At 38.3% G+C, this 144,179-nt stretch overlaps 1 long non-coding RNA gene across 1 annotated transcript; it reads right to left on the reverse strand.

Moving 5' to 3' along the window:
- Nucleotides 1-36,407: 36,407 nt before the first annotated feature.
- On the reverse strand, nucleotides 36,408-95,784 carry LOC122157303. The gene is made up of 4 exons (XR_006167832.1): nucleotides 95,744-95,784; nucleotides 91,313-91,414; nucleotides 84,755-84,814; nucleotides 36,408-36,489 (listed from the first exon to the last, which is right to left on the reverse strand). It is a non-coding gene; the product is annotated as an uncharacterized LOC122157303 (long non-coding RNA).
- Between the last annotated feature and the right edge of the window lie 48,395 nt (nucleotides 95,785-144,179).

The following is a 144,179-nucleotide window of genomic DNA, read 5'->3' on the forward strand; positions in this document are numbered from 1 at the left end:
AGCAGAAATGCTGGTGATTTACCTTGCCTTTTACTCAGGACCTTGCAGAGGAAGTTCCCCAATGAACTTGCCATCTGAACCACCTGAAGACACAGACTATTACACACAGAGGTAACTAAAAAAAGCTACATGATTTTACATACAAGTGAAAACATAGGAAACAGCACCAAGAGAAACTACTGTGGACTGTGGACGGGCTGCTGCAGCACAACATCACATCGAGGATGTCATCCTGCATTTCTTTCTGGCCACTGTGTACCTTTTGTTCTTGTCAACATTGTTACATTAACTAACTTCTTCCCACACTGACCCATCTCCAAGGATCTATTCATTAAACGTAAATGTATTAAATTTCACTTCAGACTTTTTTTTTGCCAGTGTGAAGACAGCCAAAGTCTTGGGTTTTGTCTTGCTGCTCTCAGATCCTTGGCCATTGGCACTCTGGATAGTTTCATCTGCAGCAAATCTTATGGTGCAACACCCACAGTTCATGCACTGGTGTAGGGTTTCTCAACATCTTTGAACCTCTGAGTGAGGCCAGTGGCATCTGAATGAGAAATGGAAGCCTCAGAATAACGTAGGACATGGAAGTCTCAGTTTGCAGAGTTAAGGTCACACAATATGTGATTTTTCTTTTCCAAATTCCTTAATGTCAATATATTATAAAATATGCTTTTAGTTAATAAACCTAGTTCATAAAAATTAACACGAGACCCTTGCCACCCATACTGGCAGCAAACTGAGCAGGAATCATGGCAGACACCAAATTCTGTTTGTTCAATAAAACCAACAGCAAAAAAGAGTAAGGGAGGAGTATGTTGACAAAATGTTCAGTACTCTATAAAGTATTTGACACTTTCTCAGACATGCCAAAGGCAAACTGCGCTCTGGAGAATTTGGAAAGAAGAAGAATGAAGTATTTTACTGTGTTAATGCTAGGAATTATTGTCTAGACCACTACTGACTAAGGAAGATGGTGATACCTACTAAAGATTTTTTTTTTTTTAATGGCAAAACTTTCCCAAAATCTCCGTAAGACCATGGAAACCCAGGGAGAAGACAGATGGCTGGAAAAAAAACATAAATGATGATGCTTACAAATCAAAAAGGATAACATAGAGTCCACAGAAAATAGTTAATATACCATCAGTATAAGGTAAAACAGCAGAGAATTTGATGAAAGATAATCTGTGAAAAGGAATAAAAGATACACAATAAAATGTGTAAAAGCAAAACAATTTAGTCCTATGGCAAACAGGTCTTGTGAAACAAACCCAATATTTTAAAAAAATTTGTTTTGATTGATCAAGATAGATGGAAATATTTCTTTAAAACGTTTGGCTTCACTCTGCATTTAACCCTTACGTATAAAATTATTTCTTAAAATACCATTATTGAATATGTGAAAGGAGATTAAGCACTGGCTAAATAATAGGTCTCAATGAATAAACGTGCAATAACAAATAATAAGTTTTGCTGACTGGGATTCTTCCACGGATTTAGGGGTTTGAATGTCTGGATTCCAGAACACACTAAAAAGTGCAGCCTAGGGATATGTGCACTGGAGAACACTGATGAAAAATGAGAAAGAGATTTAATTTCCACATTAGAATGAGATTAATGCTAGAATAACTCTCTTTATTCTGGCACATTCATTTTTAAAAAGTTGTTGAGAAATTTGAGGCACTATCACAGATACAAAAATGATGAGAGGACATGGAGCAAATGCTTCACAAACAAAAGCTCACAAACCTCAGTCTGTTCTGTTTATCAGTCAGAAGACTGAAAACTGACTTGGAGACAGTGTACAAATACTTTGATGAAAAACAGAAAAAAATTCTCTAAAGTGCTCCTCTAGAATCGATGCCTGGAAGCAGAAAGCAAAGAAATTAATCTGAAAAAATAACGTACACATTTTTAATAATGTTTTCCTTTTAAGCAGATTATTCATGGGATTTTTTTTTTCTATTCCTTAGGATGTTCATCAGGATTTGATGTCTTTGTAAAACAATGTGCTTTTGTCAGAAGCAAATCTTCAGGCTACAGGTAGAAGTGATCTATAATTGGCCACAATAAAAAAAACCAGACAATCTAATGACCTTGAATTTTATGACGATCCAGATTACTTTAAGAGAATTCCTGTGCCTATAGTACTCAAATATGTATATGCTAGTCAGCCACAAAAGAGTACAGAGGGGCTGCATACAACTCAAACAGGAAATGAAATGCCCTGAACTCTCAAGAGGATGCAAGCAGCAAGGAGCTTCAGCCTCCCTTTCCACAGTTTTATAAAAACCAACCATTCAAAAAGATGTAAAATCAGCATCCTCTGTTGCTGCCACTAGGTCAGTGTTATACCCATAGCACAGTGGGTGTTCACCTGTCAGCTGAAAAGACTGTTCAAGAACAGTCTTAAACAGTCTGTTCAGGTGTGCAAGAAATGTTTGGTTGTTGTACTAAGGGACCTGATTTAGTGGGGAAATGCTGGTGGTAGGTGGACAATTGGGCTCGATGATCTCAGAGATCTTTTCTAACGTTCATGATTCTATGACTTCTAAGCACACAGATAGGCTACCTCTCAGAAGACCATGGGACGTCACTGAGACAGCCAATGCCAAATGCACATGGAGATGCAGTGGGGCAAATGATGAAAAAAGATGATTAGGTGAAAAGGGAAATGTCTTTGGAGTTATGAAATGACTGATTGACATGAAAACCTTGTGGCCAGTTTACAAGGATATTGGATTTAGCAGGAGAATTACTGAGAGTCAAACAAACTCGTATTTATGTAAAGACATATATCAGAGTGACTGAAAGAACATTTATTTGAAAAAAAATTGATTTCACTTCCATCTTTCAATAGGAAACTGTTCCTTATGAAGAAAGAATAATGTCAGTCCTTTGCAAAATATGAGATCCATTCAATATCCACTCCCTCCTTGAAAGTCTTGTCACACTTTTTTGCTATTAATCAATGATCTGTAAAATGGCCAGGCTTTAATCAAAGGAAATGTTATTATTCTGCAGGTAAAAGTGTTTGTAACATGCCAAAGAGTGTTTGTTTAAACTTTAATGGATAAAGCCTAGAGAGCAAGTTTCATTAGTCTGCAGAGAAAAAATCATTTATCTATCATTATGTGTGAAGCCACAAGTTTTCTGCATTTGCTTATGATCTTGAAAATTTTCAGATAAAATTATAGGAATAATCATGAAAAAGTCCCTGAAGCCTTAGAATATTTCCTGTGAGGAAAGAAGACATTGTTTCTGTTTGATAATCTAATAAATAAATAAATAAATAAATAAATAAATAAATACGAGCAAAATCTGGCTTTTAAATTCAAGCTAAATAAAAATCTTAAAAGGTTTTGACTTCTCTGTGAGCAGAAGAAACACAGGGTATTCACTAGGAGATGTTTACATTCTTGTCCTTGAGCTTAGGGATCCGATCAGTTATGCCCTCAAAGCAGTAGCTTCCTGCAATATTAACCAAACCATCTGAAGCTCCCAGCTCTAGGAAGCCAGGCTGAATATTTTGGAAGATCTTTCTCCACAGATTTCAGGTACTTTCACTCTGGGTTGCAACTATGTCACTGATAATTTTATTTGTGCAGTTCTTGTGATGGTCCCAGTTGGTGAGTGCAAGTAAAACCCTTACCTCCCAGATTGTGAATTCTATAAAAAATCTTGTTACATTTCAGTAGTGGACAAAGGTTCACAGAGAAAAATCAGAGATTAGAAGAAGGAAGTACTTACTGTGTTAGAATGTTAGAATAAAATTTGATGAATCCTGGTTCCGATTTAAGGAATTAAAAATAATGACGTGTAAAAAATAAACAGTGCTCTGAAAAACCTGCTTATTTCGTTGCATTTCATCAATTTCATTACTACTGAAGATTATTCTAGCACTGTATTATCTGAAAATTGCTTCTCAGACTCACTTGCATTTACCATGCTTGACTAAAGACTCCATAATTCCCAGCAAAATGCTAACGTTGGCTCTTCTAAAACCAAAATTCATATAAACTCTCAAAGACTGACAAAATACTTACCTACCTTTATGGCAGCAGTGCTACCAGGTGAAGTCAGGACTTCTGGGCTATAAGCATTGCTCACAAACTGTCAAGACAGAAGCCCAAATTATCAAGACAGAAGAAATGGAAAGCTGCATGGAGAAAAAGGATCTGAGGGAATCAGTTTGCAGCCAGCTGAACATGAGCCAGCAGTGTGCCCAGGTAGCCAAGAAGGACAATGGAATCCTGGCTTGTATCAGAAGTATGCAGTCAGCAGGAGCACGGAGGTAACCATTCCCCCGAATTCAGCACTGGTGAAGATCACACCTGGAGTGCTTTGTTCAGTTTTGGGCCCCTCGCTATGAGAAAGAAGGGCCTGGAGTGTGCCCAGAGGACAATGAAGCTGGTGAGGGGTCTGCTACACAGGTCTTATGAGGAATTGCTGGGGGTACTGGGATTGTTTAGTCTGGAAAATAGGAGGCTCAGGGGAAACCCTATCGCTCTCTACAGCAAGGTGTAGGTGGCAGGTTGTAGTGAGGTAAAGGTCAGCATCTTCTCCCAGGTAATAGAAATAGAACAAGAGGGAATGTCCTCAAGTTGTGCCAGGGGAGATTCAGGTTGGATATTAAGAAATAATTATTCTCAAAAAGTGGTGATGCATTGGAACAGGATGCCTAGGGTGGTGGTGGAGTCACCACCCCTGGAGAAGTTAAGCAATATGAAGATAGGGCACTGATGGAAATGGTTAATGGTCATAGTGGAGATGGGCTGATGGTTGGACTGGGTGATTTTAGTGATCTTTTCCAACCTTAATGATTCTATGATTCTACAAAATAATTATTGTACAAAGCAGGATATTATTCTTATTTTGCAAATGAAGACCCAAATAATGCAGAGAGCCAAAGGGCTTGTTTTTAATATTGTTATATATATGATATTCATGTGGGTTCGTTTGGGGCCAACCCTGATTTTGCATATACTGAACAACTATCCCAGCACCTCATTTCACACCCTATCAGTCCTGCTTACACTGAATTGCTATTCAGTACCTGTTTATTTCCTGTTTCTTTCAGAAGAATGACCTGCCATTGTGTACAAGGATATTGCCATCTAATCCTGTCACATGCAGTCCCTGCGGCAGATCTGGGAACTGAAGCCAACCTCCCCATTCCTGGCCAATACCTCACTCACAAGGTCATTTTTCCCTACAACGGATAGTGGTGACTAAATGTGATGGCGACTCAGGATAATAATGTTGGATGGCCTTTTGACCATGCTAAGCCATCACTAAAGTTAGCAATCCACTTACATGCTCAGTTCATCTGCCAGCTTCTAAGGAATGGTTGAGCTTGATGGTTGGACTTTAGGGTTGGACTTGAGAATCTTAAGGATCTTTTCCAATATGTATGATTCTTTGATTCTACATTTCCGAATGTTTGTGTGTTCACATGACATATCCTGCCATTTGTTACTCTCTTGCTAAAATGACAAACTTTCATTAGTTTCAGCCATGACCTGATCTGACACCTCTCAGTTCAGCCAGCTCCTTGGCAAAATTCTGCTGAGAACCCACAACATGTGCTGTGCTGTAAATACCGAGAAAGCAGTGTGATTTAGATGAAACACTGAGCCTGGGGCTACAGCAACCTGCATGGATAATCTAGACCAACCAAAAATTCACTCTTAAAGGTGTGGCTATAGATGCTAGCCATGCAGCAGCTTCTGTTCTCTGCACTACGTTTCTTCTAGTTTAATGATGAACAGCTGGTTTCTTACCAAAGAGAATTGTCTCTGTTAATGTCTCAGTGGAATGATGACCAGGGTAAAGAAAAACTTTTCATCTGAATACTTTATACCATGACTGGTAATGCATTTAAATGACATGACATACTTGCTAGGTCAGTACCCTGACATGATAGGAGCTGAGCAGAGTTGGGGTAAAGGCAGTGTCTGAACCCAGAGCCATAAGTATGAAAAATAAAATATAAAAATAAACATGGATAGATTCAAAGTAGCTCAGATGGAACAGGAATAAGAATTGGAGTAACAAATTAAAAGGAATTCACTCCTGTTTTGTTTTTTGTTTTTAATTTATTCAGTCCAAGTCTTCGAAACAAGTTATATGAGATAAGAGTAGATTAAATTTAATCCAACTTATTCTCAAATGAATAATTGAGCACATATGTAATAGTTGGCTTGTTTTTTTTCCCAGCTTTTCAGGCTGGATTTATCAGCCCTGCTGGTGAAGCAGCACCTCTCAAGAAAAAACAAGGAACCGGGTAAGACATAAATTAATTAGAATAAAACAATAATGAAGGAAATTTCTATCAAACTTGTGGTCCAGATGTTAATGGTGGGAGCTGGCACTATGTATATTGAGATATAATTAAAATACACACAGAGATCTGGCTACATATACCATAACACTGAGAAATTCATGTATATTGGGCAAAATTAAATACTACATTCTGAATGAGCTTATTCATAACATGATTCCTCCCACACAAGAACCTCATTCTTAATTTTCTCCCACCAAAAGACCAAAGAAAATGATTTTGTGAAATAAGCTGAAGGTCATCCAATGAAGTCAGCATTAAACTTAGGTGAAAATGTATTGCAGAACTGAAGGCACTGGCATTTAAACCAACCCGATTTAGATGATACAGATGTAAAAGTTGATCTTTTCATACAGTGAAGCCTCTTTGATTGTTACCAGCTGTAGAACTGCATCTCCATGTTATAAATGCTGTGTTTACACCATTTTCCTGACAGTGATGAAGTTCCTGCTTGAATTACCATCCACATGTCCTTTATTTTTCCCCAAAAAATTGCCAGATCCCCAAGATTTTTCAGAGTGAGTTGGGACAAAGAAGAAAATTGATTAAAACAGGGAAGACTGTGGGAAAGAAAGAGTTGGCCCTGGTGAACCCTTCAGATGTTCAAAAAACCGTGGCCTAAAGCACTCAGGCTGTTCCTCAGCCACACATGTGCCAAGGAAGATTGATGTGCTCCAGCCCCTCCTTGGGCTCACACCTCGAGAGGCATTCTGGACTTGAGGTCTCCAGGAGCTGGGCAGGATCCTCTCTGAGGAATAACAGACAGATGAGAGGTGTGCTGTGCCTCTGAGCATCGTAGTCGGCAGCCGGCTTCCTTCTCACCAACATTTCAGTGTTATCCAATGACATTACTTCACTGCATTTTTGTCTCTGCTATGGTACATTACAGCCTTGTGCTAAACTTTGCCCAGAAGAGTCTGCTTTACAGTGTGAAAACAGTCTGTCAGGGTAAAGTACCCACACCAGATTATGAAGGAGTCTTTTCTTAAACACAGACAAGTGTCTTCCAATGATTTAATGATTTAAAGGATTCAAAGTAGCTCTTTATTTCTTTAAAGCAAACAAAAGAGTTTTGATTGTGGCTTAAATGACCCTTAACTTAATGACTGGCAAATGTGCAGAATGCCACAATTTATTACAAATCCTAAATGACCACACTTAATTTGTGCCAAGGCAGCCTTCTTTCCCCTCTGAGCGTTATCTGAGTTCATTACTTTATTTGGCTGTAGTTTATAAGCTATAACATTATTTTAGCTTGAAAATAAGGAGATGAAAAATGACTGCAACAGTCTGGCTATTCATATTTTTACCAGCTGCTATGCAGGTTTCATGGGCAACGCTGGTAACCTTTGGCTTCTTGTGACCACATTTAATAGCAAAAAATATTTACTGTAAAATGCACATACCTGTATTCACAGTGTGGTTTTGAGGGAATAGAAAAGGTCAGAAGTCATTTGAGGACATATCGTTCCATGCATTGGCTAAATCAGAGGTGCAAGTCGTTTAATAAGATTACTATAAGATGTTCAAAAGCAGAATACTTCACCATGAAAAGACTGCAAGAAACTTCAAAATGCATTTCTAAAGTAAATACCAATGCACATAAAGTGCCTTTTGAAGAAATTCACTTTAAAAATTAGCTAATGCAAAAATTTAACCTTTTGCACAGGAAAGCACAAATAAAAATTTTTGGAGGTTGATGAATGGTCTAGTTAGGAAAAATTCCCATTTCCTGCCTTTTTTTTTTTCTTTCTTTTTTTTTTTTTTTTTTTCTTCTAGATTGAAAGAAGTAAAACTTAGGATTCTAAACCAATTATCTACAGTACATCTAAGTCATGGTAAGTCATAGGTGTTTGGCACAGTGACTCTGCTTATTCAGCATTAAACTGCTGATCTTTGATAGGATGAACTCAGTTGAACTATTGGGTGAACTCAGTTGAACTGGAAAGGGTGAACTCAGTAGTTTATGGAATTTGAGAGCTGACCTTCAATGCAGGTCTTCTTAGGGTATTTTTTGATAAGTTAGTGATGTCTGGGGGGAAATGTTACTCTCTAGCCTTGAAGGTGCCTATGGGCAAGTAGTGAACAGCGATAGTGTGGAAGAATTCAGGACAAGCGCAGTACAAGATGCCTCATGGAAATCACTCTGAACTGCACTGAGGGCCCTGTGGACAGAAAAGGTGTTACTCTTCTTTGACTGTCTCTCTCAAAATATGGTTTTATTTATTCATGCTCTACACATGTTTATGCCCTATTTTTATTCTGGGGCTTCTGAGTCTGACAGAACCCAATCTGTCTGAACAGGAAGAATGATTCCATGGTGGCTCCTATAGCACACAGATCACAAAGTATTACTCAATTACTCTTCTGTGACTAGCAAATTGTGTTTTGCTAATAGATATGTTTCATAAAAGTATCTAGCTCAGACACATAGAGGGATAAAGATGGATTTCTCCAATAGTTTGTTTCATTTTTGCTTCAAACAAAGTAAAAATTTGAGTTTTCTCATCCTAGTTTCAACTGCAGGCACTGATTTTTTTTTTTTTTTTTTCTGCACTGAAGTATATTTTAGCATCAGGTATTTCCTCTGTGAGAATATACTCATACATTCATATATCATAATCACAGCTGAGTATTTGATCATTTTCCCATATGGAAAAATGTGGCTGGGTTTGAGGTCTGCAGCATTTCTATATGATACCTGTAGACTTTCACTCACTGGGTTAAAAGGTGAGTAGTAGTTAAGTGGCCTGGTATATGATATACACCCCAAATTCTGAAACCCTTACCTTTATGAAGGACCATGCAGAGCTCATGACTACTGATGCGGTCACTGAAGACGAGGAGCTGCTGAGATTAATAAAAAGACACATTTCATACCCATATATTGTGAACTTTTTTTCATTTTTTCTAATGAGTTTGCCTTTCCTCATTTCTCTTCAGTCTTTTCTTAAGAAAACAACTTGAGTTTGGTGACTGACACAAGCAGATTGGCATCCCTTAAAACTCTCTTTATCTGAGCACCAAGCTGTTTGGCTTCAGGTGGGCCTTGTGAAGCCCTTCTTATTGCTTGGCTTGTGGTAACAAAAATAAACTGAGACACCCCTGGCTATGCAGGATTTTTTGTCACTCTATGAAGTGTAAATAAAGTAGAAAAAAATGGTGTAAATTTTATATATAAAGCAGCTCCTGCTCAGGTCATTGTAGGTGAGCGGATGTACGCCCAACCTAATTTCCCATGCCAACAAATGCAAGTCAACACAGAGCTGAAATTGCTCTGGTGCTTGGCAATCCTAGACCTCCTGTTGGGAAACAGGAAACTTAACCTCCATTGACACAGATTTTATAGAAACAGACAATTCAAGGAGAATCGGAATTCATTTAACACTTCATTTCCAGTCCTTTTCTTTGCCCGTATGCAGTACCATTTGCATAAGCTCATGTATAGCAGTCACAAAGCTATAGAAAAGGAGAAGGATTTGGGGTGTGGGTGATCTAAGCGTTCTGCATTCGTGCAACATGCACATTTTAAAATGTTTATATATCAATATAGATTTTTCTTTATGCATTTATATAAGTGTGTGTCAATTTGTAAGTCCATCCTTAAATTCTAAGCATATTTGTGATGGCAATGGGACAAATAGAGAAAGTCATTTTTTAAGCCTATATTTGCTGACTGCAGTGTTCTCAGAGAAGAGGTCTTGTGTAACACAGGGCCACTGCTACACAGGAATGTGGGTCGCATATTTAGGGATCCACATTTTCTTGTGTTAGTCTGTTTCCCAAACTGATTGCTAGGTTGTAAGGTAAGATTTCAGCCTGTAGACTTGCATCTGTACCTAGGCTTAGCTGTATCCATTGAGAAGGTCAAGAGATTCATATTCTCGGGTTCCACTTTTTTTTCCCATACGACTTTCCTAAAAGATGTACTGACAGTGTGCTTTCACCAGGAATTATTGGACCTGTGATGTCTGCTGTGAAGAGGACTTGCACCTGGACAACTGTCTGAGGCATCCTTGGCACTGATTATTCTGGTACAAAGCGTGCTCATATGTATACCTGGGATTTTCAGATACATGGAGATAGCTCTGACTTGTCTGCTCTACATCTTGAAATCCTGGGCACCTGACCAGACTTCAAATTCAACCTGAATAAACTATCCAGGGGAAAAAATGATGGTTTGTCAGAGAAGCTGGGATATGCCACACCTGCTTTGTTGTAGCTTCACCATAAGAAACCAAGGATACAGAAAACTCTTTTTTTTTTTTTTTTTTTTTTTTTTTTTTTAAACATGAGAAAAATATTCCTCCTACAAGAATAGCTTATCCTAGAAATTGACATAAACTGTAGAAACTGGCATAAACTGTAGTAGGACTCCCCAATGGGGCCTGCTGTTATCATAAAATCCACCCAAAAGTGATCATTTAAGGAGTTTCTAGATGTTTTCCAGAGTCGTTTGAGCTGGGATTTTCAGTCTGAAATCCTTTTTCCAGACATCTAACCCCTGGATACTGTACAGCCCCTGAATGTTTATTTTGAACCAAGAGACTCCTTACTGAGGCTACTGGAGGATTTCTATACAACAACAGTAATAAACATTTCTCTCAGAGCAAAATCTAACAGTCGCTAACTGCTCTGGTGCAAGGCAGTGTTTATGTATGAATTATAACTACTGCAGAATTGAAAGGAATTGCTCTGTTCCCAGGTTAAGCGCTGCTGGTGAAATTAGCAAATGTGATTCCTTTTTTCCCTCAAGGCATGAAGCTGGAGAAAAAAAAAGCAAGAGAAGGAAGCAGCTTCTGCATTTTTCTTCTAATCAGCCATGCGTATTAGCGTATAAGGCAAGACAGGAAGGTAATATGAGAATCAGGCAAGCAGCCAGATGACATTGTGTAAGGCATCTTTGTATAACTGCCAGCTAGTGTCTTATAATATTGAACACTGAAGTTTCTATTTAGCACTGTTGATTGAATGGTTTGAAAAAAAAAATCCAGGCAAGGATAATGCCTGTAATCAGCACTGCGCGATTGCTATTGTCTATGCATGGTATACTTAATGGAGAAGCTAATTACCATGTGTTCATTTTTTTATTACATTTACTATATTGCATGGAGAACTAATATGATTTTTTTCTTCCCATCACAGGTTTACAGAAAACAAACAATACAAACAAAAACATGATGCACCCCCCCTGCCCGGCCTCCACCCCCAGCCCTAATTAATTCTCATTAGGGCTACTGTTTTTATTTGCAGGAGGAAGTCAGAAGGCAAGGATAGCATGCCTGATGAGCTTGCTAACCTAGCCCAGTGTGTGCTTGGATGGGGCTGCTGATGCGTTTGAATGTGACAGGAAGGAAACTGCATCAGTCCAATGCACAGTTGTTCCATTTAACTTCTCTGAGACACATTCATTTTACCTAGCACTTCCCATGCAGCTTTAGAAAAATAAAAGGGCAAAGTACTCCTGAAAGGTGATGGATTGACAACTTCTTTTTGCATGACTGGAGGGGAGCAATACTGTGCAAGCATATACCCAGAAAGACACAACTGTACCATAAAAATTTTTGGCCAAGCCCTGCAGTAACTGGATGCGAGATCCTCCATCCCTCTATTTCTTGGACCATCCTCTATGCTGTCCAGTACAATCGACTGAGCTAGTTGATGGTCACTGTAGGGCTCCTGCCACTGCCACCATGAACAGAGGCCCCTGCAGGACACTGCCTGCAGCAATGCCTTCTTTGAACCACTGACCCCGTGGTCAGAGCCTTCTTGTAGGTCAAAACCTGCTCTAGGAGGGAGCTGAGTGCCATCTTCAGTAGCCAACATCCTCTCAGTCTTCCTTGGTAGAGCTATTTACCTTGTTCAGAATACTTGAATAGGTATACCTATGGGATAAGGATAGGCTTTGCTCTGAAAGTGAGTCCCCTGGTTACTTGTTTACTCACTGTTCTCCTGATTTATCCTTTCCAGTGAATAACATTCCATAAAAAAAAAAAAAGTATTTAGGGCTTCTGTGAATCGGGACCTTGGGAATTTGTATCTCACCTAGTGAGAATGTATAGCTTTCATTCAGATCTGTGCCCCTAATGGGGCGATTTCTGTGTTTGGGAACTGTGAGATGTAAATGGTGATACCTAGTGGGATTTTTCTAAAGTGCTTCTGTGTTCCCAACTCCCATTGCAAAGCAGCTCCAGCTAATTCTGTTTAATCCTGAGAAACATCTGATTTGCATTAACTATGATCAGAGGGTTAACACAGACACTGGCATAACCAGTGCCAAACTCATGTCATGCTATGGAGTCCTGTAAAATGCTGAGCAGTCCCTGGGAGGAGTGGAATCCTGGTCAAGTCCCATTACTTCTCTTGGAAGGATGAGGTTCCATATTCACACTACATTTAGAGCATGGACAAGGTACAGTGTACCCAGAGAAGTGGAAAAAAAAAATAAAAAAAAATCAGTCAGCAGGTGCTGATTAGATCAATATTAATACCAAGGCAGAGTTAAAAACAATGTCATTCAAAATGAACTCAGTGCTGATTTTAACAAGCTGGTTCACGTAGTCGGTCCTCCCACACTGAAAGAAATAGTAAGATGTTACAGTATTTATAGACTGCGTTTCAAAAAGCAGAAGCAGCTAATGCACTCTCTTTATTAAGCACACTCCCCAGTGCCTGCAAATTGCTGCATATTTCAAGCCTTATTTAATTTTTAATACAGCAATCTGTTACGTAATCAGATATATTTTGAAGGAAACTTATTATTGCATCTTGCAGTCTGACTGGTTTCCCTCTAAGAGGTCGGCAAGCTATCATATGTGGTTTTTATGGGCAGGAACTCCTCCTCTACTACTGAAGCAGAAATTAGAACTCAATGTATAAGGTATGTTAAACACAAAAGAAGCAGTGTCTGACAGGGTGGTATGTCAGGGGACAGATGAGTTCTCTGTCACACAGAGAGAGCGTGAAAACTTCCTCCTCTGGTACTGTAGATGTGAAAGTTCCTCCCCATATAGCCTTCTACAGCTGCCACATGCTTTAGTAATGTAAGTAGTTAAGACCGGGGGAAGATAACACATTTCAACAGCTCTAAGGAGAAGGTTCCTGAAGAGTTTGGTTGCTCCTTGATTCGTAAGTCTTAAAAAATAAGAAAATGAGATATGAGAGAGAGACTAGTCTAAGGATCCTACATTCCTGCTCCGCTCTCTTATGCTTCACAAGGGCTCTTGGAGGAACAGGTTTAAGGTTAATATACATGGAAGGTACAGTTTCTTCCACATTCATTATAAGTAAGCTTAATCAGAAGAAATAAAGGTTAAATACTCAAGAGAAACATACACCAGGCCTCTGCTTACATACCAGACATTGTTGAAGAGCAAACCTTCCCATGTCTCACTCTCTCCACCCCAAAGAGGACAAAAAATTGGCAAGACTGCAGGAGAGTGCAGAGCACTTTCCGGGAATGCCAACTTCCATAGGAATTTATTTTAAGAAAGCATAAAGTTATGTTGGAGCTCCATAAGGCATGTGGCTTAGCTACTTACAGATCTTCTTGCTTAAATCCTCTGCCTGTACATCTTAGTGTCTGCAGCAGGACACAGCTTCAGACTTGGTTCTGGTCCCATTTATACCCTGGGTGTAATCTACTTCCCAAATACATTTTCTGGTGAAAAAAAATCAAGCAAAATATTTTCTGCAGATAGTACTTCAAGTTCTTGAAATAATAGATGTGTTCACATACAAAAGACTTGCTTTTATTGATTAAGAGATTAAAAAAAAAAAAAAAAGGGAGAAAACCTCAACATTCTGTAGCTTGCTGCTACAGAACATCAACAACTTACTCTGCGTGTTTGGACTTACAGTAGTAACAAAGGACACATTGAAGAAAACAGCAACTGAAATTACAGAAGTAAGTTTGTTTGGGCCTCTTGTGCAGGAACAAGCTTTCAGCTGGCCCCTAGAGTGACCTTCCTGTGCCTGTTAGCAGAAAGGTGCTCTCAGCCTTTCTTCTCAGTTTTTCTGTAAGGAACTGTAGGAAAAGAAGTGATAGATAAAAGCAAGGTGGTAAAGCCTTTGGCTATAGCAAATACGGATAAGCCCAAATGCAGTAGCCAAAAAAGAGCTGCTTACCTTCAGAAGGCAGGCAGGCAGACAGGGATCTCCAGCAAGATCCTCTTACCTCCCCTACCAACCCTTATATGAGGTCTGAGAAGGGATGGGTCCTGGATCCATCTCTTCCAGTCACTCAGGTTCATTGCATGCATCTGAGTTCCCCTGGGTTGGCCCCGCCTTCCCACCAGGTGATCAATCACTGTCAAGCCATGGCAGCATTTCTGAACAATTGGCAAATATTTTGCATTCAAAAATGAATACATTTCTCCCTATCCTCTTCCTCTTTATAAAATAGTTCCCTAATGTGATCCAAAAAAATACTGAGATAGGAAAAGGATACCACTCTGCAGAGCTGCAAGTGGATATTATCTTGCTAACTGTATGTGTATCCTCAGATATCTTGCAAAATGTTGGCAAGGGACTATCTATTTCAATGGGAATTAAATCAGGGGGAATTAAAGGTTTAAATACCATTAAAACTGTATATTTTTTCTTGCTTTGGAGCCAGACAAACTATTTTATGACACAGAATGTCAGAAGGAATTGTTTTCTTCTGAAACACAAGATGGGTCTTTTCTGAAGTATACTATAAAATAATATACTCTAAAACAGGCTCTGTCCAATTTGGTTTTGCTGGAAAATGTGAGTCTAAATTCTCCCAGATTTGTCTGATTTTCCTTACTAGAAATCCACTTACCTTCTTATCTTGACCTACAACTCTATCCATTTATAGCTCTGCAGTGATCATGTAAATCACAAGTCATGCTTTTGAGGATGTCTTCTATGCTTAGATACCCACTTGTAGTCTCCGCTAGAGGTGGTTGTAGCATTCATGGAGTTTGTTCATCTACCACCAAAAGATTATAAATGAGCACTTGGAGAATTTACTGTGACATAATTGGTCAGGAACCTGGGGAGCAGAGTCAGTTTTGAAGATGGAGATTTGGTTGAGTTCCCACTAAATCCATTAGTTTGGCCATAGACTGGTACACTGTAATTAGACTTAAGTCCTCAAATGAATTATAAATTTACCTCATTTTTGTCAAGTCACATTTACACCTCATCAGCTCCAGTAACACTTTACAGGTGGGTTCATGGCACATGTTTTTTAAACCTTCTTCCACTAAAAGCAAAGCTTGATGTAGCCCCTGGTGTGGCTAAGGGCAAACAAACTAGTGGTACTGATAGTGTCATCTATTAAGGTGTGTGGTAGTGTTTTAGACTGAAGAGTGCTCATCATCAGCTTCTCTGCTAGGTAATGCCCAGCACAGATATTTCAGCAGGAAGGCTTGTCTCTGAAGATGTATTAAAGGGATAACAGGCTCTGATACCAAATGAAAAAAAAAAAAAAATTCCTTCCTCAATAAGAAGAAAAAAATTACTCCAATTATGGGTGATCCGGTCATTTGAAATCTCTTATGCCCACGCTATGTTCGATTTCCCTTTCTCTGAGGTCTTGCTAATGCTGCAAGACATGTTTTTAATCAGATTCCAAAATAAATACAGTTTATGACAGAGCTGGTACCTTGGAAAGGATTAGTTCTGCTCTGCCACTTGTATAGCTATTAAATTTTATTCAGCCATCATACATCCAAGAATACTGTATCTCGTGGATATATTTTAAGGCAGTAAATTAAAGCAGTACACACTAGTGGTCCCATTAGTGGAAACTGGCAAATCTAGTGCATTTCTATGCACTCCACTCTAATCTTCCTACCTCTGTACTGTATAGAAGACATTAATGTGTCTCAAATTTGAGACTCAGACACTCAAAAAGCTCTCATCAAGAACAATTTTCAGGCCTTGCAAGATAGAAGAGATAAAACAAAGCACTAAAAATAAATAATTCAAGACAAATTTTATTCATTATGCCATGTTTTGTGTAATTTCTCCTATAGTGCCATTCTGAGCAGTATCTCCTTTTGCTTTTTGCTTCATGCAAAATGTTTATCTACTTGCATCTTACTATCAAGGTAAATTTAGAATCCGACTTTCCTTATTTTTAACACCTGATAAAAAAGGGGAAAAGACCACAATATACATACAACTTTTGCAACCACTCTTGAGAAAGAAATGCTCAATTTCTTTGCTATTTATTTAAATATATTTGATTAATGCTATGGTATGGCTTAGGGGAAAATTGGAAATAGAGCTTTTTTTTTATTTTACTCCTGTGAAATGCTGAGGTTGTCTGAAATCAGAAAATTCTGGCCTAGCCTGACCTTCTTTTCACATGAAATTTACCTTGTTCAGATCATAACTTTCCTGCCTTGAGTGGAGAAATTGCATGTATTTTAAAATGTGTTGGATATCACAATTTTCATTTTTATGTGTCAATATATATACTGATCATAGTAAACAATAAATTTAAAGCAACCCTATCTTTTTTCTGGAAGGACTGCAAGTATCTCAGATCATTTTCAAAGTTCGTATTCATGTTGCTCTACTTCTCTGGGCAGCCTGGTCTACTGGTTGGCGATCCTGCAGGGGAGTTGAAACTAGATTATCATTGTGGTCCTTTTCAACCCAGGCCATTCTATGTTTCTAGAATATCTCTTTATGACTACTCGCCTTTCTCACATATTCCTGCCAGGCACATAGCTCTGGCACCAAATGCCATTTCAGCTAGCTCAGACATGGAGAAATTGCCACAGAATAAGTCCTGTAGGTAATGGCGGAGCTCATGAAACCTAAGCATATTTCTTACCAGCAAAGTGGCTAAAAGTGACCTTCCACAAAGATAGAACTGGAAACATTTAGTCAAGAGGAAATCTGAATCTTATGGGCTAGAAGGGCTTGTCAAAGCTGCAAAAATACGTGGTGCAGGAAGCTGGGCAGCACTGGAGAAAGAAAGTCAGAAAAAACAAAATGAACAACAGAATTAATCCTGACTGCACAGCAGGAAGCAAGCATGAGCATAGCCACGGGTGAAACTAGCAAACAAAGTTTCTTTTGGGCCTGGTGGTTGATGATGTGACCTGGATTTCTGCCCAAGACTGTGTCTCCGTCTGTTTATTTCCAATGCACTCTGAGAAACAGGACTTTGTAAGGGCCTAGGTATTAATTACATAGACCAAAAAGAAAGAATAATAGCAAAGAGATGGGGCTTTGTCTTAGCAAGACAAAGGATAGGATGAAAGGGATAACACATTGCTTTGTGTCCAATGCCACAGTAATGAGTCTGCTGCAGAATAAAAGGAAAGTTGGAATCTACAGTTTCTTCTGAACAAAAGCCTCTCTAAAGACAATTCCATTCTCATTACAGTTTCAACAAAACAGTAACTTTCACTGTCTGACCGGATAAAGAAAATCAAGCACTTCAAAAGGTCTGTCTGTAGCAGGTGAAATGGCATCTAACTGGATCCTGGGGTCACACTTAGGAAGCAATTAAAGTACTTTAGCTAAAAGCGCATGACATTGCATCAAACTGTATAAATACAATGGAAATCTGTATCTCCTTTAGGACACACTCAATGGAGCTGATCCAGGGAGGTTCCTGGTGTCTTTGTTGTGATGGAAATGGGCAAGAGGTGGTGCCATTCCATCGACCTTCCAAAGGTTTTCTTTTCTTTTTCACAGACACTCTTCATCTTTGAGGAAATATTAGGTTGTCAGATTTTTTGATAAGCAATGAAACACAAGAACAGCCTCAGAACTTCTCTGTCTTAATATTTTTAATTCAACTCAATAACTTGAGCAGAACTGCTCCCTTGGTATTCTGACTGAAGCTGTGTGACCATCATTTGATGGTCTTTCTTGGTGAACTGAAAGCTGGAATATAAATAAACTAAGTTAACTTAAGAAAAATACTCCACATCAATTTTCACTTCCAGTACAGAATAGAGGTGGATATGCCACACTTTGCATGCAAAACTTTCTCTCAGAATGTTAGAGGGGGTTTGGCAACTTCTGCCAGCTTTCACATCACCAAGTGAGCTTTGTTGCTACTAAAGAAGTTGGTGACTAAACTATGGGATGGGCATAGAAAGGGAAGTGTGAAGTACCCCCACTTACAGGAATATCACACTCATTGTGTCTTCCTTCCCATCTGCTACTTAAGTACCGTAGAATCATAGAATCTTTTGAACTTGAAGGGATCCTTCAAGGTCATCAAGTACAACTCCTTTGTAATGATGCCCCGTCCAAGGAGGTGTTCAAGGCCAGGTTGGATGGGGCCCTGGGCAGCCTGGTCTAGTATAAAATGGGGAAGTTGGTGGCCCTGCATGTGGCAGGGGGACTGGAGATTCGTGATCCTTGAGGTCCCTTCCAACCCTGGCCATTCTGTGATTCTGTGATCAGGGACACCTGCCGCTCAATCAGGTTGCTCAGAGTATGAGGATATTCACCTTCATAGTGGCAGTGGTCATAGACCCAATAGTTACCAGTTGAGGCTTTAGAAGCCACTAGGGAGGAGATCTACAGTTCTCGATGAAGAGGTCAGTGTCCTTGTCTTTTAGTGGATGGGATGAAGAATGGTAATAGAAACAGATTTTCCTGTAATCTCACAACACAGAATTTCTCACATGACATTTTGAGAATTGCTGTAATTTTCACAAAGGCTGTAAGCATAACAAAGAACTAATTGAGATTTCCCAGTAGACTTAAGACAGGCCTGCTGGGTACAAGTTAAAATTTAGTTTTACTCTGTGATTAAACAGAAAGTAATTTCTTAAGACAGGGACTGGGAGAGCAGTGTGGAAAATCAGCATTAACATGTTGGACATTGTAAACGATGGGACTTTTACTGTAAGTTTGAGACAGAGGAGACATTTATTTTCTTACATTTGTCCTGAGAAATTATTGCTTGGAATAACGTGTCCATTTTAAAAAGGCAGTTGATGGAAAGCTGAGAAAAGAACAACACAATTATCAGAGAACCAATCATCACTGCCTGTGAATAAGCACAGAGAATTTGGTTTATACAGATTGGAGAAAGCAGGATAAATGTGGGACATGTTAACAGTCTTCAAATATGCAAAAAGCTGTTATAAAGAGAGAACAAACTGCTTGCTATGCCTGTTGAGTAATTTAGCAGCAAAGAAGATTTAAATTGAGCATGAGAAATAAAACTGAAGAGGCTGCTAAGAGAACCCCCTTTGGTGGGGGTATGGAAAGTGGGATGTGCACACTTTGTTTACTCTGACCAAAGTGTAAACTTAATCCTGCTACTGAGGAGAGAGTAGGTGGCCACTTGAGGTCCCTTTTTGATGGCAGGTGAGTTAACAGCGGCAGCTGGAGAACAGAATTAATGGGAACCTGCCAAAACTTTGTCTGGGAAATGCTTTTATTATCAATCATCTAGAAATATCATTGCTGTTTTGTCACATTGGTGCAGAGTTTTCCTTATGTCATTGACAAAAGCTCTGTGTTTGCTCAGTTCTTGGAAGATGACAATCCTTACAATTTCAGAAATCCAAAGCAGGTTCTTGGTTAAGTTCCACAAATGCTTATAACTTGTTTTGATCTAGATCCTGAAGCAACTGAGAAATGTCTCTCATGGGGGCTACTCCTGGTGCCTGTCAGCAGAGGAAGAGCAAGATGAATGGGACTAATGAATATTCAACAGCAAAAGCAAACCAACCAATATTTATTACCATTATCTCAGTGGGAGGCAGTGTCCCAGACCCAGGTCTGCCAGGCTCATGTCTTGCATTCACAGGTAGTTGCTTCTGATACCTGTAGTGCAGTAGGAAATACAGAGCCTCCCCTGATTTGAATCCAGACGAGATCCCAACATCAGGGTGACACTGGTCGCCGTAATATTAAGCCATATCTGACTACAGCAATGCACATACACAAACAGGTTTTTTACCAGTGGCTCTCAACAGAAAATCTGTGCCTGGCTTTGTGAAGATAATATCATTTTGCAGACTTGCTAAGCTGGCAAAACCTCTATGCACACATCTGTACGTTCTTTCTGTAACCACAACTGTGTATGCACAGAATGCTAGGCAAAATATATAAGAAGAGCTGAGGTTTCATTAGGCCAGCCACTATAATTTGTGGAAATCTTCCTCATAGGCAGTACATGCATTCAGTCTTACCAGCCACCATTTTTCTAGGCAGTGTCAATGCTGTATTTTAAAGGCATTATTTTTTTGCTTTCACAGCTATTAGTTTTCTTCATCCGAAGGTTATTCAGACTGATAATGTATGCCTGACCTTTGGTTTCAGAAGGGAGAAAATAGGCCAAATACTTCCATCTTTATTTGTCTTCCATTAGCATTTCCTTTCTTTATAAATCACTCACAGGTCTAAAGCTGCCCTAACTGTTGAGAAAAGACAGGCTGGAGAAATCAGCGGGTGATCAAGGAAGCACTTAAAGGTGATGGGCTGCTGCTTCAGAAAGCACTTGCATGAATAAATCTGCAGCACAGAGCAGAAGGGAAATCAGGCTGGAGATCTGGCTGGCTGCCTGCAGTCCCCAGGCCCAAAGCAGTGTCGCTGCTAAGTGAGAGCAGGCGAAAGCAATTGTATGTTTTTGCCTTCATCTCTTCCTTTTGGACACGCAGCAGCAAACCGATGAGTCCATTCAATAATCAAAAAAGGAAACAGGTGAACACTGGCAGAAAGAGCATTCCTTTTTCCCAGGTGATCCCAAATGCGACATGGTTAGACCAAAGCTTTGCTCCTCCTCTAGTTCTGCCACAGCCAGATGAGCTCTGACCTCTGTGTTTTTCCTCCTGCGAAGTTGCCACTCAGCGTCTGGCACATAAAACATAAAACATGCAGGTAACACAATTTTTCACATTCCTTACAAAAGTGAGTGGTTCAGATGACAGAACAACACGTTGGTGTCTCTGGCTGCATGAGGGCATCAACACGTTCCACCAGGCAGAAGTGACAGCAGCAAGAGCGATTGGGCCCTATACACACAGAGATATAAAATGGTTAAGATGTCCATACAAACAAGCAGCAGGCTAGAAGAAAATGGGAACAATATCACCAGCAAGTAGATTTGCATAAAAACAGGTACTGAAAGGTTTTCAGAAATTCTGGACCAGAAGAAAACAAGTCAGTTTTAAAGAGCACCAGACATCACCAAATTAGTTAAACAGTTAATGAACCTATTGCCTTTGATTAGAGCTGGCCAATACATATCCAGTATCCTACCCAATACAGTCACAGAGCAGGATTTCAATCTTCTGACTTCCTAAAATATTTTCTCCAGGCTGTACAAGATGCTGTATTTAAAGAAGAAAAAGAATAGGCGTTCTTTTCTTTCCTGAGCTTTGAAGTAATATAAAATCATATCAGTTATTATTTTTTTTTTCTTCCATGGCTCCCTTCTGGATGGCTTTTAAAATATATTTTAAAAAGCATTGAGGTTTAATGATCTAATGCTGCCCTCACTGAAGTCACTACTGAAATTTCCATTTGCTTCAGGCATTGACTCCAGGTTCTAAACAAGCTAATGAACAATGTGACAAATATGTGCAAGATAAGTGAAAGTAAAGCTATGACCAATGGAGATTTTCATTGCAGTTCCAGCAAGTTTAAAGGCTTAAAATAATAAAAGTCAGGTTTCCCATTTACGAGATGTCTCTCTACATTGCCTCCTATCCTACTTTGGATATCAGGTTTGAGGCTACTTATTTGCTTTCTGCCAATCAAGAAAATAAAGCAGAAATTTCATAACTTCAACTCAGAAGAGAATGGAGCATTTCTGCAGTCACAAAAAAATTACCAGGATGAGCAAATCACCTCCACCAGCTTATACTTAATGCTTTGTTTTGCTTTTGTTTGCGCTTGTCCTAGTAGACATGAGCTCATCTTCCTGGGCCAAAACACACATTGACTGAGGCCTCGGATAAAAGTAACATTTTGTCCCTGAGCACCTTTCAGAAGAGTTCCTATGTTTCCTTCTCTGTCGTCTTTGTGCCGTAACCCACAAAACACCGACTGTAATAAATTTGAGATGTGATAAAACAGAGAAAATGGAATTTTAATCCAGAAGCTTTCTAAAAGCTCTGGATTTTTGATTTTTGAAATAAGTGAGGGTTCACCTCAAGTAGAGAGGAAACAAAGTTCACTGCAGATTTAATATGCTAAAGCCTTTTGATCTACACTCTGTCAGATGTTTAACATGAGAGATGGTGGATCTCATGGATGGCTTTTGTAATTTCTTGGGACAACTATCCCCACTTTCCAAATGAGTCTTCATTTTTCCCATGCCAGCCACTTGGGATTTATACTGCTCATCACATATGCTCATTTAACGTTGTGAGATGCAAGTAACAATCCTTAATAATGATTAAGAAATACCTTTCAAATTCTTGATGACCTAAGTTAGACTCTGCATCTCTGCTCTCTTTATCTACTCAGATCTATTAAACTGTCTGGGAAAACGTGCATTCTTCATTAAAGATTTCGTGCGTCTGCTGTGAACCATGAATCAGGGAACAAGAGTGTGTCCTCTGTAATGGAAGGATAATGAGTGAAGGAAGGAAAGTGCCTGAGGACATGCAGAAGCAGGATACCAAACAAGAGAAAAAGTAAGAGCACTGAAGAAAATTATTAAAAATACATGCAGGGAACATAAAAAATCAATATTTAATAGGCTGAAAAAAAAAAAAAATTGCATGCAGGATTCACAACTGCTATGGTTACCAGCTCACATTGACTCTGTTAATGCAAATGGTGTGATTTCTTTCCGTATTACCTTTTCAAGCAACAGGCATTACTCAATAAGAACAGTTCTAGAATGGAAAGTGTGAATGGAGATTTCACAGTGTTATGGTGCTATAGAAGCGTCAGCAGCATTTAAAAAGTTTAAAAAAATGATGAATATTGACAGATGCTGGAAAGCAACATCAGTATTTTGCTGGTCAAGCAATGCCTGGTTTTCCTACCTGGCTTCAGGCATAATTCAAATCCTCTGCAATTCAGTGGGAGTCCTTTCATTCATTTTGCTGGATGGAACCTCTGATCCTCAATGCTTCAGCCTGAGAAATGTATTCGATTAATGATAAAAATTGTCGTGTATCCAAAGGATCATTTACTTCTATTTCATGTAAAGAGAGTGGTTTTCTGAACATGAATAGACTGGCCTTGTGAATATTAAAAATGATCATATACATTCCATAATTTATGACTCAGATTGCAGCTTCAGCTATATTGTGTATGCTCAAGTAGCCTACAAGGCTGTGTGATTAAGTACTCAGTAAGTTAACTAAGAGCCAGGCTTTTCATTTCCTCACATCTAGAGGGATCATTTACATTGTTAGATTGATTACTTATTTCTATAATATCTATGATGTCACAGCACCTTGCAGTCTGAAGTTATGTACATGGATGTAAGCTAACTAATATTTAAATGACACAGATAAATATATATTGGTTTGAAAATTGAAAGTGGAGGTTGCAGGCTGGCAGTTTGGATGAGACAAGCAAGGAACAAGCCTTCCAGAACTGACAGGTTTGTGTAGCACTTGAGATCCTCAGGTGAATGACAGAAAGCTGTACTTTATATAGCTCTGCACTGCACATATTGACAGGAGCAGTATGTTCCATGTGACCCCACCATCCCAGTAAACTTAGCCTTCTCTTAGGCAAAACCTAACCCAAACTGCTCTCAACTTTATGGGAAATGAACCTTGCTCACAGGTATTCACTCTATAACTAGCCCATTAACTCCAAGGCAAGGGTCTAGAATAGATATATGCAGTCATTATTATCTTTTCTTATCATAATTTTGGGGCCTGCTATGTCAGCACATCAGCAGAAATCTTGTCCTGTCATAAATGATTGAGATTTGACTAGAAATAAGTTTCTCTCATCATTCCTGAGGGAATTGGTCTTCTTTAGCTTGGAGAAGGGGAGGCTCAGGGGAGACCTCACTGTCAGTTTCCAGTACTTGAAGGGAGCTTACAAGCAGGAGAGGGACCAACTTTTCATATGGTCTGATAGTGATAGGACAAGGTAGAGGGGCTTCAAACTAAAAGAGGGGAGATTCAGATTAGATTTCAGGAAGAAATTCTTTACACAGAGGGTGGCGAGGCACTGGCACAGGCTGCCCAGAGAAGTTGTGGGTGCCCCATCCCTAGAGGCATTCAAGATCAGGTAGGTTGGGCACTGCAAAGCCTGACCTAGGGGATGGCAATCAGCCCATAGAAAGGGGGTAGAACTTAATGATCTTACCTTAATGACCTTCCAATCTAAGCCATTCTGTGGTTATGATTCTATGATTCCTAAAAGCTGATCACCGTCAGTCATAATGGTGGCAGTTTCCCACCCTGCTAGTTTCTCTGGAAAAGCAAGGTTTATGGATAGTCTTTTCATTACAAACAACATCAAAATTTTGATGTTGCTTAAAGTGTACTTAGCTGTGACTTCCTTCTTCTGGTAAGATCTGGGTGAATGCTGAAAGCAATTAAGCGCTTAATGAGGTTTAGCTAAGAGAGTGATGCACTTGGCAGAATTTCAGGTATCAAGCTTTGAGCTGCATACAGAGTCTTGTTTTGAGAGACAATGTACACCTTTATCTTGCTAACAATGTAATGGTAGCTGTGGGTGCTTGACTTCTCAACTGACCTCCTTTTGGAACTGCCCTCTGGAAAGAACCAACTTGTCAGATGGAAAGAGTAAGTGGCTTTTGTGGACCATTATACAGACAAACGTATTATTTTGGCTGCCAAGAACAGACAGTGGGAAGAAAATAATTAGGGTAGCCATGCTGAGAGTCCTCATCAAAGTGGAAAAAAAAATCAAGATCACGAAGATGAAAGAAGGTTTTTAATTGTTATTATTATATTTTTAAGTTGTAACCTTCAGACTGACAGAGAGGTGATGAGATAGCAGAGATTTGTGTCACCCTGGAAGTCCTTATTATCAAGCCTTTACCTTGAGATGTAAAAATGTCCACTCAACTTGATTCTTCACAGAAAACTAATTATTTGCTAATTATTTGCTAAATTTCCTGCTGATGTTTCCCCAGTGAAGTCAGGCTTCATGAAGGTTTCTGACACTTGTCTTGTCAGCAGGAGAATAGAAACTGGGCCAGCTATGTTCAGAAAGGATCCTGTTTGCTCATCACTTGGGCTTGCACTGAACACACACTGATGCTTGTCTGCCACCAACTCACAGCTTCCCATTCACCCTTCTTTTTCATGGCTGTTTGAAGTACAGATGCTCAGACTCTTCAGAAATCAGAAAACTCCTAAGAAAACAAAAACTGATGTTACCCATTCTTTACAGTCCAGAAAAACTTGCCTGTAAGAAAACTCTGACAAGTGCTCACACAGTGACTTCTACAGGCCTTTCACCTCTGCTCATGTGAGTCAAACTAAAAGCAGTAAATTACCCCTGGTTGGTGTTACTTAGTCTTTTTTATGCTTGTTTCCCAGTACAGCACTATCTGAGGAACTGCCAGAACTGTATTTCTAATACTTCTGTAAATGTATTATATACCTGTACAAGGTATCATAGCTGTGGTATCAGACAGAGATCAGTTTTTCAATGGCACTGAATGTTAATTGCAGAATTACATAGAAGGAAAATTACAGAAGAGAAGAAACTTGTATCTAGGTTCTCTGTGTGATAGGGAGGGCCCTGTACAGTCATAGTCACACCTTGTCTTCTCTTTCTCTTACTTAATATAATTCCATATAATGTGGATGGGTATGAATTGGAGGAAATTGAAAGACATCTCTTGCCTTCTTTGCTCCATTCTACATAACTGGTCTATGTTATAGTTATCCTTCCTACTTGAGAAAAATAAGCATCAGTGTCAATATCTCAAAGTCCTGTAAATATTTAATTGTCTGTTTTAAAAGAAAAGACTTATCTCCTCAATTGTTGGTCTAAAAATTGGCACCACAGCAGCTAGCATCACAACAGGTGTGGCCTTTAAAGAAGTAGCCGTAGGTTTCAAGGCTGTATGTAGCAGAGCTGATAACTGAACAACGACAGTTCAAATTCCACTGAAACACATAACGCAAGATAAAGAGTCCTCCCCAAATCAGGATTTATTACAAAATTTATTTCAACTTCACAACTGAAAGGAGATTTGTGCTCCCAAATACCGACATTTGTGGTTATCATTGAGAAGGAACAAATCAGGAAACCTTAACAATTTGTTCCTGCTTCCTTCTTTCCCGAGTGCCTTGCTTCAGGAAGCAAGCATGTCATCCAACAGCTCAAACAATGAATGTGTGATGCTATCTACTGCCCACTCCAGAGTGAGATGTTGCCATTCCAGTGACATGTAGACTAGGTCTCAATCTAACTTACCATCTTTCCAACCCAAATACATTGAATTGTCACTGTATCTGGAGAACAACCAAATACTGAGGTGTATCACCTAGGAACATCAACTTCCATCTTAATCTGTCTGCCATTTCAGTACCATTGCTTTCTTGATGTATAAAGATGAAGGATGAGGCTCCATCATATTTGCATCACTACTTTTACACATACATGCACATGCTTAGTGTGTGCACGCACAAACATATATATGCACATTAGAAGAAAACACTGACATAGCCAATAATGAATCAATAACCATCATTAATGCAAACAAATTATTCTAAGGATAATATTAGTACGCTTGCAGTAGTTACAATATTACATAAATTTAAATATCGATCTGTCTGACAAAGTTTCTTCAGCTCCAGCATCTCATACAAATGAGAATCAACTGGCAAAAAATTGCAGGAAGGCAGGCTATACTGTCTAAATCAGTTCTACTGACTCCTTTTCAGTTTTGCTTTGTTTTATGCAGGAATTTTCACCATTCTCTGACAGTAAATGTGACTGTTTCACAGTCATGAAGAGCAAATAGAAATATACCAAAGGAAGTTTGGCATTTGACCCAAGAGTAGATTTTAATTACTTTTAAACTGTTAAACTGATCAGTTGCCAATTTCTGAGGAATTTCTTATAGTGAAATAGTGAAGAGCTTCCAAAAACCCTATCCCACCCTTATGCTTTTTTGAGCCGGTTAGATTAGCTAAGACAGATAAAATAAGCAACAGAAATTTATACTGCACAGAAAGTGTTTAGCTACTGAGGGTTGATGATACAGTGAATTAATGACTTAGTTTATTATGACTTTTCATTAGAGGGTCTAGCTCTTTAGAGCCTATTTATTCTGATAGCATAATTTTAAGTGTATTAAGTTTAATGGACCTACTTCAAATGAGATTAAAGAAGTCATTTTTACAACAAAAAAGTATATTGGAGTGGATGAAAATATCATTAAAAACCTAAATTACTTTTTATTTATGGGTAATTTTTTTTTCTGGTATGAGAATGGAAGAGTATTTGTAACTTTACAAGAAAAACATCACATATTTTGAACCCTCTAAAGTATTCTGAATTCCTTTTCAATGCCATTAGTTATTTCTGGATGTATAAGATTAACACTGAGCACCAAAGCATGAAGTAAGTTTACCCTGTTTGCTATATGAATTTACTGACATTAGAGGACCATGGATTTGGGTTATCAAAAATTAATGAATTCTTAACAAAAACATCTCATGATGGCCTGTTCATGTGGTACATTAAATGTAACCTCTTGGCAAACTCAGATTTCTGCAGTTCTGTCAATTTTTCATTTATCTCTGCCATATTTAAAGCCAGCATATTTTTCATGACACTCGGAAGTTAAATGGGTAATTACCAATAGTTGGCTCTGCATGAGGTGGATACTGAAAATTATGATTAAAGATCTTTCCTCTGGACATGTTTGAGGAGAAAAAAAAAAAGAAAGGGAAATAGTGATTTTAGGAGGTTGCTTACAGAATGTGGGTTTTGATTGTAATGTGGATGAAACCTAAGCATTACAGTTCACAAAATAAAGGTTTTGTCTTTAAGCTGCTCTCTGTAGCAAGATGCTCTAAACTGTAACAGAGGCCTTAAGCAAATTAAGAGCATTATTGCAATCTGACTTTGTATCAGGTATTGTATTCTTGAAAATCATAACTGAGAATTGGTGGAAAAAACTGCAGATAAGTAGTCAGACTCAATGTTTACTGGAGCATTATGGACATCCTAACCTGTTAAGCCACTGCTGAAAAACTCCATTCGCAAGACAATGTTCTACAGTGTACCCACAGCTAAATACTGAGAGCACAGCCCAAGGGATAATCGCACACTTGGGAGACTGTCAGTATTTTTTCAGATCCTCAAAGCACAGGCACTTATTAGTTAAACTCAAGGAAAAAAATAACAAATTATATATCCTCATACAAAAAATATCAAGCTCTTATGTGCTTTGTTGATCATTTCTGCCAAGAGAAACTTTTTCACTCGTATGTTTCAAAACCAAACAGTTGAGCATGTGTGTGTTCCTCCACTTTGTCCAGAGTGCTGAAAGGAGAAGAAATCTTTGGCTCACTTTTCTATCCATCCCTTTGAGATGCTGAGTACTGCCATAGGACTTGTAGTTCCTAGATTGCCCTCAGGAGCACCTGGGAGACCTGTTTGATATCTGAAAATACATCCACCCACTCAACCATTTGGCCATAAGATATGACATAGCATACTAAGCAATCCTTTGATCCAAAGAGTGTGTGGCTCAGCTGTCCTGAATTTGTAATGTTCATTTCCACCATGGTCTCAGTTATTTCTATAATGGTAAGACTGTCTACCATTCCACTTAAGGATTTCGTATATGACTTTGTAAAGAAATTGATAAGAAGCTACTTCTTTTGCTGCTACTACAAACTTTTAGTTTATTTCCCTTGCTGCCCAGAGGAGGTTTTGTTCTAAGATAAGATCTCAGATCCCGTTATTATTTCCTGCATTTTCCCCTCAGGGTTGATCAAAAGTTCACTGCCCAAGATCAGGAAAGCCACAGGGTGCTTGGCAAAGCTGGCATAGCAATGTTACAGCACAACAGCAGAGTGAGAGGCACTTGTTTGCTGATAGTTGGTCTGGTTACATACTGAGTCATGCCACTTGTAACACATAGCAACTAGAAAACTACTACTGTATCTAAGAAGAGAGAGACAAGACTTCTTAATTTAAAGATGACTTTCTGTTTTAGGGATTTGACGGTAAGGATGAAGGACTAGAGCAAATTTAGTGTTGGACTGGTGAAAAAGAATCATTTTGTAAACATGAAATATTGATTGGGCATGTATTGCGTGAGTGCTTGCTGTATGTGTATATCGAGTGTTGCACACTCAGAAAAGTTTGGCTAGAAAATTCACTCACAAGCACACATAGACAGAAGTCCACAGTCTGTACTGTTTAGAGAATATGAAATATTTATGGGGATTGCTTTGAAAGCAATGCCTTACATTGGCCCACAAAGTTGGATGTTGGTGGTATGGCAGTAGAGGCTGAACCTTCCCACCAAAGTTCTGTTACATGTTGTTGCTATGTGACAGATGGTAGCAGAGGGGCAGTCTGATGAAATGGCTCCTGGCATGGAAGTATGGATGAAGCAAAGGTGTGAGGTTGAATTCCTCCACGTGGAAAAAATGGCACCCACTGACATTCACTGATGCTTGCTGAACGTCTATGGAGACTGAATAGTGGGTATGAGCACAGTGAGGTGGTGGGTGGTACAGTAGCAGTGATGGTGATGTGAAGGACAAGCCACATTCCAGATGATCATGCAGATTTTTATGAGCATGGCAATTGTTCATTGCTGGTGAAAATGCACAACTAATGGTGGTGAATATGTTAAAAAATAGTGTTTTATAGCTGAGAATTTGCTCCATCAAATAGTGTTATTGTGCTCTTTGTACCTATAGTAATTTCCATGGAAATACGTAGGAGGCATTATTTCTGGAATGATCTATGTACTAGACTGGAAGAAACTTCCATCCAATACTGCTGAGAAATGTTTCTGTGACCACTAGATTTGTCTAAGAAGGATTTAAGACTATCTAAAGTATTGTTAATCTTCTTTTTTGTACTTAATTAATAGAGCTGATCTGACAAGTGCTTTCATTAGAATCTGTCTCCCACTTTTCTGTTTCTCTTTAGCTTTACTTCAGCAGAAATTTCCGTTGCAGCTCTGAAAATGAGGACATCTTTTTAGAGCTACATAATTTACATGTACTGGCTCTTATTGTCATTATTCTCTGGCCCCTTTGCAACATCTTTAAGACTCCCCTATATTATCAGAATGATATATAATAGTCTAAATGCACATCAGACTCAGAAAAGCTTAACTATGGAGGTGCCATTAAGAGTACATTGATTTTCACTTAAGAGGAAGATTCATTCTTTACTTTTTATAAACAATGTAGGGCAACTTGCTTAAATTCATAGCTCTACCTGTTTCTCTCTCCATTGCCATAAGAATGGTTAAATAACATTAAAACAAACAGACACATTGCTGGCAATGAGAAAGACATTTGCACTTCCTCTGCCACCATGTCCACTGCTCACACACCTCCATGGGCTGGGGACCCTGGGCAGGAATTTCCCTGCTGGAGAAGAGTTCTGTGCTGCTCTCACAGAGGCAGCATGGATTCTATGCAGACACAGAAGGAATGCTTTATGGTCACTCTCCTGGGAAGGCTGGGTGAAATATGAGCCTAGGATATTTCCTCCCACCATGTTTTACAATTGAAGTGGAGATATGGAGTGAAAAGGCAGCAGCCAAATTACTAATTAGCACTCTGATGACTAAATCTGCAGTTTTATGATTTCATTTTTTTTCAGGTGAATGTTTACTTGCTGTATTTTAGAAGAGAGAGATAACAAATCCAACAGAACAGGGTCATTATCATTATTAGACTTAGCAAGAAAGGTGAGCCAGGAAGTTTGTGAGAGGGCCAACACTACCAAAAGAAAAGAAAAATCTTTTACAGGTAGAAAAGAGGCAAACGTACTCTCCAAGAGTAACACAAGTGAATGATGCACATTGACATTTCCCAAATCCACATTAATTAGGAAACTGTGCTTGAGGTGCACCTTTTGGTTACTGTTGTGCTGTCACTAAGCAAGGCATGGCAATTCTATCTAACTAGAGTACATTATTATTTCATCATAGATTCACAGATGAAATGACATTCATCTTTGTGACTTAAAAGTCATAATGAAAATGGAAAGTATACTGTACAATTTTTGAGTGTTTACTACTGTAGTTGAGATATGTAAGGGGCTTTTACAGAGTAAATATACCCTGATACCTTCCTTTTCCAAAGCATTCATTCTATTTCCAGATTTCCTCTCTCCCTCCCCTCATCCTTCTGGACTGAAAGCATTAAGATTGTGCTTGAAATGGCCATTCTAAAAGTTAAGTCCTCCAATCAACACCATTTAAGTCTTAACAAAGACGTTCAAAAGCATCTTTTCTAGTAACACCTTCTTACTTCAGAAAGCTGACTTAAAATACAGAAATGAAGGACAGAAGAACCTGTTTGGTTGAAAGCCAAAGAGGTTTTTCACTGAAATTTGGAAATATGAAAGTCTTCCTGCATTGCTCCAGAAAAGTTACTATTGAGTGACTATTGAGTTACTACTCAGTGACTGGAAAACTGTTTTTCCTTGCTTTCCTGAGAACAAAGTCTGCCAGAACCATGGCCAGAACTTGGGAGACCCAGTTCATTTTTTGTTTGTTTTGCTGTAGACTCTTCATAGTCTCATATGAAAACTGTAATCTGTGCTCCCAACATATAGTCTCTGCTCACCTCCATGTCCTGTCTAAAACTGGAGATAGTGGCACACTCCCAACTCCTTGTGGTGGTGTTTAGCTAAATAACAGTTTTTATTGAGAAACAGAGAATTAGGAAATTATTCCCACAACCTGCTCATTGTTTCATCATGTTTGGAATGAATCCTTTCCACCAGACTTCTTCTTAATGGTACCCTTTGAACTTACCCTATGTCTTATTCCAAAGTGGCTCTCTCTGTCTGATCTTTCACAAGTTTGAGACTTTTCTTCCCACTCAGAAAAGAAAATGTTCTGTAAACTGTAACTTTTTTATAAAATCGAAAATTATCTGCCAGCCTATAGTTATGGGGATAGGAGTATTAGTGTGAAATGCCTACATACTGTGGAAATAAAGGTTCCTAAGAATAAAGATTAATTTGAAGCTGCACCATGTATAAACTCATTCATTAAAATAGAACTCCTTGCAGAATACAAAGCTGTCTGTATGACTGGCAACAGGGACCTGCAAAGACCAATTACATCCTCAAAATTGCATGCAGTATCACGTTGCTCATTTAGATTGAAATTAATCAGATTTATTCCCATATTCTTATCTTCAGTACTGATTCCTAACAATATATCATTTATACACTTGATTTTTCCATACTGAACTGAGTTTAGGAACTCAAATTTTCAAATACGTGAACACACAATTCATGTATGTGCAGTTTTCTGATGAACATCATTAAAATGCTTGTTCTTTTTAATAAAAAAAATCAGTGCGCTCTTGATTTATAACATTCTGTTCTCCCTTTCTTAGTCAATAAATCTACATGGGACAGAGAGCATGTAATTATTTACCTGCTTATCCCAGAAAGAAGTTACTGTGTTATGAGAGTATTTAATGAAGTACTTTCAGCTTTTGTGTAATTAATGCAAATGTATGTGATGATCTAATATTTTAACAATCACTAGCTGTCTTTTAATTTTCTATCATTTCTTCTTTTCTTACTGAAAAAAAGTTATTTGCATTATAATCTTGACCAACTTTAAATACAGTTGCTTTGAAATTCACAACTCTGTGTTCCGTGGGAGGACCTAAAATTTTAAAACAAAAGAAACTCAGAATGAAAATGAGGATGTCTTTAAATTTCCTTTGGAAGAAAAGCCTGGAAGGGGAGAAATGGCTGAAATTTACAATTTACAGGAGACTGGATGACAGGGTGGCAGGACTACCTGTGGTCTGATGTGGTCTGAAGACCACATTTGTTCCAAAGCCTTTTTTCCTTTTGTGTTAGCATACAGCAGCAGAACCTGGCATCAGTAGGCATACCGGATTGAGAATGTGCTTGAGGAGTAACCCAGAGCTGTATCAGAGCTGTAGCAATACAGATCACCTGGGAAACCAAGGTCTTACAATGTGTGTGACTCAGAGATGGTTCATTTTTGCCCTGTAGGGTCCTTGTACCCCAGATGGGAGGCAGCCATGAAGAGCCCTCCTGACGACCTCTCCTGCTGCTCCATTCCCTTATCTCACTGATAAATGAGAAACTTACAGCTCTGAGCAGTATTAGCAGAAGGGGACATAACTCCTAAAATAATTGCTTCAAAAATGTCCCGCAGAAAGACTTCAAAGAATTTTCATGATATATGAATAACTAAGGGTCTGTATTTTATAACAGAATTCATTAGAGATAAATGAAAGTCTGACAGAAGGTGCAAAAGGACCTATTTTCAATTAACTTTAATTAATGGGTTTACATGTAAATTCTCAGTAAGTACTGTAAATTTAGCAGTGAAACAGTATTTCTGTGCACAGCAGAGTGACTGAACTCCTTGGAGTACAAACTTCAGTTCAGCCTCAACTTTGGAGCAATGCCCAGTGCATTCATAATTCTCCTTCTTCCCTCTACCCACAGTGAGAAAAATAAGATGGATATACAGAAAGCCTGCAAGGAAACCTGATATATCATCAGGGAAAAACTTGACAGATAAAGAATGTTCCATGAATCAGAGAAGTACATTTCAATATAGAAGACTGAAGAAAGAAAAGAAAAAAAACACCTTGATTGGCCAATTATAAAATTATAAGTGACTGCACTTCTGAGAACATGCAGACAGCATCAATGGAGATTTCTAACTGAACCTGATGGAATCCTGCCCCACTCATGGTGGTATCTCCACAGATTTCCCATGCTGCCTGATGATGCTGTTAAAAAAGTTTGCATTAAAAACTCTTCTGGAGATGCATGTGACTTAATTGAACAAAATGAAGAAAAAATGCTGTGCATGGCAATCATTTGGATTCCTTCCCCTCCTCACCTCATTTTCAGGACAGTCTTTCAAAAGACCAAGAACTCAAAGAAGTCATGTGTATTCATAAAGCTGATTATCATGCCATTTTTGTATGTCTCCATGTTTCTGACAGGCTCTGCATATTTTAAGCATCTATTTAATTTTTCTAACTGTAAACAATAGAAGTTCAAATGCTTTTCCACAATTATGCACCTTTTGTATATTATGGTGTTTAACAACATGAGTAGAAGTGTGGTAGACTGCAGATTTAACAGATTTAATCAAGGAGTATGTTGGACATGTAGCAGACATTGCTGTTTCTGTGAGAATCATAATGTTATCATTTCCTGCTCTTTCAAGTATGTCACCATTATATTTAATTAATGTATGTCCCGAATGAGCTTTTTTATCGTTCTAGCCTGGTTTCCTAGGAGGCTGCAGCAAACCTCTGTCTTTGCATAGTGGCTGTGCTTGGCCATGCTCTCCTTCCTCAAGTACTCCTATCCAAACAGGAAAGAGCCATTGAAGGCTGAGAGCTAGCTGTAACCCCAGATGTTACACAAAGGGCAGCATCTGAACTGAGGGATAGAGAAAAAGGACGGTTGGAGATTGCTGTGATACATCCATTTTGGCAGCAGTCAAATGAACATTGTGTGCATCATCGAGCTGGCAGTCGCTGTACCGATGTCCCTTGCCCAAGGGTATACTACAGGAGATGTGAAAGGATGAAACTGGAGGGTAAGACTGGTGGGTGAAGGGTGCAGACCTTGAATGAAGCCAAGTTTCATCACTTTTTTTACCCACTGAATAACCTGTTAAGTTTTGGGTTGCTAGCTCCATTGGGCTGAATGGAGCCATTGGCTTGTCTCAAAGCATTCAGGGTTCCATGAGATCTCCCATCCAAAGAACTACTAGATGTTGATCTGCATGGCTTCCAAAACTGTAGTCCTGAATGGTTGTGGGTTGTTTTCTGGACTTAATAAATGTTAAATACACATGTAATGTGGAGCTATATTTTCTTACTGTTATGAAGGGGTTAAAAAGAAACACATTTGCAGCAGTGAGGCAGAACGACCTTGCAGGGAGCACTGTGCCGTGTGCCAGCAGTTCTTTCTTCCTTTGCGCACAGCTTGTAATGGAAAAGTACTGCCTGCCCTCTGTAAATTATTAATTTCTTCATGTTATCAGATACCGTTGATAAAAAGACAAGTGGCCCCTGTACTGACTGTCTGGGTTAAAATGAATACTTGTAGATGCCCTTTAAACTCTGTATAGGTTTTCATCTACTTTCTTCTGAGGTTGGCTTTGCACTGTGCAATGGTGTGTTACACACTTTTAGCTGCTCACAAGTAACTCCCTACAGAATAAACCATTACTTCTTTCATTTTAGGTGCTGACTTAGATGAATGACTTTAAATTACTTACAACCTTCAGCTGATCTAAGATGTCAAACAAACTTTAAACTAGTATATGTTCAAGGATGTGTGAACCTGAAAACAAGAAAAGGCGGAGGTGCTTTTTCATTAGCCATTGCTCTGTACAAGAGAGAAGGTCAGTGCCTGGAGAGGCTGGGCAGAGGCAGCAGACAGCATCGCTCTTAGCTAGTGCTTTTAGCTATTATTAATACAAACAACTCAAAGCAGTACGTCTGATAAAAAAGCTTGATAAAAGCTACTGAGATTAGGGATCATGCTAACTAGTGACGATAGCATAAATTATCAAGTGGAACAGTTCCAAATTGCAGGATAAAGAGAGCCATTTACAGGGGATTATACGTCAGGTTCAAAAAGAATGAGGAATTGATGAGAATAAAAGAACACATCACATCCAACAAGTGGTACCTTTTCAGAACTGCTGCATCTCGGATGGCTATATTTAACTTTTCAGGATAGACAGTGGAAAGGAAACTGCAACAGGCAAGACAATAAGGGTGAGCAGCTGTCTAAAAAGCTGTTATGTACTGAAAATGGCACTTAATGCATATTCATACAGGGCCAGCAGAGTATTCTCTGCTCCAGTTAAATGCATTAGGACTAGAAGCAGACAGTCTAGCTGCTGGGGATTGTCTCCGTGCTGTTCACTTTGGTTCCTCAGCATCCTCTCAGAAGTTCCGGTCTCCTGTTTAGTATGCCATTGCTGAAAGGTGGGGTCCATTTCCAGACCAAACTGAACTCTTGAGTCCCTGGAGAAGACAAATGATAGGTAGTTAGGTTGCACTCATGTCTTCCAAAATAGTCTTTTAAAATGAATGTCAGATCTGAAGTGCAAACTGAATTAAGCTTTTGCTTGGGTTTATTTATACCACTACACGAAATAAAAAGAACTGAGACAACATCTTTCTCACCAAACCTAGCCCTATGCAATGAGCTCTTGCAGTTCTGTTAATAATTTTACCATTCTCCCTTTAAAGCATGGCAGGTTTCTGTAGAGCAGCAACTTGCATGCCTTACTCACTTGCGTCAACCTTACTACAGCTATTAGATCCTGCTGCTTTTTGTCAGCACTTAGCAGAACAGGATAGTCCACTTTTCTGCAACCACTTCAAACTGTGATAAAAACAAACCATTTGAATATCATGGTGGAGGACAAAGTCCTGCAGACATAATCCTCAGAAACAGGAACATCAGATTGATTGATATTTATATTACTAATGTATACACTGTGCTAACAGGAATGGTCTGGCTAATTAAGTATGTATGCTGACAATTTGGAAAATGACAACCAAACCAGGGTTTTCCATAGGTGAGCTGATGTTATTTTGATAGAAATATGGCAAGCAGCTTGTAGCATTCTCACAATATCTCGCTTGAGCTCATACTGTTAATCTCTGTGATTTAGTTTATCAATAAATTGAATTTATTCTTAAAACTGATCTGATTGAGCTCAATCTATCAGGCAATTAGGAATGAGACAAATTCATCCATAAAACAAATGTCAAAGCAGATCATGACCGTGAAGGTGGGTAGTTTCACTGAATATTACTTTGGGTATGGGTGGAAGGAGGCAGAAAAGCGGGAAATAAAAAACAGGGTCAGAAATGTGGTGCTCTGGATACAATATTGGTTGTGGTCTCTGAGGCTGAGCATTATCTGAGTGAGAATTGCAGCTTTCAAGCTACAGCAGGGGAGATTCAGGCTGGACATTAGGAAGAATTACTTTTCAGAAAGGGTGGTCAGGCACTGGAATGGACTGCCCAAGGAGGTGGTGGAGTCACCGACCCTGGGGGTGTTCAGGGAAAGACTGGATGTTGTGTTGAGGGACATGGTTTAGTGGGAGCTATTGGGAATAGGTGAACGGTTGGACTGGGTGATCTTTTAGGTCTTTTCCAACCTTGGTGATTCTATGATTCTATGATTCTAAAATAACTCTTTTCCAGCTGTTTGTCTCCAACAATATTTAGAGAAACATGGTTTTAATTGTTTTTCTTCTATGTAATTACCACTATGTGATTTTTTTTTGTCAGTATTTACTTTGCCTGTCCACTGATGTTTGAGGAAAATTCAGATTATCTTGCTGTATTTGTTCAATGGTAAAACTAAAGTTTCTGTACTTAGTCTTGGGCTTTACACGAGCACTACAATACTTTAAATAGTTATTTGTCAGACTTGGGCTGATAACAATGAAAGTGGAGGTATGTAGGCTAACCTTCTGACAAACTAGCTTGGTGTCTACTGCAGGAAGCAAACATTACAGTTTGAGTTAATACAAAAGAAGGCTACATCGTCTCCTTAATAAAACCCAGAAAAATACTACTCTGCCTCTGAGGAGGATCCCTCAGAAAGATGAGAAGCTGCATATGTAAGTGGCCATATCAAGTAACAGATGGACTAGAAGCTGCCTTCAACTAGAAATACTACCTAGAACTACCTTCTCCATTGCTTGTCTGCACTAATCACAGGACCAATCAGTGATAAGATGATCAAACCAGATGCTGCCACTGGTAGCTGCTAGATTCCTTATCCCTTGGTTTGAACAAAAGAAAGACAAATTAGAAAACAAAGGAGACTCTCTTGGATCGCAGCAGCACTGTCGTAAGACATTATTCTTAAACTGTTTATGGAGTTTAGAAAGAGAAATATACTTGACAGGGAAGAACAAATGCTGCCAAAATTGATTGTTTCACATTTCAAGGGCAAATTTGAAACTGTACTTTCACAGTGACTGAACATAGATTATCGGAGATATGTTCTCATAAATACCTGTGAGAAACAAAAATCTGGCTGCTGGCACAGTACATTAATAACCTAGAAATGCCTACATGCTACATGTGAGAGAATGTAGATTATAGAAAGTAAACAGAAGATTGGAAAGGAAATCTCTGTGAGAGAAATTCTGCTTCTAATGTGTGAGTGGACATTCCAGTCATCCAGGTGTGAAGACAGACCTCTTGCCCATGCATACCAGCCTTCCCTTCCCTTCCCTTCCCTCCCCTTCCCTTCCCTTCCCTTCCCTTCCCTTCCCTTCCCATATATCTTGGTTCTCAACTTGTGGAATTGCTTTCTTGATCACAGGAATAACTTTATTGACCTCAACATAGAAAACACAGCAGAAGTCACCTCTTTCCCCATTTTCTATTCCTCTTGCAGCTGCATTCCTAATGCGAAAAATTTGTTGTTGTTTTTTTTGTTTTTGTTTTCTCGTGGAAAGCCTCTCCGTGCCTGGTGTATATGTACACTGATCAAACAGTGGTTTCCATGTGAGAACATATGTAATGCACAGAAGATGAGAACAACAATTATAAAAGGTATTAGAACACTGGAAGGAAAAACAAAGAATTAAGGGAGAAGAAAGGAAGAAAGGAAGGAAGGATCAGAACAAAAAAAAAAAAAAAAAAAAAAACAAAGAGAGAGAAAGAAAGTGAAGAAAAAAGAAAAGAAAGAAAGAAGGAAGAAGAGAAGGAAGAAAGAAAAATTAGATTTAGCATTTGTTTCTCTGAAAAGAGAACAATCTACTAAGAAAAACAACTGTTCATAAGAAAAGTTTATAAATCATTCTCTATAGATTATGTATAATCAGTGCAAATATTTCTGATAATAGCATACATTTTCTTGATTGCTGTTTTTTTTTTTTTGTTTGTTTGTTTGTCTTTATTCAAACCTACTAAAAACCTTCCCTTCTAACAGATAAGATTTGCTACGGAAGTTTTCTTAGCTCAACAAGCTGTGTCTGGCAGCACTTACACAAGCAGCCTTTGTGAATTAATTATTCTAGGTGGCTTAATTCTGCATGACAAATAATAGAAAGGTAGAAAAACATTTGTTATTTTTGTAACCCTTACAGTAAGTCCTCAGCTCTTTTAACTCTTCTGTGGCTTTCTGGACTTGAAAACTTTCATGCTCTGGTATGATCTATTTTGCAGTCTCCAACAAGAAACTGAAAAAATTCTTGTTTTGAAACCAACGGCAGACCTTTTATTGACTCTCTGACACGCTGAAGCTCTTCCCGTGGCTCTGTCCTGCAGCCTAGAGGTGACTCAGTCACAGTCCCACCTCAGTAAGTAAGCAGTTCCTCCCTTGTGTCATGCTGTGACCAGTGCTTCTTTGACCATGCCAGCAGAAGAGAGTAAGCATTCTCCCAGGTGATCAGTAGCAGAATCAGCCCAAATTACAGCTACAGCTGAGATAAACCATATTGAACCTCAGCTGTTCTTGAGGAGAGCACAGTTGCCCCTAGAGGTGTTCATCAGTCTTATACCTGAGTATGTCATGTCTAAAAGATAGAGAAGGGTGATCCTATTCTATGTATTTGGATACTTCTGAAAGTATCAATGAATGAGATCCTTAGGTATATCTGCATGCTTGGATCTAACAATACCAATGATTGATCCCTTTCTTTCTCAGATTTTCTCTACTTTTTTATTTATTTGATCATCTAAAAAGGTTAGAGAAAAAATGGTGATAGTTCAGTCCATAATTCACCACAGCTAATTTACAAACAACCATTTTTTTCTGCGACATTTTTATTACATTGTCGTTCACTTTATCGATGTTGTTTTTAATGTAGACAATTTATATTTGGATTAATAATAGTTAAAAAAATTAAATGTGACAGTGTTGTGATGTTTCAAAATAAAGTTGACATCTCAAGTTGACATTGCCTGAGATGATGAAGATTAAATGCTGTAACAATAGTTTGAGGAAAATATTTGTTTGTAATTGTTCTTTGAATACCTATGAGAAAAAAAAAAAAAAAAAAAAAGGTTGAGCTCATCAGCTTAAAACATGTAATGTACTTAGCAAAATTTTTTTTTCTGGGTCCTATTACCCAGAAAAAGAGCTTCAGGTCTCAGACCACTGTGTGATGTTGCTTCTGCAGAAGAAGAAAGGAGACTTAGAAATAGGCAATAAAAATGATTCAGTACAGGAAGAATTTATGGGAGGCATCTGAACCAAAGGAGGTGGCATCTGAATCCAAATTTAGACAGAAATAAAGAAGGATATGAACCTTAAATTAGGGAGGAACACAGATATCTCCTGGCCTAAGATCTACAATAACCAGTAACTGTGGGAGATTAGCCTTTCTAACTCTACAGTTAACTATTAAAATATTATTTTTACCTGATTTTGAAGAAGCCCATATTAGCAGTTATCAGAGACAGGTCAGTATATTCGATAGGCTGCTGGCCTTTCATCATATCTAATCCCTGCTTATTTCAATGTGGTTTGATGCAGCCAGAAACATTCATCATTTATCTTCATCTCTACAGCAGACTTGTAATAGATGGTAATTTAGAGCAGCTAATGGAGCATCTGTCTATGCATGACATTGGTGCTGTAATATGTTCCTTAGAACACGGAGAACAACTCCAAAGATAATAAAATTATGCTGGTGCGTAATAGCAAGTGACTCGAAACATTTATGATGACTGGTTATAACCTCTCTCATCATAGCTTTGTATAAAGAAGAATCAATCATTAGGTGGGTTTGGGGTAGGCCAAATCAGCTTCCATTTCAGTGAACCTCAAACAAAGCAAGAGGCTTTGAGCTGGTCCAGGGAATTGTATAAGACTGAATTTGGGGACTTAGATTGTAGGGAGTGCTTTGTGCAGTGCCAGGCCACGAAGGCAGACACACTTTTGAAGAAGAGAGGTATTTCCAGGCAACTCAAAACTATTGAGAAGTTTCAAGTTTTGGCTTAACTTTTGTTGGAAACTGTTTCAGCCCCCACTGAGCACAGAAAATGGAGAGCACAGCAGTAGGGAAAAGCTATCATCCTTGCTTCTCCCTCAGGTTTGTATTTCTGAGGAAGCCAGAAACTAGCTCAAATTCCTGCTAAGTATCCTTTCCATATTCACATAGCTGTATTAAATCTGACCAAATGTGAATATATTACACCAAAGGTGTTTGTCTGCATTCCTTTAATAAATAAGTGCAGGGTAGGTACTTTAAATGTGCTGTTCGTGCTGTCAAGTATCTATTGAGACCAGATGAATTGCACCTCAAAAATGCCCATCTCTTTCACTCAAATGTAAGGTAGGTCAGGGGGATATGTTTAGATGTAAACATCTGGAGGACAGACATGTAAAGCTGGATGGTATAACTGCCATCCATAGGCAGAGGATTTAGGAAAATTATGGTGCACACATTCCATCTCAGGGCAGTGGGAGCCCTGAGAGAGGAAATTCTGTTTTCAAATTGTCATTTCTGATGATGAAAATAAGCAATGGAGCTTTGTGCTGCACCTTGCTCTTACCTCATTACAAACCATTTTTAATGTGCTTTGCTTCTTTTTTTTTTGGCCTTTTTAGTCACAGAAATGCAGCAGGGAACAGCTGAAAATCCATATATAAAGCTGTTTTTGAATGCATTGCCACAGTCCTAAACCTCATTTGTTTTCTTTTCCCTTTTAATTAGGTTTTCTACAGGCTCCAGCCATTAACTCTGTTTTAAAACAAACTGTCCAAGGCTTTTCTTTGATAATGGTTTAATTTTAGCTTTTTCTCCAACCTCCAAAACACAATTAACTCTCATGCCTGGTATCTCTCATCAGATTTCCCTGCATCTCCTCCCTTGGCAGCCCTCCAAAGCAGGTTCATTTAACACCCACAAAGTTCCCACAATTTAATCCTATCTCTACAGATCTCACTTTCTCTGCACATCAGCTCACTATAGAGAGTGTTGGCTTCCTGTTTCATTTACATCAAAGCCGTCAGATGCTGTGGGTAGCAATGCCTGTATGACACTATTTAATCCAATCTTCACAGCTAAAGTGCCCAGCTAGGACACAGAAGGAGACTGCTGCTACTTATTATAAATGAACAGCACCAATACATTGCCAACTCTGCCAGTGCTAAGGTAATGGTGTTGGTTTGGGCTTGAAGTTAATTACTTTCCCTTTTCTTCCCTGCACAGGAAGAGATAATCAGTGAGGCTGCCCATCGGATCTTGACACAGCTTCATTACAAGCTGTTTGCTGCTTTCTGCAGCCAGAAGTCACAATCACTGCTCTTGGATGGACAACACATCACCAAACCAACAGTGCTGCTTCTGAAGAAAACCAGAACTCTAATGGGGTCAGGAACATTCATCATCATTCTTTGCATTCCTCAGAGAAGCTTTTATCTGAGGGTTTGGAAGAATATATGCTATTCCAGTAGCGTTATGGCTTGCTGAATCAGCGAGTGAGCTACTATCAGAGCCAAATAAATCAGGTTCATCTCATAGAATCATATGGCTTGGAAGGGCTTCTTAAAGGTCACCTAGTTCAACCCCCCTGCAATGAACAGGAACACCTACAGCTGGATCAGGTGCTCAGAGCCCCATCCAGCCTGGCCTTGAATGTCTCCAGGGAGAGGGCAAGCGCCACCTCTCTAGGCAACCTGTGTCAGCACCTCATAGCCCTTATTGTAAAAATTATATCCAATCTAAATCTCCCCTCTATTAGGTCCAAACCATTTCCCCTTGTCCTATCACAACAGAACCTGCTAAAGAATCTGTCCCTATGGAGTTTGTGATCTCTCACTACTACGGAAAGTAGAAGTTGCTTCCTTTGAGCCAAGCAGTTCTAGGAAGTAAGGACTGAAAATCTAGACTACTTGTTAGCTCAGGTGCAGTACCAAGTTTTGACATCATGAAGCCAAAATGCCTTTGCTTAAGAAGGCACTTAAAACCCTGCTGTGGAAACCTGTGTATGAACCTTCTGCAGAGAATCCATTCATCATTTCTGATCACTTTCAGTTCTAATTTAGGAAATTCATCATTCCAGCCCTGCCATAGCAAGGAACTTCATATTTCAAGCCTCAGACCATCCTGACATTTGGTAGTGCTTATTGTAGGAAGACTACTTTTCTCTCATGAAATATTGCAAAAACAAATAGAAAAGATAAAACGAAATAATACTGAAGAAAAGAAGAGAAGATCGGAGGAAAAAAAATGAACATAGGTCCTAAACGCTACAGAGAATGGAGTGACAGAATTTATAAGAGCATTTTTAGAAATATATTTGGGCATCTGCCATCATTTTTAGATGCCTGGCCACTTTTACAAATCTGCTCCCAAAGGAGTAGAAGCATAAAATAAATTCTAGAACAAGATTTTTACTTCCAAGAATGATCTCAGAACTGAATTTTAGAAGCTTAAAATTATTCTTTTTATTTTTCTTAACTCTGTAAAGAGTTGGTAGGATGGTATGTTAATCATTGCATATGGGTTTTGTATGCCTTGTATGCTTATGTTTAAGTATATAATTTAAATCAGTCTGGTACTGAGTTGCTGTGTGATCTTAGGCAAGTCTATTTTAATCCTTCTCTCTATATTTTGTGTACACAGGTTCTAGTTATGATGTGCTGGGATTCCTGATTGCAGCACAGCCCTCAATATGATCAGAAGAATAATGGTGAAATTCTTATCATATTCTTATCATAAATCACCAAAGTTGGAAAAGACCTCCAAGATCATCCAGTACAACCTCCCACTTACCACCAGTACTAAACTATGTCCCTTAGTAGATCTAAATATTTCTCGAACACCTCCAGGGACAGGGACTCAACCATGCCCTTGGGCAGCCCATTCCAGTGCCTAACCACTCTGTGTGTTATCTGTCTTATCTGTGTGTTATTTTCTGTTCCTCTATAACTTAAAAACTATACATTTCCAGCATTAAAATTATGTCTTTGGAAAACTATGGAAGCAGAAAGCAAAACTTATGCTGAATGGTGGTAGAACTCCTCCATTTCCCTGGAATGAAAACTGCGCCACAGAATGAGGAACATAGACATTGATTGGCTCAAAGATAACTCAGAGGCATGCCTGTTGATGTAGATGGTAAGAGTGAGCTCTTTTTGAGAAATCGGTTAATGAGTCAATGTAGATGTGGTGATTATATTTGTGCTTGCGACTGAGAGATGGCAAAAAAACGAAAGGAGAACATGGTGAATCCACGGAGGATTTTTCCTACACGGAAGGCAGGAAAAGTGAAGAAAACACAAGCTTTCATGCTGGGTGTAGCTGGCAGTGTTGGAAGTAGCTGCCAAGCTTCAGAGAACAAGGATGGAGAGCTGGGGAAAAAGTGAGACAGCAAAAGTTTTAGAAAAGCTTTGACAAAAATGGTATCAGTGGAGTAAGAAGATTAAGGACTGGACTAGAGAATGAGGAATTAAAGAAGGTATTTGGAAAGGAGAATGAATAGCCGGGGTTAGGACTGATCACTGACATGAAAACAGGGAAGAGGGAAAGAGATACCTAATGCAACAAAGGGAAAATAAAAATGGGTAAAAGCAAACTGAAATGTTTTTGTGAAAACTTTTCAGTATTGTCTTTTCCATATTTTATTATATTTAATTCAGATTCAGAACAAAATCAAGATTGGAAACGACAAAATTCTTTGTGAAACGGAACATCTGTCTCCTGCACAGTCCTCATTGCAAGTCAATGAGTTCTGGTTAAAATTGCTTTCTGCTTCCCATGTTTATCTGATGCCAGAGTGCTAAATAAACAGGATATTTTTGGCCATTTAAAAACTTTGCACTTTTCTATAAACTGTTCTTGAAGAATTCTGAATCACTCAATGGTAGGACAAATCTTTAATTTATTTATGAATCTCTCAGTGGCAAGATGGAAACAAGGAGTTCTCCAAAAAACTTTCAGGGGAGATTGTGTTCCCAGAAAATCCAGGAACTAATTTATTTCAGTCTAATTGCTAGAGATTTGTGTTCTTTAATTGGAATACTAGGTATAACTTGGCACTTGTAAGCTTCAAATAAATCAACATATACTTTGAAAAATATGTTATGGTCTTTTCCTGAAAGGCAAGACACTTTGCTTTTACAGACACATCACATGTCAGAGCAGTCAGCTTCCATTTTTTCAAAAGAAGCTTCAAATCAGAGCAATTTTAACCAGTGATCTACTGACTTTCATTGTTGTCATGACAACATCACTGAAAATTTTTCTGCACATCTTTTGCACACAGGTTTGGCTGGTATATGTATACACAGTTTTCTTTTAAGATATTTCAGATGATGACATGAAGCTATATTAAAACATAGTATTGCATCTCTAAAGGTACCACCAAATTTAGGTACATGCAAACTGAAATACACCATATGTTTCTTCTGAGACTTGAAAGAAATGAAGTCTTTTTTTTTTTTTGTCTCAAGTAGAAATCAGATTACAAACTTTTATGTTACTGTCTCAGGAAAAAATACAAGGCTTTCTGCAAGGAATAGATTCACATACCATGAAAAGAAGGTGTGGAAAATTCTTTAAAGCCTCCTGTATTGCAAGTTACCACAGAAAATGTATGAACAATTGGTCATCTATCTCAAAATTAATGGATTCACTTTTCCTCTGCCTCAAGGAAACTGCCCACAGTGGGGAAAGGTCTATATGGGATGACTTCACGGCTGACCAGAATGGATATCTAGAAGCAATCATCAACCACTGTGTTGCCTGGAAGAGGCTATCGTCCAGCGGGAGGCATGGCAATAGAAGTAGCTCTGCCAGTGTGTTGAAACACAGGCTGGTAGCGCCTCGTAGCACATCTCTTCACATCTTCTCCTTTTGTCAAGGCAGGTGCTGCTTTGCACAACAAAAGATGGCCCCTAGTTTGTCACAAGCACGTTCACATCTCCTGAAACATGTAGTGTTCTCTAACTTCAGTGCTCCTTGCTCCCTATCATACTGTTTCACTGCAGGGAAAATACACTTCCAAAATCACTCTCCACTGCCAGAGATGCACCGTTGAGCCACTTTCCCACATGCTCTAAATAAGCTTTTTGCTCTTGATGGCTGGAACAAGAGACTTTTCCTTTTAAGCCTTTCAACCCCCAAATCTGGTGAAAACTGTTTTCTGCTCACAGTTTTGCATGGTTCCTCATCATTGCTCTGATTTTACTTCAGCAGATGCAACATGAACTGGATAAAAGATCAGAACCACCATTTTCTTACAGCACTGCTCCTTTCCAAATGAAGTTCTGTTTCCCTTCCTTCAGGACTACCAAAAGTAGTCCTGAACAATGGCCTGTAATGCCTGCTAGTTTCTTGGTATTTCCAAATGTGACGTTTTTCTAATGCACCAATTCCTTCATTTATCAGCTCCCCATGTCAGGAGGAGCTCACAAGGCTCTTGCCCCCTGCTGATTTCTAGTTTCTGGCAAAGTACTAACAAAGTTTCATATCTCTTCATTCCAGTGGCAGCTGCAAATAAATGCTTCTATTTTCATCTGATTTTTGGGGAACTTCATGCAACAATTTCTATTCTAGTCAGTATGGAAATGCCCCAGTTTCCTCGTGCTCCCTCAGAAAGTGAATAGAGTTTATAAGGAGACACAACATCTTTTATTACATTAATGGAGTGAGAAGAAAAATACAAAGGAGTTTTAGAGCACACAGGTGTTTCTACACCTTGCAAAGAGAGCTGCGCTCATGTTTTTAACACATATCCATAATAGCTCCTTAGCTACCACACATCAAGAAATGTCTTCAGATATGAAGGAAGCAAAAGCTCATCCTGGTGGCACTGTCAGTAGAAGCTTCCCAGAAGGACTGAAGAAGGTGTAAGTCGTTTCCAAGGAAAACAGAAATCCTCTCAGGTATCTGAATAGCACAGGTCTCAAAATAATGAATTTTAGAAAAAGTGATGCTTTATGTGAAAATTCATGGTCATATTTCCTTCTTGTTATTCTGCTGTTTAAAAATCAAATAGCAGAAACTTAGGCAGCCAAGTCACACAACAGGAGTAATGAACATTGATAGCAGGAGTGAATGGTTTGTGAGCAGTCTATAGCTTGAATGTTACTCATCCGGATTATTCAGAAAATACCAATGAATAACAAATGCTCAGGGAAAATAAGGGACAATTTAGTCAATGGTCCCATCTGCACTTCTCAAAGCTAGTTATTCAGAGGTGGCAGCAGCAGCGGTGGGAGTTTGACAGGAATGGAATCACTGGAATAAAATCTCATCTCAAAAGAAGTGATGGCAATAAAGGTAAACTATATAGGAGTGCAGATGAGACCCAGAGGCAGGCTCTCACTCTTATTAGTTATATACCATAGTGGCTTTGCTGTTAGTTACTCACTCTCACTTCAGAATAAACTCAGAAAGCAGCTGATAGGTTACTCAACACTCAGGAGTCCTTTATGCAATCAACAAGAAGCAGAGAAAATTTGGTGGAGGTTTTATAAAAGGACAGAACAATAATGAGGATGTATGATCACGAGGATGTACACTGAGGTGAGGTAAATAAATAATAGAAAAAACTTACTTAGGTAAAGTGCAGAAATGAAATTCTTGGCTGGGACTAATGGGAGACAGAGTCTATCCTATTCTAAAGTGAGTGAGATGCTGGGATCTTAAATAATGGCAAACCTTTGAACTCTGGACCCAAAAGCAACATAGATACAGAGTGATGCAGTGCTTCAGTTAATTAACAGAATAAGATGTTACTGACATGCTTATGTTGTTTAGAAACGCTCCTAACTGCTGCTTCAGGCATTATACCACAATGTAGGGGAGCCAAGGGCAGAGCTCCAGCATGTGTCCAGAGAAACACTGAGGATGCCCCACAGCCTCAGAACATCTGAGCAAGGCTGGGGCTCTCATGAATTGAAAGCCCAGCTATTTTCTGTAAATAACATTGCCTGCATTGCATCCAGTAGCCTTCATGGTTGGAAACTAAATAGGTGTAGCTGCTGCCTTTCACATGAGATAAAATATCTCTGTCTATCACAAGTTATAGGCATTCCTGGACTGAGGACTGCCTTTTGCCATTGTCTAGCAAATGTAAATGCCATCAGTAATCTGATGCCAGATTATTAAATTATAGAATCATAGAATCATTTAGTTTGAGAAAAGCCCTTAAGATCATCAAGTCCAACTATCCTCTAATGCTAGTTAACAACAAGTCCACAGCAAATCCACATCCCTAAATGTTACATATACATCAACTGTATTTCAGCCTCCTTAGGAAGTAATGAGTATTCCTTCTTTCCTTTTGCTCTATCTTTTTGACTGCAAACACTGTCTAAGTTATTTTTCTTCTGTTTCCCCTGCACAAACCAGTCCATGGAGACTTTATCTGGTGGCTCATCTAGAAAGTTTAAGAATTTACACTGATTATCCTCCTGTATCAAATGTAGAAATGTGGCATTTTTTAGTGTCTTTGTTCCATTCTGGGGGAATATCAGAGCTGCATTCTACCAAGAAAGTGAGTAAACCTGTCCCCAGGCAGAAAGTAAAAGTGCAGAGCCCTGCCCTGATGTGCCATGGAAGTGAAGCCAGTAGCAAGGACTACTGGTTTTGGTTCCAGAAAAAGGTAGGATTTATAACAGACTTTGTGCAACATTTCTTTTTACCTAGTACTAAATCGTTTTCTGCTCAGCTGGTGATCTGAATCACTAGTTTTATGAATCTAATTCTTTCTTAATCTTTAAGAGGGAATATATGCATCTTCCACAGAGTTCCAGTTTCCCTCGGAAGAGCAGGAATAGATTCATGACCATCCTAGCACTTTATTGCAGTAGCTCTTTTTTACTATGTAAGACAAAAGCTACCTTCACTAATCTAAGCAGTTTTATGAAATCTATGACTAAAAAAAATTAAAAAGCTGTACACTGAAGCATAGACAAATACCACAGTGAGTGGGGCAAGAAAATACACACAGAGCCCCTCTGTGCCATTCCTGTGACATGTCCCCAGGGACTTTTCCAATCACTCACCTGCACAGCCAGGTTATTCTTCTTTCAACACATAGCAATGTTCAGTTTTGCTCATAATCTAATAAATAATATGTTCACATGAAGCAATGTCTGTCATGTTGTCATATTAGTCTTATAAAGCGATACACCAGAGCTTTCTTACTTCATAGGAATCAATCTCTCTGCGCTACCAGAGGCAACCCAAATCCATTTAAAAAGAAATGTGTTAGTGTAGTTTCATGTATTGGAGGAAAAGCTTGTAACAAATGCCATTCACGTTTGTCTTGTAGTTTGTGATTCCAGCATCTTGCTCAAAAAACTGAACAATAGCACCCATGTGAAAAATTGCCACCTTGATGGCCAAGAATATACATTACATAGACATTATCTAGTCAACAGCATGCAGTCTGCAAAGCATTATAGATTATAGCCCCCAATTTGTACTCCAAACAGTGTGCCAAATATTTTGATCATTGCTGTTCATTAAAATTGTATCTTTAACTCCTCTTCCTATTTCACTATCAGCTTCTACTAAACACATAAGATAGATGAGTGGAAGTAGGAGCCCATGCTGTTCTGAGATTAAATAAGGAGATGATGAAAGGTCTTATAGTGAATGAGGAAATAACCCAGGTGTTGTAGACAGGCAATAATGCAAATACTTGGGAAATGAATGAACTCTCATTTTTTGAGCTGGCAATGTTTATGAAAGCATATGAAATGCTTGGATGTTCACAAATAAATTCTAAATTCTATTACTACTCATTTTAAGCTGGAGATTCCCAGTATGGTCATCTGAAGATTATCTTGTTTACAAAGAAATTTCTTGTGAACACTCTCACAGAAATATCCATTTATCTGTCAACTGACTTTTATCTTTCTCACCCTGTTTTCCAATTATGCCAGAGCTACCGTACCAAATGCAGAGCAGTGCTTTTTCTTTTCAACTTCCCTGTTCTATAAATGCCATAATGATGTCCCTCCCTTCTTCTTTAAAAAAACACAGTAAAATATATAAATTATATATCCAAAGACTCCATCATCTCTGTGGTATGATGAGAAAAGAACAATGTAAAAGACAAGGATGGCTCTTCTGTCCCAACCTGTCTGCAGCAGCCAGCCCAGGTCCCCTGGGAGTGACATATGTCCCTGGTTCCAGGGCATTGAGATAGGAGATTCTGTGTCCCAGAGATGGGAAGGTTCAGTGTGATGATATTAAGATCCAGATGATGAAAAATATTCACAAATCCTGTACCCTTTAAAAAGAAAAGTAGTCAACAACCTAAAGACAGTCAAAGCATAGGGTCTTGTGGTTTCCCCAGCACCACTGAAGTGGTTGTCACGGAGTTGATCAGATCAATCTATGTCCGCGACAGGGGCGACAGGCCTCCGCCCTCCCCCCCCCCCCCCACCCCAATCCCACAAAAAAAATGGGAAGGAAGGAAGGGAGGAAAAGAACAGCGGCAACAATCTATGGAGGAAAACTTATTTTACTACAATATTGGAATACAAAATAACACAATATATACGATTTAATTGAAATTGAGATTAATAAATCAGACAAGATGAGAGAGAGAGAGTTCCCGGGACCGATTCAAACCTGAAAAGCTTGGAACGGCCAGGAAAGCACCCTCCAGCACCCACTGCCAGGCAGCAAGAGAGCGCCCCCCCCACCCGGAAGGGCCAGATCCCGTGACTGCTGTAATGTACAGGGATAGGTACCTGGGATTGGGGCAGTGACACTTCAATGCCCCGTACACTACATGATGTTTTGATGTGGAATACTGAAATCCAAAAAACAAAAAAACAAAAACAAAAACATAGAACCATGACAGTGGTAGGCCGCAGAGTGGAGAATTAAACTTCCGTGCTACTGGTTTATCTACTAGACAACCATCTTATTCCATGAAACATTATGACTTGATCAACACTGCCCTCACAATACTAGCACCTCTCTGCCTGGCTGCTACGTTCTTTTCTTCCCTCTTCCCATGGGAGAGGGCAGCCCTCAGCACTGGTTGTACTGGTAGCTGACTGGGGTGATCTGTGCCTTACTACTTCTTCTATGGGGTAGTATTTCTCTGTTTAGCATGGTGACCAAGTGACTCAATGTTCATGTGCAGTTGGCATGCCATTGAAAACTAGCCCTGAAAAAAATCCTTGTAGTTGAAATAATAGTTTCCTTATAGTCTTCTTTTTCTCTGAACTTCTGTTTTCCTAAATAGCAGCAGGAATCTCAGTAAGGTCCATGTTAAAATAATGATAAGGCATAACCCAAGCATCTACAAGCATCTGTTCTGTTGAGTGTATTTATATAAACGCATTTCTCAGTTACAGCAGTTCCTATGGTATATGTTCCCATGCTGCCATTTTACATCAACTCCCTAGAACTCTGAGGGAAAAAAGTTAATTTTCTTTAACTGCTTTCCTGTGCACATATTCTCCCTTGTGAAAGGGCCTTTCTGAGGGCTCAATGTAGCTCCTGAGGAGTTCAGCAACAATAGGAAGACATTGTTAGTTTGTATAGCCAGGATGTGGTTCCATTATTTATAAAGTATTTCAATTGTCTGATGTCATTCAAATTTTCTTTTATTCAGTGCAGGCTACCTACCTCTCTGCGGTGGGAGAAAGAAAACAACCCTTCTTTGCAATCAAACTGTGCGATATGATTAGGTCTGCCAGAATCCTTGGTGCATTCTCAGAACACTGAAATAGTGGTCCCTGAGGACCAGTCCATTGTATATCATTCCTCTCAGTATGGGCAGCTGATAGAAGTCATAGCCTAAAGAAGTTGCACAATCTGAAAAACAAACATACTAGCAGGGGAATGAAGTGAAAAGCAAGAGCAAAGAAAAACAGCATGAAAGAAAGAGATATAATTGGGAAGGGGGAAAATAGTCCAGAGGAAAAATAGATCCCAAGTAAACAGAAATGAATTTAAAAAACGAAAAAAAAGAAACCACTACCAAACTCACAAATCAAGAAAATAAGTCAATAAAATAAGGTAGAGCTATAATGCATGCTATGAAAATGAAGGAAACTTGCAAAAAGAATAAAATAAATTTTCTCTCCAAAAATCAAACCCAAGAAGAATGGAGTAACCAAGGGACATGGAGCAACCTAGAGGAGGAAATTCAAGATTAAAAAAAAAATTGTAAAAAAAAAAAAAAATAATAACTAGTCTAGAATAAATCCTGAAATAGCCTAAAGGAATTAAGATGTCTCCACCCTTGACATCTTAAGATATGCAACTTGCTATCAGTACTGTCCATAAAATATGCAGATCAGAAATTCACTGGGTTTCATATGTTTTTATCTTTGAAGACTACTCTGTTATTGCACGCGTAAGTTATGTGACACCATTTCTGTTTCTTTTTGGATAGTTTTACTCTTCAAAGCAAGCTTTAGGTGCAAACGATTGTGACTTTCAGTCTACATTTATCTATCATCTGGGAATGTCAAAAATGAGGCCCCATTGACTTCCTGGAACTGAGTTAGACAGCTACCTCTGGCAATTACATTTTTCCCCTCATAAGAAATACATTGGCAAAGTGGTATGACAGAGGACAGCAACAATTGAGGGGACTGGAGCCTTGTGAGGAGAGGCTGGGGAAGCTGGACTGGTTCAGCTTAGAGAATGGGTGGCTTTGGGGGATACAACAGCAGCCCCCAGTGACTACAAGGGTGACATCAAGGAAATGAAGCCAGGCTCTTTACAGCAATGCATGAGAATGAGGAACAACAGAGACTGAAACGAGAGAAATTCAGAATGGAGAAAAGCGGAAACTTTTTTCCCCTGTGAATTTTCACCTGTAGAACAGACTGCTCACAGATGCTATGAGGTCCCTCCCATCCTCGCATGTTTTCAAAACCCCTCTGATGCAGACCTGAACAACTTGGGCTGAACACAAGCTGCCCCTGGTCTGAGCAGGGAGTTGGACTAGAGACCTCTTGAGGTTCCTTCCATCCTGAGATTTTCCTAATTTATGTGACCTCGTGCTTTATTTTAAATGACCAGTAACCATGTTGCCATTGATAATTACAGCAGGCTTCACATAAATTACTGTGAGCAAAGCTCAAGTACAAACATGCTTCTGCTTAGAGCAAAGATGACAAAGCCTTAAGTTTGTCAATTATGTTGATACCTATTTAAGACATTTCAGGGCTTGAATCATCTCAGACACTCAAAAATCTGCTTGACCAGGACCTGCAGTTTGCAGCATTCACCCATGCAATTGTAGTATAATAATCAAATCCAAGGACTACAAGGATCTCTGACAGAAGTGCTAAAATATTCATGAATGCAAGCGTCACCAGGAAAAGAGAAACAAGGAACAACAACAAAAAACAACAAGTGCAACTAGAGTTATGCATCACAGTTACAGCATATAAACTGGCATAAGTAATACTTTCTGCAGAGGACTAGACATATAGCTTTATGCCATGCTGCAGGTAAAATTATTTTAGAATTATTGTGACTACCTGAGTGATCTATGACATCCTATTTACCATTTTAGTGTTTTTTTCAAACAGATTTTATGTGCTCTGTTGCAAGCACTCTTCAACCCTCTCTCTAGCTCTAGTCTAAGGACTGCTGACTTCTTTGTACAGTTCTTATGTAGAAAGGTTTGAACTGCAACTCCAAGCTATCGCTACTACTCATGGAGGGGTACAACCTACAAAGGGTATAAATCACGACATATTACACTCCATCCAGCTTCCAGACTTGCCTATATATTTATATATATATATATATATATTATAATATATAATATTATAATATAATGAAAACTGTAGTATTCACTGTAATAATAGTAATAATCTTTTCCTTGGGCTGTGTGCAGCTTAGCATCCCTGGTAAGCAACACACTATGGCACAAAAATCTCTTCAGCCTCAACAAAAGTTAGGTGTTTCTCTTCTAAAAAGCAGCTATCACTATCTTCAGCTGGGCACAGGAAGGATTAGAACCTTTACTCCCAGTCCTGGGACTGATGTAAGAGGGGACAAGCAAGAGCTGCTTTCTAGCACTTTTAAGATGACACCCATCGGAGACATTGTGAGCAGTTTCCATGATTTTCATGCCGCCTAGGAGGTCAGTTTTGATATTCACCCTCCCGGAATGTTCGTCCTACTTGTCCTTCCTTTAACATGTTGTGTTTTCTTCTTTTAGATGTAGCTTGCTGTTCTTTGTGAAAGCTCTGTCAAAGATATTGTTCATGCATCTGGTTAGCTGTCACAGGTAATCTGCTAGTTTTTGCTAATGGCTATGGGTCTCTAAAATTGTTTTGCAACTCTAGGCTCCCTGAATAGAAGTGTTGTTTACACTGTGCTCATTTCCTATTTTATTGCTGGTGTAATGGTTCTGTTGTGAAGATTAACTGAGTCGTAGGGCTTCTTAATGTAAACAACCTCACAGTAGAAGAAAGGGAAGTTGGTATAGTTTATCTGAGATAAAAATATTCTTTAGATGTTTTGTTTTTTAGTGAGCAATGGCATGAATGCCTTAAAAGTTCCCACTGTACGATGTCAGAAAAGGTATAGTGAAAAAAACATTCTATGATAAATTGTTCTCATTATATGAGCATTAGATCTTTTTCTTATATTTACACATAATTCAATTTGCTATTTAAAGACAGAGTCCCTCTGTCAGGGACTCCTCTGGTTTGTCCAGTTGTTCAGACAAGCATGCTTGGCCATCTGAAACGTAAAGAAAAAGACCATTACATTTCCCGAGGAACCACAGTACTCCCTAATGTTTACAAGCTATCCTTATGTCTGACACAATAACAGGAGAGAGAGACATTATGTATAAAACAATTAGATCAGATATGCTTGAGATGGCTCACTGCAGCTGACCATGGTATCTGTAATGCCTGCTTCACAAGTCAGGCTGAACCCAAAAGCTGAATAGTTATGTCTTGGATAAATGCTGTTGGGTATCCATTAGCTTTTTGTGCTACACTTTGCTGAGGTGTTGACATTCTCTTAGCTGCCTGAGATTTCCAGAAGACCTGAGATCTTCAGTAGAAGGATTGATGGAAAAAATGGATCTCCATTGCACATTGCTCTATTGATCTGCCAGGCCTAACTTTCTCTGAGTGCTCATCACTAGATGAAGAGGGACATTCCATCACAGCAAGCAGTCTCCGTCACTGGCTTCTGTTGCTCCTAATCCTCTGAGACTGATGTAGAGGTAAATTGTGGAGGAGTTCCTGGCTGGGACTATAGCGTAGCTTTGCAGTGCCATTGGTGATACAGCTATTTATGGCCAGCAAACAGGCATCAGGGAATTCTGGCAGAGATGTTAGTGCTCAGATGATTATAAGGCAGCTATTGAGAAACTAGTATGATAACTGAAACATTTGATACTAAAATAACCATCACAGATCAAATCCTTAATTCTTAATGTATACGTATAATCAATAGATATTAAGATGTTATAATCACAATATAATCAAGAGAATTAGACAAAGTAGACAATGATCACAAGAAGAGAATATGTGGAAGAGCTTACCCTTTGGCTGAGCTCACCAGAAAACACCAAGAGAGGTGATCTCCAGAAGAGATCCTTCCCCTCTGGTAGCCAGCTCTTAAATAGGTCTAGGAGGGCTGGAGCCAGGCTCCACCCCTTCCGGCAGCACAGGTGAATTGCCTTCACCTGTGCTCCTCTGGCTGACTCATGGCTCGCCTCAGGTGATCAATCAGAGGTTCAGGCCGTGACTCAGCAGTTCCCATACAGTATATCATTACTCCACACCACAAACTACACAAAAATGCAAACACACACTTCATTGCTAAGGTCCAAGCTGACACATTTACACTGGTATGTGGCGCACTTTACATACTTTTAAGGCATTTCATAGTGCTGCACAATCTTTATAGAAAGTCTAAAAAAAAAAAAAAAAAGAAAGGGATTTTGAAGGGAAGGATTGAGATCCTAATTTTCCTACTTCCAAAGATATTTTTGGGAGAGACCAGAAGATCTGATCTGCCACAGTTGGAACAAGGTACAAATGTTTGCAGTTTTAATGTTGCACGGAGTGAGGATCTGAACCAAATGGATCAATTATAGAGAAGACATAATGAAAAAACTGTAATTTTCATGTCTGGATTACCACTTACATCAAAGGTGTGATTTTGGATAAGAAGCTGAAATTAATATCCATGTGTAACACTAGTTGGCATTTTTATGCCTAAGAACTCCACCTGCCATCAGAAGAGCTGGTTATTTTGTTCTCAGTGCTCATGAATGCAACATTACCTACCTTTGTCTGTCTCACATTTTAAGTACTATCACAATACATCTTTATCATGTCTTCATTACACACCTGTATTTCCATATCCCATGCAATCTCTCCCCAGTACAGAGAATGAGGCTCATTTAGACAATAGTTACTCAATACATTTTCATCTTTGTTCTCTGTAGTGATTTCTACCATTTTTACTTTCTTCTGCAAACAGAATAATTAATTTTTATTTTTAAATCGAAACTTATTTGTATGCGCTTCCAGCTTCCCACAAACTTGATTTTCATCATGCTTTTGAAAGATGAGTTGTGTCACATGCATTCTGCAATTGGCAAGTAAAAATGCAGAGAGAACAAGGTAAAAGACAGAATAATGGTGTATTTTTCAAGTACATAATATGATGCAGTATTTTACATGTTCAGAGCCCCGCTCCTGATAATGTCCACTGCAGCTGTGAATATTACATTTCTCACTTTCCTGCCAAATTTCAAGTGCCTTCTCTAAGGACAAGAGTTTATGAAAGAAGAGGTCACCAGCATTTCTAACACACATGAAATGTAGCCTAATTCTGAGAAATGCAATGAACTCTTCTAGGTGAAATAAAAGTAAATAAATAAATAAATAAATAAATAAATAAATAAATAAGTTGGAGGCAGTTACGGGCATATAACATTTCAGTTTTAGGATCTGACAATTGATACAAAAACATAAAAATCTTATGGTGGTGTTTTTCTGAAAGCATCAGCTGCTGCTAAAGAGCACTCCTCCAAAAAAGCCATTGAGTTCATGATAACCTAAGGGTCGTGTTGGTTTCTATTTCAGACCTGAAAAGAATGTCTGGTGCTGAGAATGTTTCTCTGTTCCTTACAACTAGGAAAAATACTGCTTCTCAGATCTGTAGCAGGATGTCTTTTTATATGAACTTTCAGTTTTAGACTAGATTTGGAAATTTGATTCCTTGAAATATTTCAGAATTCGCTTCCTGAAACTCAAGCATTTCATGGAGGAAAATCTCTCTAAAATTTTTGTGCAAATATGAGCAAGACGGAGTAATGCTTATGTTAGATTATTAATATATGTATTAATGCGAAGCCTTATATTTTTGCTCTTTCCATACCATGTTTTCCCAACATGATCTCCTTTTTCAAGGAAAAGAATGGTCTTGTAGTTAAGGCATTCAAGTGGGATTCAGAGCACATGAATTCAATTCCCTTGCCTGCTTGGAAACTGCTCCATGTGGTGGATTTGTTCCATCTTGATACATTTTCCCATCTGTCAGATGGCTACTGTAGTGTAAAGGCTGCCACCTGGCAAGTTTCTAACTGGCTCAGAAGGCTTTATTCTTATCTCCTCATGTGCTGGTGAGGCAACTCAACCTGCCAGTTTCACACCATCTAAGATGTGATGGAGTCAATGGACGTGCACCTGGCGGGTGACCCGTTTGTGAACCACAACTGCTGTACAGTTCAAATGCTAGAGATACATATATTCTAGTCTTTTCAACAGATCTCAGATCCACTGCAGATGAGTGGAAATACAATTACATGTATGTCCCAATAATTTATGAAGGTTTCTGGTCCTGTTTTTTTGTGTGTTTTTTGTTGTTTTTGTTGTTTTGTTTTCTGTTGTTTTTTTTTTTGTTGTTTTTTAATTTTTAAAAGAGGACTGTTTCAGTGAATTTTGAATTCAAGAATCTTAATATTGATATGCATATTTGTGCATTTATGTAAAACAAAACATCATTTCTCCATTAAAACTTATTCTCCTTAAGCCTAGATCACATTGTTTGCATTTTGGTTAAAATCTCTCTTCAGCACTGATTTTAGATTGGTTATAAATAAATCTACACCATTTTTGTATGTACTGTATTGCTACATTGCTCTAACTAATCTTGATATAATCACCAGGAAGTGTGTTACCTTTTCACTCTTTTGTGTTTAATGGATCCCAACTCACATTTTTTGCAGACAATGGGAATGCAATGAGTATTCTGACAATTCTCTTTATATGAACATTTCTTCATTTTTACACTAGAAATAATGACAAACATTTATACAATCTTACATCTGAACTAAATAGATGAATTCAACATTTCCACTCTGAATTTCTGCTTATGGTGCCATGAATATATTTCCTGTTTTCTTTATTTCTCCAAAGGGATGCCATCCATTCTCTCACCATAAAAGCTGTAATCTGAAGCTGCTGATTGCAGTGTGATTGGTAGAACAATGTTATTTTATTGACATACAGGGTTAAGAAAGTATCATGGAAGTGAATAGATTTTGAATATATCTAGTTGTTTGATGTCGATTACTAAGAAGGACCAATCATACTGCGAGTAATTACAGACTTTTTTTATTCGCTGCTTTGCAAAGCAGGCTTGATTTCTCTTTCATTTATCCTAGCTGTGTTCTGATTGAACTTCACCAACTTCCCTGAAATTATACTGTTTTCAGCCTTAGTTAAAGGTTAGATTCAATTTATGTTTGCCAGAATTAATTACTCTTGAGTGGCATGGCTCAAATTTAAAGAAAAGTAAAAGGAAATACTATCCTTTAGTATATGTTCAGATTCACTTCAAACTTTGCAATACTTCTCCACAGAATTGTTGAGATAGCCTTTGAGAGAGATCATGATCTGGTGAGACCTTACGAGACTTTGCTCTCAAAGAGATCTGAAGACCAGCCAAGAAACAATAAATATTATGTGCTAAGGAAGAAGCATGAATATATAATTTATAGCGTATAATTATTATTTAATATTAATTCTTAGGGCTGCAAGAAAATGACTAGACTGTCAACTTGAGGATGTTGCAAGATCAATGGTACCTATCAGAAATCCCATACATGACTGATATGAGCTAGGAAACCATAAAAAAGACAATTTTTTTTTTTTTTGTCTTGATATAACAAAAGTAGAGTCAGTGGTGAAAAAAAAAAACAACAAAGCAATTGTTCATTTTCAAGAAGACTGCATTGGCAAAAAGAAGGTCCAAAGAAAGGACTGAGAAACCAGAAAGGGGATAATAAGATGCAAATGATGGCTGCTCCAGGGTACCCATCAAGATCCATGCTTGAACATCGCAGAATAATCAGGACAATTAATGAAACCAATTTCATAGATTGTGACACATCTTTGTTACTGCTGTGGTTAGGACTGGGGTAGGAACAGGCTGCTTTCTTTTGTGTGCCAGGGACCAGGTGAATGAGAAGACTACAATGTGTCAGAGCCCATTCTAACCCTCATGTCATCAGTGTCTATTCACCACTTGGTATTATTAACATTTTATTAGGTTATTGATTAATAGCTTTTGTTTAGACAATGAAAGATTACTGAAGACTTAGACCAGAATTAAGGTTGCAAAGCTCTAGGTGCTACTTGCATCCAGACATTCTCACGGTCTATGAGTGCCAGCAGTCATCACTTGTAACAAATGCATTACGCCTTATCCTACCCTGGTCAAGACATAGTTCATCACTGAGTTTCAGACAGTCCTGAGGGAGTAATATTTATTGATTTTTCTGAATTCAATCTACATGGCAAAGTAATAAGATACACAACTTCACTTTTTTTTTTTTTTTTATTACAGTTGCTCAATGAGAAGTGCTCTTCAAAGTTTAAGTGTCAGTGTTTAAAGATCAATTGTCTTGTGACCAAGTATTTTTAGATATTAAAAAAAAATTTTTTTGAATTCATGCCTCCACACTTCTAGTTCCTTGGGAAGCAAATAATCATCCAGTAGAGGGAGCAAAAGCTACCCTGAAAATGACTAAAGAGCAGTTAAATTTTGTTAGTTGAATAATTTATTGTACAACTCTCGTATCTTTTGAATAAATTATTCAGAAAATATATATTTCCATTACTCACCAATGTCTAGTGCTCCTGGAATAATTCACAACTATATTAACCACAAATTTTACCCAGTGAATTCAATTATTCTGTAAAATAAAACATCCGTGCTCCAAACTGTGCAAAAACTACAGAAAGTGATGCCAAAAGCAAATAAAGACATAATCAGCTAACTATTCAGACAACTTACATGATAACAGAGCATATGAGCAACCACATACTGATTTTGGTGGTAAGACAGTGGATCAAAACAAGCACAAAAGAAAAATAATTATTTGAAATGCCAAAAAAAAACCAAAAAAACCCAACAAAACATTGTAATAGCTGCTTCTAACAGCCATCCTTATGCAACAGAAGAGATACTCTACATATTAAGATGAAGAGCATGACACAAAATGGTAATTTAAAAGTTTTACTATTAAATGATATTAGTATTAAGAAGGAAAAATATTTCATAGGATTATAGAATCATTTGAGTTGGAAAGGACCCTTAAAGGTCATCTAGTTCAACTCCCCTGCAAGGAACAGGGACATGTACTGGGGCCCATCTTGTTTAGTATCTTTATTGACCTAGATGAGGGGATTGAATGTACAGTTGTACAGAAAGTCGTGCCAGAGGAGGTTTAGGTTAGACACAAGAAAAAACTTTTTCTCTCAGAGAGTGGTCAGGCACTGGAATGGCCTGCCCAGGGTGGTGGTGGATTTGCCATCCCTGGCAATGTTTAAGAAGTGTCTGGATGAGAAGCTATAAGATATAGATTAGTGCTTGTGGTAGCAACAGTAATGGGAGGACAATTAGACTAGGTGATCTTGCAGGTCCTTTCCAACCTTGTGATTCTACAGTGTACAGCTACATCAGGCACTCAGAGTCCCATCCAACCTGATCTTGAACATCTCCAGGGATGGAGAGCTACCATCTCTCTGGTATGTCCGTTCCAGTGTCTCACCACCCTTACTGTAAAAACTTTTTCCTTATATCCCACTGTTGACCTTTGAAAACAAGGAAAAAGCATCTGATAAATTCTTGGTGATAGTGGGCAAAGTTTCACTAGAAGCATCAATAACCATACATAAGAAACAGTTGACTCACCCAGCTAGAGAGAGGACTTCCAGCTATAGAACACTCCTTATCAGGAAGCAGCCTTCATATAGGAGATGTTCTCCTTTCAGAAGCTAGCCTTAAATGAGCCCAGGAAGATCATGTGGGAAGCACAGCTGAATTGCTTGCACCTCCTTCACCAGGTGCTCAGTCATCAGATCAGGCTATGACATAACAGTTCTGTTACACCAACATAAATCTTCTCTTTTTCAGTTTGAAAGCATTTCCCCTTGTCCTACTGCAACAGGATCTGCTATGGAGTCTGCCCCCTTCTTTCTTACAGCTCCCCTTCAGATACTGAAAGGCTGCCCTCATGTCTCCCTGGAGCCTTCTCTTCTCCAGGCTGAACAGCCCCAGCTCTCTCAGCCTGTCCTCATAGGAGAGGTGTTCCAGCCCTGGGAGCATTTTTGTGGCCTTCCTCTGGACATGTTCCAAAAGATCTATGTCTCTCTTACACTGAGGATCCCACATCTGCATGCAGTACTCTAGGTGATGTCTCACCAGTGCAGAGTAGAGGGGCAGGATTACTTCCCTTGACCTGCTGGTCTTGCTTCTTCTGTTGTGGCCTGGGATATATTTCTCTTTCTGGGCTGCAAGTGCAGACTGCTGGCTCATGTCCAGCTTGCTGTTCACTAGTATCCCCAAGTCCCTTTCAGCAGGGATCTGCTCCATCCTCACATCCCCCAGCTTGTACTGTTATTGGGGTTGCCACTACCCAGGTGAAAGACCTTATTCTTGGCTTTGTTGAACCTCATGAGGTTCCCTCTGGACCCGCAGAGGCACTCTATCCTACTGTTGCTGTTATTGATGAAGATATCAAAGAGCATTGGTCTCTGTACGAACCCCGTGGTTCACTGCTTGTCACTGACCTCCACATGAACATTGAGCCATTGACCACCACTCTCTAGGTATGAACTTGTAACTAGTTCCTTGTTCACTGAACAGGGGTTTCAGGGCCCCCACTAGCACTCTTTAACCTAGTGCTGTCCCACACCTTATCATGGATGGATTTGCTATTACCTTCTCCCCCTTCAAACCTAGTTCAAAGCCCTACCAATGAGCCATGCTTGCTTTTCCCCAAAGACCTGCTTTTCCCTTTCAGAGAGGTTCGTTCTATGTTGCTGTGAATTGATAGAAATAACAATTATGTCTTAAATCTCCACTGATGCTTGAGCTTAAACAGCTTATGTAATGAAAGCTGGATATTAATCTCATTAAATGAGGGAAGGAGAACTGCAAATAAAGAAAAAACAAGCCCCTTTCTAGCTTCTTCCTCAGACTGAATGTGGCTGAAAGAGGTGTTATTTTGCAATTAATGAGGCATAGGACAAAGTGACCGAGATGTAGAGCCATGGAAAATTCGAAACCCTCAGCCACACCAAAGTCCTAAAATTCCTGGAAGCAAACCTGCTTTGAGTGTATTTCATTTCCAGTGTGAGTGTTGTCAGTAATGGTAGGATATTAATCCCAGGGATCAAAATAACTACTTGCATAGCAGATATATATTATCAGCCTACAGTAAACCAACAGAACTTCTCTACATGTATTTAAACTCTGTTGTACATTGTGGCAAAGCTAATCAAAGCTATAGCTGATCAGCTTGCTTTAGTATTTTGCATGTGTACTTATTCAACCACTAAGATCTGTGTCATGGCTGGTACTTTTTTTTTTTTTTCCTGGGAAAACAATGTCAGCAGGCAGTTGCTATTGAAGCAGAAGGCTCAGAAGAGACCATGCAGGCAGGAAAAATAAAGACGGATGGTTTGTTTTCTTTTCTGATTTTGTATATACTAAATTTGTGTGTTTGTGGCATATTGTAGTTTGGCTGAGGTAAATGAGAGTATTAACTCATGCCGAATTCAAGATAACAAGCATGTTTGCAGTATTCTCACTGAAATCACTAAGTTGTATGACAAACAGATTTGGGCAGCACTGAGACTTTTTTCAGTATCATGACAAATATGGTCTTGTCTTTCACCTGTGACAGATAAAATCTGTCCCAGAGTTGTACTTAACATGCTATCTGTGCTAGATCTGACCCTTAACAGTGTCATAGACTGCTTTCCCTTTCGTGCTGAATTTGGAGTAGGATAAGAAGCAGTATGTCAGAGTTATTTACAATTGTAATCTATGCAGGTAAGTGTTGTTTATAAAACACCCTTTCCTACCCTGTGCTGCTGGTGCTGAAGTTTCATTTTCTCCTGGTTAAAACCAACGCTGATCATACTTGCCTTAATCTTGCAGCCCTCTCTCCAGCTGGTTTCTGTATGCATACTGTGAGAGCAGGCTCAGAAAGCACAGATGCAAGATGCGTCCTTAAAAAGGCATTGGAGAGGGGGCTGATATGCCTGGTGCATTCCAGCTATGATGACCTTGCAGTAGGGTTAACATGGGACTAGTGAACCAAGGCATTGTATTTCAGGCTATTGAACACTGCCCTCTCCCTTACAGTTTCAAAGGGGGAGATTTGTATTTTAAATTGAAGGTATGACCTTTGACCTTGCTTTTTAATTAAGCACCTAGCTAGCAGGTTTCACAAGCCATGTTATTACCTGTGGGTTTACTATTAGATATTAAGATAAAGGATTCAGAGAGTATGTGGTCTTGGGTCTTTCTCTTTTCTTACAATGCCTTAAAGCCCTCTTTCTTTCTTCAGGTTTAAAGATTTTATACCAGCAATAAAATCCAAATTAGAAAAATAATGGCTCATCCTTCTGGAGAGGTTTGATCAAATCGTACCAGTGGGACTTCTTTGAAGTCAGTAAGCAGAATTTGTCCTGTGGTATCTCAAGGAAATAGGCAAATTAGAAAAGGCTTGGTCATTGAAAAAAGACAAACTAAATGAGACACCAAAGCTAACTTCCACCTGCCAAAGCCCTTCCCACACGTGGAAGCTTTGAAGTAGAATGAAAAGACTAAGCGAAGCCATAATTACATCTTGTTTAATTTGGCCTTTTAAACAGCAAACCTTTTAACAGACTTTTCTACACATCTGTATACTGCAGAACTCTTTCAATCAGCATAGAGCTTAATAACAGATGATTAAAAATTAAATCTACACTTTATGTTTCTGCTTTGCTCAATATTGCACATGTACTTAGAGTTAAGCATATGTTTAACGGCTTTGAGGAATCAGGACTTTTCTCTTTTTCTTCAGGATGTCTTTCTTCTTTGGAAAATGTGGGTAAGATCATGTACATTATGCCCTTGTGGGAAAGAATTAATCTTGGGCTGGAATGTATAGGGATCATCCTAATAGGATTTAAGTTGCTTTTTTCCCCTTTCCTTTCAGTATTCATAGTGTCTGGGAAGAAATGGGTTTGTGTGGCTATTTCCTATATTAGCATCTGTTAGAAAGGTGCTCTAATGGCCATTTAGTTCGTGGTGATTACTCAAAGTGCAGAAAATAGGATTAGTACTTTTGACTACATTTTACAAGATAACTGAAATTCTTCATATTTGGGTGCTGAGTGAATTTTTTAAAAAACATTACAATAAAACTATTCTGTGCAAAACCTCTAAATCTCAAAAAGAATAAGACTGGTTACTGGAAGTTCCTGACTTTGTTGGTTCCTCCAACTCCCAAGGGATCAATTTTCACAGTAACTGTAACTATCTGAAATTTGAGGTATTGAAATAGCGTTAGTAAGGTGTTGGAAGAGCAGAAGATGAGAAATTAGCTTCCAAGAAAAACAGCTTGCTATTTTGCTCAAAGCTGTACAGAAATTTCATTAGGAGAGAGTGGGGTGATGGTTGTGTACTCAGGTTAATAAGCCTTGTCCCATGGTGGTGGCTCTCCATGCTGTACTCCTGGCTGCTGTATTACTTACTTCTCTCCAAGAGCCGTAAGAGCCATTTGCTTCTCTCAAATGAAGCCTCTGCAGCTTCAACTCTGTTTGTAGCCTGAACATCAAAGATAGCAGTATGCAGTTTCTTCACAGCATTCTTATTCTAAAGTTTCTTCTCACTGAAACCAAATCTAAAGAACCCTTCTCATCATTCAGCACTCTAGTCTTGCTTCTTTTGAAATCAGACAGATTTTTTTTCTTTCCAAGAAAAATTCAGAGTTCCAGAGTATCAAGGGAGCCTCTGGCACAGATTTCCTGAGGTTCTGTGTTAGATACACCAGAATATGATGCTTGCAGTCTGCTCTGCTTATACAAAATTGCATAAACATGCACGACCTGTATACAAAATAATTCAGAGCCTTAGGAATGAATTCCTTTTCTCACCCACCAACTCTTTGTCATCAGTGTAGCTTGCAAAGGTGAAAGGAGTCAGTGAATTAATTTTACTCGGAGAGAATTTTAAAAGCAGGAGAGTTTAAAAGCACCCTCTCATTTTGGTTACTCTTGCCGACTTCATTAGCTTTTCACCCTGACAAGTCACAGGTCAATCTCATATTGAAAACTTGCTCCCACACAGTTAGGTAATGCCCTTGGTGAGAAAATGCAATTAATAAATAACAAACAGTAATATGTGTGAGACAATGCATGCCCTGAGAGAAAAGAGTCTGAGATTCTATAAACAGCTGAACAACGTATTTTCAGATTCTGGAGTGGAAACTAAGACAGATCCCCTCTGTCCTATGTAGCCATATATTGCTTTACAAATTTATTGCAAGAAGTTGTTTTTTCCCCTCTGTAAACAATTCGGATAGATGTGAACAACTTCCAAATAGCAACATAAGTTTAATTCATCTGTCTCAAGTGACATAACATATGTCACTGGGGCCTGTTGCAGAAGCGTGGAAGTCTGCTACATCGTGTAGCATTATGCTTTATAGCCATACCAGCATTGTCATTAATACCAGTGCATTTTGAAAAAGGAAATGTATGTGGCAACTATGGCAGTCCTTTCTCCATGTATCTCCCTCCAGCACGCTGCTAAATTTTGCTTTTTTGGGGAGAAGGTGTTGGGAAAATTCAAACTCTCTTGAAAAGATTTTTTTTCCTGCACCTTTTCTAGAATAAAAGCCCTTTTATCGGCAAAAGTACAATGTTTTCTTTCTCTTTCCTTCCATTTTCTATCTGCTGTGAATATAAAATGAGATCTGAATGAGAAAAGTAAAGTAAATCTGCTGTTGATTCACTGAAATGTCTAGCCTCAGCTCTGGAAATTCAAGAAATTTTCAGTACAATCTTGACTAGTCTGCGTACTATAGTTTGGTATTTGATGATGTAATCATTTCAACCATAGAACATAAAATCTGGATTAGAGGGAGATTATATTGATCTAGTGGAGACATTTTTCAGTGGTGTCAATTGATGACCTAACCATTTGTGTTTCTACTTTAAATAGACGTAAACTCTGTTTCTGTAGTCATGATAGAATAAGCAATTGACTGCTATGAAATCAATGGCTTACCTAAAACACCTCTTTTCAGGGAAACCAAACAGGTGGAAAAACCTTGGTCAGTCCTGATTGCATTCATTGTTTAGATTAATAAATCTTAATTATTAAAAATTATGCCACTATTTGCGTAATACACTCAGCCAAGAACCCCAGATAAAAATATGCAGATAATAATACTGTTTAGAAATATCATATCAAGAGTTTTAAGAGTAAGTAGAGTCATGGCATGTGTTATCTATTATCTATAACACAGACTGTGATATTTTAACTTAAAAAGGTTTTCAAACAATTTAAAAATATTGAGACCGCGGAGTGGAAACAAGCCTGAAGACATAGTAGTTGCACTTTTCAGAGTCAAACAAGACACTGTACAAGTAAACTCTCCATTTCACAATCCCTATACAGTGAGAGCCCCAAAACTATTTATCAGCCAGAGATGACAAAAACAACTCCAAAGAATATATACAACCTTCACATTGAACAGATGTTTTACCACTTACATGCTACAGTCCTGAAATTTTTAGAATTACTCAGACGCTGCAGAAGCTGTGAGGCCTCTCTGTTTATTGCTCCTGGTGGATATAAAATCAAATAATGATTTGTTTGTCATTTTATTTTATGGAAAGTTTTACACTGTCTAGTCCATAACAACCGTGTTGATCTTTCAAATGAAACATAAAACTTGAGGTTTAAAATGCTTCTTTTCATTAATATCTTTAGGGGGTGTAAGGGATTTTTTTTTTTTTTTTTTTTTTTTTTTTTGTGTCAAGATTAAGAGTATTAGCATCCTGACTAAATTACCACTCTGGTAATTACATCCTTCTTACTACATATCCCCCTGCAGCTTCAATGGAATATGGTTTGTTCCTCTCCTCCTCTCCCGATATATTGTGTAGTGCCGTTATGTGCTATTAAGTGGTTTGCTTAAGTATGCCCAAAAGCTGCCACTAGCAACACATAGCTTAAACTTGCTTATTAGGTACTTATTATCCCTTCCTTTTCTGAATATATGAGCTTAAACAGATCTAGAGCCATTCAAAAGATGGGCAAGGTGGAGGTTGTCACTTTCTTATACGTGAGCAGCACCTCTCCTGGGTAAAGCCTTAGGAATGAATGTTTGCCATTTGTGGAGAAGGAACGATTTTTACTCCTCGTACTACACATGCTCCACAGAGTTCAGAAAGAAATGCTAAGATAAGTGAAAACCGAGGGAAAAACCTTATGGGAGTACATAGGAAAATCCTCAGTCCACTTTACTGCACGCTAGCTGTTTCTCAGAGTTTCTCTCTTTGGGAAGGGATTTTCAAGACAGCCTAAAGAATAGAAAACTATTCTACAAAAACTACATTCGATTTCAGTGATAGTAAAGTACTTGGAAATCCAAGTTACTGAATATAATAGCAGGGAGCAAAGCCAGAGATACCATGTTGTCCTCTGGGAATTAGGTTAATTCCAAACCTTTTTATGTACAAAATGTTTAGATACTGCAATGACAGCAGCAATAAAAACCCTAGGCAGACAGACAATAAACAATGATTAAATATGAATTAGTGTCTTTTTTGCCCAAAATAAAGGTCTGCTGGTTTTGAATGATGTTCCTTCGCTCTGCTGTTGGGGCAGTGGAAACTAAGGATAAGACAAGGAATACATCAGGAAATAGTGAGATATTGACCAATGCATGAAGAGTATGTTTTAAGAGACACCTTGGCACACACAGAGAAGTCAACCCTACCTAACCAGTGAATGATGACACTTATCTAAGGTAAAGGCGAGACTCTAGTGGGGTTGTGATTAAGTTCATTACAACTAAGAACTTGGCCAAGAAATTTCTGTCTTTCATTGTGGTGAAACACTCACCAAGAACTGGTTTAGCTGCTGTATTTTAAGCTTTAAAACCATTAGAAAGAGCTATTAATATGACTAAATTGGTAAATATAATTGGTAGAGGGATATATAGCTAGTTACAGCTATATATGAAGTATTCTATTCATTGCTGCAACTCTTTGTTCCCAGCACTCTTTTTCTAAGTTTGCATCTCTTAGATGAATTTTAATGATACAAACATTGAGAACAAAAAAGTGCTGATTTCTCTATTGATAGCTTCAGTTCCCTCAATCACAATCTTCATGGATAAATCACTTTACCACAAATCATTTTGAACCTACAGATGCAGTAGTATAAAGCTGATTATAGTATAAAGCTGATATAACATAGGGAAAGTAGTGTAGTTGTATCTGATCAAATTTCTTTCTGGAGTTATGCATTTTGCAATAACCTAAGTAGTATGGTTAGGCAACAAAAGCCATTTTATTCTTAAAACAAATGGCAGATAAATGGTTGGCTGTACAGTATTATTTCATTTGGCCTGAACTGCTTTTGATGACATCACTAACTTCTACGTTAGAGGGATAGGAATGTAAGACAATTTTCTTGGCAAATTAAACATTATTGATATTGGAATGCAAATAAAAAGTTAAAACAGATCCATCATTCATCTTTACAAGTAAAAGTAAAATACAACATGTTTTCTGTTAGTATAGTTTGGATAAGTTATGAGAAACTGCCTGCAAGTGGGTGATCCAGAGTTCTTTGAACTTTGTCCTAGGAATGAGGGTCATAAACTCCCAGACAGCATGTGGAACTCTGAACTGATAACCACTGAATGGAAACAAGATTGAGGGAGAGTCTCTGTTGAACACTTTGTCCAAGCATCAGTTACTGTGATTGTCAGTGAAAGGAAGATGGAAAATGAGGAGAGTGATTAGGTTAGGACGCTGTGCAATTGGGTCTCTGCTGGGATTCTTGGTTAGTTCTAGGAAGTCAATGGGAAGTTAGAAGATTTCCAGAGCTCCAGTGACAAATGTTTTTAAAACACTCTGGGAGAAAAAGATTTCAGAACTAATTTAGTTTAGTTTATAAAAACAAAGCTAGCTGAGCAGAATCTCCAATAGCTATGAAGGGAAGATAATTAGTTCTTCAATTTGAGAAGCAATAGTAGAACTAAAACAAAATGTTGGAAGATAAGGTTAAGGCTAATATTGGATATTTTCTATATAATACCCTATATTTAAATAGAATAAATTAGGACTGTTATCAGTGTATGATAAACAGAACAGGCTGGCAGAGGTATTCCTCTGGCTTAATTAGACAATTAGGTGTTTTGGAAATCAACATTCCTTGTAATATCAGTAGAAAGTGATACAAGCTTCATGTCAGGTCCCCATGTGCATTCTTATCACTTCTTGAAGCCCCTAACTATTCAATAAAATTTGGCTTTTGATACTATGACACTGTCAGTGGACATGAACTCCTTGCCCTTTTTTATGCATGATCAGTTCAGAAAGTAAATCCTGCTGTTCCTGGCACTTTTGTTAATAGCCTTATGCTCTGATGCAGAAAATATGTGAGCACAGTCAGATTTTATCTGTATTCACATAGGAACAACTTTCAAATTTGTTAAGATGCAGAAAGGAGATGAGCAGGATTCTCGAAAGCTGGAAGCACATTTCCACCTGAGCACATCACTCTATGTGCTGTTTTGAACCTGGCCTCTGAGATAGCGTGGGTGAGCAGCCAGACAAACCTCTCTTTCTCATCCTTCTGGTTGAACTGATTTTCCACAGAAAACATTTGTGGAACAAACATTATTTGAGAATCTATTGCATGTGCTTGGCTGGGGATTGTTTTTGGAAGTACTGGCTGTTTAAGAAAAACTGTGTGCTTACTAACTGGTAACTGAACTTTTTTGGTAGCTTAGAAGAATCTTTAAGGCTTTGCTCAAAAAAGCCCCAACCAACAGACCAAACAAAAAATGCGTAATTGATGGTACAAGAATGACTCTAAGCAGTTGAGTTAAGCAAAATGTAAATGGGAGCCATTCAGATTCCATCATTCATTCTCTACTGAGTAGCTAAAAGCACATAGAAGAATTCTAGGATGATATGTTTTTTTGTACGTTAAAACAAAATAAGTAATTCTGCCTGCAAGAGTTGAGAATGGATCCACTCTTCCCAGTAAATTAATGTTATTTCTTCAACATTACACTGAATCTATATGAGCCTCATAAATCATTCAAAATTATTTTCAATAATATCCCTATAATGATTAAATCTGTGTCAGCTGAGAAATGAAGTCAGCTACTTAACACATACACTTAATACTTGAGATTTATCTATGTGTTTTGTCTGGTGTCTGTAAAATTCACTGTTTGTGAATTTTATGGATTTGCCTGAAGCATATGTTTTCTATCAATACAATGGGATCAGATAATCATTCCAATGAGGGTTAGCTAGTAAAATTCAAACAGATGAGCTGCTGTATTTTAAGGACCGTATATTATGTCCTAGTACAGGAAAGTACTTACAGCCAAATCCAAAAGGACTTTGATGCCTAGCAGAATTTAGGCATCTAAACAGAAAAATGTAATCCTGAAAATCTTTTCTCGGCTTCTGTTTAACCCAGGTGGTATCAAAAGTCCCTCAGCAGCTTGTTATTTTAAAGTTTTCAAGGTATCTAGTGTTGAATAATGCACTAAGAACTGCTTCACTAGTGGGCCTTGTCCACAAGTTAATTAGCGCTTCAGCACTTTGTTCATTCCCCTAGACAGCCTTGGTCTTTAAAGTGTGCTCCCTTGCTTAAATCCTTGTGAGTGAGTCAAGACAGTGGAATGGCTTGACAGGACCAGGAATTGTGATTATCCTGTTTAAATGCAACACAAACAAGACTGGTATCCTTTTTTCTTTATTATTTTTCTTTTCTGCCGCAGTAATCTTTCAGAAGGTTACCAAATCAAACATTGTTCTTCTGTTCTCAACCTTTCTAAGAAGCTGACGGGCAGGAAGAGTAAAGGCTTTTTTGGAGACTCAAAGCAGTGCATTATCACCAAGATTTAGTCTTACGTGGATTGGATATGCTCATCTGAAAGGAATTAAAGATTGCTTGGGAGACAGAGAATGAGCAAGAAGGGTCCTGATTATTTTCCGTAGGGTATAGGCATTCACTTGATATGTCATCAAAGACTTTGTGGTCTTTAAGGAATTGTCAATTCCTTCTTGGGACCAAATTCTTAAATGTAAAGTAAGAAAGCACATAAATATTAAATGTTTGATTTTTATCTCTGTCTCCCTCCGAAACAGATACACATCAGGTTCAGCTATATGTCCAAGACATTCAGTCAGGAGTTCCTGATCTAACACAGCAACACAGGTAACTGTTGTAGGAGGGGACTATAGATGATGTTGCAGTGCTCAAGTTCCACCAAATTGTCTATTTGGGTTATAAGATTCAAGGCTTCCATTATTAGGCTTCTAGCTTACCTGTGGACTCTCTCATGCAATTACTCCAAATTACATGTATTTCACACACGCATTAGTTTCCATTTTTAATAGCAAAGCTAACAATTAATAATCACTTACACTGTTCTTTATATTTTCAAAGTGCTGAACAAATATTAATTCATTTTCCTCATAAAACCTTGGACTCCTTGTGATACTAATAGGCTAGTTGAATCTTACCTTCATATTCATAAGTTATAGTTTCTTTCTCACATTTTAGATTTAATACAAATTGATTTTGCAGTCGTTTATTCAAAAGAACTGCAGCATCTCACAGCACAGGTTTATATTCTTGTATTTACTTTATTAAATGACAGCAAAACTGATTTTTAAAATTTTATATTATTGAAATATTTTGTAACATCTCAGAAAATTATTTAATTTTGTTGTGTTGAAAATCTATATTTCTCAGCATATTTTTGAAAAGGAATTTTTTAAAAAAATGTATTCTAGTCTTTCAGTTTTAAAAAACCCAAGCTTCTTGGTACCTTATGCAACAGAATAACCTTATGTAAAAAAAAAAAAAACAAACACAAAATCAAATGGTAAATAACAAACCCTACAACAACACAGAAAAAAGAACAAAGCAGAAATCCTGCCAGTTTTTTCTGTTGCAATCTCCCGTTTCAATTGATAACCAGAAGAGCAAAAATATGTGCTTTGCAGATGGTATATTTCCTTGAACAAATAACTTTACAATTCATTTATTTTTATTCAGAAATGTGTGAAAACACTAGCAATGGTTTATAAATACGGAGCCATGACTCAGACAATCTACTCACGTCAGAAGGAGCCTGAGGTTTTATGAAGAAATGAGGCTGACTTCTTTCATCCTTTTCCAGTTCAAGGCCAGATTCAGCTCTCAGATAAGCAGTGCATACAAACAGTTGCATAACCTGAAATCTCCATTGCTACGCTGCTGTATATAAGCAAGGTGATCACATTTTCAAGCTCTACTGTGATCTATGCATTATGCTCTTGAGACTAGAATCTGGCACTCTGGGGAAGGTGCTCTTTAGATAAAACATGACAATTGCTTTATTGGTTTTAATGTAACACAACTGTTGGCTTTCAGAAGCAATATGTAGCAACAATTCTGACAGGACTGAATGATTGCTCTATTTCACATTAGGAATGTTCTAATTCAAAATTGAACAGCTGTAAGATCTGCAGATAAAATATGCACATTTCTTGTACCATCTTATACATCAGACTAGAAAGTTTTTATCTATTTATTTTTTGTTCTATTTATCTATCTATTCAAGAAAGCCATTCATTTCTTTGGGAGGAAGGAAAATAGGAGTTTAAGTTCAGGATTTGCACCAAAAGTTGTTCATGTATTTTATTTTATTCAAAGGCTTTTGGTTATGAAATGCATAAACAAGATACTTCCCAATCCTTCTGGGAATATACCTTCATCAGAGAGATGAGATAATCAGGCTTGTTCTTTAGGTCTCTCTGAAAGTAATGCCTCTTACTTATTTCAGGAAGCAGAGCCAGCGGGGTCCTAGTCTGTCTTTCATCATGTTATACACCTTTGATTTCAGGGAAAACTGGGAAAATTACCCAAACTGTGTTGTGTAAAAAAAAAAAAAAAAAAAAAAAAAAGCTGTGGAATTTTGTTGGGTCCTTTCCATGAACCACTCTAAAAACATTCAGAACTGATTCATCTGGTAGTCTCTAAAACAAAATTCAGTTTTTTGTTTTTCAGAAATTAAAACATTTAGATATAAATCCAGAAGCAGAATAAGGAAGTTAGATTTCTTTAATGATTATCTGGATAGCTGAAAGATAAATATTTAATAGCTCCTCATCATTTGGAGGAAAAGATGAGATATTTTATGTTAAAGCTGTGCAGCAAAGTTAACATTTTCTGTTGTTCTTAAAAATATCACTGCATATGTTAGTTTCATTTGCTTCTCTTTGTATGGATGTGTTTGCTAGCAATGCAGTATACATTTAAGTGCTTGAAGACCGTTGAAAAGCATTAATAGCCAGTAAGCACATTTATACCCTTTCAGACAAACACATCACATGAAACAAATCAAATTGATGTAATAGACTTTGTAAAAAAGGGTGAAAATGTAGAGGGACTGTTTACTCATTAACACAAAAGAACCTACGTATGTTACTCTTAAAGCAATGCCCCTTATTAATTTCCATGGAAACTACAATAGACACAAACTGCACAATAGCACAATTTGACAGACAAATTCTCAGCCACAAAACACTATTTTTCAACACAGTCATCATCATTAGCTGTGCATTTTCACCAGCAATGAACAAGAGCCTGCATGTCACAACCATAAAAATCTGCGTGGCTGTCCTAAAATGGCTTCTTTCACACTGTTGTCACCACTGCTGAAACAAACCACTGCTGCCTCACTGTGCTCACATCCACTGTTCAGTCTCCATAAACATTCAGCAAGCGTCAATGGACATCAGTGGGTGCAATTTTTTCTGCACAGAGGGGCTCAATGACTCACCTTCGCTTCATTTGCATTTCTTTGTCAGACGCCATTTTGTCAGACTGCCTCTCTACTGTCATCTATCACACAGGAGCAAAATGTGATGGAATACTGGCAGAAAAATTCATCCTCTGCTGCCATACCACCAACATCCACCTCTGACATTGTGGGCCAGCATAACAGAATATGAGACATTGCTTTTGGAGCAGCACTTGTATATTTAACACAAACGTTTTTGTCTTGCACTTCTTGATGGACAAGACATCCTGCTTGGTGGTAACAGACTGATAGTATTATCACTGGCACTGTGTTTTGCTCAGCTAAGGCAGTCCCCTGGGAGTATAAGTATTTCCAAGAAGGTAAATGTGGTGAATATGCTAAATCTGCCTCTTGGACCATGTGTCTCAGTGTTTTCCTCAGCGTCTTTCTGTCTGAAGTCTGTTTTCTTTAGGCTTTGTTTGCCGAATGTTTGAAGGAGCATCCCCTTCTAACCACTGCTTCCCTTCATAAGGTAGTTCCAGAAGGGACCTGATGAGTCATAGCCTCATGATTCCTAACCTTTAGGTGTGTGGATGCTTAATAAAATTCACAGCTCTCAAATGACAGCCACAGGTTCCAGAAGTGATGCATTGGTTAAGCATGCATCAAAAAGTTAAGCTGCTCAGAGTCAGGTTGTCAAAAGGTCACACATTATCGAGGAAGAGAAATATGTGCCCTAGATGTAGTTCACTTAGACAGAGTTGAGGGGAGCTGCTTCCCACTGCTTAGGATTCACAACCTGAGTGTGCTCCTGCAGTTAGGTGCCTAATGCCTTCTTTCAGAGACCACGACTGAGTCAGCCAAATCTTTGGAAGGTAACAAAATTAGTCCCATGGTCCCCCTTACCCACTACAAGTAGAATTTTCCCAGCAAGAAATTATTCACAGTAGATGAAGGAAACACATCTCCCATTCACACAAGAAATCTGTGGATGGGAGCATTCTTGATTCTTTGCCTTGAAAATATTCCAAATAGCATGGTGTAATTAAATATCCATTCAGTCAGATTTAAAAAAAAGCTCGAATATGTCTCTAGCTATCTTACTGGGGCATTCGCCTTGACAGAAGGGATTTGGATTTCATTATCTGTTCCTAGATGTTTGTAATATAAGCTAAGAAAACTGTCCTTTGAAATAGCACATAGTAGGCTTGTTTTCTTTAACCTGGGTGAATACTTTCACTGTTAGCCTGGGTGCTGGTCTCCTCATTTCCCCACTCTACCCGTCGAAATTAATACTTTATGTGTTTATTTATTTATTTATTTATTTGCCAGGCCAAAAGGAAAGGTTAAAAAAGATGTTTAGGGATTTTAAACTAGTTTAGTTTAGTATTCTGCCTGTCAGGGTGATACTTCAAAAGCAATTAGTTGACTGAGGAGCCTCAATTCCACTGAATTTCCTAGTCAGAAATTATTTCTGTGGGAGTTGAGTTGAGCCTCTGGTATCACTCTCAGGATTAAAATACAGTTTAGCATGCTAGGATTTCAACAGGAGGGTCTCTAGATGAGAGGTATTCCAATTAAGCCTCCAGAATGCTGTGTGAAAGAGGAGAGACATGTCAGGAGACATGACACAGCTGGCAGGTGCAGGGGCTTTGTATGAGCTTGCAGGGTACAATGGCAATCCAAATCCATCAAGTTGAGATAAAGAGCACAGAAACACTGTGACTCACTGAAATCACATGAGCAGCCCTGCCACAAACCCACTCATCATGAGGAGTATCTGTTCAAGGACTTACTGCATCCCCTTCTCCCCCAGGGTTTTTCAAGAGCATCTCAGATGTATTACTGTTAGCTGCTAAGATGTCAGGCACTGTGATACGTGAAAGATCCACAAGGCATTCCAATGTAAAGATCCTATAGCTTGCTCAGAGCAGACAGTGAGATAAAAAGGCATACAAATATTAATCACAACATCTACAAAACATTTGGCTGACTGTTATTACTGATGAGCTTCTTAGATGTACCTGAATTAACTTGCTGTTACTTTCTTCATTATTTCAATCTAATATCTGATCTTGAACCTCTCTGAGCAAGTATTTCTCTCCTTATTTTAGGTAACACAAGGTATAACACAGCAGTAATCTACTTCAGGCCTTGATGTGCTGCCACAACGCACATAGCTGACACTAATCCCATTAGTTGTTCCAATTGTTCCTAAACTAGGGATCAAAGCATCTACCAACATATCTAATCTAGCAGAAATACATGTTCATCTACCATTGATGTTGTTTCTGGGCTATGTGAAAATGACTGCAAGATAGTCAGAATCAGAAAAAAGGTTGATAATTGCTGCATTAGACTGTCCCTTCTGGAAACTTATTCTATTGATATTTAGTTTCAACCTTCCTTATTGAATCACAGAATCATAGAATGATAGAATCATAGAATGGCCTGGGTTGAAAAGGAGCACAATGATCATTTAGTTTCAACCCCCCTGCTATGTGCAGGGTCGCCAACCACCAGACCAGGCTGCCCAGAGCCACAGCCAGCCTGGGATTATTGCTCTTTTTTCTTTTCACTCCAACATCTTAAAAAGCTTATTTTCAAAAACAGAATGCCAGAATAGTCCAAACCTCCTCTCCTTCATTGGTTGTCAAAAGGTACTTATATTAAAAACATCTGCTTAGGCCTTGGAAAACCAGGAAAACATTTTTACCTCCCTTTTCATGTACCAATCCTTGATATTCCTTGAATTTCCCTACTGACTTTGATTGTTTTTCATCTTTCACTATAGAAGCTCTCTGTTAATGCCAATATAAACAGCTTAGATGAGAGGAACCCACTGTCGTGTCTAGAAAACTGACTCTGAAAGGAGTGTGCACTTGAAAATTGTCATGAATGAATTTATTACCCTAACATATGCTAAAACTTAAAACTGCCAGTGCTGCAAAGAAAACTGTCTGCAGCTTCCACTTGCATTTATGAGACCAAAAGAGATAAAATTTTATTCTAATAAAGTGTGGTGCATTTGCAGCTGGGAGTGAGGTAGAATCAAGATACATCAAGTAAAAAAACATTACAAGTACAATAGAACAGATGGATGCAAATGTGAATTTTTATCATGACGATCCATTAGTATTTTGAAGCCAGGCAGAGAAAAACAGTGACCTGGAACAAATCAAGAAGAATGATGCTTGACTTACCTTTCCTTCCGCAAAGTGTGACCCACATTCATAGTTTTTAATTTGAAGTATAATTCCTTTATAGGATGATGTGCTAATTTCTGTCCATTTCTGTAATTCATTAAGTACCTAGGCTAAATTACAAATGAATGGGGGAAAATGGACCAGTTTTTGGTTCAGTAACAAAAAAGATTCCCTGTGAAACAGAGAAAATGATCAGTACATTGCTGAGTGCTGACCAGTTGCATAAGGCACCAGCAACCTCATCCAACCTTGAGTAAATCCTGCTATCAATATTTAAAATAAATCTAGCCCTAACCTTTTTTGAAAAAAAATCCTCAGCTAGCCATCTAGAAGGCTGATTTTGTCCAATAAATAACTTCTGGAATAAAAAACACATGCACAGCACTTTCTTCTGTTTGTGGAAGGATGTTCACCACATAAAGGATTAGCAAACACTGTGAAAGAAAGTGCACTGATTTAAAAGCCCTTTCAGGCAACTTCTGAATGAACACAGCAGTGCTGTCTGGAAAGATAAAGTCCAAGGGGCCAGATCCTGAGTCTCCAATATGAAAGAGTTTCTGTTACTAATTACCATGTTTGATATCAGATCAGACATGTATCTGGTCGTACTAGCTGATCTTCTCAAGCACAATGTCAATCACCAGACACTCTCCCTGCAATGGGACACAATTGTCTGTAATTTGTAAAATAAACCAGCAGCCACAATACATTCATGCAAGCCCTGACATTGCATTGTGTAGATGGGAAGACCAAGGTCTACACCAAAAGTGCAATGACACTGGATGCTCTATCACCCATGCCACAAGTCCAGTCCTACTGCACAGTCACAAGAACCTGTGCTCACAGACTTTCATGACTGAGCAGGCAAATGCTATTTACATTCAGGTCCTTTGAAGTCTGCAAAAGCAATGGCAATAGTTTGTGAATATATGTGTGAATTTAGAAAGCATTTTGCAACAGTGTTTTCATCAATAGTTAGTATGGAAGATCTATTCATGCTACCCCTTCCTTCTCTCAGTTATATTAAATGTTATCTTTGCACAATGGTATCTTCATCAAGTTCTTGGAAATAAAACTGTATATTCTTGTGGAAGGGGATTTTGGGCAGGAAGGTTAGGTTGGTCCACTCATGGCCATGAATCTTTCTTCTAGAAGGCATTTTATTTTAGTAGATCGTAAGTGTAAAGGAGTAATGGAAGTGCAAGCTGTTCATACAATGATAAAATAGCAACAGTAAGTGACAATCTGATGACTCATTTCCTTGTGTGGATTGGTGTCTGGTTTGGTTTATATTTGAGGCGATATTGTGTATTCCCCTGATCAGAGAATAAGAAGCAGAGATTCCAGAAAAGTGCTTTACATAGAGACTGGCAAAATCCCTTGGAATTGCTAGAGTATGCCTGTCTGCCTCTGATGGATGTTTCCAGCCTTCTTCCAGACAAGTTTTATTATGTCTAATCAGGAGCTATTGCTGATTCCAAAACAAATTCAGAATGCTTGATCCTACTTTCTTTTAAACTGCTTGACATCAGAATCTGCAAAGAAGGAATCGGCATGATCTTTGCACTGTCTTCTCATTCTTCTTATCAATTCACATGCTAAATATATGTGAGAGCTAGCCTGTATTAATCATGGTACTGCTCACACAGGACCAGTGTAAGGGTCTGATAAAAGCTAAATCATGGCAAATGTTGAGGATAATGAACCAGAAGATGGGCTTTCTCTGCGAGAATAAAGTCTGTAGGAATTGTTGGATAATACAGCACTGTGATTCAAAATTATGAAAGAAATGCTGGATCACAGTGAATGGTCGATGCCTCTCAAGGCACAAGGCAGTGCTTAACGGACTAGAGCTGACATGGATCTGATCAAGTACCCCGTGATGTGCCATTCCCCAGATTGCTATGAGGGCAAGCTGAACCTTACATGTCTTCAGACAGGATGAATGATCAGTTAGAGTTCACCCAGGTTTTTGGGAAGCAGTCCCAGACTAAGCTACAAATACATCAGCTTATTGATGGTGGATACCAACTGATCTAGCCATCTACTTTATGGATGCTGCACATTCTCACAACCCTTTAAGACCTCTTTAAACAGGCTATAAAGTCCCATGAGAGTTTTAAAGGTTTACTTTGCCAGAGATATTTGATAGGAGTTGCACTGAGAGGTATTGCACAGGGTTCACAAACATTTTCTTCATGCAAACAAAGATATACATTCCTGACGTTAACAACAAATTTTATTTACATGTATTTTACTATTCTGTTTCCTCAGCTCTTAAGAGAATTTTTTCAAAATGGTATCAGTCTACTCTAGAATCCTTCTTTTATAGCCCACAAATTTTGTCCTCTGCAGCATAACACCTTCACAGCTCTGCTCGTACATGTGCTGAACTTTCCTCATCGCAGCACTAAGGTCTGTCACCCGGCCCAACCTGTTTCAGTATTATCCAAAGATTTCCATGACTAACTGTAGGTTTCCTAGATAGCCTTTCCGTGTTTACAAGCTATCCTTCTGAAAATGGCATAATCTACTATTCTATTTTGTTCTGCTTTTAGTAGCTTTCTGTGTTTTGGTGTCATTCTACCACAGACATGGCTGAAGCAAATTGATTTATTTAAACCTTCTGTGACTCACACTGTTTCAACAAGGTTTGACAGTTACCCATTGGACTGTTATTGTTCCTACTTTGGGCTGAAGGGGCATATTCTTTTTTTATTTTTTTAATTTTTGGCCAAGAATGGTGGATATCCAAAAAAAAAAAAAAAAAAAGTCACAGTTTCAGCATTTTTCTCTCCAAATCTTTTCAGCGTGAACTAACAGTAACCCAACAGCAGATGGCTTATGATCTTGGGACAGGTTAGGCTGAAATCAGCACCTAGCTACTCAATTAGCTGGTGAAAGGAAAGTGGATTAACAGTTTGCTTTCTGAGATTGGCAGAAATAACCCCTAATCATGTGAACCTAAGTTGTTGTGTATGTAGAATTTGCTTGACCTTGACCTCTGTGCATTGCTATGACAAGAGAAAAACAGGTTCCCCTAATTGTCAGCAATGTGAATACGCTGCTATTTAATCACCATTCACTTGAAATGGCAACTTTAATTTAATGGTAATGCTTACTGTTCTAGACTCACTAGATGTGTCAGAAATCCAAATTCTGGTGAGCAAACCCTCAAAACTTGACTGGAAAAGCTTTTGAACTCATTGCCTGAGATGAAAAACAAACCTTAAAGCTGCCAATATTTATGTTTTGAGGGAACCAGCTGAAAAAGAGAAAGAGATTTCCTGAGTCAAAAACAAAAATAGACCATTAAAAAAGCTATTTTGTTTTCTTCCTTTGAAAATTCCTTTTTCATTTTAATTAATCTCTCACAGGATTCATGATGTTGGAGAGTTTTCAAAGAAACAGAGAACTTGCTTGCCAGCTTTTTTTTTTGCTTTATTTTTTGTGCATCCCCCTCCTTCCTTCAACAGCTCTAACTGCTCTACTTGTTGCTAATATTTATCCACTCTGGGAATAGCAGTTGAAGCAAAGGAATGGCTGGAAGTGTTCAGAAAACCCAAATAATTTTAATTGCAACTTCTATCTGTTATATGTAGAAGCTATAGAAAAGTTCTTAATATTCTTCAATTTAGGTAAATTGATCCAGACTGGAAAAAAATTTCCCCTAATTTTGTGTTGCCTTATAATTGTAAACCTGGATCATTGAAGCTTGATTTTTCTTCTAGGACTAGAAGGATATAGCTGCTGCAATAATACAGTGATTTGTTCTAAATTCTGTGCAGTTTTGGCCTCCATCCTACAAACACCAAGCTGGTCATTTCAGATACGGGTTTCCTGAGGGGCTGACAGAGGCTTTATCTTCTTCCCACTAGCTTTGGCAGCTCCTCTGTTCCCAGGAGAAGAAAGATGACTTCTCTTTACATTTGAGAACTGGGTACTGCATGTGTCCAGAGATGCTCAGGAGGCTGACTCTGACTCTGGCCAAGAGCACTTTGTCTTCTGAATCCTGAGCTGTACTGCTGGGTTCCATCCCCCTCTCTGTCCCCAGGCCATGGCATGTAAATACCCCATATACGAAAAAGGTCTGAGCCTCTGCAAGAGTTGCTTTCATTGTAAAGTACATGAGAGACCTGAAATGCAGGTTGACATCCAGGAAGATGTTTCAAGTTAAGCATCCTGAGCATCAATTTTTATATCTAAGGTTACTTAGACATAAAATATTTGATATACAACATGAAAATTGATTGTTGCATCAGTTGCTAACTATATAAATGCTCTTGCTCATCTTCTTGTTACAGTATTATAAAAATTAAAAATAACAAAAAATTCACAGCACAAAACATGGCTTTCTTCCATCTTACAACATTTTACTGAATTTAATAGGAGACATATTTGCAGGATTGAAATTTGGCCTAATTAGCTGTTAGGAATATATAAGTAAAATAGTACCACCACCCTCTGCCAAAGAGGAAAGAGGAAATAACAGAAGAAAAAGTAACTAAATCATGCATCTCTTCAGATTCCGTTGCCCATATAACAAGAGTAGGTTCATTTCAAGATAAGGCAAAATCAATATCACATGGTGCAGTTCATGAAAATGTAGAGAGAAATAACTGCTTAATATAAAAATTGGTATTTGAAAATGATCTACTTCTACTTGTGTTTTGCAAAAGAATATGCGTGAAAGATTTATACGACTAAAGTATAAGTTTCCAAAAAATACATGATATTTTGAATAATGTTTTTTCTTTCCAAAGATCATAGAAGTAGATGAAGTAGTTTGATGTAACAAGCATGAAAGAGTCCAGATACCAAATGCTTGATCTATTTGAAGTTATCCCATGACTGTAAATCCTTCTCAGGCTAGATGTTGGTCTTACAAAAACGAGAAGGTATAATATGTTGGATGAATCCCCAGGAACCTGGTGCAATGCCATGCCTGACCCTATTCTTGGCAGAATATTGTAGCAAAGTTCCCATAAGTGGGTCTATCACTCTGAGAGCTAGATTTGGGCTTTGGGATGGCAATCAAGCATGTGCTCAGGTCTCTCTTTCTCTAAAATATGTCCATATGTGTTCATACTTTCAACCGTACTTTCTAAGTCTTTTCTCAATTTGAACTATTATTAATATTTGCGATATAAAAATAAAACCTTTTTTTTGCTGAGATGGAAAGATCTTCAAGCACTACTAAGCAATTCACTGCGTGCTGCAGCAAATAAGCAATGACTGAAGAGTGTGAACTTCCAAACAGACCTCAGAAATAAGATGAATAGAGCAGCAGAGCACATTCAATGGAGTGCTTTTTGTACAGGTGAACACAACAGTATGTTTGAAATATGAAAAAGTACTGCTGCAAATTTCACACTTCTTAACAGCGAGGGAAAAATGTGTGTGGTACCCTGCTTGTAAGAGTTACAAGAAAACTCATGGGAGATAAAACTCCTCTGAATATTAAAATGAGGTTCAGAAAATGCAGCTATAATTTTGGCAGCTCGATGATACGGCAGCAGCAAACAAATTGGGGAGAGGAGGCTGAAATTAGTTCCTTTCTCTGCTAATGTATTGTCTATAATAAGGTCCCAGATTTTTCCCCTTCGTTTGTTATTTAGTGGTTCATCTGAGCAAATATCTGTGCTTGCAGAGCATTCATAAACGATTACAGTCCTTTGTCTGAGCATTTGCTATTTGGAATTTGCTCGCTGCCTGGGCTGGTTGGTCAACTAAGGACATGTTTGTGTTACACAATGCTGTGCCTTGGGAGACATAGCCAACATAGCCCAGGAAGGACAGTGCGTCTACATGGCACGCTGCCACTCTGCATACTCACTTGGGTCCCAGAGGCTGCATAAATGAGTTAGCTCCATTCAGTTGGCACAGCTCTGTGCTGACCTGGCTGTCCTGATCCCAGGACTGGAATATCCACATTTGGAGTTAGGCTAGTGTGTACAGATTTTCTCTTCCTTGTTTGTCTGACATCTATTTTGCTTCTGAAGTTTATTCCTCAAAATACTTTTTTCTCATTAATTTGTTTGTTTCGTAATTAGAAAACAAGCACATTTAGCATTATATTCCATATACATTTGTGTAAAAGTATATTTTCTGAGTTGGTTTGCTAGAAAAATTGAACAAAACCAATATAAAAATAGTTATTTAATCTGCAGATAAGAATTTACAAACATTCTTGCAAATATATTTTGTCTCTGTTCACTGAGTACTAACTCTTACTTTTGGCAAAGCAAGCTGATATCTCTCATTAATAAAAGTACTGCAAGTAAACAATGGAAAATAATTGTGCTAGTTGATGAGTCAAGCTTGTACACTACATGATAGATATTTGAATTTCTTGCATTTTCTTTCTAGGCTATGAGCCTTTCCTAATCTCGTCACTCTAAACTAACTGGAATATATATATATATATATATTTTTTTTTTTTTTACAACATAAGTGAATTATAAAGAATGAATTGTCAGAATGCTCTGTAAAGCATCAGACTGTTCTGACATTTCACTACACCTGGTTTAAATATTTTACACAGCTTCCCAATTATTTTTATAGCTTATTGGATGTTTGAGGGCTGTATGAGAACTGTGAAAGAATGTATAAAATGTATAATTTTATCAATAGTTGTGACATTACAAAACTTGGTGGGCTTGAACAGTTTTGTATGGAAAGTGACCTTTTTCATTGTCAGATGGATAATCATGTAGGAAGATCTCAGTCCCTGTGTTCTCATTACTAATGATCAGTATGTGTGAAGATGATACCTGAAAACCACTGAGAACTTTCTCTGTACCCTCCAGTTCTGCTACTTCTTTAAGGTTCACCTACAAAAAAAAAAAGAAGAACCCAGCATAACCATTTGAGCAAAAAACTTTGAAAACGATATGAGAAAATCTCAGACTCTATTTCTCTGGCCATAATCTGTTATCCTCAACACACAAAAAAAAAAAACAAGAAACCTAAACAAAAAGCATAAGAACACAAGGTGAAGGCATGGCAATAAGAGGAATATTACATAAGATTTGAATGGGACAAAAAAAAAAATTTTTGGAGCACAACCTCACAAAGAAAATTCAACACAATTAATGGTGCACGGCAGAACCACCTTTTAATGCAGGATAGGAATAAGTAATTCAAATGAATGAGATAAATTTGTATCCTAGAAGGGAAGAATATATATATCCTCCCTGCAATCTCATGCTGTAAATGTTCACAAAACTGTTACTGGATGGACTAACAAGGAAGGGGAAGGAGCTTGCTAAGAAATGGAAACCTAAAGAGAACACGCACAAACCAAGGAACAGAAATGGTAAAAATGAAGAGCAAAGCCATAAAGACTCCATCTCTGCTTCCCTCCATGAATGTATGTGATTACGCTGGTAGTTTCATTAACAACTCAAGATGCAAACTGCATCTTGCCACTGCTCATGACTGTGCCTTCCAGATACACAGACCTGCTAATAATCAGTAACAACAATACAAGCCTGTGCCCATGTAAACGTGCTAGGGCAATGCACAATGCACTGAGTGAAAAAATGAGTCCTTCAGAAGAGCAGGTATAACATTCAGTGATCTCAGAACATGTGCAGGATGGGTTCCCACCTACTGCAGTGTAGAAGGGGTCCGTACGTACTTCAGAGACTTGGGTGAATGTGGCCTAAGGCAAAAAGAAGGAATGTTTACAGAAAGAAAAAAAAAAAAGAAAGAAAAAGAAAAAAAGAAAAAAGAAAAAAGAAAAAGAAAAAAGAAAAAAAGAAAAAAAGAAAAATGAAAAAAGACAAAAAAAAAAGTATGTGCATTCAAGGAAAATTTAAAAAAATCATGAAATGAGCGCTCCCCCTTCCCTCAGTCTTAATAGTGGACATTTTTTACCTCGCCTTGAATATATGCATACTACATGGACTAAAATATAACATGCACTTATGGACTAATGCAAGCCCCTCTCCAATGAGTATGCACCAAAACAACTGGAAAGTAAAGGGTGGCGGACTTGCCCAGTGTTAGCTTCATTGTTTGCAGCTAGGTTGAGTTACACTGGCAGTGAACTTGGCCCATTTACTTCACTGACACCACAGTCAACATTTTCTCACCACCCTTGCTTTCTTTCCTACAATAAGCACCAGAACAAACAACAAAAAGTAGCAATAGACAAAGAAGCCACCTCTTCTCATTCAGAGCTTGGCAGGCACAAATTGCTGGGCTTCAGCTAGCAGATCTGTTGGCTTCTATCTGCCCTTGTAACATCATCCTTTTCTTTGTTCTCTCCAAGATTTGTGACTTTTTAGCAAGTTTTCCAAGGTCCAGGCTCTGATCTAACCAAACTTTCCCTCAAATTGGTTTGTTTGTTGATGTGTTTTCCTAAAAACAAGCCTGTAGTACGCTGCACAGCAGCTTGCTTTATACCACCAGGAAAAATGTGTCTGCAGCATAACTTGGTTAAACACATTTTTTTCCTCAGGAAAACAATAACACAAACAAGCAAACAAAAACTAGACCAATGAAACAAAATAGGACTGTTACCCTTCATTGCTGAGACTCCTGCAGCCTTCCTAGCAATGACTGAATGACAGTTCACCCCTTAGTATAGATCAACCTTCATTTTGATAGGCTTTAACTCTTGCTAAACGCATCATCTTACCTGAGACATTTGTCGAGAACAAATATCATTTCATTTATGGGAAGCCATACAGCATATGAAGGCAAATAAAATGTTGTTGCTTCGCAGCTGGTGAGCAAGTATTTCAGGACAATAATAAGACCATTATTAAATGTCAGTATGACTGCACTGTATAATTCTGGATCACAAATAAAAAAGAACCCACAGAGCAGATTCAGCATTTTCCCCATCGGAAGCGGTACACAACAGCTGAAAATGGGCTATTTTTACATCCCTCTCAATACAAGTCTGAGTAGCTGCTAACAGCTTTGCATCCATAAATTTACAGCTGCAGTTATTAATAAAAAAAATTCACCTATCACTGTCCGTTGTGCAGCTCTAAAAGAGTATTGGCAAGATATCTTAAAGGTTAGGCCTTTTCAATTTAGTTATATGTTATACACGTGCATAAACCCCCACCCAGACTTCCCAGGCAGGAAACATTCCTAATTCATTTATAACACTGAATTTGGTACTAATCCCTGCATTTAGATTGCTCAGTAGTACTGATTATAATGGGATTGTTGTGGACTTTCCATTCTTCCTCTATGGGTATCCAGTCTTCTGTTAAGATGAATGCCTCCAGGCTACAGCAGCATCATTTTCACTTTGTGACATTTCCTTTTTGTCGTTAACTGGTTAAAATAGTCATTTCCCTTCTGTGTGTTGCTGACTTAGGGCAACTTCAGACATTCAGCAAAACAACTGACAGAATATGTGAATACTCTGTAGTTAACTTTCAAGGCCATAGATATTTCTCAGTTGTGTTGCTTTTTATGTCTCAGGCCAAAGCACATTACACAGAACAGTCAACCATGAAAGACATCCTTCTTATTCCAACTGTGTAAGGATACTTTTGCACATTTAGTTTTCTTGTAAACATTCTTACTCTGAAAAGAGAGCCCTGGAATTTTTATTTTCAGTCTGGTTTGGGAGAAGCAGAGAATCTCACTCTGAAAGTTATTTGCTTTCTGTTCAAACTCTTCTGTACTTTTTGGCTGCTAAAACAGAGATGTTTCACTCCTTAAATATCTCAGCTTCATCCAAGGTGTGACATATCCTTTAACATGCCCTCCTGTGAAAATATGCTTTTAAGCCACAGTAATATCTCCTAAAATAAACATAATGGGGTCTCATGCACATGCACAATTAGAAACAAAATATTCATTAATTAGACGCTGAAGTATTTTCCAACATGCTAAGAAAAGCAGCTTAAAAATCCCTGCTGTTTTTTAACCTTGTGTATTTCTAGAAATGAGGCATGATTGAGAGGAAGTTTTCTCCAGTAAAAAAAATGAAATAAAAGAATATTAAATTAAATATTGGTATTTCCAGAACAGCCAAGTATTAATTTGATTTTATTTCAGCATAAAAGCCATGCCGTTCATATAAATGTATGCATATGTTTTTCACTGCAGATTAGTATTCAAAGATATCTAATCTCCAAGGCATTGCCTTTATCAGTCAGTGAAGCACTGAATTCAGCACCCATTGTCAGACATAAGTTTTGCAGGACAGTAAAAGGCGAAATGAATCCTGATAAGGGATATAAAAAGGGTCTGGTAAATTACCACAAGTTTCTGTTCTCAGAGTGGATGTCAGTCTGAGAGGTGGCTTCATCAACCAAAGTAACAACTGTGCTCTTTAAATAATCGATGCTCAATTAAAATGACGACACTCTTGCTGCACAGCTTCATGCTGGCCTCTTCAACAAAGACCATGAATCAATGAACATGGATGGTAAGATAGAGGGATTCAAAATGGACATGCTGGTGGGCACAAAGAAGGAAGATTGAGAGTCCAGTGCCAATAGAGAACCAAAAGGTTTTGCTGAGAAAAAAAAACAATTAACAATTTTACTGAATGTCACATACATGAAAAGAGAGATGGGTGCTGCTGTGGTGCTGCTGCACCACACTTTAAGACCTTCTCTACAGTACCTAGAGCATTGGTTGGTTAATGCAGGAAAGATTATTTTAAACTGGCAGAGGGGAAAAGACGATTTTACAGCACATACTTTCTAGTTTGACCTTAGCCAAAAACATCTTTGAAAGAGCTAGAAAGTTTCCATCTGATCATGAGGAAATCTATGCTGGTTTTGAAAAAGAGTTGATAACCACAAGTGTAGTGCTGTTCTGGACCAGCAGGAGAACCCAATTATCTCCTGATGGAACTTATTAAGTATGAAAAGGATGATGCAATCCAGTGCTCCATTACAGAAATTACTGGAAGATTTTGTTTAGGGGGCACTTGATGATTTTTACCAGGTTTCCACATAAAGATATTTGTAAAAACTGTATTAAAAACTCCTTCAACTTTATATAATCATATCAATAGTGGTCTAATAATAGTGGTCTGACATTGCTGTGCTGCTTCTGTTTCCATGGCTTGGCTAGCTGAAGTGTTGTTAAGCATATCTTATCCGACAGTCAGCCTGCAGCATTAACCTACCAATGTAAGTGAGGCAGCTGGCTTTACCTGAGGTTGAGTACAGAGCATCCAAGGAGCCTGAATCAGAAGAGCCACAGGGCAGCGACTGCCATGTGGAGAGGTAGGCACAGAGCCATCTCCCGTCAGCAGAGAGAGACCTGGAAAACATCTGTCTATGGCCTTGCAAAGCTCATGAAAGCACAAACACAGCATGGCTTGCTGTGCACCTGGCAGAAACAACTGCTGGAAATACTTTGATTTGTATGAACACTCACAACCTGTGCTTCCTTTCCTAGAAAAGCTATGAATTTTAAACAAAAATGCCTCTGGTTCTACACTGCACACTCCACTTCTGCAAGACCCCTGCTCAGTTGCTTCTGTATATCACTGTGTGTTTTCCTTCATTGCCATGGCAAGGGCTTATTTTCTGAACAGAGTTAAGGACTATATTATGTTCGTTTAGAGCAGCACAACCGGCTCATGATGCAGTTTATAAAACTACAATAGGACGTGCCCAGACTTGCTTAAACACATTACAGGAAGTCAAAACCTTCATTCTTTCAATATTCTTTTTATCATATTTCTCACAAAAATGCCTGAGCTCAAAGACCTTTCTTTCTTTCACCACATCGTCTTTCTTTATAGCAAAATATACATACTTCAAAGAGACCATATAATGCAATAATAAAAATTCACCTTATTTACAGTAAAATGTTAAATATCAGAATTACAGATATTAGAGAACACTAACACCATACACCAAGTTTGAAGACTTTTTGTGGTTTTCAGCTTTTTAAAAGAGAAGACAGGAAACACTTTAATTGATTTCCAGTCATGTCCCATGACCACGTTAGATTTTTCATAGAATCACAGAATGACTTGGGTTGGAAATGACCATGAAGATCATCCATTTTCAACCTCCCTGCTAGAGGCAGGGTGGCCAACCACTAGGTAACAGCTCCATCCAACCAGTCCTCAAGCATCTCCAGGGATGGGGCATCCACAGCTTCTTTTGGCAGCCTATGCCAGCATATCATCATCCTTCCAATAGTGCATTTTTATAACCTTTGGCTCACACGTATCTAACTTAGGAATGCCATTTGTGCAAAGCTTTCCCAAACTTTAGCTCTGGCAAGAGCTTGGGTAATAAAACAAACCAAACTGAGTATTCTAAAATAATTAACAACTAAGCCCTTGTACACAAAACCTCATTTATCATTCTGAGAAGAAATATATTTGAGATCAGCCCAGCTTATTTAGTAGTACTTCAGTGTTTCCTTGTCTTGTAGTATTTATTCACACTTCCCAATACTTCCTGGACGACAAAACTGCAATTATTGGGCAGTTTGAAGAGTTTGACAGCTCTTGTGGCTTTCCTGCTCTGCAGAGACATGCTCATTTTTCTTTTGTGCAGATCATCCTGCCTAATACACTTCCAATATTTACAAACCACAGAGGTGAAAAGTTTGGCTTTCATGCATTCAGTGAAATTTGTTCTTTGCAGACTGTTCTCTGTTTCAGCATCCAGAAGGTAAATGCCTGCGGCTCTGGTATTTTCCTCTTGAACAGAAGCGGCCTGAATTGCCCCAGTTGGAGGCAGGGTCTTAGACTGGCTGCATTTGCTCCATTCCATGCACTCGGCCACTGTCCGAGTGAAAGACAGCTAAAAGACAGCTAAAAATTAACATTCCTGATAAACCTTGCTGGCAGTTTCAAAATAATTTTTTTAGAATGAAAACCTTTTTGTTTCCCCAATGAATTTGGCTTTGTGTGCATGTGGTTGCTTGTGCAATTCTTTATCAAAAGTAAGATCCCAAAAGCTCCCTCTGAAGTCACCAAGCTCTCTTTTGTAAGTGGCCACTACTGAAATAGCCAGGAGCTGAATGCTGTGGCTTTTTTAGGGCCTAGATACGGAACTGTGAAAGAAGCAGATTCTCATCTCTCAGCTAAGCCATGTTTTCATGGACCCCGGAACCTCCAACAAAGAAGTTCTCTCTTCTGATATTCCATTGTTGATTTTTTCAAAGCCTCAACTCCTAGTTGGCCTGAAGGGAGCAGCTCAGTTCTTAAGCCCTAGAATTCTCAGGTTTGACACAGAGGAGCTATCTGGCTTGTTGATATCTCCTTCAGAGCTTCTGTAGAGAACTCAAGATTGACAGCTACACTCACTGATCAGGGTTGTGATCTCTGTCTTGTTTCTAAGGATTTTTACAAGTCTGATGCAGTCTGTGCTTACCTTCTGCAGATTTTTTTGTTGTTTCCTGAATATATGTGTTCCAATCATACCCCATTGATTAAGCCCCTTCTCAATTTCAGAAGCAGCATCCATCAAAGTCACCTACAATTAATCACATTTCACACACTGAGTGGAAGCAGTTGCCTTCTTATAAGCCCTCCATAAACCAAGAAAAAATCATTTGAAAATTCTTATTTAAGCCAAAGCTACTAGTGGTTGAGATGTCGGATGCCATTCTCACAGGCAAAAAGAACATCAAGTTCTTTTTTTAAACTTTATTTTCTCTGTAGAGAAGAGTTTCCTATAGTTCCTTGACCTTCAAAAATGCCTGACAATGGATACATGTTGGAAAAGTCCTTTAAGTCTCTGTCAGCACTGTCTTCTATTCCTGATGCTAGCTGATTGTGGGATGATTACTTCTCTACAGCACTCCTGCAGAGGGTCTAAGCAACGGACTAAAGCTTTCAAGTTTTCAAAGTAGATATTTTCACTAGCCTCTCCAGACACAATAATGCATTCAATTTTTACGCAGGCCATTCAGTCTTCCTTAGTTTGCTCACTCTGCTGACACTAATGTTCTGATCTAGCAGAATGTAGCTTGTCAAGTCTTCTCAATAAACAGTTTGAGTTTGTTCACAGATGTCACAAAAGCTGCATGAAAGTTCAGAGACTACTCTGTAACAGCTCTAGCAGATTGCACAGAACTGACTGCATATAAATAGCAAGAAAGCAGTTCTGAGAAAATAGTCCTTCCAAAAACTTTCTTGAGCATATCCCCCATATATATATATACATATATATATATATATAAAACAATTAGCAGATAGTATTGGAAGACATCTAGAAATAGCATGTTCAAGTAAGGTATTGATGAGGCAAGTATCAAACAGGTTTAGTCCCATCTGAATTCTATCATTAAGAAATTCTGAAGCAATATGGCAGAAAACAGCATCATCATAAATGAATACCTTATTACACAGAAATTAAGTATAATATTAATTTATTATAAAAATAGTTAATTTTTTTTTAAAAAAAAAAAAAAAACCAAGATGGAAATTTTGACCTTTCCTGCCTTCACTGAAGATCTGCTCTTGGCCAGTAGCTGACTGTCCTTAGGAGTGAAACCTGAGGCTTCACAGACTCCCAGCTTTTAGTAACTGCAGAAGTTGTAGGGGCTCAGGAGTAATTCAGTTTTTAGAATAGATTACCAAATGTCCAGGATGGCATAGCTTGATTTTATCTTCACACAATTTCAGACATGTAAAATCATGACTATAATTTTTCTTGCTGGCTTTGAGTTTGTTAGCATTACTTCTACCAGGAAGAGCTTTGGGACACCAGCAAGGTCAGACTGTCCCACAGCCTCCCTGTCATGTTTCAGATTTTACATTTTGAATAAATCAGCTTCTCCTTCTCCTTTTAAATGCTGATAAATGCACCCATGGCAGAATAAAGCTAGTGGATAAATTACAGAGTCTAACTTTGCAAATGAAGGCAATGTGAAAGTAAGGGACATATTGATATTCTAACAGCAAACTCACACTAAATATTTATGGCAAGTAAATAGCAGCCACAAAATAGCCTGGGTAGAATCTCACTTTTTCTGGCTGAAGTAGTTATCTGGTGAGAGAAGTTCGCTGGTTGAGGGGGGTAAAAAAATTCAAGTGTGAAGCCAGCATGGAAATCTTCTATGTCCAAAGAAAACCTCAGCTTGTTTTCTAACTCCCACTGTCACAACCACTTCATTCATTGCTTTTTGTAGAGGATGCAGGTTCTCTCAACATTTTTACATCCTGTTGGTTGCAATGAGCCAGCTCTTTTTAGAGGTCAACTATGTTATTTTGATTAGCTTAACACCTCTCCAGAAAACATAGCTTCCCTGCATCATATAGTTAACAGCATCCAGTTCTACTTCAGGCATAGTCCCAAGATACTTTTGGCTTTCCAAGGTGTTAAAAATGTGGACAGCGGCCATTGCACCTCTCAAAATCCATAATTTTTGTCATTCTCGTGAACTTCATGGGATTTAATTAGTCCTCATGCTTGGTAGTCCACTTCCCCAGCTCTGGAGTTCGCATTCGAGTTTTGTATCCACTTCTTAATGATTACCTCTGCACCATCGCCATTGGTATGGTGAAGCCTCATATCCAAAATGGTTTTACTGTAAAGATTTTTTGGCAAAGTTTCTAAGATACTCTTAGCCCTTAAATTTTCATGAAATCTTACCTGGAACTAAGTTAATTCATGTTAGTTTCTTACATATGCTCAACATCTGGAAAAAATGCACTTGCCTGTGGTTTTTGGATGCCACCTACTGCAGTGGCATAAATGTGTTAAGCTCCATAGCTTTCCTCTCCTCCTGTTCTATAGAGCCTCTGTATAATCAGCTTCAGATCATCTTAAGAAACAATCAAACATGGCTATGATCCCGAACAGTGCATTTTCTTGTGTTTTTTAACAGAAATTTCTTGCCCTGCTTAAAAATTCTGTTTGCTTTGTAATGACCGTATTCAGTGCTCTGTTCACCAATACAGATCATTTTTCCCCCTCAAATGCATATATCCTGCATATTGTGTATCTCTCTTCAGAATACAGTCTCTGTATTTCTCTTTAGTAAAGAGAGACTACATACATATATAGTAGAGAAATTATTCATGTATTTTTATATTTTTATTTTTTAACCACAACAGAACACTATGAATTCACCACAGAAGTAGAAGTACAATTTGTATTGGACAAAAAAGAGAATGAAAAAGTAGAATCAGCATATTCTGTCCTACAACAATAAAATATTCTTAGGAAGAAGCATGCTTATTTTCCTCTGTGGGGGATGCATTAACTCTTCCATCTCACAGGGGAAAGAAATATTATGAATGTGTGTCTCAGCAATGCAAATAATCTATCAAATAACTTTAACTTTGAAATTCTTTCGAATGGCATGTACTCCCTAAAATGTTGAAGAGATTTTCTTTCTAGGATAAAGACAGAGCAGTACATAATACTCAGTATCTCAAAAAGTTATTAATCACACTTACAGTTAAAGCTTTAACTTACTGTGACAAATTTTGACATAAGGAGGTTGATAATTTTTTTCCTGCTAAAGTGACTACAATGCAATAGACATGTGACATCATTAGAAAAGATGATGGATTGGCAGAGAAAGAATAGTGTTTTTATGTCTAGAGGTTTAAAACGAAGATGGAATTTTCATACTCCCACGGCAGTAGTCATTCTTTCAGAATGCTCTGTGATACAAAAGTCTCAAGAATTAAAAACCAGTTACAACAACATGCTTTTGACCTGCTTCCCTTCTGGTCCCCACAACCCAATTAATGTCTTCCAAATATCTTTGCGCATTCTACCTGTACTCTTAACTTAGAAATCAAAGCAATTTAATATGAAATCAGATTGGTGTTTGACCAGGAGATTAGATCTCTGTTAATGCCTGTGTATTCCTTCAAAGGCAAGATGTTTAATCTTAGCAAAGGATGTATCTGATTAAGTCAAAGGCTTCTGAATCCATGCAACATTTCTCAGATAACTAGTGGGCAGACAGTGTCAGCTATTCATCTTACAAACTGTCATGGCTTTTCTGTTTGAATCTTCATATTTATGAAGCTTCTTAGTAGAATTCTATTTGAATTCTACTGTTTTCATTTCTACTAGAATTCTCTACAGATATTGACTTTTAAAATTCAAAGCTTATTTGTTACTTCAGAGACAGAGACTTAGTGAAGTTCTTACAGATTATTTTAAAGATGACATAAACCTTGAATATTACCTAGTATATTCCTTGAAAAATAAATAATAGCATTTTTAAGGGCCATGTCAGAGACAAAAAATACCTGTGAGAACTCACTTTGAAATTATGTATGTATATAATTTATATTGATCGCATTTTAATCATAGATTTATATTATATATTCTATATTGACTATATTCTTGCTTACGCCTTTCAGCCATCTTACAAAAGACGTTGTAAATAATGATTATTTAAAGTTCTTTTGCAGTGTACTTAGACAATGGAAGCCACTAAGTACTTGACAGTTTGCTTTGCTATCTTAAACATTTTGGTCTTCAGGCATTTATTGTACTTGTAAGTTAAGAAAGTGTTCTTGAATTAAATGCAATTACAGCACTATAAACATTAATACAAGAACAGCATTTACCAGTACTACACTTCCCCAAAACCACCTAGCCAAACTTCCTGGATTTTCCTGTTGACATCTGTAGAAATTCAGTTTATGCTGCTGTGTTGACACTGAATTAATACATATAGGACTTCTCTTAACAAACTTTAAAATAGATCCCATAACTGGGATATCACATGTTGTATAATCAATGGATACCAAGATGTTACAATCACAATATAATCAAGAGAGTTAGGCAAAGTGGACAATCATAACAAAAGAGAATAAATGGAAAGCTTACCCTTATACTGGGCTCACCTACAAAACACCAGAAGAGGTAATCTCCAGAAGAGATCCTTCCCCACTCGTAGCCAGCTCTTAAATAGGTGTAGGAGCTTCCAGCAGCACAGGTGAATTGCCTTCACCTGTGCTCCTCTGGCTGACTCATGGCTCGCCTCAGGTGATCAATCAGAGGTTCAGGCCGTGACTCAGCAGTTCCCATACACATGTAAAACTGACTTAAATACTTTCAGCTCACAAGACAAAAAGCAATACAAATTCAAGGCAAACAGAAGCAGACACTGTTTTCTAAGATGACTGGTTAAACTTTCACAAGATAATACTTAGGATGCTAATACTGTGAAAACATTTGTAAACATACTGGATGAATTATTGAAGAGCTGTTTTATGAGATATAAGGACAATATACCTGTTTCATGATCCTGCACCTGACCTCCTGTCACTGGACCCTGACAGGCTGCACACATGCCCTCTACTTACGCCTTCACTTGGGTGTTTACCGCTGGTTATGCTCTGTTCTGTAGGCTTTCTTAAGCTTTCCATACATCTTTCTCTTCATATCTCATTTTGTGTATGCATACTTAGACTGGTCCTTGTAGCCTAATATCTCTCCTGTGAGCTTATTTAATTCACTCTTCCTCCAATTCAAAATATTTCCGCTTTGCCACTCTCTTCTCGCTTTCTTATGCATCACAAGCACTCCAGATTTATGGTCGCTTCCACTAAGTTGCTCTCCTTCGTCTCACTTTTAATTAGCTTGGCCTTATTAGTGAGAAGAGAATGCCTTCCTTATCTTTCAAATATATATTAAAAAGTGTTCACAGTGTACTTGAAGGACTTGCTGGACACTTTTTGCCCTCCTGTATTTCTTTCTCAACAGATGACAGGTTAATTACATCCCTCTTGTTTCAGTTTGTGTGCTTCAATAAATAAGCTCTTGTGTAGCTTACAGAAAGCCTGTACCAGCAGATCTTTTGGGGTAGGATGTTTACCCTCAGTATTAATTAACTTTTGGGTTCTTTTATCTTTTGAAATAGCTCTTGAAGAATGCATTGCTGGAGACGTCATTAACATTTTGTCATACCTTATTAACCCCAGCCTTTTTTGCAAGAATAAGTAAGCCTCCAGTTTCACATGTTGAATGAGATTTCATTTAGAAGAGGAAAATTATCTTCAAAACTTAAAACGTGACACTCAATATTTATGTCCATCCACTCCTGTATCTTTTTGTGGTCCCAAAGTTTATTGGCAACCTTAAAAACAGAGTGATGGAACAGATGCTTTTCTGGCTAAACTTTAAATAGTTCATTCAAATTGCATTCATTTCAGCTGGAAATTCACTTTAATATAAAGTTTTGATGGTGTTAGCTGTTTTTGTTGGCTTATGATGTTTCAGGATGAGTCACCATGACTGCTGCCAAGTATTTTCTTGAAATCTTAAATTTAGTAAGTGCTTTTTGCCACTCAGTGACAATCTTTGATGATTATACTTAAGGAGAAAACCTGTTATCATCTTACATTTTGGAATACAGACTCCTTTGGAATACAGACACTGGGGTTCAGCTTAACTGCCTTCTCTGTTCTACTTATGACCATTCTGTGGAAGACTTGGTTACTCTAAGCAATTTCACATTGTACAATGTTAACTGAAAAATTGTTCTTGCTTAATGAAGTTTTTGCTTCAGTTGCTATGGTTCCCATCATTGTTAATTCATTACCAGAGAAGAGAGAAATAGATAAATTAGAATACTGTTGTCATGGCATAGGTAACAAGACCTTAATGGGAATGAGACTGACAGAAAAAAAAAAAAACAAATAAAGGGCTATAATTCTTGGTCTCATGTATTTCATAATAATAAGATCTCAAAATTCTTATGAACAAAACGTAAAGAAATAGTCTAGTTACTCTGGTAGACTTCAAGAAAGTTATCTCTATTAAATTTTTGATTAATATAATCAATTTTACTGGATAAATAATATCTGAAAAAAATCCAACAATCCTATTTTTTCCTCAGAATATCTTGGATATGTTTCTGTCTTCCTCCACGACTTCAGATTGTTAATAACAAACAGAAGAGAAAATAAGATATATTGCTTTCTTACAAACCTTTGTATATCCAAGACTGACCTTAGGGCATGATTATAGTAGTGGATTATAAGTCAAAACAGAATGGAATCTAAATGGTAGAAAAATAATTTGTGGCGGTAGCAATACCATTTCTGTGCTCCCTGTCTGCAACACCTAGAAGCTGTACAAGCCTGGTTGTCATTGCATTATGTGGTCAAACAAAACAAACCATGTGATAGTCTCCTTGAAAGGTTCTATTTAAAGATTCCAAGCCTCAGTGCAGCAGGAAACACTTGAGACATGAAAGATAAAATGAAGCACCATTTTAAACTTCTCTGGTGACAACCTTGTTCCTATTGGCTTGTATTCAGTGAAAGACCACTCTCCCCATTAAAAGACTTTTTTCCCTCCTTTGATTCTTTTGAATCTGTTAGAAATACATGAATAAATAACCCTTGAGCAGTATTGTTTTTGTCACCAACACATGAACTTAAGCTTGATATTTCCAATAAATCTTCCCACAGCATAGCATCATTTAAAACCTGTCCATAAATCCTTTTTCACCTTGCTCAACCAATGCTGATATAGATAGCCTCTAGCTTCATTTAGCCATACTTCTCCACTTTTGAGATATACATTTACTCTCAAATATTCACTTCCTGATATAAACCAAACAGTGCCTGTAGCCTGCTCACACCTGCTGCTTGCTAGTCTTCATCTTGGTTGTGTAGCCCTCATGGGAATCCAAGCAAACCTCTTCAATCAGAGATAGTACTGAGCAGAAAACAGTTCTTTAGTCCTTGGTAAAAAACCCAATTTTGTCTGGTAAATGTTGCTGGCTCAGAAAACTTTGGTGTAAATAAGTAATTCTCTTGCTCAATTGCTATATTTATTGCTATATATATATTGCTATATTTACTGTAATTAGGATGAAGTGGAGAAATCCTGTATTATTTTGTTAATCTTTTGAGTTATGAAATTTTATTTATCATCAAGAGGTCTTTGTAAAGAAATATTAATACCTCAGTGATGTCAGTGCAGATGAGGGAAATAAGAGTAGAAGTAGCCCCAAATATGGAAAAGTGAGTATCCAGCTGAGAGACATGTGGAAACCAGCTAAGACCTCAAAATCTCATAAGACATTTATCTGCCTTAAGTGGCAAGGAACAATTGTTCACTTCATACTATTGTCCCACCTTTCAGGATTTTATAGACTTCAGCCATCTCTTATTCCAGGCTTATGAACCCTAGTCTATTTGCATCTACAAGAAAAAAAGTGTCAAACTCTTTTAACAGGTTGAAGGGATAAGAAAGAAATGATAAATGCCATGAATCTTAGGAAACCTTTTGATACAGCTACACATAAAACTTTTATAAGCAAGTCCAGAAAACTAAATGAAACTGCTACAGGGTGGATTCAAAACTGTTTTAAATTTAATGTCAGAATAGAAAGATGTGTAAGTAGATTTCAGCCAGTTTGTCCTGGACCTAACTAATATTTCCTCTTATGATCTGGATGAAGGAATAGGGAGGAATAGAGTGGAAATTTATTAAATCTTCAGATGATCCAGAACTGGCCAGGCTGTAATTAGATTGAAGAACAGGATTAAAGTGAAAAATTATCTTGATAAATTGAAGAAATGTCTTGAAAAAAAAAAAGAGATTCATTCAATAAAGACAAGCACAGAGTTTTATAGCTTATAAAAAATTATGAACTGCACAAATACATAATGAGGATCAATTGGCTAGAAAGTATTTCAGGAGAGGAGGATGTGGTGAGAACAGTGAGCAACAAGACCAAAATGTCATAGCACCCAAAAAAAAAGCAGTATCCTTGGGTTGTTTAATGTGCACAAGAAAAACTAATAAAATTGAAAGATTCATCCTAGTACATGTCATTGATAAAGCAGCAATTGGAGTACGGTGTCCAGTTTTGGGCTTCCAATCCAAGAAAGAGGGAAGGAGAAGAGGCAAGCACATTAACTGCAATAGTTTGGATAACATCACAAATGCTTTTTAAAAGCAAGTTTATAAAACATGTTAGACAAATATCTATCAGCATGATTTGAATAGTCTTGGTACTTCTTTAAATGGGTAGATGTGTTTTGATGACTATACTATCTCATGTACTTCTCATCTCTGTTTTCTTGATGATTTATATATGTTGGTAGAAATATGCTAGGTATCAGGGAATGCAGAATAAAATAATGATACTAGCTGACAAGACTTGTCTGTATTTATCTGCTTAGGTAGGATATGATAAAGATCTGCAGCTGTAAAGCTTCAACTCAAACATTATTCCATCTTGAGTGCAAAATGGATATGAAAGATGACAATCCACCCAAGAAACAGGCACCTGTATTTATGGTCTCTGTGATATCTTATGCAATAAATGGATTGGCTTGATAACAAATGCTACAATTTATGTCAGCAATGAGCTACAGCACTGAGTAACAGTACCACTTGCTCAACAACAACTTAATATACAAGTAACACATAAGTAATCTAGTTTCAAGAAGTAAGAACTCCGCTTGGATTTCCAACAGATTCTTGGGTAATAACCTCAGATTCAGCACTGTAACCAGAGTAACCACTTAGTCAACACTGAACTAGGCAGTTCTTGGAATCAAATCTCTGTTCAATGCATTCAAAGGAAGGATTACAACCACAGGGTAAATAGGCTTTTGAAAAGCTATCAGCCAGCCTCTTCTCTTTCTACTAGGGACATACTTGCTCTGAGAGTGCCCTCAGGGATAAATTGAAATGCATTTTCTGAGAAATCATCACAGCTAACGTAGAGCTTTAAGTTTCTCAAGACTTGGACAGTCTTTATCTGTGTTATGCTTCCATGAAATAGTGTAGAATTGTGGTACTGTGATCATCTAAATATCATTCTTGATCAGCAGATGAAAAGGAAAGCAGGTAGTATGTATGCTTTTTCTCTTTTCAGGTTGTAACCCAGAAAGGCAAGACAATTATGTTAAACACTTTTTTTTCCTCCTTTGTATGCTTGAGAAATACAGCAGTGGAAGTTAAGGCATGAAATTTTGTTTTGTTTCTTCACGGAATAATTTTCACAAGACCTCACAGCCTTTAAATATTCTTTCTTCTCAATTGATCTCAGACATTTTCCTAGTTTTTTATATTGACAGAACTACTGCCCTAAGTAAGGACTGCCAGCAGGACAGGGAGCTGTGCACTGAACACTGAAGCAGAAAGTAGGGTCTTGCAGCTATCCTGGTTGAGCTAAGAGAAAAATACACATATACCATTGTAATACTATAACGTGATGAATAAAAAACAAAGCAATGACGGGGGGGTAGCAGAGTCCCAGGCTGCAGCAAGTGAGGATAAACTCAAGTGCAGCAGCCATGCATAAGCAAAGGAAAAAAGCTGCTTAGCTTCAAAAGGCCTCAGATAGGCTGGGGTCTCCAGCAAGTTACCCTTGCCACCACTGCCAACCTTTAAATGAGGTCTGGGAAGGAGTGCATCCATCCCTTCTAGTCACTCAGATGCACTGCATGCACCTCCCTACGTTGGCCCTGCTTTCCCACCAGGTGCTCAATCACTGGTTGAGGCTGTGACTTAGCTACTTTCTGCTACAACCTTTTTAAGCAGTAGACTGATATGAAGCCTCCGAGAAAAGATTTCAGTAATAAGTATTCTTTGCTTTAAGGAGGAGCTTAAATCACCATCATCAATCAGCTCTACATGCATAGATTTAAGTACAAGTAATTTCCATGAAAATAAATAGGAGGCTTTTCTTTCATAGTGACCTACAGACAAGGCTCTGTAGTTAACATCCATTCAAAGTATCACCTGCCTACAGACAAACAAATTAATACCTCTGTTATGGTACACAAAGCTGCACTTAAACCTAATGACAGCAGAAACCAAGGAGGAGACAAGAAATTAAAGAGTAGGGCATTTTTTCTAGTCTGAATCGTTCCAGCTGTCAGCTAAGGGGCTTCACGACACTTTGTCTGATGGATGGATTGGCCCTTTATTTTCAAAATTTTCTACCTCAGGTAGGTTCTTGAAGGCTATGATGAAATAAAACTGATCCAGCTCATATTTGCCACATAGCACATTGGTCTTTTAAGATATTAAGTACATACATAACAGTATGTACTTAAGGAGTACATACTGGAACAGGAGTTTGTTCTCTTTGCAGAGGACAAATGCAACAAAGTCGCAGACATTTGGCTCTCAGTATGGCCAGCATTTAAATTTATAATCACTGTATTTTTGCATTGCTTTTTGGATTTCAGCAATGTTCTTCCTCAAAAATTTTACAAGGATACATCAGCAATGTCAAAGTTGACAATTTATCACATCTGAGTGAAACAGAATTTCCCCATCACAGCATGCCTTTTTGTCACGTATACATTATGGGATGAATCTTAAAGATCCCCTTCTGCTGTTCCATAGTGTGATTTAGTGATCTATGTCAGACACAAACTATTACCCCATTTAATGTTTTTTTAAATTCGTTCTACAGATATTCAAGATAATTTACCCTTATCAGTAACTTTGGGAGAGGTCATGATAATATGCCTTCCCTTCTCCCACAACTTCCCACACAAAACAGAACTTGCAATTTTAACATTCAATCATTTGCATCTTTCAGGATTTTAATACCTGTGACTAAATGTGGTATATGCTCCTAAACAAGCTATTCAAATTTTTCCTGGTTATTAGTCAGTTATTACCTGATGTCTTGGTAAATTTTTGTTTTGTTGTTTTAATTTGGCATTAAATAAATATTGCTCATCTGCTCTTGTCCTGATATCTTAACTTTTTAATGGTTTAATGCCTTTGTCCAGCCTCTTCCCCAGTGGAAATTTTTTTTCCATGCTGTAATGGACACTGCAGTTCTTGCTTCTTGTGCTGCAGCATCATTGTTTTATATCTGACATCATATGCCTATGCAGTTGTTTAATCTGAGAGTCTTCAAGGATAGGACATCATTGTGAATTGCTTCACTGCCAGTACCCTCCAAATTGTCCATATGTTATCACATACAGAAGTGTCATTTGCACCAATGTGCAGTATCAGCATTGGAACTTTTCCTTCCAGCCCCAGAAAGCCTTCTCAGAATGATGTCATGAGACTTGGCTCAAAGAAAGCAGCATAGTTTGTTATTGTCTAGTCCCTTTTACAAGCTTTTCTTTCCATTGCTTTCAGCGTAGTAGTTTTGAATCTATGAAGAAGTCTTGGAAAAGGCTTCAGTATCTTTCAGGTGGCCTTGAAAGCTAGACTTGTGTTTCTGTCACAAAGTTCTCTATTCCATTTGACCATCTGAATCTTCAAAGAAAGCCCCTCCATTTTCCACTTGAAACTCAGCAGTACTTTGATATTTATAAGACTATCCAGTTCCTTTTGGCTATCTTCTCTGGGAGAACGATCTTAAAGTTTTCATTTGCATCCAGGATATTCACTGCCATCCATTCTTTTTACCTCCAATAGTAATGAAATCCTCATTCTCTACTTTATGTTCCTCTCTTCAGATTCTTTGTTCCCTTTCATTCTGGTGACCAAACTAGAATAGTCTCTAATGCCTCCTAATTTTAGTGCCTGTCCTTCGAATCACACTTCATTCCTTCATCTCCCTTCTGAGAGATCAAAGTTCACAACATAGGAAGGAGATACCTTCTAGTTTCAGGACGCAAACAATGCACAACACAAATTCCATCTTTTTTCATCATGGCAAAACATATTAACTGTATACAGGGTAAAATATTCAGATATTTCCTAAAACTCTTTCTAAATGTTCCTGTTCGCAAGGCTTATCTGTCTGCGTAGGGTTAACAAAGCAGCTGAGAAGAATTCAGGCTCACAGCTTTGCTCAACACACTATTTGCTTCTAGCAATTAAGAAAATACAGATATAAACCCCAAGACTGGTACTATACCCATAGGATCCAGCAACATTAACCTTAGGGGGAAACCCACACAAACTGGAACGATTTTTTTCATCCTTTTTAGAGTCTATAAAACCTTCACTGTTGGCAAATAACTCTTGCAATTTCACTTGAGGGGAGATTGTATTTCAACAGGGGGTAGGGCAAACAGTTTTTTTTCTTTCTGAAATATGTTTTCACATTCCTAGATACATTATGATGTGACATAAACACTATGCATGTGTACTTATGCATAGCTACTGGAATCATGTAAATATTAAAAAGATGCACATAGCTGCACTTTTTTTGGTAGATACAAATGCTGTTCTTTGAAAGTATGTCTCATAACTCATAGTATTTAAGGCAGATTTTTTTTTGTCCTCCAGATTGAAAAATATGTATAATTATCAAAAGAGGCACCACTATTTCTGGTGCATCTCTGTGAATAAATATCAATTAATTCACGCATCATGAAATGATAATGAAATATTACAACTTCATCTGTGATAACAGTGTAACTTTTCATGCCAGTTCACTTGCAATCATCCTCTCTAGATTGATAATTATATGCCTCAAGCTGTACTTAATAGAAAAGATTGAACCATTTGTTCTTTTGTATATTTTGTCAGAATAAGCTTGTATGAAATATCTCTGTACTTGTTCACACAGGACAAAATTCAGCACTCTAACCTACTGCATCGTTTATTTAGCATAAATGGAAAATATCTTACTTCTATGTTAAAAGCACTCTTGGAGAACACGGGTCTTCTATCTGCACACTGGACTGTTCTTGTGAATCTCTGAGTTATTATGCTGCAATTATGTCATGACACGGATGCCTGCACACTGTGGCAAGTCTACTAATGAAATAGAAGCATACACAGATATTACAGGTGTCCTCAATTTTTATTCATGAATTGGTGTCATTGACTCTACAGTCTCCCCCAGCATGGATTTTAAAACATTTTTTTTTTTCCTAAAAAAAGACCATCCAAACAAACACAGAAGCAAAATACTTGTGCGCAGGATATATTTTATTTGTAGCGTCTTTTTAACAACGAGTAAAACCTAAATGCCTTGGTCATCTTATATTCCACATAACTGCAGCCTTGTTTGTCAGTGCCTTCACTCTGAAGGTTTACTGTCCGGGTTTTATGTCTCAAACTTTAACTGCAGCAATGGGACTCTGAGTTTAGGTGCATCTTTCTATGTGGAGACTTCTATAGAAATTGTGTTTTTTTACTCATATTATGTGCAGTGACAGAACAGTACTGAGGTTGGACCCTGAAGTACAGCTGGGTAGGAGGAATGGAGGAGGCACTGGCAAAATCCTGTTGTCCTGATTACACAAAAGGCACAAGAGAACATATGTATATTTTTTCCCACTCACACCGTACTGTTATATTTAGTTGAGACCACTTCAGTGGATATGCATGTTATTTGGTAGTCTCCCTGCTGAAAGAATCTATTCTGAGGGATGGACTTGATAGCAGAGAAAAGGATTTAAGGATTATTTTCTCATGTATTTCCTTTTATGAGACTGCAGAAAAAATGTGAAATTCTTAACAAAACAGAGATATCCTTCAAGTATTTTGTTTTGGTAAGAAAATCTTATAAAGTCAGGTGATTCAGAAAGCTTCCAAAATATCTGTTGTTTCAATCTCAGTGGAAATGTGTAAGAAGGTCAAGGTTCTTGTACAGGTAACAATCTTTACAGGAGAGTGAGCTGTCACATCAGTCTTCTTACAATGGAAATTCACGCATTTATGGCTCATAACATAATTTTCCCTGCACCTGAAGTGCTCTCAGCAGGTATAAATGCATATTCAATAGCTCACGTTGATCAATATTAGCCAGCTTGTGTAATATGAAAGTGATGTATGCATATTTCCTAAACAAAGCAAAATGCAGAGGAGTGGAAGGCTTATGTGCATGGTTTACAGAATTTGATCTTCACTTATGAGAAAAGTATTGTTAAGCCAATCATGTCAAGAATGACTGAAAATAGTTGTCGTCTTTTAAGGATCTGGCATCCCATACAGAAGAAAGCTGTGATCTTTATCCATTTCCTCAACATTTCCCATTATAGCTGGCCCCAAGCAGATTATCTGGTTGGGTTTCAGTTACCTTGACCTAAGTATGGTGGAGGTCAGTATTAACCCACTTGTAGGCGGTTGCCCATTTGTGCTATGCTCACAGCATCAGGAAGAGGTGTAAGAACCTTTATAGTTCCCTATTCCTGCTGCCTTGGCATTGTGAGCAGGCAGTATCACTCTCCAGCCCAACTTCTGCATGAGCTCTACTAGCACTGAAAAGAGGGGCAACAATATTAAATATAATCACTGAGATATGTGCAAAGGGAATCTGTGCAACCTTTTAGCTGGCAACTCTAAAGGAAAGGGAAAGAAAACCCAATCTTGTGGCAGCAGCAGACCTCTTTGAAAGCCTTTTTTTACTTTTACCTGCTGATTTTGAGCAAAATAATTTTATTCTGAGCAGGCTGTTCCTGGAAATGGCCTCATAATTGCTAACTTTATCTTCTGCTGCCAGTGTCTATTTAATCACCTCGTTGCGTTCACAGCCCACACACTGACGCAAAATCTCCTCCTGTTCTGATTCCTTACCTATTAGAGTCCAGGCCCAAATAATGGGCTCTCTAATGCTGAATGAGCAAACACTGAGTCAATGTGAAAGCCAACCAGGCATAACTTGCTGCAGAGAGGGTTTCTGTGAATATTCCCCTTTGCATCTCAAATGCAGCCTAACATTATGGCATGAAGGATGCTGGAATTCAATAAATGCTGAGCATTTTCTAAAAAGAGATACTTTCGCTGTTTAAGCTGTTGTACTGATACATCAACAATGCAAATGAAACTAAATTCAGATAAGGAGAAAAGAATCAGAATGAGATATCAGTTTATGGCTTTCACTGCAGAGGTGCTGAACACCAGCAAATCTGTGCTGCAATACACAGACACTGCTGGAAATTCACTGTATTACAAGTGTTTAGTTGCAAGGTGAGGGTTGCTGAGACCTGAGTTAAGTTCTGGCATATCCACTTAAGCCAGCTCTAGGCCAGTTCTGGATAGGGTGTGCAAACAGCTTCAGGCAGCTGGAGAATTTCTAGTTAGAAAGTAATGCATCCCCAGGTGGATGGAAAAAAGTTGAACAACTACATTTTCCAACAGTTCTGTGATCGTTTGGCACTCAGGTGCCAGAATTCCATCTAAAGTCCACTTTAGGTACCGAAACCCTTGCCTAGCTTGGGCTTCAAAGCTTAATTTTAGGCATCTAGGAATTTTGGCATAAAGCCAGAATTTCAATGCTGCGGAGGAATTTCTGCACTAATCCAAAAGATAAGGCAGTGATATGCACCCTGGAATTCACAGGACATGTCCTTTGCCAGCACGTGGCTCTCTGGGAAGACACGCGTTGCTCAGGCCCTATGGGAACAAGCACGGGGCCAGCCACCTTTCTGGGACTCGGGAACTATGTGGGAGTTTGGCAGAATGGGAGCTCAGCGTTACAGCTGCCAGGAAAACAGATCAGTAGAAATCATTTTGGTACGCATCTGTGCAAAACCGAGGCGATGCAGAGGGAAATCAGGCTGTTGTGTTTACCACATGTGTACTTTCACTGTGTATGAACAAGCTGCGTTCCATTGTCTTGCTTCAGAATGTGTTATTTCCCCAGGAAGAGGATAAATACTATATTTCCATGCAGGGAAGCAATAGTTTGCTGGATTGGTAGGGACGGCTGGCATGTGTCTGTTGTGGCAGCTTCCCTCTGCGCCGATGTCAGGATGCAGCACAATGCTGGCTGCTGGAGTAAAACAGAATTTTAATGAACAAGCTGCAGGGAAGAAATAAAACAAATTTGTCTCTATCCAAATGATCAGCCACCAAACATACACATAAAATTCAGATATGGCAGAATAGCGTGTAAGCATCTGTGATCAGTTTGGGTTTTTCTTTTCATTGACTTTCTCATATAAAATCTTTCCTGGTGCATCTGTGTGAATACAAATTTACCTTGAAACAATGCCTAAATCCCAGGCCATTAGTAAACAGCTTAGTACTGCTGCTAGCACTGTCTGTTGCTGTTGCACACCTTACTTTTTTTTTTTTTTTTTTTTTTTTTGTAGTTACTTTAAAAAGTGTGTTTTATCAACTTACAAACAATCAACTTATCTGGTGCAATGCACCCTTGCCTGAAATTCAGGCTGCATTTGCAGGCAATGTAGTACAATGTGGTCTCCTCTTTTCTCTCAGAAAAGCAGCTCACAGTTTCCTTGGAGAAGGCAGCAGAGCCTGAGGTTGTGTTCCCTTTCTGCACAGGGCACAGGTCCTGTGGGAGCACCTTGGGAAGCTTCATCTACAGACCCATGGTGGGAGGTCAGCTCCCAATGACATTAAATCAAGCAATGAAATTTTAAAATGAAGCATTGGATTTTTTATTTTGTTTTTATAATTACTAATGTTATAGCAATATGCAACAGGAGTTGGGGGCACGGTGCTGTACAGCCAGCACTGCCTTATACTCACTGAAGCAGTAGGGCCATGGAGACCATGCCTGGGGCAGCTTAGAGCCACAGTGGTGACAGAGCAAGTTACAGAGTGGAAAAGCCCAAACACTGAGCTTTAGTGCTTCCTTCTACTGCTTTGATGTTAGGAATTCAAAAGCCCAATGAGACCTATGCAAAATGGGAACAAAGCTAAGCTGAAGTGGGAGGATGGGGGCAAAGTTGTCACAGACTGAGTAGCATTACACTGCAGGGCTATTGACCCACAAAAAAGTAAATGTGTGTAGGTAATTTGCAGTTTTTCCCTAAGCAGTGACAACAGACCTCACAAAATGAAGCCCAGCCAGGAAGCCAAAGTACAGGGGAGAAAAAGGGAAACCTGCTGCATTTTTCATGTTGACAGTGGGCTTGTTAGTTTGTTCTAATTTCAACAGATTTCATAAAACTTTCTGGGAACCAAGCACTGAACTACTACTTCTGCCTTTCAAAATTGGAACTGCAGCCTTAGAAAAGTATGTAACTAACAGCTCATTTGTCCTTTTGGATAAAGTTCCTGTCTCCACCTGAGGCCTTTTATTGGGAGCACATATCTCAGCCCATCCAATCTCATGACTTTGATTTCCTGCAGCCTGTATATACTTTCCTAGGAACACTCAAAGGCAATGAGAATGTATTGACATTTTGATAAGAAAAGCACAGAGGTATAACATGCCCTACACAGCAATGTGCTGTCATCAGACCACCTGGCATGGAGGCCAAGCTGCTTTCTGCAGGGGTGACTCATTTTTCGTTCCACTAGCACACAAAGGGGAAACGGAATATCTGACCCAGAGTTTATTGATGAGCCACAGAAGAACCTCCCCACTGTATTTGGCTTTGCCATGGATTTTGGCAGTAATTTAGCCTCTAACATTTTCTCCCTTGAAGAAACTCTGACTGCTATTAGTCTAGGTGACAGATTCTTCTCTTTGCTTTCTAAACTGTAATTCTTCTTCAAATTGAGTTGTCTGTAAGATAACTAAGTTAACACCAAGCTCTAGGGTGGCATTTTCTTTTTTAGTGTGCAATCTTGTAATGAAAATATCTTGCAGCAACTTCTCCCTCCTGTCTTCAACTCCTGTACAGGCTCTGCAACATCTCTATAAAATGTGGTGGACTTGGACTCTACCCTTTGGCCTTATATGCTCTCTCCTATTCCAGTATGTTCCTAACATTTCTTTGTTTTATTTAGTATGTGCAAGTAGATGGATAGACAGGAGCACATCAAAGTCTCAGCCAGGAATGAGCCTCATTGCTGCCAGCAGATGTTTACTTCAATGGATGGGTCTCTCAGAACAACTGTAGCTCAATTTTGTGATGCAGCAGGACATGTTGCATGAGCTGGTCTTAGAGCAGGGGAGGTTGAAATCTCTTCACATGCCTTTACTTCTGCCTGTAAATTTGCACATGGAAAGCACAGTTTCAGGTAAGGCAAGATCCAGCAAGACATGATAATAACCTACAAAGAGAAAAGGGAAAATGGTTTTCTTGGCTGCATAGGTTAGTAAAGGGATGTGGTTCAAAGCTCAGTAGGAACCTGGTATTACCAATGGTCTTTATATGAAGACCTAACTTATCTGCCCCTCTTTTTTTTTCAAGTGATGATTGATCCGTGTTCTTCATAGTGGATGATTCTGCCTCAGGACAGGGCATTTTATTAAAGGTTTTGCCAAGACAACTCTGTTTCTTGCACAGTTCATCTCCTCGAAGACTTTTGATGTATCTTGGTCTAAACTTCAGCTGAGTGTACTTTGCCCAATGTTTGGAGAACACAAAAGGGTTGCACATGCACCCACCAAGATTTAGACTCCATGACAGCAAAAAGAAAGTAAACAGGAAGAAATAAACAAGGAACAAAAAAGCCTGGTGTTTTGTATCTCTTAAAAGCACCAAATTCCAATGTTCCCTCTCTGTTGTTCATATCTTGCTGTGCTATCTCTAACGTAGTTTATAAACTCCTCAGTGCAGACACCTCCTTGCTTTATTTGCACTCATAAGATGTTCTTTGAATAAATTGCTGACAACTAGAACAATAACGATATTGTGCAATTGTGGTATTTACCATTGCTAAAGTAGACAATAGGGAGTTCCTCAAACCAGAGCAAAGTAGTAGAGGAAGAGTCTTACAAGTGCAGCACAATTAAAAGTTGTTAATATCATTAATTATTATTAGCACTTGTATTTCTGAGCAGAAGGAGCTACAGGCAGATTCATATCCCAGTGTTACACAGTACTCTTTCAAATGCATAATAAAATCATTCCTGCCTGGAAAAAGAGTATATTGAAATGTTCTACTCTTATGGAGTGTTTACAGATGAGGAACAAATGTACCTCTGAAGAGCAGCTTGCAGGACATCTAGACAATGCAGACAGAGGAAGAATAACTATTCCTGTTATACAGAGGAACAGAGAGTTTTACACCAGCTTGCGAAGAAAACCTGCAGCAGAGCAGTGAATCCAAATCTCCTGATGCCTAGTTCTCTACTTCACTACATGGCTGTCCTTAAGTTACTGCTTAATACTATCAAGCATTTCCAAAAATTTCCTCACTAATGAATCATACAGTCATTCAAAACTGAGCAATCTAAATTTAATTCTCTTGAACTGATTTCGGTTTCAATTTCCTAAAAGTTTAAGATATAAAACATAATACTGTGTCTACAGGGAGAATAAAAGAGAAGTCTTAAAGATAAAATTAATGAGACAAAGATAGAAAAGGATAGTACGAACTTTCTAACCACCATCTTAATAAAGGGTAATGTTCTGTCTGTTTCAGTTTACACTGAAAACTGTACCAAAATTCTTTAATATATCAAATATTGTGTGACTGCAGGGTGTACGTGACTCTTCAGGTGACAACTGTCCTTGGCATTTGGGAACTCTTGTCCAGAACCATTTCAATTATCATACATGCTTTTATTTTATATAACTCTTCACATGTAAAATTCCTTCCACTTACATTTTGTTTTTCTGAACCCTAATATTTGGCTCTGATAAACTTCAAGAATATAATCTAGTAAAAAAAAAAATCTTGAAACAGAATCAACTATTTGTTAAACCTTATAAAGTACAGATATATGACAACATTCACATTTTGTACAAGGCAGTAAAAGAAAATTAACTCCACAATTAATTTCTTCCCCTCTAATCTAAGCACAATGGGGCAACACTAAAATCAAAATCTGAATAGGTCAATATTTTACCATTATCTGATATGGCTGAAACTGCCAAAATAGTACTAAGGCCCATACATTCCAAAGCTCCTCTGGCAGAAGATGGTATAGGCAGAGATGGCCTGTACCAGCTCAAGCTTTTGACACAAAAGATTACTAATTAAATCTCACGTGGCTGCCAGAATACAAGTATTTGGTATTAGTATACTTTTAAATATCACATATGATAGAAAAATAATGATTTTTTCACATTGTAAGTCAAGTACTCCAAAGGCAGTAAGTGCTAATGTAAATATACATGGTTCGCTCCAAAAGTAATGTCTTCTATTTATTTCCATGGATGCTACAACAGACTCAAATGACCCAATAATACTATTTGATAGAGCAACTTCTCAGCCACAAAACACTATTTTTCAACATAGTCAGCACAATTAGCCAGTTTGTGTGGATGAGGTGAGACCGTGGTACATGAAGACAGAGGGTAGAAAGACACTACAAAGGAACCTGGATAGACTGGACTGATGGGTCAAGGCAAACTGTATGAGTTTCTATAGGGTCAAGTGTTGGATCCTGCTTTTTGGTCACCCCAGGAAACCCTACAGGCTTGGGGAAGAGTGGCTGGAAAGCTGCCTGACAGAAAGGAACCTTGGTGTACTGATGGACAGTCAGCTGAATGTGAGCCAGCAGTGTGCACAAGTGTCCAAGAAGGCCAATGGTATCCTGGCTTGTATCAGGAATGGTGTGGTGAGCAAGACTAGGGAAGTAGTGCTGCCCCTGTAGTCAGCACTGGTGATGCCTCACCTCAAGTACTGTGTTCAGTTTTGGGCACTTCAGTAAAGAAAGGACATTGAGGTGCTGGAGCAGGTCCAAAGAAGGGCAACAAGGCTTGTGAAGGGCTTGGAGAATGTGCCCTGTGAGGAGAGACTGAAGGAACTGGGGCTGTTCAGTCTGGGTTAAAGGAAGCTAAGGGGAGATGTTATTGCTCTCTTCAAATACCTGAAAGGTGATTGCAATGAGAGGGCAGTTGTCCTCTTCTCACTAGTGACAGGTGACAAGACAGGGGGAAATGGCCTCAAGTTGCACCAGGATAAGGTTAGTTTGGATATTGGGAAAAACTTTACAGAAAAGGTTGTTAAGCACTGGAATAGGCTTCCCAGGGAGGTGGTTTGAGGCTTGTTAGTTGGAGTAGTATGGTTAGGCTGTGGTTGAACTTGATGATCTTGAAGGTCTTTTCCAACCTGAACAATTCTATGATTTTATGATTCTAAGACATTCTTCATTTTGTGGTGTGACAGATGTGCACGTGTCTGGAACGTGGCTTGACTTTCTGTCACCACTGCTGGAACACACCAACCACCACTTGCCTGTGCTGAAATCCACCATTTGGTCTCCATAAACATTCAGCAAGTGTTGATGAATGTCAGCGGGTATCATTTTTTCTGCATGGAGAAATTCAGTGACACATCTTTCCTTCATCTGCACTTCCACATCGGAAGCCATTTTGTCAGACTGCCCCTCTGCTGCTATCTGTCACACAGCAACAAAATATAATGGAATGTTGGCAGGAGGATTCACCCTCTGCTGCCACACCATCAGCATTCATCTCTGACATCATGGGCCGTATAATAAAAGAGGAAGCATTAGTATCAGAGCAGCCTTGCATCTCCCCAGATGCAAACTAATTCCTTATTTTGAATAAGACATTAAAATTAGAAAGGTTTGTTCCATTGGTGAGGTAAGAAAGACCTTTTTCACACTGCTCATTTTCCTCTTCAAATTCACACCCTAGAGAAGTTTTCTACCCCTAGCTTTAATATATTTATTCATCTCATGATGGAAACTCTGAAGTTTGCTCACTTTGCTGCTTGCTCCACGCTACCCAGTGTAGGGTATGAGTGAATTTATTTCTTCAGCACTGTCTTTGCAAACTCATGAATTCTGGAGTGCCAGCTTTCTTCTTGCTACATTCCCATTGGCATTACACTCATCAGAGGTCTACAGACAGTACAAAAGCAAACTGTGAAATTCATCCAACTCAGTGTCAATGTCTGCTATGCAGTGGTCCACATCTAAGTCCCTTTACAGCCATCTTACTGGAGAGAAACAGGAACTTTTACATAACAGTGCTTCAGCAGGTAAAATAGGTCAGATGAATCACTATTTGAAAGTGCCACACAACATAAATTGATGATTAGGTGACTTGTTCTGTTACTGGCGTCTATATTGTAGATATTTACATTTTAATGAGATAAAACTCACTCCCTGAGCCTGTTTAAGGTATTTACACTCCTAATCAGCTGTTGTCATGCTACAGCATAGGACAACTGTTGATGTTCACTAGCATGATTTGTATTTAAGCACCCACAGGTTTCCTTAAGAAGCTTTTCAATGAACTGTCATCATCCCACATATCTTCCACGCCCACAATTTAAGCAGATTAATCCAATTTTTCTTTAAAAAACACAGACAACAACTTATTTCCTAAGAAATTAAATCTTTCTGAAGACCTACAAGCAAATGGTTTAGCTTTCTGGTTCTTGGATGGCACCGATGGGATCAGTCCTGCTTATGAAGTTGGGGTTCTTCTGTGGAAGAAATGAAAGATTTTGGGGCACAGATAATAAACAGAAAGCCACTAGTTCTGTCACCACCAAGGTTACACAACAGCTAACAGTGATTAGAAACGTAAAAGCATGTCTCTGTCTCTTTTCTTCCCTAGATGAGCTTTGTGACCCCCTTTGGGTGATGCCTGCCATGTCAAATTTCAGCTTGAACAGCTGAAGCTTGGCAGAGAGTAAGCAGCAGAAAGTGGGATTTCTTCAGGGCATGGGCTGGAAAACATTAATAATAGACACTGCTACCAGCTCTTTTCTAGTTGCTCCTTACTGACAAGGATTTATTTCTGGTCTTTCCTATGCTTAATTTTAAAAAAGAGATTCCTCTTAATCCTCAGTGATTTTCTTGTATTAGATCAGGGTAGTTAAGTTGAAATCTCACTAACAGCGTTTTTTTCATTAAAAGAGATCATTTCCTTCCATAACTTGCAGAGTTATTTCTTACCTATGGAACCTATGGAGAACCACAGACAGACTTGATTCTTGTAATCATAAAGGTGAAATTCCCAAGTTCGTTCTTTCCTGTTCAGGCCCTGAGCAGGTGAACAGTCCTGAGACTTTCCAGCAGGATCTAAATAGTGCAGAAGGCTTGGGCTATCTTATTTTACCTGTGTACTTTTCTTCTTATGGACCTAGGACAGATCAGTTTTTAATTCTTGGAGGCTGGCAAACAAACAGACCAGTGCCCTGTTCATCTTCTGACTTTCAGCAATACAATACCTCCAAACTCCAAATGTCTTTGAAAAATCCTCTGCTAATCTTGACTTTTTTTTTTTTTTTATTTTGCAACTATCTGGCTGATTTATAACAGTTTCAAAGGGAAGTAAGCACCCCATCTATTATCAATCAAACCTCACCTTTTGCTAAGCTGTAGAAAGACCATTCCAGCTGTAAGGCTGTTACTCACCAGGCACCATGTACCAGTTGAGAGATTAGAGGTCTTGGACTTTATGAAGCACATTCTCAGAGCTCTCACTGAGTTATGTACTGACACCACAAATTCCCATGCATCACGATGAGAATATGCTATGCTTATGCAGGATACCATCATTTTCAATCAAATCTGGGGATGGGGATGTGGGAGGGTGGGAATTGATAATATATTTTCATGCTGTTCTGTTACTTGCAACACCACATGTATTAAGTAGCTAGAGAAAGCTTCAGAAACCCAAAGCTCCCCTGGTTTCCAGAAGTGACTTAGGTGGAATTAATCTTATGTGACTTTAATCTCAAAATCGAACATTTATTCCAAGGTAGTTTGGGAATTTCTGTGGTAGATGGGATGAATGTCTCTCTAAAGGTGCTTGTTTCTGTCTGTTGACAATGGAGGGCTCCTAAGCAACAACATAGATTCATGTCTAACATTTAGATGGTTGAAATCATCAGTTGATGATCAGTTGAATCCCATTCTAATTGTATGGTGAGACTCATTATTCCCTAATCTATGGAAGGATAGGAATGTCACTATTAGAAAAATGAGTAATTTATCAGTGTCTTTTATACTAACCAGTATCTAACCAATGTATAGTTGAAAAAATCACTGCTAGTTTTATTAGTCCACTTTACTTTATGCTTAATCTTCCTCAGCAAATCAAGAAGTAAGGGTTTCCTCCAAGTAATGAGGCAAGGAATCTGATATAGTTTACAGTCACAGGTATTTGTATCTGCCTTATTCCCACACCAGTGTTCTACATAAATCACAATTCTACCTATTATGCTAGTACTTTTAATTGCTCCATTGTTAGTTCCTGTTAGAAAGCTGCAGAGAATTACAGGTCTGCACAACAGCTGAGGTTGAAGAGATGGCAATTAATGCTTTCCTAGTCCCTCCCTTGCAACTCTCTCTGTGATATAAACATGACACAATGCTGAAATGGTGCAAGAACTGCAGCAGAGTTCTGTGGCTTCTATAAGTGCACCAAGGCTAAAAAGACCTTAGTAAAACAAAGCATAAATAAGAAAAATGCAATTAGTTCATTTTCATACTTGTTACCTCCATTTATTTTTCCTTAGAAATCATTATTTCATCAGAAAAATGACAAATTTCACTTGAATTTTCATTTCATGTTGGATTAAATAATTTAAAATTTAATTTTTTTAATTCCCCCCCCACCTTTTTTTTTAAATGAAATAAAAATTCCAACTTCCAGCAGCTGAACGCAAAGATTTCCTGCTGAAATCCTGCAGAACAGAAAATATTAGAGTGATTACGTGAAAGAAAAATTGCACAGGATTAACTGTTCACCATTTTATTCACATGCTTAGTCCTACACAGATTCAGGACATACAGGCACAAGCTTGTAGATCAGCTTCCCAGAACTCACCAGCTGCTCTGCAGTGACTGAGCCATGCCCGAGTTTTCTGCTCATTACAAATGGAACTTGAGTAATAAAGCTTATCCTAAGCTTAAACACTAATTTAATTGTAATGTGGAAGCTTATTTTTGCTATAGGCCAAATCCTGGTCGCTTAGTCTGGTGAATTTCACTGCTTTAAATAGAACTTGTCATTTGTAAAAGCTATGGGACAAAGAAGAAAGCATTGCCCCAAGTGCAAACTGTTGTCCTCTTCTTCTCACCAGTAAAAATGAGTTTTTGCAAGCAATCAAAACAGGTTTCAATGGCATTTGACTCTAAATCTTTCTGTGATAAAGCAAACCCATAAAACTGCACTTTCCCCCGCCTTCTCCCCTCTTGATTTACAAAGGTGGAAACTTTCAGGATGTCTGAGCTGGAGACAATAAAACATTTTTCAAAAACACATTAAGAGTGTCACAAAGCACCTTTGAGATGAGTAACATCTTTTAAAGTAATGGGCTAAATCAAACCAAAACCTTTGGTGACATTTTGATTGCATTTGTGTTAGTCAGTATAATGAAAAATTAACTTTACACATAAAAAATTTATTTCAGCTTCTTTTATTGCCTAGGAAGGAAAGTTTAGTGTAGCCAACTGAACCATGCTTCTTCATGGGTTGTCACTTTATACACTTTATTATTGTAACTTATGGGGATGTTTGTAAGCAAAGGAGTGTTATTTATTCTGCAGTACTCCCATTTGCTCACTCGTTATACTCATCATGGCTCTCTGTAATAAACTTTGTAGTATCACACATTAATGGGGTTATTTAAACTATAACTGCTATAAGTTAATGTGCGAATGCCTTGCAGTTTTCCCATGGTTACTTGCAATCTTGAAATAATGTTCAGGACGTGCTCTGATTCTGGGACGAATCACACACTTTGGTGCAGCTATATATGGGGAAATGTACACTTATTTAATAAATATCGAAGAACTGACATTAATATCTGTGTATCACTGGGCATGTCTGTTCATTAAAATGATTGCTTGCTGCTTACTTGTGGCAGATAAAAAATACTTAGTGCCAATTCATGCAAATTGTTCTGATAAATACTTGCCCAAACCCATGCAAACTTTGGAAACCATGTTGGAGACTTCCTTGTTTTCCTAAGAGTTATCAGAAGTGAGAAGCAGCCAAACTTCAGGTACCTGAAGGTAAGAAATCTGGAGATTAACTTTATTATTACTTACTATATATATTCTTTTGCATCACGACCAGATCCATAGATCTGTAATTCTCCTGCATGCTCTCTGCCTGAAGGATCTCTTGAAGCTAAAACTTGAGTGCTTAGGAAATAATGCCCAGAAAAATTTTTTAGTATTACTTAGTATAAGAAACAGGTATTTTCTGGTAGACATAAAAGCTCACTGAGTATTTTTATTCTTCTTTCTTGAAACCAGAATGTTCATACTTGATCACTGATTCAGGAAGAAGTGTCAGAGTATTGAAATCACACAGAATTTCTATTGGCTAACAGAGAAAATCAAACTTCCCATGACAGCATAACTTCATGATAAATTTGATAAGCTTTAACCTGATTTTTCTTAATAATAGAATCATAGTCATAGAATGCTTTGGGTTGGAAGGGACCTCAAGGACAACCATGTTCCAACCCCCCTCCCACAGGCAGGGCTGCCAGCCACTCGATCAAATACTAGACCAGATTGCCCCGGTCCCCATCCAACCTGGCCTTAAACAGCTCCAGGGACGGGGCATTCACAGCCTCTCTAGGCAGCCTGTTCCAGCACCTCACTGTTTTCTCAGTAAAGAACTTCCCCCTGACTTCTAATCTAAATCTCCCTTTTCAGATGATAATTATTTTAATTCATGAGTTTCAGACATTTTAACATCTCTTTAAATATTTTTAGTCATCTAACAGAGTATAAACAGTGTGTACTAAAAAGCTGATCTGATGAAATTACATCACTTTCAAAAGCAGATGTTGCCATTATTCAAAAGAAGCCGTTGATTTTTCAGAGTACTTCCTGATCCTCCTGAGAACGACAACTAGTGATGAGGAAACCTCTTGGTAAATGCCAGTGAGGTAAGTTTGAAACACCATTTTACATGACAGATGATAGCTATTAATTTGCAAAGAGATGTGTGTGCTTTAGTGCATATGCCTGTAAGTGAAAAGTCAAACATCAGAACAGCTTCAAGCTTAACTAAAGAAATAAATGGGTGGAGGGGATGCCTAGTGTGCCTTGAAGGTCAACTCCTCTCCGTTTTAAGTGAGCTATCCCTGGCTTGCTTGCAACTGCACTCCTTCAGATTTGTGTTCCCCCCTGCACTTTCATTATAACAGATAAAAGGACAGGATCTTCTGTTTCAAAATGACCCTGAAAAGTTCAGAACAAAGCCCTTTTAAATTCCATTATCTGAAATGCAGAAATCCTCTATGAAGTTCTGCCAAGCATTGCCATGGCAACATTTTGTCACCCAGTGACAGAACAAGCATTGTAGCATTTAGCTGAGACCGTGTTGCTGCCTCCATAAGCAGAAAAGGTGATTTAAAAAGCAGGGGCCCAGCTGGGCAGAGGAACATCTGCCATCTAAACATATCCTTTTGCCTTCAGACAGTGTGTCACCTCCAAACAGTGGGCAGGATCCAGATCACAGTATCTCAGGATGGCTGAGGTTGGAGGAGACTTCTGGAGTGTTGCCAGCTCCAACTCCTGCCCAAGCAGGGATATCTGGAGCAGTGTGCCCAGGCCCATGTCCGGGCAGCTTTTGGAGATCCCCAACAAGGAGATCCCACAGCTTCTGGGCAGACCATACTGGTGTTCTGTCACCTGCACAGCACGGAAGTTTTGCTTCTGGCCCTTCTAGACAATAAGCTTTTCATTCTAAACATCGCGTCCCACAGGCTGATCAGAGGCTGTGGGGACTCCTGCTTGGAGATCCTCAAAAACCACCTGGACTTGGGCATGGGCACCCTGCTCTGGGTGTCCTGCTGGAGCGGAGCTGGGCCAGATGTGCCCAGAGGTCCCTACAAGCCTCAACCATTCTATGATGTTCCTTCAAGCTTTCAATAATCTTCAGAGCAAGTTAACAAGCATAGAAACTACCCACAGAATCTGCTACATAATGAAAAAAATAAGATGTTTTGGCATTGAGTGGAAGTGAAGAAAACAGGAAAGATGTCTGGAGAAGTTTGACTGTACTGCACATACATTTTTTTTTTCCTTTTTTTTTTTTAAATATGCTTCTGGCTTCTGTAATGCCTCCAAATTCAGGAACCCAGAGCAGCTGCTCAAAGGTATGAGGCAGAGCCAAAGCCATGCAATGCTTCACTGCAAATATTTTGCAAATGTGCATGTCAAAGTTCTCACTAGTTTGAATCTGAGTTCACAGTCCTTGAGGCATCAGTGAAACTAACACCTCATAATGAAACCCGGGCAAAACTGCAAGGCAAATGTGATTTCAATATTTACAGCAAATCTCAAGCACATTTCAAAGCTGTGAGCCAGCCCAGCTTTGTTGGATTTTACTTGGTTTTACACTGAGAACACTTGGAAAAGTTATAATTGGGATATTCATTTCTTCCATTCCTTCGAAAATAGGCAAGATTGCTTCACATTGGTTTAGTATAAAGAAAACAGTGTTTGAATGGCAAGAAACTGTAAAAACCACATTTAGAAACATTTGAAATCATGCAAGAATTTAAGTATTCTTTTTTTTTTGTACTGATATTCTTAAGGTTTTGTTCTTTCTGGAGAGATCTTAAAATATCAGTTGAAATAGTGAATTCTGGTTTAATTAAAAAATAAGTTTAATTAAAAAGTATTATCTTTGTTGACCTAAAACAGAATGTCCAGTCCCTTCATTTTCCTCTTTGCTCTTTTCTGTTGATTTAAATACAAAGTTATCTTCCTTTCACTCTGTATGAGATCTGCCTCTTAGCTCTGTGAGTCTGACTCTACCACATCCACATTCTACATCATTTTGCTCATTTTGTAGATGTACTGAACTCCAGTTTAGTTGCTACTGTGGTGATTAGGATACCTTTCCAGAGTCCGATTTTTCTAATAATTAGCAATGGTCTCCTAAATTCCAGTCTTTGTGTTTTCACATTTTTCCAGCTAAGAGCCACAGAGTTTTTTCATCAAGACAGATGGAAGTCTGTCTTCTCTAACCCTTCTAACCCTTCTATTGACAGTCTGTCTTTCCTGATTATCCATAAAATTATTTTTAATCAACACTTTGCTGCTATACATTTTAACAAAGGTATCATCCATAGATAGCTTAGAAATATGGCTAATTCTGCATCTGGATTTCAGTGGAAATTATTTTGCAGCTAAATTGAACTATTTTTTCCAGGCCATCATATATTTTAACTCCACAACCATCTAGAACTCTACAAAGGATAATCTGGATTATTCCAGTTTTCACTTTTTTCAGTTTTTTAGAGGATTTTTTTTTTTATCTGAAATGAATTATGATTATTCCTTACTTCTTGAGGATACAGCTAAGATCAGTTGCTGTTCAGCATCTCTCAAGTGCAGGTTTTGTATGAATATACTGAATCTTGGATGCAGGCACCATCTTTAAGGATTCTCACCTGGAAACTCTTGTAATGGGGATCTGGTGCTGCAAGAGTACCTCAAATGGTATTTGTAGTGCTATGTTCAGTTACAGTGGAAAAGTGAATGAATCAGGCAGTTGTTCATAATGATCAGGGGTTGTTGCTCTGTCCAGCTGATGCTGACAATATGCTGCAAGTCCTGTTCCACTGGGCATGTGTTAACTGTTTAGCTGCAGTCATATTTCACAAGACTGTCAAGTTAACATTGCATGAATTATACATGGTTTATAAAATGATTATTTAATCAGTGGAAAATTAAGTTCATAGATGTTTTCCAAATCTGAACTAGGACATTCATCAGTAGAACTGCTAAATTTTTAATCAACTCTGCTGTGCTTGATGTAGCTATCATTCTAAATTGCCCTCTCTCTGCTGGTCCTCTTGTTGTAAAATATATCTTAGAGTTATCCATTCTAATTGATTTTTTTTCTCAGCTCAGATTTAATGCAGGATGGCATATCACCCAGTATTTTCTTCAAAGGACAGCTTTTCTTTAACAGAAGTACTTTAAATGTTAAGATCAGTGAGTTCAAACATTGCTCAATGCCCTTTGGTTTCCTCAAAATGCTTGGAGGTGTGATGTGGGATATAGTTTAGTGATGAGTTTCAGTAGGTTCGGTTGACTAGTGATGGACCTGTTGATCTCTAAAGTCTTTTCCAAACTGAATCATAGAGCATAGAATCATTAAAGTTGGAAAAGACCACCAAGATCATCTAGTCCAGCCATTTAACCATCACCATCATGCCCACCAGACCATGCCCCTCAGTACACAAGTCTATGATCAAGTGATTCTATGACTGAGATCTCTGACAGGTCTAACACTGAGGCATGTGAGTGCTTTGTTATCTCCAGCTCCCAGCCATTTGGGCTGTATAATATCTCTAGATATAATCAGTGCAAACTTGGGTATGTGTCTTGGGTATGTAAATTTGTGGTGCTGGTAATGCAGTGTACATATATGCACTTGCAGAGAGCCTGGATGAATACCAAGTCATGCAGTTCAAGAAGGCAATCCACTAATCCAGTGCTTAACTCTTCTGCAGTTCTGTCCATGTAGCACCTGGAGGCAATAGCTGTGTTTCTCCAGCTGATTCTGTGCATAATTAACACCAGACAGACAACAAAGTACAGCAATAATTAATAGTTTCTGAGGGTCACAATATATCAGAGTATAACAAGTGATATTCTGGGTGTTAGAGATGCTGTAAATGGATGCTGTAAATGATGGATGTAAATTTTGCAATCAGATTACATGTAACGGTGTGCATTCCTCAAGTTTTCCTTTTGTCCCTATTCTCTTAAATTGTTGTCTAATGTAGCATTATAGGGAAGAGATTCAACAGGACAAGGGAAATCCTCTGTGTAATCCAGCATCTGTTTTGATACAATTCTTCTCAAGCAATATAATTTTAAATATCATGTTCATTTTATGAATTTCTTCACAGTTTTGTTATTCATTCAACTAATATAAAATCAGTGAAAATAAAGACCAGATGCTCAGCTGGAATAAAATTTTCACCAGCAGAAGATCTATCTGGAGTTACAAAAACCTCCTACGGTGAAACACAGATGAAAGTGTCAAGCCACAAAATGTTATTTCATATCACTCTGAAATCATGCAGAAAAAACCAAAGATCTGCATGGGTTCAATGGAGAATTATAAATATACATTCACCTATTCAAGACATTTCATAAACCATTTCGATCTCCTGACAAATCTGAGTTTAAGTCTCTAACAAACCTATAAAGGTTTGAGGTTTTGTAACAAAAGTTTTCTTTCAGATTTTTGTTTTTTTTTTTTTTTTTGAGGTAATGATTCAAGCTTAATTTAAAATTCTTATCTACTTCCTTACACTTCAAATCTATTCAAATCTATTCTATATACAGAGAGAAACATATATGTATATATATATATATATGAGACAAATCCTGCTTATTCCTACTGCACTTCTCAGATCTGATGGACCCAAAGCATGAAAAAGTTTTCAAATGAAATAACTTAATTGCATCCATATTCTGCAGATCTATTTTTGGCAATAATACTAGACTCTGGTTTGCACATGTATTTATTTAATGACTCTTGCTGCTCCTTAAATTGCCAATTGTACTGCTGATTTTCTTTTCATGGTAACAACCCAGTTCTTTCAGAATCTTTGTATTAGCTTGTCATCGTATTGTTGTTTTCTGTGTTGGTGAGGGTGGGTGTTCTTCCTTTCTTTACAGGAGGTTGCATTCATCCATCCAGAGAACAGGCAGGTAATATGGAGATTTTAAGGTTTGTTTGCTTGTTTTTTTTGTGATCATTCCTGCAAAGACTTGGATCCATGTTCATTACTTTACACATGATCTGTCCTGCCAAGTGCAGAGAATTAACACTGAGGATAAATGTGAATTTTGGCAGCTTAAGAGCTTAAATAGAATTTTATGACTTAATCTACTGATAATAACATCTTAAACAGATAGTTTCAAAATGTAATGTCAATTATGGGAAAATTCATCACAGCACAAAGTTTTGAGCTGGGCCAAACAAGGTCTGGGACAAGACCAGGTTCTTCCACAGCTTCATACAAGAGTTTGAAGTAAATCACTGATCTTCAGATACCCAAAGTTTTTCAGCTTCCTAAACTCCCTGATTTGATATTTCTCAAATTTAGAGTTCTATATGTTCTTCCATAGGTAAGCAAAGTTTCTTACAGCTGATTACAGCAAGGCAGAGTGCTACTCCTGTAAAGAATGCCCATCTCTTTGATGTTTGCACATCTGTTCCTACGCTTTAATTCCTTACCCTTTAAAGAAAAAGCAAGGCTGGGCCCAGATAGATCTTGAATCTGTAAGAGTAAGGCTCACTGCCTTTATATTTTAAAGTGCTTGCAGACACCGTCTTTTTACAGATAGCTTTGATTATATGTAATTATTATTACAGATAGCTTTGATTCTAGCCACTTTGTGTGCTGGTCATGCAAGTTAATAATTAAAATAAAGAAGAAAAATGGTAAAATCATATCAGTGTTTAGATACTCTTTAAACATGAGCTATACTCCATATCCATTTACATTCATATACTTTCAGCAGTACTGGCCTCATTATACCATTTGTATTTCAGGGAAATTTGGGAAGTTGAAGCAGTGTTTCCTGAGCTCTTCCCCAAAGTGTCCTCAGCCAAACACAAGTCAGAGCTGCACTGCCTATTACAATATTATTAACATAAATTGCTGTAGTAAAGTAGTAAATAATTCATAAGAGAATCTGCAAAGGAAATATGTTTGTCTTTCCCTCCACTTTTATTGGGTTTGAAGAGAATTGTTCACTTTGTTCAAATATTTTATTTTAAAATGCAGTAACAGTACATTGTTTTCTACTCCACTTGGTTTGTGTCATTTTTATTTTCAGAGTAAAATGTTTGAAAATGTGGTGCAAGAGGGAAAGCAAGGAATGTAAGGACAACTGATGTTCTTACTCTGTTCTTAAAAGACAGAAGGACATATAATTTGGAGTGGATTTCTTCTTGTGAGTACCTGGTGCCAGGTCTGCATGATGTTTAAACAGAAAATTTCCACTGAAGTTTAATCATATGCTTGCAGACTGGTTTAAAATATTACTACAACCCCTGCACTGCAGTTATACAACACAGTGAAAGTCAAGGAGCAAATAACCATTGTAGTGGATGTTACAGAAAAATTAAAGGGAGACATTGTTTACCAGAGTCTCCCTTTGCCTCTCCCCCCCCCTCAATCCCTCTCACTGTTTTTATCCAAATTCTTTTAATTTAATTTCTATGAATATCTATCATTCCAGGCAGGTACACAGCTATAGAAGAAACACCAAAATGTCAACTGAAAAGAGGTATGTATCCTCTAATGGAAGAATGCTCTTCTTTTTACAAAGTTTCAAAAGGTTATAGCATTTCCAAAGTGAAGAGATTCCTCCAGACCGCTGAGTTTGACAACCTAACATATGTCCAGCCTTTCTGCAAGCCTCACACAACATGTCATCCTTCTGTGAAGGAAGAGGCGAGTGGCACAAGCAAACTTTAAGCAAGTGCACTGTGAGCAGATGGTGTTAATTCCAGTGTCAAGTCATGTTCCTAAACTTGGTTCGTATCAGGAGGGACAAACAGGGAGAATAGCTGGCTCAGTTTGAAGTGTTGTTTCCTAGAGGTGGTTCATCCAAACAGGGATGAACCCTTCTGTTTTAGTTTGAAACATCGAGTTTAACTAAACCGGAGTTAAAGCCTGCCTCAATTGAGTCCAAGTCAAAGCTGGAAGAGGAATTTGTTCTACTGATGAGACAGCCAGTTTCATATTGACGTTTACATACCAAATCCTCTCAGTCAACTAAACCACGAAGAATCTGGGGAGAGAAAGAAAAATGAAGTCAGTATCTTAAAAGACTAATGGGTTCACATTCCATCTGACAGGAGAAAAAAATTTTAAATGTTGCCAAATGCAAAAAATAACTTATGGGAGGCCATTTCTTCAACATCCTTTAACTAGGAGGTTTAAAAATTGCCACAAAAGTCAGTAGTCAAGGGAGAACTCTTCTACTTCTTTTAAAATCTACTGATTTTAGAAACTAGTTTGGCTGTCTAAGCTCTCATGATGACAAAGAGAAGTATCTCCAGAGGTAGTCTACCCCCACTCAAGACATGACTTTGCCTGGATCCACTCCTCATAAAGCTTCTGTTTCTTTCTGCTGACTCTGGAAAGGAACCACAGTACTGCGTCGCTCTAGAATTTATTATATGGCCAAAACAAAAATGAAGTATGCTTTACCACCAATGGAAACTCTCTATCCTAATTAACAAATCAGACTTTCAGAAATACAATTTCCCTTCTGGTACGTTCTCAGCTGAAGCCTTGTATACATCTGAGCTGAACTTCACAGCTTGAATCTTTGACAGCTTCTCTTCCATTGTAAGTTCGTACAGCACCAAGCTCACTGCTATCAGACAAATAAAAAGAATAATAAAACTCAATCATGCTTGTATATATAGAAGGCCAATCAATGTAAACACAGGGTTTCTCTAAACAGGAGAAAAGCGGAAGCCAGATGGCATGAAATCATTGATAGCTGTTTCATAAACTTTTCCTGCAATCAAATCTAATTGAAATAACACTAGATTGTAGGCTTTAGCAGGTGGGCAGCACACACAGCTGTTTCTGCTAGATGTTTTCCAAAGAATACATACATAAAACATTTCACTGGGACTGACATACGGGAAAAAAGGTTAGGCCAGATGGAATGCTCTCTTTCAGGCTTTATTTTACTGACAGATTTCTGAAGCTTGCCACTTAAAAAATATGAAAAGGAGCATTTCTCTGATATTGTTGAACCAATAACAGTCGTATGTTATGTGGCTGGGAGCTATGGCTTGGTCATGCAGTGTCTTCAACTCTAATTTATATTTTGAAGAAAGGCAGAGCAGAGAAGAACCTCCTAGTGTCCAGTCCATTGCTTTGCACTGAGGTAGAATGAATATAACTGAATCATTTCCAAAACTATTTCTGTTTTATAAAAATGCCCCAAGGAAAAATTCCACCAGTCTCATAGGTTGTTTGCTGCAGGCTTTCCCTGAACTAATCTTTAAATATTTTCCTAACCTCTACTCTACTTTTTTAATGCCATTAAACTAATGTCCACAAAGAGTTGAGGGGAAGAAAGAGTTGATGTATTTCTTTGTTTTAATTGTTTACATAGAGAAGAATTTGTCAGTCATCTCTTCTCCTTCCATCCTTTTCTGTAGACTCCCGATGCAAGACACGTTAATGACCTAGGAGAACTAGATGCAACTTCACTGAGAAGTCTGGTGTCCATTCATTTCGCTTTTGACTTTTGTTTGCATTGAAAATGAAAACTCAAATAAAATGTGAAGAGGGCAGGGAAAAATGGAAAAAATCAACTTATGTGGATCAAATGAGAGCCTCTGGGAAGGAAAGTGAACTGAAATGAACTTTATAGGTCATTCTAGCTAAGTGACAGAGTAAGGTTGCTACTCTTCACCAGTAATTATCCATACAGCTCACAAACTATAAAAATATGCTACATAAAGACAAACTTTTTTTTTTCCTTTTTTTTGTTGCTATTTACATCAGAAACTGTGCACTTCAGTCTTAAGGATCAGAAGCTGTCACCCTCTCAGTAAAAGCAATCCAGAGAAAGACAGCATAAATAAATAGCAGGATTACACGCAAAATATGCAATCTAATAATAATGATCTGCTGGACTGCAGGAGTCTTTGTGGATGCTCCTTTGAAAGTGTTCATTCTGAGATTAATAGCAGCCAAGTTCTCCTCCTGCCCAGGATATTAGAAATATATACTGGTAGTATATTAGTCAGGCCAGGAATTGAGGAAGGGAGAGAAAACATCTTTATATCACTGCACAGAACCCCAGTTTTAAATAGTAGGAAAGACTGTGGATGCCCCAGCTCAGAAAGGATAAGGCACAATGAAGGGCACAGAGAAGAGGTTTGAAATGGGTTCTGTCCAAAGAGATATTAAACAGAATAGCACCTTTCAACATACAGGAAAAAAAAAAGTTTAAATGAGATTATGAGTTATAAAATGATGAATGGCAAGAAGAAAGGGAGGGAATGATGGCTATTATATCTCATAAGACAAGAACATGGAGGCACCAAACGAGGCTATCACACTGAAGGCTTTACAGAAAAAGTATGTCTTCACATAATGCACAGCCTGTAAATGCCATTCCAACAGGATGCTTTGGAAGCCAAAATTATGAGTTCAAGAAACAACTCCCTGAGAGAAACTCAAGGAGTAAATGTCTGCTGTGTGCTGATAAAGATAGCAGAAGTCCAAGGATGTCCCATGAATGCCACCAAGGGCCAGGGACACAGTGCCACACCCTGCCAGACCCTCGTTTTTTCTTACGCTGTTGCAAAGATAGCCTTTAGGTTTCTTCAGAAATCAGGTGCAGTCTTGCAGTGAAAAAAGCATTCTCCTTGGAGAGAGAGCAGGAAGAAGTCAGCAGCGCACCAAGCAGCGTGAGTAACCGTGCAAAGGGTAGTGAAAATTGGCCTTGGTGTGATATGACTCTGCAAGAAATAAATCAGTATGAAGCAAATTATTTTAAAGGCACCATTTCAGCTCTGTGATAGACAATCCAGGAACACTCAGAAAGTATCAGTGACAAAAGATCCAAAGAGGCAGTTGATTCCCTGCAGGGGAGATAACAAAGTGTTTACAAAGACGCAGAACAGTAAATCATCAAAGGGTTCTCTTGAAAATATTGCAAAAGTAATGTTCATTCTTACTTTTATATGGAGACACAATAAAGATAGGAGAAAGATACAGCCTTTGCCTTTAAGGGCATTTGGACTGAAGCCAATATAGCATGTCAAGTAACGACAACAAAAACAACAAGGAGAGAAAGAGGAGGGACTGCAGAAGAAACATGGTATGAGGATTATATGTAAATTTATAGGGTTGTTTTGGATTGTGAGGGAGAATCTTCATCAGCTTGTTTATTGACTTGTCCTCTATCTCTTTACTTGCCTTAAACTGAAATAATTTTTCCAGGCTGCTTATTGCATCTGCTTTGATGGTCTCACAAAGGTTGAGTATGGGAATGGATTTGTGGGAGGCAAAAGAGTGAAGACAAAAGGAAACGTGAAGATAAAGAACAATAGATCTTACATTGTTTGAGGGGGACTTCATGCAGATCCTTGCATCACTTTTAATAATAATAGCTGTTTCTCATATGGAGCTTTTCAGGCATAGATTGTAACACATTTTAAATTGAAGATTGAGTCATTTTCCTTGTATCATAGCTGGAAAAATGATTTGCTCAAGGTCACTCAGCACAAAAAAAAATACACTGTGCTCAAGCAGAGTACTTACAACCTATGAATGCTACTGCCATGATGCCCATAAGACACTCTTGTTGGCTTGGACTTGTCACCTGAGACACAGAGGTGATGTATTAGGAATGAATTCATCAACTTCTCTCTACATAAAATATATGCTGGAATACCATATCAACATTTTGTAGGAAGAATTGATCTTGGTGGTTACATTTACCCCATGCAGGGACTTACTAGGGGAAACAGGAGGATTTAAGCTCTCTTCTTTGCCTTATTATGAGTTAATGACATAGAATGGGTACCCAGACGTGTAATATTGTCTCAGTAAGACAGAAGACGTATTAAGATGTACCTATGATGCCTGTTCTGGGACACAGCCAGGCCACCCTATGGCCATTCTGAAAATGATTTGCAATATATCCAGAGAGGATAGCTGATCTCTAAAGTCCAGAGGTTTAGTAGATTGCTGGCATGCTTGGATTGGACACCTTGTTTGTAAGGGAGAGCAGAAGAGTGCCATACTCATGAATTGTATAAAAAGTCATTTCTCAGTGTTATACATATACTATCAAGTTGTTGCACATGATTTTCTGGAGGTTATTTTAAATACGCAGATTCTGCTGACTCCTAAATCACACAGAATGGTTCCAGACCTAAAACTATTTTCTGAATTATTTTGTATGTTAGTATTATCATTACATGATAGTTTGAATGAGTACAGAAACAGTTCAGTTGAACACAGCACCTATTAGCACTATTTTCTTAAAAAAAAAAGTTAAAATTTTAATTACAGGTGTAGCTCAATATTTTTTTTCAAATAATAATGGAAAAGCTGTGATTATAATATTTAATTGCTATCACAGAAATGTTATTTATTTTACCAGATTGTTAATATCATTAGTCTTTTATTTGTCCTTCCTTGTAACTAACACAATTACATTATGATCTCAAAGTGGAGCATCATCACAGAAGAAGGTAATAGTTTTATGTAGCTGTACCGTGTGCATTTAATAGTATTGCCTTAATTAATTCCCATACCACAACAGAATTTCTGCTTGCTTGGTTCACTGCAAAGCCCACTCAACAGCTGACCTGCAGATGCAGGCACACGTATATCTGCAATTGCCGTGTCCCATAACGGTCTGATCTTCCATACCTTGGCGAATGTTCCTGACTGGTTTTCAGAATGAAATCTTGCCTGCTTTAGATCTATCAGCTTTAAATGAACAGATCTACAAGTAGCAAACATTGTTACTTATACAACAAATTGACTGAATTGATTTGATTGGTTGCAGTAACAATGTCAATGTTTCTTTCTTTTTGTTGCTGATACTACTCTTATAATGGAGCAGTTTATTAGAGGGTATCTTTTTATAAAGGTGAAATATCAATAGCTTGAAACCTTTTGAATAACATTTGCTTTAACATTTGTACTAGAAGCAAGAATATTCTAAGCTAAGTATTGTGTGAAATCGTTTTGAACAACTATGTAACAACACCATCATCATCATCACTACCATCATCATCATCATTCACTGTTAATGAGAAAGCAAGTGGATGCAGCACCATATCGCAAACGTGAAAAGCGCAAAGTGTAGAACACCTATTGTATGGAGCAACAGTGATTTTCCCTCTGTGCTTATCAAAAGGGGATTCTAATATGTTGGCTAATGAATTCCACTCCAACTGTGCATGATTCTATAATTATATGGTTCAGACTCTGCATCAGCTAATCAAAGAGTTTCTGAAGTCAAATTTTACAGTGATTCAGACCACAACTAACTGGAGTGTTTACCTAAAATCAGTTGTATGGAGTGTCCAAGGGGTTGACCTCCACTCATCGAAATGGATGTCTGAATACATACAGGATCATTCCCATACTCACCTTTAAGCAGATCCTGGTGCTAGTTTGATGAATAAAGATTATACTGTGGAAACCAATTGATGTATTTGGAATTAATGTATTGATTTCTGCTAGAAATGATTATTTAACATATGGTGTCAGTGGCACAAGACCTTATTTCAGCACACGCAATGTATAATCTAAAGAGAAAGAAATCCAATGAATCAACCCCCCAGAGCTAACAGCCAGTAAACTGTATGAAAATATTCCCAGTCAATAGCCATCTTTTTCTTTAAAAGCTATAGATTATCATATACTTCTGGATTCTTCTCTTACTATTTTGTTTCCAGTGAAAGCTCTTTCCTTGTAAGAAAATACAGGAACAATGCATATCTCTGCATCAGCCATTTAGCTGTTAACAAACAGAGATAATGGCCAGTGGGAATGTAAAAGCTAGACTATTCGGCTGCTCTGACAAATGAAATCCAAGAGTAATGAGTCACACTAGATGTGATCCTTTAAAAAGAAACATTGGCAAACTCTCGGATTTTAAAATAACTTTGCTGAGATCAAGTGGTGCTGTCTTCAGCCACAATGAAAAAGCTAAAAATGAGCATCTGACTGTGCAGATAATTCCAGCAGCCTGGCAGCATTCGTTTGCGAAGCAGCCCAGTCTGATAAGATGCTCGCACTGATGCTAATGAGTTGGACAGTGTGGATACATATTGCATAATCACCACATGCGTGGCACCTTCGTTCATACACTGGCGGCTGTGGTTATCAGCTCAGAGAGGTGATAATGTGTGTGTCTATGAGGCAGGCTCTGCCCGGGCTTTGTTTTGCTCGGCAGCGCTGGGCAGACTGCAAAGTGCTCATTTTCCTGAGGAAGAAAGGCCATCTGAACACGAACCAAATCTAACCACCATACCGCCAGTTTGCAAAACAATTTTTAATGTGAGGCAGTTGCTGGAGGAAATGCTATTTTTCATTTCTGTGCACCTCACTGACAGCTCATCCCCAAGTTGTCTGTGATTCAGGTACATCTAAAAAAAAAAATTAGAATAGTGTATTTCTGTCTGCAAAAGTTGTGCATGCAGAAGTTCACAGCAAGAGAAAGACCTGCTTAGCTTCCTGGATCAGCAAAAATATCTCAAAGAAACAAAGTTCAGGGCTGTAGGAAAAAAGCCTACCTGTCATACCATATATCTTTTAGGCTTTGAGGAACCATGCATTAATCAATGGGAGCAAGGCAGTGAGCAGTTACAAATAGGGTAAAAAATCCCAGACACATTCCCATTTCGTCACAGTGGATTTCTTACAAAGTTCTCTTCAGACAGACTTTCTTCTGGCTCCCAACTGAATGATCACTGCTGGATGAAACTAAAATTTGCACTTCATTGCTCTGCTTCAGCAGTGTGCAATGCAAACCACTAACACTGCTGTCTGAAATCATGTTATGAGGCAACAGAGAATTTTTCAAATGCTTAAATTAAAATTGCAGCTGTTCACGGTTTTTCAGTATTATATACATTTTTTTCCATCAGTGAAGAAATTGTAGTCCTGCAATAGTGCTGGGCAGTGTTGTGTAAAATATTGGTATTTTACAGATACGTCACTCTACAGAGACTGATTTGGGATACACAGGAGTGAATGATGTATAAAATGCAAAGCAGAAATGTCACTGATCACTGATATAACTGTTATAGTCAGGAGTAGGCAAAGATTCCATTTTACTGTCAGCCAAGTTTGCAATACTTCCATTTTATCTAGGCTGCTCATGCTTTCTCAGCAGAAAATTCACATTAAATAACATTAAGCAGAGGAGAAGAGAACACGCGGTTGTGCAGTTCTGTGTAAAGGTTTTATCACTGGGAGACTGGGATGCCTTAGCCATTTATTAGTTGGAATAAGGCAGACTTTTCAAAGGGAATCAAATGATGGCAGAAATACTATTCTTAAAATACACTTCCACTGTTTTTTTTTTTTTTTTTCATAAATTTTTCTCTAGATTCCTTTATTATTATAGATCAGAAAGAAGAAACCAATGCATAGTCAGCACAGTAGGGAGACTGCCTGTGAAGGATCTGTTTCAACCTTGCTGAAATCATTGGAGATCGCCCTTTGATTTCATAGATTTTTTCATTTACTTCTAATTCATTAAGAGTGTTTTTAACAGACATTACGTGGCTATAAAGAGTCCTCTGCATCCTCTTGCAAAGACAGGGGTAAACCCACTGTGTGCCCGTAAAGATAGCAGTATGATCAGAGTGAAGGTTTTAATGGCAGATCAGAGGCATCTCCTGTGTCTCTAACAGAGATGTTACCTGTTGCCCGCAGAGAGGAGAGAGGATATACTTCCATAATGAGTGTTCTTTTGTTTGCTGGATACAGATACCCTTTGGTAACCATTACTCAGCTGACTGGATTGTGAGAGATGTCCCCAGAGAAACAGATGGCAGACTGAAGGCAAGGAGAGGATGAAATGATCAAAAGCTCAAATCCATCAAATGTGTATGAAGTTTTTAACATACATTTATAATTAATCAGGAAGAAATGGATAAAGCTATCCTGTGATATGTCAGGCACATGTCAGAGGAGATAATTCTTTTGTTTTGGCCAAAGGTTTGATGGGAATGAAGACATTTCACTGTGCTTTAAGTACAGAAATATTAAAAATCCAGTGTAAGGCTGTTTCAGCTAATGAAATACAAATATAGTCAAATGTTAATGTAATCCTGGAATTACTGAAAATAACTCAAGGAGTCATCCACTCTTTTGTCTATTCTGAAACCAGATGAGCTATTGTTATGCCATTCCTGATAGGAATTTGTCCAAACTGCTGTTAAAAATTTCTCAGGTAGTGTTTCCAATGCTGTCCTGAACACTTATCCAGAGCTGCATTAGCCTTTGTTTTTATCCTTTCTTGCGCTTGCATTTGCCTTAGTATAACTCAAGAGCATCTGCTCCTATCTGACAGGCAAACAAAAGGAAGAGCTCGTTCTCTTCCTCATTTAAGAATGTTATGTAAAATTTCTCATTATTGAACCAAAAATATTGAACACCATTTTTCCCCCAGATATCCATCTTAATCTTTATAATTTTCACTACTGCTGTCTTTCAATAGATCCTTCTTCTGCTCTAGTACCAAGCTGACCACAGGACATGCTGAAGACATAATCTTACTCAGAAATAACAGTTAAAACTGCTACTTAAAGAGTACACATGCTCTTGTTTGCCTTTTTAACAACTTTTTTTTTTCTGGTGACACATTTTGAATCCAGTTTCTTTCTGCAGAACTGCCTTACTCTTCTGCTTTTGTGCAGTTCATTTTTTTCCTGCAAAAAGGCAGACGAAACTTTGTATTTTTTCTGTATTGAATTGCATTCTATTTTTCCAGACTATGTCTTCAATTTATCAACCATTGTAATTGCAATCTTGTCTTCTTGTACACATGCTGCCCAGATGGTGAACTTAATACGTGTGTTCTTCACCTTGTCTTGCAAATCACAAACAGAAGCATTGCATAGACTTCAGGACAATTCCTGTAAACACCCACTCAGCTCATCCTTCAAATTTAATCATGTATTAAATAACACCTACTCATTTAATATGCTTAGTTCCACTGAGTAATGCACTCATCTAATAATTGTTTTCATATAGTCCAAATTTCTAAGTTTATGTATGAAAGTCCAGCTGTGTATTTAATTCAGTATACGAGACATCTACTGATTTTCTACCTACATAGAAGGCCTGTTATCTCACTGTTGTAAAATTATTCCTTTAATTATCAAAGTTCACGTTTCATTGCAGAAAATGTATGTGATTAAGTTTCAGTTCTGAGATAATCTGTACAAAGCAGTCTATGAGAAAGAGGGTAGATATCTAAATCTGTTGTTTACTCCCCTGTACCCATGCTTTCAGAGTAATTGCAACACTGAGTTGTATTGTCTTTCCTCATTACGTAACATGCTTTCTGCTTGTCAAAGCAGAGGATGTACCCTCTTAGCATGTCTTGGGCAGCACAGTCCTGGAAGATCACACAATGTTCTGGAAGATTCCTTGGAAGATTCCTCTGGAAGACCATCACCTAGAGCAAGTGAGGTAACTGCTAGATTTAGTATCAAGCACTGATCCAGTTAAGCTTTATAAAAACGATGACAGCTGCAGAAAGATTAAGTATGAAGAGTTCCCTGGAAAACACTCGCTATGATGACTTCTAAATACATTTCAGTGCTAAAAGTCCACAGAAGCCAGAGGCCCTGATTGTTAGGCACAGCACTGTAAGCTATCATAGCAGGAAAAGAATGATGCTTTTCAGTCATATAGTTCATTCAGGTGTGTGAATGTCCAAATGGTTGAAACAGAAAGAAAGAACAGTGAGAACATTTGCACTTTTGATACACATCTTAAGAGGTGGGGGTGGTGAAATAAAAATATTATTTAACCATTTCTGATCCTTAAAAAATTTTTACTTCAATGTACAGTTCAAAATTGCAAAATTTAAACACGAGGCTCTGCATGAGTCGTATTTCCTTGTGATAGCATGAAACACCATGGTCATATTTAGTGATGTAAAACTGGAATTGAGTCCGCTGTATTTTTTTCTCACAAGCAATGGATCCATGCAAGTAAAACACACATATTTCTTGGGGGGGGCTGAGAGGGGAAAGAAAAGACAGTGTGTTTGGAAAAGCTAAGCCAGTACTCACTGATGAGGACCACTTTTCAGCAGGTATCCTCCAACAGCTGGCCACAGCTGTATTTTCCCTCTGTTGCCTATGGTGTTGGAGCAGTTATACTTGAAATGACTTTAGGGAGTTTCTACCTCAAACTCACCAGTTATAGCAGCAGCCCATATTTTTATCTTTGAAGATGGGTTCTTGAGGCTCTTAAAACTATCATGGAGTATTTGGGGATATCTGTAAGTGGCGAAACATTTGTGGTGATTCCTTCCTACATTCTAGGAACAGCAAACTGACATGAAGAAGCAGTGAATCTGTGTTTTGAGGAAGCACCCTAAGAAGTATCAGTGCTCTACCTCTGTCTTTGCCTAAGCGTTAAGAGCTCTGGTGTTGGGTCAACATGTTTTTACTGGTGTACCTCCAAAATTTATGGCCACTTTTCCTTGAGTCATCACATTTCCTCACAGCTATGTCTTGTGTCATTTCACCTCTGCTCATCGTCTGTAGTGGCTTTGATCTACTCCCAGTGTCAGCAAGAAAAAATGTTTTCCAATTTTTAACACAGCAACAAGAACAAAGCCTTTGCAGAAAGGCTATTCTTATGGTTGGATGAAACTCCCTTTCTCATCCACTCTTTCCCTCAAACACAGGCTGCCATGCTTCCCAAAGTAACCTCTTCAGCTGAGGTACATTTTGTATTTGTCTCTTTATTTATTACCAAAGAGGCACAATAGTGCGTAATAAAGAATACAATTTTCAGGTTATGAAAGAAGAGGGAAAAAAAAGTGACTTTGTACATCTTGTGATATAACTACGCCATGTGAATAGCGAGAAATAGAAATACAGAAATGTTTGAAAAATATTTGCAGTCATCTGTAACATCCATACAGCAGATACAAATCAGCCTGCATTTCAAAAAAACTTGCTACTTTCCCTTGTATTTGATTCTCAACTCCTTCACTCGCTCAGTGCTTCTGATTAAAGTTGATTTTCTTCCACAGTTCTTCACCAAAATGTTTTCCTACTCTCCTGAACTGAAAATAGTGCCAAATGCCATAAGATTTAGAGTTTGTCCATCATGTTTAACCAACACATCCTTTGAATGAAATTTCTATTGAATTACTTCTTTTTTATAAGCAGATTAAGCTTGCACCTAAGCAAACATTTTTGGAAAGCATGGGAAGTGGCCATTGCTGAAAGTGCCAATATGATTTGGAAGAACAGAAGCCATAGAAGTGAAGATATTTTGATTTGGGGGCAGTAAAGTGTTTTCACAGCCTTTCACAGAATCACAGAATGGCCAGGGTTGGAAGGGACCTCAAGGATCATCAAGCTCCAACCCCCCTGCCACATGCAGAGCCACCAAACTCTCCATTTTACACTAGACCAGGTTGCCCAGGACCCCATCCAATCTGGCCTTGAACACCTCCAGGGATGGGGCATCCACAACCTCTCTGGGCAGCCTGTTCCAGCACCTCACCACTCTCACAGTAAAGAACTTCCCCTATGACATCCAACCTAAATCTTCCCTCCCTCAACTTAAAACCATTTCCTGTTGTTATCTACACTTTCAAATAGTTGATTCCCCTCCTGTTTGTAGGCTCCCTTTAGGTACTGAAAGGCTGCAATGAGGTCACCCTGCAGCCTTCTATTCTCCAGGCTGAACAAGCCCAGCTCCCTCAGCCTGCCTTCATAGGGGAGGTGCTCCAGTCCCCTATCATCTTCGTGGCCCTCCTCTGGACCCTTTCCAACAGCTCCCTGTCTTTCTTGCACTGGGGGCTCCAGACCTGGACACATTATTACAGATGGGGCCTCACAAGAGCAGAGTAGAGGGGGACAATCATCTCCCTCTTCCTGCTGGCCACCCCTCTTCTGATGGAGCCCAGGATACCATTTGCTTTCTGAGCTGATACCATTTGCTTTCCTCATACTTCCCCTTCTCCTCTAGAAGCCAGACAGGTTAGCTAAACACAATCTCCTCTACGCAGCTCACTCTAATGTTGAAGGTATGGCCCACACCTCCACAGCTGGGCGGTCCATCATATCCTCTTGGGCATCAGAGATGATTCCATTCATCAGCCCAGAGTGAGGGAGTGAAGTAAATCTGTTACAATACAGAAATGGTTCTACATCATGATTTCACAAATATTCTTTTTTTCTTAAACGAGCAAAATCTTTATTTTTCCAAAGAAAATATCAGTAATTATAAAAATGAAGCACCTCCTCTTTCTGTTAAGCCTAGTGGTAGTTATGACCACATACCATGTGGTTCCTAAAGAAAGGAAATGGTGTCCCTCCTTCTCACTTTTGATGTGTTTTAGATCAATTACACACTCCGACACATAATGAAGGTGGTCTATAAAGTTTACTGGTTGAAAGTAGGTCAGTATGACACTGGCAGTGCGGGTCTATCTTTTGTTGGTAATAAAGATATTCTTTATTTTCCTTAGTTATTCCATGAGAGAAAATATACAGAAATCATAAGTAGTGCTGTTATTGCTGGTTAGTGTACCACCAGCAAGGCATCTCTGAACAGATATATTAAATATCCTCACTATACCTAGGGATAATATAGCTGAAAACTACTTTCTATATATCAGCTGTTGACTCTTGTGGGATTATGGCAAGCAGTAGTAGATTTTAATATTCAGTGGACCAAGCTGAGAAGTGAATTTATGCTGGTGAACTTATACCGTGAAGATTCAAAGAAGTGAGATATTGCTCACTCTTTGGTTCAGTAATATTAGACTATTATTCAAAAAAGGGAAAAATAAATGTTGAGGCTGGGGCATTAAAAGGCAAGGAGTGTGTTTGGGAGAGTTTATTGTTTTTTCCTTTTAGTGAGTTCCAAACTCTTTGTGCTTTACTCTAGAAACTGCAATCAAACTTTACTCCTCTCAATTCTTTCCCAAATGATTCTTCACTGCAGCAATACAAGATACATTTTTCAGTTTTGTTTTAGGCTGACAAGGTCTTTTTGCTCTTGACAGCTGATGACATATATAATAACAACAAATCTCTAAGACAATTCTCCCGCACTCTCTGGTTTACTGACCAGCCCTTGAGGAATACAGGAGAAGAGTCAAGAATATAAAATGGTTTGGCCACATAGCAGCAGCACTGGATCCATTTGCTTCTGAGACTTTTTTTCAGTGTGCCCCTAGGTGGGGGTTAAATCATGTCCTGTCATACCAGGAAAGACTCCTCCAAATTTTTAATATACTCAGGTTATTCACTTTGCTTGGACCTTGGAAAATAGATGGATCACAGAATTGGAGATTTTGATGATAGTCTCCTTTTGGGGAATGAAAGGAACACGAAGACTTCCACTTTATGGTCTGGAGAATCCTACAGAAAGGAAATATTGAAAAATAATTACTAAGTCCTCCTGTGCCCGAAGTTCCTTTTTATAAATTTTAAAAGTGTTATTTATGGCTCCCTCCTCTCCAGCTGATGTATTTATGTGCACTGGGTCTTTCAGCTGGCACTGTTTGCTATCTTGCTTAAGGTTATATCAACAGTCTGATAGAGAAATGCATGCCAGTATGTGTCAATGCCTCTTCTTGGCAACATATTCAGGTTTCCTCAGGATCAAGTCATCTCACAAACTTTAGTTGCTGTTACTTTGGGTAAAGTTTAAAGGGACCTGCCATTGCATTAAAAAAGGCTCTAACACATAACTAAAAGTCACTAGCCAGAAATGCTTCAGAAAGCAGAAAATGAAAGAATATACTCCGTGGCATACGTATACCTTCCTTGTTAAGGATGGAGAACATCTGAAGTGAAGTGAGGAATTCTATTTTTGGCAAAAAAGGATCATAGGCTGTTCAGTTAAAAATTCATCACCTCACAGCTTCTCAGTCTGCAGCCTGTTAAGAGTTCTGGGTAGCGTAGTCTAAAAAGTAAAGTCTTGGACTAATTTTAAAACTCCTTGCAGAGAACAGTGAAAACACTACTTCCAAAATCTGCCATATGAAGAAGTTAAAAGAGAAGGTGCATCCTGTGCAGCAGCTGTTGGGTATCACAGAAGTCCTTGCTGGCTTGTACTGGCAAAGAGTGCAAGGCCTCATATAGAACATAACAGGTATGAAAACCCATTCAAGTTTCTTTTTGATAAATTCCTCAAGATGCGAGAAAAGCTTCCAGTCATAGACATAGACAAATTGTAATAAACAAAATCTGAAAAACACGTTAAGAAAAACCTATTTTCCTGATATGCATTGATTCCCACGTTAAAGGTGGTTTTAAAGTTTTAAAAGATTTTTACAAGATCCAAGACATTGTCACATGACCTCAACTGAAAACCTTTGCTTTCTAGGTAACTTCAGACTACTTATGAATGTAAATTGCAAAGGTCGGAAACAAAGGTACTGTTAACTGTAAGTTTTTTTTCATGATGGGTCAATTCCTTTGGATTTTTTTAAGTGCTAAAAGCATAGTTTGGAGAACAGCGGCACTGTCATTTTATATTAAATATCTGCAACAGGTTTAGCAGCTGAAACTCATGGGATTATCCAGCTTTACGATCCCTGCTGAGTAAGCTGAGCAAGGAGAGAGCTTTGTTTCTGATGGAAAAGGTGCCACCACAGCCTAGCAAATCAAACACATTAGGATTTACGTTCTTGCCTCTCAGCTAAATGGTCACTTGCTGCACTATATAAACAGCAAAGAAAATACTCTTTTGGCAGATGCCCTGACCTGCGTGAGCGGAAGGCTACATAAAAGCTTCTGAGAAAGACCCAATTAAGGCTGATCACAGATAAATTTTCCCTTGGAAACTGTAGGTGTCAGCAGTTTTGAATAATCTCTGTCATATTAGAGGCATTTGTATTGTATTTGTGATTTTCATAGTTTAATACAACATCAAAAATGAAAGCACTACCTAAGAGAAAAACCATTCTACATCTGATATCTCCATCCTGCTACAGACATTTAAAAATTATTTATAAAAATGGTAAATATTAGATTTTTTTTTTTCCAGATGAATAAAGTGGGAGTAAAAAAATGGGGAGTTTAAAAAAAGCACAGAAACCAAGGAAGAGTCAGATATATTCAGGGGAAAAAAAAAAAAAAAAAAAAAAAAAAAGTGTTTTTATAGTTGAGTGGTACATAGGAGCACGGGCTTTTGTCAAATTGTCTGCTGATTTCTTTCACTCTTCCCAGAGCTCATAAAAGTCTATGCAATATGACCTGAGTTATGGAATAGAACATACACTTATTAAATTTGCAGCTGACATGAAGCTAGGAAGGGCTGCAAGTAAATTGGAGGGTAGGATTCAAATTCAAAAATCATCTTGACAGTTTGGAAGACTGGACTGAAAAGAACAAGGTGAAATTCAATAGAGACAAATGCGACTCTCAGGCAGAAATTATCAACTGTGGGAACTGAAGACGGAGAACAACTGGTGAGGTAGCTGTTCTGTAACAAAGCACAAGGGCTGATTGTGAACTACAAGTATGGTCAGGTCTCCCCTAGATATGCCCCAGGTTTGCTTTCAGGCAGTAACCTTCTAGAATGTTTCTGATCAGTTGAGGAGTATTCCAGAGATGAGATAGCAGTCAGCAGTCAAGGAAACATGACCTCGAGATCAAAGGGGCCTAAAGAAAAGGAGGATGAGTGTCATGATAACAGTTTTCAAATGCATATAAGGTTATTGTGAAGGGGTGAGGAGGAACATCTGGTGCTCATGTGCACGACAAGAAGCTACAGGTTTAAATAACAAGACAAAAAATGCAGGTCAGACTTCATGGAAAGTACTGAGAATATAGGGCTAGAAAATCAATAGAACGGTTTGGCAGACGTATGCCAGGGGGTCTCTAATATCAGAGCTCTTTAAGCACATCCTACTGTTGTAAAACAGCCTGTAATAACAGATCTCCTTCAGGAACAGTCAGAATAGTGATTATTCTGGGGAAATGGACTAAATGTCCTCCTGATAGCCTTCAGATTTGTACCCTTCTATAGCTCTATAATTATAACAGGCCATGCAACTATTAATGCTTCATTGCTTTAAGGGAAGGGTAGCATATCTTGTGTTTCAGAAGGGCAAAAATTTATCAGTGACTTTTAATGATGCACCATAATTTAGAAGGGCATACTACTGGAATTTCTGGCATCTTTTCATCACAGGCTCTGCAGTCATTCCCTCTGCAAAAATAACGCAGTTGCTTATTCTCTTGGTATCAATCCTCTACCTTTTAAATAGCTATAACTCAGTGCTATCATGAGGCTTCAGTTAATGAATGCTTACACTGCATACAGTAATCCTAGATGAAAGGGGTTATAAAACTGCAAGTAACTACCCCTTATTTATGATTACTATGCTTCAATAAATGCTTGTTGGTTCCAGTTTTGGTAAGTAGCACTGGTTCCTGTATTTAGGAATATGAATTCTGGGCAAAGTTGGAAACCAAATGCAAGTCTTTTTGATCTTCAGAACAAAAACGTTACCAGCACTTTGATTTCCAGGCTGCTGCACGAAACACTTTGTTTGCAAGGATTAGCAGCATGTAGACCAGAGAGCTGGAGAACCCTGACCTTTGCAGTGATGGAGTCATAACTCCTCACTTGTCAGATGCCTCCTCTCCTGTAACAACCTTCCACCTACAGCAAACACGTGCCATAGTGCACGTTTGAGCACCTGTGACCTATGCTGGAGGTCAGCCGAATTCCCAGGAGCTCCCAGCCCATGAGAATTAAAGACAGTGCAGTCTCATTCTCCCCACTCAGTGGTGTTTTGTGTGCCCAGTATCACGCCATCTTTCTGCCTACAAGAAGATCTCGGTGTTGCGCACCTGCTCTTTACCCAACTGTTTTGCCACCTACAAAAATAGCTTTTTTTCCATAGATTTAAGTGCAATCATGACTGTGACACAAAATCATTTATTTTCTTTAGCTGTCATTCTTAAGGCTGTAAAAGCGCTCGTAATTTATATTATATATGATGCAGAGCACTTAGTTGCTTTTGTGACTTTTACAGTAAGAAAACATTAATTTTTAAAGAAAACTAAAACACATAAAAATCTGAGACAGTCTTCAAATGGACACCTGTTTTGACAGAGAATGATTTGGCTTTCCTGGGGCAGAAACCCAGAGCACTGGATTTCTAGCAATATCAGAGGTAGGGTCCTCAAATCTTTATGCAATGTTGAGGAAAAATAAGCTACATCATAGAGGCCTTCAAATAAACTGCACTTTCTGCAAAGAAAATCCCTAAGGCAAACACACTGAAGAGGAAATTGCCTCTAACAGTGCAGCAGGCAATCTTTGGGAATACAGTCCTCTCCTAAATACAAGTTCCTGCATCTGTTCAGAATCTGTCAAAGCAAAGAGCCTGTGACCTTTCCTAAAAGAAACCGAAATGGTCTAATGTTTTATTCTGTGAGTAGAGTTAGGGATAATATTCCGCTTTTCCTCAATTGCTTCAGGGTAGTCTAATACTGATGTGCAAGCAAAGTCATTTCTTACCTGTTCTTGAAGGAACCTGACAGTGATACCAAGGCAGAACAGGATAGCCTCTCCCATCTTGTGACATAGAGCTGACTGCTCTTGAACCTGAAGCCATACCTCTGTTACTCTGGCAATCTTAGAAGGTGCCTCTCTGAGTAGGAAGCTGACCTAGAGCAGGCTTAGCTCCACCAGACTTCAGGGTTGTAAATACAAGGAATATGGAATATGGTCAGCTACTTAAAAAGCAGGATGATTGCTTTTAACAGAGGGTGAAGAAACTGAGATCGCTGTTTCCCTAGACAGCCTCTTCCACAACATTCCTGCTGATAATGAGCCTCCTGACAGTAGTCAGAGCGTTAGGAGCACAGATTTGGTCTCCATGTTCACCACTTCTGTAAATATTAGGTTATAAAATCCACTAAGATGGAGGTGTGTTCTGCATTTTTTTGCTCAAAACTTAGTCAAAACATGGTGTGCATTTTCAGTGGAATCCAATTTCATATGTTTCTAGCTAGAGTCTTGGTGGAGGAATACATATATCTGCTTCCTAGACCACGATGAATTCAGTTATGACAGATGTGTCCTGTTACAGAACCATCAGGTCTAGAGTGCTTCTGGGAATGGGCTCAAGAGAGGTCTGGATGTCCAGCAGATGACATGTGGATGTCCACAGAGTGAACTGCCTTCAGGGATAAGTAATAGCTGAAAAGAGGACTCAAAGTTACAGCTTTATAACACAGATACTTGTCTTACATCTACGCTTGATTTTATTCATCCAAGTCTTTATTGAATCAGCCCCTAGTAGCTTACTTTTATTTAACTTTATTTATCAGACTGGGAAATCAAGGCAAAGGTAGGTAAACAGCTTTCCCAAAGCCAGTGTATTCAGGCAACAACTTTCCAAGTCAGTCACTGGATTTAGATTTCTCATTTAAGGATTTAGGCCTGAGGATCTTGGTGAAGAATAACCAAGATCTTGATCCCTGTGCCAGCATCCTGTTACCCTGCTGGTACCACTGCATGGCAACCCTGTAAGGAGAATGAAAATCACTCCAGTGGAACCTTTGTGGGAACTGAGCTACTAGTGTGCATTCATGATTTAATTTCCAGGAGCAGGATCAGAATATAAAACACAAATAAAAAATTACCCTTACTCATTCTATTCCCAGGAGAAACCAATTGGTTTCCCATGGTCTTCCTCACATAGATTGCACACGACAACACCAACACACACAAATTAAGTAGATGCTTGGTATTTAATCTTTAAGGAAATTAATTTTCATAAGCTATTACAAAGTATTTATTGAATCAGTCCTTAAAATATCTTCCCTATAGTGCCCTGGCCCTTGCCACTTTCTTTCACCTGTGCACTTTT

The sequence above is a fragment of the Centrocercus urophasianus genome, unplaced genomic scaffold (assembly GCF_019232065.1).
Source record: "Centrocercus urophasianus isolate 14NV4802_14NV808 unplaced genomic scaffold, USGS_Curo_1.0 seq_13, whole genome shotgun sequence".
Lineage (NCBI taxonomy): Eukaryota > Metazoa > Chordata > Aves > Galliformes > Phasianidae > Centrocercus > Centrocercus urophasianus.